This window comes from Thermobia domestica, chromosome 3 (genome assembly GCF_964235325.1).
Source record: "Thermobia domestica chromosome 3, izTheDome1.hap1.1, whole genome shotgun sequence".
Taxonomy (NCBI): domain Eukaryota; kingdom Metazoa; phylum Arthropoda; class Insecta; order Zygentoma; family Lepismatidae; genus Thermobia; species Thermobia domestica.
The window spans coordinates 143,230,276-143,339,098 of NC_137456.1; the positions used below are offsets into that span (position 1 = coordinate 143,230,276).

Sequence of the window (108,823 nt, forward strand, 5' to 3'; positions counted from 1 at the left end):
ATTTAATAATTTCTTGAATAATATTAATCTCCTCCATAATATAATAAAAATAGTATCAGTACTGAGGAAAAATTCACATCTCTCAAAAATGTATGCTAAATAAAGATTAAACAAAAGCTAATTACAAAATATGGTGGAATGCAGGTTGTCAAAAACAAATAAACACATGTCAAATATCACTTAAGTTATTCTTACTAAACAAATCCAAAGAGAATTTTATACAATATTAGTAACATAAAGCAATAGTAAAAAAAACTGTTACGTTATAAAAGGAAAAGCTGGAAAACTTTCTGTAATAATATTTCATATATTATTCCCAAATATAAAATTTGCACATTCTTTAAAAAAATGAAACAATAGAATTCACAGATAACAATAGAATCTTACAATACAAAACAAAACTGAATTATTGAATTTCATCATCAATTAACTCCGCCGAATGTAAATAACTCAAGAACCAACATCATAAAATACATAAATAGAAGAAAATCATCTACTCTGGAATCATGTTTTTCTGAGGTAGAATTAAACACTGTACTCCAGAACCTGCATGTCGATATTTCTGGAATAGATGGGTTCTACTATAATCATTACAAACACATTTAAGAACATGGGAAGAATATACTATTAGAAATATATAACAAATGGAAAACAGGTCACACTGCATCCCTATGGATACAAATATTAATTATTCCCATACTTAAAATAATAATAAAAATATTGGAAATGCAGATAATTATAGACCTATTGCTTTATTTCCCTGCTCTCTTAAATTATTTGAAAATTTAATATTAAACAGACTATTATGTTCTTTTAGAACAACATCAAATAATACCTCCAAGTATCACAGGTTTTCGCAAAGTCTTATCAACAAATGATGCTATTGGATCGGTTATTCTTGACATTTATCTCGAAAGGCAATTCATCATTCACTTAGTATAGATCGAAAAGAAGTACATGATTCAGTCATTTTAAATATTCTTATGGAAAAGTTATACAAAATCTATATGCTTCTAAATTCATCAGAATCATTCACAATTTTTTATTAATTGAAAATTATAAATCAAATTAAACTTACAATAAACCACGAACAACATCCCTTGGTCTACTTCAAGGTAGCAAGCTGAGTCCTATCCTCATCAACCTCTATATATTGGATTTAATTTCAGAACTGTCAAAAGAAATTAAAATATATTCGTACGCTGATGATATTGTAATAATACTGCCTACAAATGAGCTTATTAAAAGAAAAAAATGAATTACAAAACATCCAAACAAAAATGGTCAAATGGTCCTTACATACAGGTATTGATATTAGTTGAAAAGAATAAACTAAATATTCTGTATTTACGAGGAAAAAACAATACATAGTTCCAGAAATCATAATAAATGGTCATACTTTATATAATAATAATAACTTTAAATATGTTGGACTTCATTTATACACAAGACTAAACTGGAAACATCATCTACCTTATCTAATAACATTAAATAAATATCAAAATTTAAACTCCAAAAGATGGGGAATAACTCATTTTTAACTCCACAAAATTATTATACAATGCACGATGAATACAATTTTAACATTTTATATAGAAAAGACAGCTTTTACCAGAGACTAACAAAATTCATATATTATATGCTCAAAATTATACTTTCCCAACCTAATTTCTGTCCAAAAATTGCGATTAAAAAACTGGAACGCTCCCTCTATAATTTCAAAAATGTGTATTAGGAGAAAATTTTAGATTATCAAGAATGAAGAAAGCAAATAATCCCATCATTCATATACTACATCAGATTTACAACATAATTGGAAATGAGGAAAAAGAATATAGTACATGAACATTTTACCATGGATATTTCAAGCTTTAACCACTGTCAAAATGTGTGAAGGAATGATAGTTAAAATACCATTGCCTTATTATATGACTGACAACTTTAGTAACTTAATACAAATAGTCTATTACGTTTAAATATTTCACATCTAATAATTTAGAAAAATTACAAAATATAACAGTAACTTTCAACTTGCTGCTAGGATGCATACAAATATGGGGGGAAATGTTGGAGCTGCAATACTAATTCCTAACCTAAATATTACAAAAGAATTCAATTTTTTAAACAATATTTGAAGGAGAGGTTTTCGCAGTACTACAAGCTCTTTTACTCATTAAATATCTGCAATTATATAATTCATGCATATGTTCTGATGCACTAAGTGTACTCCACGCCTTACAGCAGACCAATTGGACAATCAAAACTACATGGCGTTTATTTAATATAATAGTTGTATATAAACAATGACATGAAAAGGATATACAATTCAACTTTTACATACGAAATCGCACTCAAATGTAAAATTTCAAGATGAAACAGACCTAGCTGCAAAAAATGCATGTGGTGAAGAACAACCAGCCTTAATTGAAACTAGTCATATAAATTTCAAAACAATAGTTAAGTTAAAACATGAGATCAGCAAATCCAGGAACATATTACTGGAATATTATGAATATAAATAAATCTAAACCATTGAACATCATACACAAATGAACAAGACATAAAATAATTTTGTTTTATCGATTACTGTTCAATACCTCACTAACACCCTACAAATTATATCAAATTTTACCTAAATTTTACGATTCTGTAGATCCTAAAATCAAGAAAAAATTCAAATGATCATAGATTAAGCTTCAAATACAGGATGAAGGCGACTTGGGTATATGGTTTACGCCTATGAAAAAGGTTCCTCAAGAGAGGATGAAATGAAATGAATGAAAGCAATTGTTGAAAAATAAGAATTCTTTCACGAATGTTTGTTTAAAATATTTCCAGTGAGTGACATAATTGTATCACATTGTCTGCAAGTTAAGTTTAGAGAGGATAGTGATGGTAGTATGTTCGAAAAAAAAGTGTATGATTCACTAACCTCTGCTGTCAGAGAGTAGGTTAAGTTAGTAGAATAAAGTAAGTCAGATCGTCTGCTGGGCTGAGTACAATACGATAGGCTAGGATAGTCTAGGTTAGTACAATGCAGTTAGGTTAAGTTAGTAGAATTGACTAATTTAGTAAATTAGCTTTAGTTAGTAGAGTTGATTGTCTGCTTCGGCAGAGAAAAGTAGAATATAGTAGGATAGGGTAGTTAGGTTAGGTTACTAGAGTGGTGCTTGCATGTTGCCAGTGGAACTATCTAAATATGTGTTTCGCAATGATATGAATTCCTATAGTACTTGTGATGTTTCCAGACTAGTAACGCTACACTCGTAATTATAAAATACATCTGTATTATTAAATATTTAAATCGGCTTAAGTTTAGAGTTGCCCCTCCAGTCTCCAACCTACAAAAATGCAGTTAAAACATTAAAAATTGTTAGGCTAGGTTAAGCTAGTTAGGTTAGTTTAAGTTAGGTTCGGTTAGTTTAGGTTCGGTTAGGTTACCTGGTAATACTTTAGTTAGACTAGAACAGTGACTGGAGCCGGTTCTCATATAAGCTTCAATTATCATTTAAATTCAATAATCCATGGTTCTCATAAAAATTTAATAGATTTTCTTCATTATTCTTATATAATTCTGTAAAACTCAATGCGGAAATAGCATATCCAACGTACCGATTCCCCATTCTATACGACTACCATGCTCTTAAGTCATCGAAACCTTCCGCCTCTTGCATATAGTGCCCACTTCTACATATCTTATCTCGTATTAAGCATAACTTTACTCCCAAACTTTTACACCTAAACATCATATAAGAGCACCAAATCATCATTTCTTATCCTATTTCTCCTAATTTTTTATAATAAAAAATGGAGGGGCGACTCTAAACTTAACTCTTTAAATCAGCCACCTGCAGAAATTTGTTCCCTAGAAATATGTCTTAATATGCAGAGTGTTCAATTTTCTCCGTAAAGTTTACAAAAAGTGATGTTCTTAAACTTAACGATCACTAGAAATATGATATACTGTAGATGATCAAGTTCAATTGTAACAAAATTAATCAAATCTTTTTCAGTTGAACGTAAGAACAAACAAGAATGTACATACAGGATTAATGCGTCACCTAATATAGTAATACACCTAATAATTAGATGAAGATGCAGTCCTTGAATAATTCTATTAATACAGTACAGAATTTGTAGTGGTTGATTGGCAAAAATAAATAAATAAATAAGTAAATAAATAACAATTAGAGCTTTTAATTAAGCACGATTTTAACCAATAATGTACAACGGTAGAAGACTGAGACGAAACAACTAGTTTATTACAAGTTAAACGCTTCCGGAAAAATAATTATTTTTATTGCAATCAACTGATTAATTATAAATAGATTTTCCTATAAAACTACTTCTACTACACGTGGTTTTATAAGCACATTATTTTACAGTATCAATTAAAAAAACTTTTATGAATTAGCCTAACCCAATCTTTTGATAGGGCTATCAAAGGCTTGTAAAAGTCAAAACCAGAATAATAGCTTCAGCAAGCACGATTCAAGCTTCCTCGTGGCTATATGGTTTGCGTGAGCGTCTTTGGCGTGGGAGACGTGGGTTCAATTCCCGGTGGAATCTCGTGGTTCGGATCCCACGTTAAACTGTAGATCCACGTCTCATATAGCCTCGCTGCTGAAACAGACCCTAAGCTAAAAATTAAACTAAATGACTATAGTGTAAAATTTAACCATTACGTCCAACGAAAACTAAGCTATAATATTTTTTTCTTAAATACAAATTAAAACAATATTTATATGTCTTAACTAAATATTCGAATTACCATATATCATATTTTATACTTTTCTCTAAATACCAACATCAGAACAAAAATTCAACTTCAAGTCTGTTCTTTAGCAGTACAGAAATCCATAAATTGAATCTCCTTTTCGTCAATAGATCTGCTCTTCCTAAGGGTGCCGATCCTGGGGGAAGAGGACTCGCCACCACCCCCCAAAGCTCATGTGGGCACTCTATTGTTTTTATGAATATACAATATTTGGCATAATTTGAATGCGATTTGTCTTAAAATCCTCACATATATACCTTCTGCATCTGAATGGGCCCCCTCAAGTTTACGGAGAAATCGGCGCCGTTGGCTCTTCCCTCCGTGTTAGGTACTTTTCAAAAAATATTTTCTGGTACTTCGATGTTTTATTCTTCAAGGAATACATTGCAGAAAATTAATTTGAAGTAAAATTAACAGGCAAAATCAACAAGCTTAATCAACTTTAAGTAAACACTCTTAGTAATTATTTATCTATTTCACATGTAGGAACACCAGTAAAAACTACTAAACAACCAATCATTTTGCAGCATCTGTATAAAATTGGATCAAGTAAATAAATTAACAAGTTCTAAAGGACCTTTTATGGTAACTAGAACTGGAACTAATGGAATAAAAGAAAAACTGTGAAAGAACTATAAATTGAACGAATAGAATTGTGTTTGTCATAAATTGCAATAGATGAAAAAAAATATTATTTGGCCTTTGCAGAGTGTGAATAAATTGGATAAGGCATGAGTAACTGTACCGAATAGGCACTGCGCTAACCTAACTCACAAATGAGAAATATACCACTTAGCTACAAACATCGATATAGCTATTCGATGCTGTTTAAAGTGCCTATCCTTACATCAAACAAGTTTCTTCAGAGATTCTCGTAGCTTTAACCAGGCCACAACTAGGGTTTGTGTCCCCGGTAGAAAAATGAAATACAAAGCTCACAATTTATACGGTGTTACATAGCGCTGGGTTATTCCAGAAAGTGATTTCTCAATCTTACCAACTAATCTTCCACAACCTTAGCTGCGATTATCCTTCTTTCTCTGGTGGCAGTTACTCAACGAGAATACGTTTAGAAGTTCTTTACGCTTTGTCCTTCTCTAGCGGCAGTTAATCAAACGAGACCAGTTTTGTTTAGAATTTTATCACACCAGCAGTCAATTCATAACAATAAGAGATTCAATACAAGCATTGCAACGGGTAGCAATTTACGCCCAGTAGTGTATAAGAGATCACAAAGGAATCATCAAAATAAGTCAGATAACTTTTTTTTTACTTTACTATTTAGAGGAATTCTTGTATTAAGTTGGTGCTAATGAATTATTCTCTTTAACATTCCTGGGAAACTCACCTACATAAATAATACAGAGATGAACTAAGATCACGCGTCTAACTCTGCATACGTTCAGCGAAGGAGCTGGGATAGACAGCTAAGAGGCAGAGTTGTATGAAAGTGCATCATGAAGAAGTCACAATTGGAGTGATTCTCTATACGTATTGAAACTGATACATTCTGCACAGGAAGCCCTGTAGAACATTATTAGTGCATTTAGTCCATGAATGACGTATGAACGGACCATTCGGTGTTGGTTTGTCAAATTTGTTCCGGTGACACAGCATTGCAAAATAACTCCGTGGGCGCTGACTACCATCATGTTCGGATGAGTTCCTCAGAAACATCGTGGAAGCAAACCCTCGGAAAGCGTTCATGCTACTGCAGATGAGTTAGCATATGCCACATCACTGTCGTTCAGTGGTACCGTCTAATCGTTAAGGTGAAAAAGTTAGTCTGATAGGTGCCACATAAGTTAGCACTGGCCAACAAATATTCACATATATAAGTGTGCAGTTCTTTGAGCGTGAAAAATAACCAGGGAAATTTCGTTAATAGGACTGCCATTTCATAAAAATGGATCTATTACGACAATCGTAGATGGTTAGGACAGTGGTTGGGTCTCAATCAAAGTCCAGGACAGTTCCGAAAACCTATAAATATTGTTGCTGGTATGGTGATGTATAGTGAGGTTGATCTATCATGTCCTTCATCACTTTAAATCGTTATAATGCTGAATTCCATGAAATGCACCGCAACTTTATCCTCAAGCATCCAGAAACGTTCAAAAGACATGATGCCCTCACGTTGTACAACAATGTATGCTCAAGGGACGTTGCAGACTCTCCATGAATGCAGTAACAAATCCTTCACCAAGGACCGTATTCTCCTGGGCAGTGACTCTCCCACCGATTTTCCTCTCTTCCAACATCTTAAGCACTCCTAGGAAAGAAAGACCTTCTCCGATAACCACTCAGTTTAACGTGAGATTGAGGATTTCTTCGCATTGCAGACTCCAAACTTCTTTCGTCATTGAATCCAATGATTGACTGAGCGATGGCAAATGTGTGGTTAAAGACAGTGACTATTTTGAGGTCTCTCAAACTATTTTCAGGTTTTATTTCTTTTTCCTTTTCTGGCCTTTGGAAATGACGCATTTGGTAAGGCATTTCATTCACATCAAGTCAATACTTGAAAATTTTAGGGCCCTTCAATATCATAGCAGTCTCAGAAAATTAAACTGGGAGGAAAGACACATAAGTTTAACTGGGTCTTTGATTTAAGAATTTTTCTTTCTAACTTGATAGTTTAAACCCGAAACAAATAGTACAATCACAGAAAGTTTAATTAACGCTTCAAATAATTTTAAAACTATTTTCATAAAAAGTAATTAAGTACAGGGAGTCCATAAAGTCCTACAGGAGAATAAAACTCTATAACTTGGAAATTACTTAATGTGTTAACAAATACTTTTTGGTGTACTTACAGAAAGGTTCAAAGTTTTGTTTCAGCTAGTTACGGTTCATCGCCAAACCTCCAATTGTGCAGCATTCACGTGGAAACACTCTTGCAGTCTTTTTGGGAAACCAAGAATTACGTGTTGGCGGTGTTCGTCTGGAATGCTCAAAATCACATAAGTTATTTTGTTCTTGAGATCGTGCAGATTAGCTGGTTTCTGCGAATGCAACTTGGTCTTCACATGTCCCCACAGCCAGTAATCACAAGGCGACAAATCTGGTGAACTTGCAGGCCAAGGTGTGGGTCCTCTTCAGCCAATCCATCTCTCCTTAAATTCTTCGTTAAGAAATTGTCGAACTTGAAGGGCATAATGCGGCGGTACCCTATCCTGTTGCATTTGGACCCCATTAAGGATGCCTAACTTAGTAATTTCTGGCAAAATGAATGTCTATAGCATGTTCAGATAATTGTTACCATTTACCTCTCTTCCTCGAAGAAAAAAGGGTCGATAATGTGGTCCATTGAAACAGCACACCACACATTCACTTTGGGACTACCCCGCTTGTGCTCCTCGAATTCACGTGGCTTTTCCACCTCCCAAAATTCGGCAGTTGTGCCTGTTCACTTTTCCCGACACATGAAATGTGGCTTCATCTGAAAACAGAAATCGAGGCAGAATTCACCATCTTCTTGTAAGCGGGTAAGCATTGACTCACGGAATTCCATTCTCATGTCACAGTCTTCCTCTATCAGCTCGTGCACAAATTTTAACTTATAGGGCCGGACCTTTAAATTCTTGCGTACGATCTTGTGTAACGTTGACTTCGGTATTCCCAGTTCCAATGACCTACGTTTAAGCGACTTCATTGGACTCCTGCCTATGCTGCCTGCAACATGTGAATCACATCGTCACTCGTTCCTGGCCTTCCACTGCGTGGTAAATCTGACACACTTCCCGTTTCTTTGAACTTCTCGTACCACTTCTTGATACTTGTTTCTACTGGGGCTGTTTTCCCATACGTTGTTTGGAACTTTCTCCGCACTGAAACGCAAGATTTTAATTCCGCAAACCACAAAACACATTGTGCCTTTTCTTTAATAGATGCCATCTTAAGTCACGTGATTGCCAGCACAAACGTCATCGAGCATTGTGGCCAGCATCAAGCATTGTGGCCAGAACAAAACTCTAAACTTCCCTTTTTCCAGCCCCAAAAATGTATACACTTAAACGTAACGCTTCCCAAGTTATAGAATTTTATTTTCCTGCAGGACTTTATGGACTCCCTGTATATTTTTCTTATTATAGGTTAGCTGAAAATGGATGGAAGAAAGAAACTGCGCACAGTGAAACCTTTGAAACTGGAATTTAAAAGTAAGGAGCTCGAAAACTGGTGGATTCAACAACTGGCTCAGATAGAAGCAGAGCACCTAAAGGTAAAATCATTTTACAAGAATTATTATTTCTAAGTTTTTAGAAGTAATCGAAAATGATGTCACTATACATAAAACCGGATCATCTGTCCACTGAATGTCATTGTATAAACAGGGTTTCGTACTGCCACCTAATATTATACATTGACACTTGTGTTTGTGAAGGTTTCAATACCAGAAAGGGACGTAAGCTCCTTCGTGGCTACATCATTAGCATATGCCCCTTTGGTGCGGGAGACTTGGTAGAGTAGGCCTGTCACGACACTTGACCCAGATCTCACGTTGAGCTATAGGCCCACGTCTCAAGTAGCCTTGGTGATTAAAATGGGTGCTAAATTTTAAACCAATCAACTAATTAAGAAGGAAACACAGAAATCCATTCAAATCCACAGGACTTGTACGGCAGGGACGGTGCTCATGGATATATCTAACAGTCATGGGCGTCTCTGGCGGGGGGACGAGGGGGACGCGTCCCCCTCAATATTTTGAAGTACAAAATATTCAATATTTTATTCTAATTTATTTACTAACGACAGAATAACATATAAATAATAATTACGCTATTTGGAATGTAATATTCAGGCTATGAAAGGATTATAAGGATTATAACAGACTTGTTGATATACCTCAGGGGGTCCGTGAAGGTAATCAGAAGGCTAACAAATGGAATCGAAGATAATAAACAGGTTGGGCTTGGTAGTACCATTTAAATGACTTTCCTTGATGTCCCCCCCAAATTTTACATGCCAGAGACGCCAGTGCTAACAGTGCCATCGATTCGGTGCAATGTGCATGCATCACTCAGATAGTGAAAATACTCAGAGCCTCTTCTAAATATTTTGATGCCGTAGGCAAGAAATATCTCGACGCTTCCTGTCTCCATCTAGGTATTTTGATAAATCAGGCAAGGAAGTTTTCGGGGCCTGTCCTAGAGAAAGAGCCTTTATCTAAATTCAAAATACGCTTAATTAACCTTCTCACCTGAACATAAGGTAATGCCATTTTAATTTTCATCAAATACGTAGTGAAGCATGAAATAAATGTTCACCCTATTGATGTTACAAACTCCGCTAAGAGAAGATAGGCCGTTCTTAAAATCTGCTTCGCTAGTCGGGTCCCTAGTTCGCCCATATGAGCGAGCTAGTCTTGAAGATAGTCAAGCGAACAACAAACATTGAGCAAGCGTCAGTATGGCTTGTAGAGATAAAACGAAATTGAAGTACCTACAAAGGCATCCTATCATGACAGTAATGTATGTGAGAACAATGGGCAGGAGAAGACTGACAGCAATGAAAATCGGGTAGTACATCGCAATGAGACCACGGCACGGGATGACATATACCCTATAAGCATGTCCGTGACGGACTGTACAGAGTCATATTAATGTTATCTGTACCCCAAGGTAGGAAACTGAGATGAACTTGTCTACGTCAATGGTTCGACCGAGTCTCCTGAATACTGATATGGCACGCATGCCTTTGCGTCAGCTTTCATTAACATAAAACTTCAAATTCCTTAGGATGCAATGGGAACCTGAATACTATCGCTGACGTGCTGAATGGAAGACTATTAAGCTTTAGTGTAATAACCCTCATATGAATTTAAATCGGTCAAGTTAACAAATAGTAACAAAGTATGTATGTGTATATGTTGCAGCTTATCTTTGGAACTTCTAGAGCAATTTCAATCAAACTTGGTGTACATATGTTTTACAATCTGAAAAAAATACTGGGGGGGGGGGTAAGACAGTTACAAGCCCTCAGAGAACTGTCAATTTCACCAAACTTTTTGTTCAAATACAAATTCTAAAAATAAGCGATCAGCGATTTCAAATAAGTTGATTTTTTATATAAATCAAAACTAAAAACGATGTTTAAAATATTAAATACGTGCGTCCCTGCTCAATAAAGTTTTTAACCTCCCCTGAGATTCTGATGAAACTTACGTGGGAGCAACCTCTTTAAAAAAAACTGTCCAAGCATAACGAAAAAATACGTACGTTCATCTCTGTTTACGAAAACCATGAATTCTCCCTTGAGATATTCTTAAAATGTATATGGGGTCATCAGTAAAGAATTCTTTTTCAAGCAAAATAATAGTAAATCAAAACCGATCAACGTGTTGCGAAAATATACTTGAGCATACATTAATATAAAATAATGAAATGCATTAACGACACACTGTGTTATAGACTATTCAGACTCATACATACTCAAGTGTATTACTTCAGATGTTTAAAAAAGAAAAGAAAGAAAAAGCAGAAAATGTAGTGAGCAATATTGGCTTGTTCAAGCTTCAAAGTTGTTTGATATGAACTGACATTGCTGTTTCTTTTGCTGTTGTAAATATCTTGATTTGAATTCACTTAGCTTAATCATTGATTACATTACGTTTATATAATTACTGTTTATATTAAAATTTTTACTTCGTTGAAGACCACTACAAATAGAAGAGAAGTTTGTGTGTAAGATACCAGCGAGCAAGCGCTTGTTAAAAGTTCATCTGACTCTCGTTGGCCACGTCTGCGACCAAGATGACATCATGCGCCAGAGCGACAAGAATGTAGCACTGCATTGCATCCACCTTGTAGTCTTTCCACCATGAACATTGCCATTGTGCAATAAAACTGTTTTAAGAAAACATTTGGAGGAATCAATGAACAGTCTTCATTCCGCAGTCTTATAGGTGTATTTATTACTGCAAAGAGTCCTTCAATATCATGGCACACAGTCAGCTGCCCTTGTGTTTTCAAAAATGAAACAAATTATTTATGTCTGTACTGAAAAGTTGTTACCTTCACATCCGTGAGGTAATTCCATTGTTGCAGCCATGAGGCCAACAATTCGGTTTTGTTTTTGGGAAGTTCTAAGTCCCTGATTAGTTCATTTAATTCGGCCTGTGTTACCTTATGCGGTTTCCGGTCAGGTGAAGTTGTGGAAAAGTCTGGATCTTGGGATGTTGAGGGCTGTTCTCTATCCTGCATATCATCACCACCATCATCTATATCCATGTTGACAATTTCTGGTGGATCTGGTATTGGCACGTCGGGACCGTGTGGAATAGGACGTCTGGCTAAAGGTAGATTCGAGTAAACCAAACTCTTCTTTTTCTCTTTGGTATAGCCTTTCCGAATAGGTGGGACCAAACAGAAATAGCAGTCAGTGGTATGATCAGTAGGTTCTCGCCACACCATGGGCACTCCAAACTCCATACGGAGACGTTTTCTATGCACCCATGCATTAAGAGTAGAAGAGAACGTAGTACAACAAACGTGAGGAGCCCAGATTCAGTCTTGGTCTCCCACCTTGCATCCGAAGTACAAGAAGTAGGCTTTCATTGTTTCAGGCGTTAAGGCACGTTATCTCGACTTAAACGTAATTTCCCCACATATGTAACAAAAGTTGTCTGGTTTGTTCACACACGTACAGGCATGATTAGCACCTTTACAAATCAAATCATGTCTCTACAGCACAAAACACTTGAAACAAACGGATTCATCCGGGATAATATCGATCACGCCTCAAGAAAAACAGCAAATTTTCGCCAGTGGAATTTACAATTGGAATGAGGTTTTGGATTTTTGAAGTGAAACTGCAGAAAACAAATTAAGTGTTAGTGAGAATACAAATTAAGTGTTAGTGGTAACACCCATAAATCACATATTGAATAGCTATAGCCGGTTTCTTGCCACAAACGACGGAGAGATTTCTTGGGCGATCTAAGGAGTCGATAACTGACATAATTCACAAGACCCGCCTGCGGAGTCCGATGCTTCCCTGTCTCACTCAGAAGCGATCCTATTTCTTCCAATTTATTCACTAGCGACCACATTATGTTCCTGTCTGGGAAAGAATGTAAGCCAAATTTGTTTCTGAATGCCCTTTGCATAGCAATAACAAATCCCGTTCTCTAAAGTTTTAACGATAAACTCATATTGTTCCAAAGAGTACACTATTCTCACTGTGTGCTGATCATACTCACACAGCAGCACAGAACCGTACCGCACAATTCTCAATACAGCCGACCAAGTTTCCTGTTTCTTATTGACTTTGGCGAGGTTGTCATGTAACGAAGAAAACTCAGATCTCTACACTGCACCGCACTTCATTCCAATTGTAAGGTACACTGGCGAAAATTTGCTGTTTTTCTTGAAGCGTAATCGATATTACCCCGGATGAATTTAAACCAGTAAACATAGTCTGATAAATCTCCCATTCTTCCTTCATCTTTTGGCACAAACTGCATTAAAATCGGACTTCAGTTAGTAAATCTAGACCCAAATGAAATCCGTGAGTTTTTAAAAATCACTCTGTATATTTCGAGATATCAAATTGCTGTAAACGGCAAAACGGTCCTTTCGTTTATTGGAAATCACGTAAGTTGTTAGACGTGATATTTATCTGAATACGTTTTCGGAATAAAGCCTTAAGAAAAAGTCGAAATTTCAATCAGTTGTAACGTTGTTCTTATTTAATTGAAATATATCATAGGAAAATATACATAGGTATCATGATTATAGAACTCCACATTAAGGTATTTTGGACGTGTGTGGCTTCATTCGTCTTATTTGAGTTATTGCTGTTTTAGACGTTTCCAAATTGTGGATTCAGTGATACTCTGATGCCCTCAGTTTATAACAGCAAGTAATACAGGTAGATGTGATATTGCAAGTTTTCGCTTAACATATAGATTTACAATCTGACGTAGTGCCAGTTGAAAAAATACAACTTTGTGTTGTGTTGGCAACACTGTTAGTTTGGTTATGTTGCTGTTGAAAGTTAGAAAGGAAGTCTTGAAGTGTGTGTAAGATTAAGAAAATTTAAGGAAATATATTTAAAATGCCAACGGTCTTGTTTAAAACAAGACAATCAAAGCTAAGGAAGACATGGATCTGAAGTAGCATGGAGGTTAGGATTTAAAATAAAAGGGAAAACAACCAAGTGTAAATGAAATCAGGACAATGAAAGACTTACTAGAACTTTGGTGGAAAGCAAGAGTGGAGATAAATTTACAGGTTTCCATTTTTCATAACTCCGCTATAAATAAGGCTTCCGAAGAGAAGAGATAAAAACACATTAATATCAAGGTCGGCTTTAGGATTTTAATTTTGGGTAGCCCCGCTCCCTGGCTTATGGATACATACAGATGGTGATCAGAAAAATGGAAATACACGTACCTGAACGAAATTGCAACTTACTAGATTAATATGGTGTCGGGCCACCTTTCGCCTTTAGAACAGCCTTGATGCGACGTGGGATGGAAGCATAGTGGTCGTGAATGGTAGCAAGTGGAATTTTACACCATTCCTCGTGCACGGCATCGGCCAGTTCTGTGAGAGAGGATGGAGGTGGAAATCGTCGCCGGAGTCGTGTTTCCAAGACGGACCACAGATGTTCAATTATGTTGAGATCTGGGGATTGGGCCGGCCAGGGGAGGTGTTGAACTTCATCCCGATGTTCCTCAAACCACGCTGCAACAACACCAGCTGTGTGAATGGGTGCATTATCATCCTGGAAGATGGCGTCATTGTCCGGGAACAACATCCGGACCATAGGATGCAAGTGGTCTCCTAAAATTGCGACATAATCGTTGGCAGTGATTCGTCCGCTAAGTGTGACCACAGGACCCAATGAAAACCATGATATGGCGACCGACAGTATCACCGAGCCGCCACCATGTTTCACAGGTGGGCGGAGACACTGCAGATCATAAGCTTCTTTGGGCGTTCTCCACACATAAACACGGCCCGTGGTTGGGAATAGAATAACTCATCCGACCATATCACACGTTTCCAGTCCTCAACGGTCCAAGTTGCATGGTCGCGGCACCATTTTCGGCGTGCGAAAGCGTTATGGTCCCTGATGAGCGGTTTGGCCCGTGCAACATGGCCCCGTAAGTTCATGTCATGTAATTCGCGGCGGACTGTGATTGTCGAAACAGGTTGGGGGAGGTGCTGATTGAGTTCCTCCGTCACTTGCTCCGCAGTGGCACGACGGTTCTGCATGACAATGCGCTTTCATACCCGGCGTGACCTGTCACTCATGATTTTCTTCCGCCCACTGTTCCGCTTCCCCGATGTGGTTTTCCCGTGTATTGTGTAGGCCGTCATCACCTTCGACACTGTCCAACGCGACACACCTAACACAGTAGCCACTGCCGTCACACTCACTCCACATAACCGCGCACCAACCATTTTCCTTCTTTGAAAATCTGAGAGGTCTCCCATTTTACACTACCTCCGTCTGCTGCAGCCACTGGACACTGCTGTTCCACTGCGCCTGACGTAGTATAGAGACCGACCTAACACACCACCACCAGCGGTCAAGCGCTGCGGGCGCCACGACACCACTGCCAACCCATACATCTGACGTGTTGCCAACTACAGGTGTTTCCATTTTTCTGATCACCGTCTGTATATACATTTGATTTATTAATGATAGTACGAAATTACTTTTACAGTAGTGGTTGATGCTATTTATTGAGTATTATCTACCATTAATATAAATAGTTGGAAAACATATTTACTCTTTATTGTATCTTCTAGCGTTTATACATTTTTTAAAGAAAAGTTTTGGATAGTTCCGTGCCTATGCGGCCTACCCGCTAAAGTTGCCATTGCTTGATCCTTGATTGCAGTGTAAATGAATCTATTTCATCCTGTCAATATTTGCATAATACAAAATTTCAACGCTTTTTTCATCTATTACTTTAAAAGTTACAACTTACAAGGGAGTTCCAAGATAATTAGTAGGTATATAACCTGTGTATTTTACTGAAACAATACACATTCAAATATATAGACAGATGTTCAATGTGTTGTAATACTCTGCATTTAGCCATTTGTTAGTCCCTTGCTGCTTTATTTTTCTCAAAACTTTGTTATCGAATAGCGAATAAATGTGAAGTTGTAAAGTAGCAAGTAGTAGGCCCTAATAGTAAAGTGTAAATGAAAAATTTAAACATAGTTTATTATTAACTTTCAGCGTATAAATGATCCAGAGCTTGCAAAGAAATGCCTTCCGAGAAACATCTACAACAAAGTGGCCAAAATATTAGGTTATCCGCCTGATACTTCGCTTGACGAAGTTGACGAAGAGGTGGAACAAACAAAGAAAGAGAAGAAAGAAGTGGAAGCGGAAACACAAACTGAGTTGATGAAAGTGTACGAGAGGATACCACGAACGAGTCACGAGGACGAAATAGAACGTAGGAAATCAGAAGCCAAAACCAGACGCGATACTGCTCTATCAAGGTTGTCCAGGGCATCTAGGCTGTCTAGGGTCGGAGATGCAATGGTAAGTTAATACTGATATTTTATTAACTTGTATATACAATATACACAGACCCGTATTTAGGTACTTTTTGTCGATTTTAGGCCCAATAAAGTGTTGTACCTTCTTATTTGTTCATATCCAGTTGTGTATAAGCAGAAACAACACAAAAAGCCTGACAAAACATTATAGTATGTCTCTGTGATGTAAAATAAAAGCAAAAATAACTAAAGCTAATTAATGGTCTACTAATCTATAGAAAATAGAACATAGAATGGTCAATAAAATTTCAAATACACTGCCTGCGATTTCACTAGTATTACCTAGGCCTATTTAACTTGTTCATGCTATTGTTTTGTGGAGTCGTTGCTATGTTTATATGCTGTAATTGTTGAAAGAGTTGTCGGGTGTGGAGGTATGAGTGCTTTTCTGCATTACTTTATAAGGTGGTCAGAATATATAAGCACTTAAAGTTAATATACATATTTTTTTAGTATCATAATATTATTTAAAGTGACGGTAGCCAGGTTGTAAACGCTTACTTTTGAAACGAGCTTAACTCAGCTCCAATACAGAGTGTAAAAAATAAGTTAACTCACACTCAAACAAGCTTTTTAAAAGTAACGCGCTTGACTCACGCTCATTTATTTATTTATTTAGCTGCGCTCAACTTCATGCTCAACAAATTAAAACACGCTTCGATGATTTAATAACTAAAAGTGTTTAGAATATATAGAACGATGTAGATTCAGAAGGGGCTGGATTACAACTGAAAATAGTAGGGTAAAATATATTATTTTATAAAGAAAGAATAATGTCCAAGAAACTCGTTTATACAACCGGCAAATCTGTAATTACAATAACAAAGTAGGATATTTTTCTATGTATGCCTTCGTAAGAGAAGAAATCCACACATCTTATGTACCCCGACACTTTTCTCAAGTATTCTAAATCTGTGGACTTCGAATAGTGGCCGCCCTTGCACATTCGGCGCCTTTACGTTACACCACTCGACTCCCCTTACTCCCTCAGCCCTTGCATATCCCTATGTGTTATAAAACACAATGCACTGCAGTATGATAAGACATTTGAATTATAGATTTTTTTTTCGGAGTAAATCCCCGATATACAAAGGAAGACAGACAATTTTACGTTACATAGATTGACTTCTAAACTCCACCAACACACATTTTTTAAAGCTAGGAGCAGATCCGAACTAAAATTTATAATTTTATCTTCCACTTTGAATATCAATATTGATGGAAGTGGTGTATAGATTTATTTTGGAGGTCCGCCAGCACCCCTTCTACTCTAAAGACTCAACCACTCAACTGCTAAAAATCAAAATGAAAATAAGATGAAAATGATAAGCCTATATTTTAAATAAAATGGAGGAAATTCCTTTGTCTGTGAATTAGTATAGGCAGTGAGATTATAATACAGTAATGAAGGGCGTTCACCTCCGGTGCTTGGGGTCCCTGTTTCGATCCCAGCTCGCGCCGTGTGGACTTTGTGGTGGATAAACACCGTGCTCGTGGGTTTTCTCGGGTTCTCCCGTTTCCTCCCAATTTCTTCATTCCACCATTTCACTCATCTCTAATCATCACCGTCTCCTTTAGCCTAACCGGCATAATCGTGGGACGTAAAACACAAAGATTTCGTTTTAAATTCTTTTTTAGTATAAACAGCCTTATCAGTCTAGTAACCCTACGGTAGTATAAGAGTAAATCCGGTACTATCTGCAACAGAAATCTTCCTTGTGCCTTTATGTTCCTTGTAGTTTTATCAACAAAATAACCGGATGATACTTTGAAACCAGCTAATATTTTCAGTGCAAAAGGAGTTGCCAGAATAAATAGTGCATGCCAAGAACGTGGTGAACGTATCGTTGTGTGTGTTGGACAGACTGTGCATGTTGATTGTCGACAAAAGTAGGGACTGTTACGTTAATGTAATGAGGCCTGACAAATGGTGAGCACAAACTGATGAAAATTCAGGAGTTTCGTAAGAAAATCTTACAGTCTTGTGTAGCTGCTTCATCCCTGGCTGATTTTGGTCTTTCAGATCGACGTCTATCGTGCACTGCACCCATTTCTATAAATCACTTAAACACATTGGCAACACTAACATGTGACATTGGCGGCCTAAGTGGATGTCTTTGATTAAAATCATTGGCAATGTCCCGTGAACTCCTTTCGGCGGAAATGAGGATGATCTAAATTCGTTCCTCAGGGGACAATACCATTTTCTTCGTTACTTACACCTGCAACTGAGATAAAATATCAGTTATCGCAAATTCCGTACGTTCTCATAAGTCATCACGTATTCAACATTGCATCAATAACTTGGAAAAGATTAAAGATATCTACAAACTGACTTCATAATCGTGTTTCTGGTGATATTCTAGCGTAAAATTATGTATCACACATATACTTTTGTATGTTTTTAAAAGTGATCTCAAACTAATATGGCGGATACCAAGATGGCTGCCTCCATGGTCACCCACAGCAATTAAGTTTCTCCTACTAATACAGTGTACTATATCGTCAAATCATGCTAATCTCTGACACCATTATATATATATATATATATATATATATATATATATATATATATATTAATGGTACTTTGTAAGTAATAAACTTCCATTTTTTCGTATTTACTACAGTTCGCAGGAGCTGCAATATCGGCCATTGGAGAACTTGCCAAAAGACCTTCTGACACTACCGTCGAACATCAATCCAAGGAAGAAACAAAACAGAAATCTCAGCTACAAGAGCGAAGGTCGGTCCAGGTGAGCAGTGATACCAAACGGTTTAGTTCTACGCGGCGAAAGTCTTCATTGACGATTCGTGAAGAGCCTGAGAAAGAAGAACGCGATAAGGAAGAAACACGCCGATTGGCCAGAAGGCCTTCCACAGCGGAGAAGCGTTTGGGCGAGGCGACCCGGAAGATGTCAGATATAAGCCAAGATATAACGCACAAGGAACACAAAGCCAGACTCAAAACGCAACTCAGTGAGAAGGAAGAAGAACTCATATTTGGTAGGTAAGTACTGTTCTTGCAGTTGAACGACCTTCAAACTTAAAACGACAATCTTTTTTTTAGTTCTTTCTAGAACGTCAGTTAAAGAAATTAATACATCACATCCTAAATATATGGTTTTTACCTACATATAAAACACACCCATTTTCCGCATTCAGTTTTGAGGAAAAATAGTTTCACTCTAAAGATTTGTTTTTTAAATACAAAGTTATACTTTAACTTTAGCATAGAATCGCACGCGCGTCTGGGAAAGTTTGTAGCGCTCTAGCGCATATGCGTCCAAAACACAATATTCACACTAAGAAACTGTAAACAAAGCAGCTGTACCCAAACTACATTACTGAGTCACAAAACTGCATGTTGCTGGAATGCTTTTGCGCATTGTAAGGGAATAAGAAAGACATTAAACAACATACAATTAGAAATAATTAACTGAAATTGGTATAACCGAAATGTCAGTATAGGCGTAAAAGAAACATTCCACATTAGAACTTATTCTCACAGGAAAAAGTGCGTCTAATACGTCAGCAAATACGGTAAATCATGATAATGACCAAACTTGTTACAGTTGAAACATCTCTATATTTCTTTTCGCTATCTCGTAATCCTCACCACCAATTTTTATTTTATGTAATACACTACTATTTTTCGTTCTTTTTTTCGAGTTTAGATTTCACGTTAAGCTGTAGACCCACGTCTCATATAACCTCGCTGCTGAAAGAGTCACTAAACTCAAAATCAATTCAATTTTGATTTTTTATTATTATTTTGATGTTAGTCGTGTTTCTTCAAGTCCTCCAAAGAGTATAAATAAACTAATCCAGGGAGGGCTCTGTAATGCAGTCATAAAGTCACGTGCCTTTCCAATTAATACGAAAAATGATAATTAATAAAAAACGGTTATGCACATTTATTCCTGTATAGCGACAGAATAATTTTTTAAGCTATTTTAATATGGTCTGCAACCCTGATTGATGTCCATGAGAGATTTGGCAACGTAGCCTAAGTCATATTAAACCATCTGCTTGATGTTACCCTCTGATCATATATTCTGCTTGGCTTTTTTCGGGTTAGCCTGAATCAGAGTTTTTTTTAGAGTTTAACGTCTATGATTATGAACCAAAGTTAAAGGAGACTCTGAGTTGAGTCGAGTGGATATAGAGTTTAACGTTTCGTTCAGCAGCGAGGCTATATGAGACATGTACCTACTGATAAACGTGGAATCCGAGCCACATGAGCTCCCGCTGGGAATCTGATAATAAGATGGATTTTGATGGTTGAATGAATTAAGTGGGAATAAACAGAATAACCACGAGAAAACTCACGCACACAATGTTTGTCCACCACGAATTTCACTTAGCGTCTGCGTCAGAGAACAGCTCTTTGCACATATGACGTTACATATAACGTAATCACACTTTTAATGTGACTAAGAAAAGGTGCTTTTCAGGTACCTCCTTGTGGCCGGCGGGAGAAGGGAGGAGGCGGGTAGAATGGTGGAGTCTCTCAGCTGTGTACTGGTTTTGCAAGTTCTACACAATGAAGATGGAAGGAAATAATCTACTTGTCGCGGTTTGCTCATATTGTTTTAAGAGCAAAACGACTTCTCAGTACACTTTTGAGCATTTTTTGCGACGCTCATTTAAAATTATTATGAAGGTAAAAATAAAATATTTTCTTAATCAGAATTTCACACAGAAATTTTCAAATCAATTTCTCTGACCTTCACTCACTAAAGTAATCTATTTCCCTGACCAACAGCTATCGCTGATTACTAATTTCCTCCACCTTCCCCATAGCCGTCCAACTCTCTCCTTAAGACAACCTTGTACAGTATTTTCTAAAACCCACATTAAATTTACAGTAAACAAAGCTGAAAAAGTAGATATAAAGACAAATACAAATCTTTAATAATCACTACAATACGAAATAGCTACTCAAAATTTTGTAGTCTTGATGGTGTAAATTCATTAAACATTTTAGTGTAATGACTAATCATTACCTTCAGTTTATACTGTTCCTTGAATACTTACAGAATGTACAAGTGTAACAATGAAATACGTATAATATTTCTACAGTTTATATGAGCAAAACACTTCAATGTCCATTTTGAGTCACATCAAATTTTCTTCTTCGGTTCCAAAATTTCAATTTTTGCTTTCATTGCTTCTTCTTCCTGCATTGCTTCAAGCTTTGGTATTTTCCTTCTCTCCTCTATTTTTTATTTCTTCTGTCAATTTCTTCTTTTCAACTCTTTTTTTGTCCTCTTCTGCACGAGTTTTCCTTGCATCTTCAAGATATTTTTCGTAGCGCCTCCTAGCTCCTCTGCTGTTATTGCATCTTCTACCTTCTGTATTCTCCCAAAATACCTGATGGAGTAATACACTCTCCTCTGTGCAATGAGGCTTTTCTCATGAAGATTTTCAGCCTGTAGTGCTTTGTTAACAGAGAAACCACTTTCTACGCTTGCATTAGAGTGAGAAAATATTAGGCACAGCTTTACAACTTTCCATAAATCTTCATATGCCTTTTTGTCAAACAAAACCCTAAACAGCACAATGCACATACTGTACCCGTATAGCATATGTACAATTGCAAGGATGGACCATGTGCATCACCTGTACATGAGATGCACATATGCGTCACAGGTGCTATTCAACATTTTCAAGTGCTCAGTACATGTGCAATGCACACATTCTGCACAAGTGGTTTACACCTACCGTACAGGTGATTTACACGTAGCACGTATTCGATTTACATATAGTGCACAGGTGATTTACACGTAGTATCCAGATGATTTACATGTAGCAACCAGATGATTGCCCCATTAATAACATGAAGTTCACAAACGCCAATGTTCACTAGTCGTTTCCCCTCAGGGTTATCACCTTTCATTTTTAATTCAAATTTATTTAAGAAACTTAGGTTCACATGTAATCCATCCATTGAAACCTGTAGGATGTTCCTTAATAGCAATGGACGTATTCCTTCAATAAAGCAATCAAGAAGAACTTCAGAAGCTCTTAAAAAACACACACACTATTAAAATACTACGTACACACTCTATTAGCATTGACATCAAAAAACCTCACAGACAGGTCCATTTGACCCTGCTGCACATTTTTTCAACGATTCATCAAAACAAATATAAAGTTATCACATTCATTTAACCTGTATTTAAGTGCATTATCAAAATACGGTGCAAGTCCCTAATTTATGACATAAGAACATTTTGTAGAGCTCATATGGAATTTGGAAGCAACTGCATGTCTGGAAACATTAAACGAAATGTTTGTCCTGAATCTTCACACGAGTGTAATAACAGCTTGCTATCAACAACCTCCAGTGTCCACAAAATCTCTCCTGTTGTAACATTATCTTCAGTACAAAAAGTCTCTAGTAACTGCTCTTCTGATTGGCTAGATGAAGCACTTTTGGACAGTGAATGCTTTTTTGCATCAACTACACTACTACGGCATTTTACACTTTGTGATAAATATGATTTTCCTTCCAGACTGGGATCTTCCTTTTACACCAAGTTCATCAGAAGTAATAAAAAAAATCTTCAAAATTATTCATTTTTTGTCAAACTTGTATGAATTTTCCCCCTCGCATATGACAGTACTGCTTGGCCTCCCATATTACCAAGGCTGAAAGACTTCCCACACACCGTACAATAACCATGGTACTCGTTAGGTCCTCTTCTCAACCATCCAACAAACTGGAGATACTGTTTTGCATCAAGCCACCTTTCGTTAAAATTAGTTTTCTTAGATGCCATCCTTAGATCCGTTTCAATCACACTTAAAATAAAAAAAGTATGCAAATACAAGCTCAACAGTTATAAGAAGTATAATGGAACAGTATACATATTTATTTGAGTGCCAGTGGCCTAAAAAAACACTAGTCTATGTGACAATACCCGAAGAATCCGACATTATGACGAAAACTTTCGATGTTTTGAATGTAGTAGTTTTGAAATCTTCAAAGCCTTCTGAACCGAATAAAACAGGTCTCAAAGCTCTAACTTTAATACTTTAATATATTTAATATATAATTATTAAATCACATCGTACACGACAAAGAACGACACACAACACAAAGGGTAGTATGAGTAAAAACAAGCAATTGCTTCTTGAAGTGAATGCAATGTTTCAGAAGCAAATGTTTAAAAAGAGTATCCAAATGCATTTGCTCCCATGTTTATTTATACAGTTTTTGAAGTACTTGCTTAAAAACTTGAAGGAAAAAGCATTACTTCAAAAACAAGTAATTGCTTCTTTTTATTCATACTACCCAAGAGCTCCCTCAACCCTTCCCGGAGGGAGCACATACCCTCCAACTTCCCACTTCATGATAATAATGATAAAAAGAACTTACTTCGGACAGCAAGTACTTTTCTAAACTAAAAATATGGTTTGTAAAATGTGAATAAATTTAACTTCGGAACAAAAATTTCATTCACTCAGAAAATAAGTTCAATCTCTAGGTTTGTAGGAGCATCGTACGCATCTTTTATGAACTGAAAAAATTTCACTGATTTTTCGTTCATTTCTCTGAATTTTTGCACATAACAATGTCCGTTTCCTTACTTTCCCTGACTATTTTAAATTTCCCTGACCGTCCCTGACCTTCCCTGACTTTCCAGGTCGGTGTGAACCCTGTACGCTTTACAATTTCGAAATGTAATAACAGGTGATGCACAGTAAATTTTTCTTTAACTGCAAGCGTTTAAGGAACGAGTGAATATTATTGAACTCATGCACATTTTATGTTGATTTATCTCTTAATTCTACCGTGAAAGAAGGCATGAGAAGCCACAAATATACAATGTGTTTCCAAACAACACCGACAACGTTTGGGAGGTGATTCCTGATACCAAAATAAGACAAAAAATTATAGACCAACCTGGGTGCAGAAAGCTGTCATTCCGGACTTATAGGCTGCCGAAAACATGAAAAAAATTAAGGGTCCATAGCTCCAAATCTATGGAACCTACCGTAGTCGGGTCAAGACTTCACTTAGAAACTAGTATGTGCCCTACCCAAATATATAAGTTTTACAATCGTGGACTTCCGTTACTATTTTTATAGAGTTAATTAGTGAGTACTTCAAATTATATGCCCGTTGCCAAACTCCTTCTATGAAAGTTGTTGCGTGAGTACCGCAGGATTCTGAAACCTGTATTTTTGGATAGCGAATATATTAGTTTTTAAGAGAAATCTTGACCTGACTGTAGTAGATACCACAGTTTGGGAGCTATGTGTCTTTAAAATTTATTTTTTCATGTTTTCGGCAGCCTGTAACTCCGAAAGGAATCATTTGCGTGCCCAGTTTGGTTAATACTTTTTCTCTTATCTTGGTGTCAGGAATCACCTCCCAAACGTTGTCGGTGTTGTTTAGAAACACACTGCATAAGTGCTAGATTTTTAATTTAAATAAATAATTATGATATCAATAAGTAGAGAATAGTTAATTGTCAAGTTATGTAAAGTACGTAGGTTTAAGGCGGAGTACACTCACAAGGGTTCAGTAAATTCGGCCCCGTTTGACGTGAAATTTCACTCATAGTTTGGAGCTGCCTCGTGGATATATAGTTAGCAAACATGTCTTCTGCATAGGATACCAGGGTTTGGTTCCAGGTGGAGTAGATTATGATTTTTATGTTAAAACGGTAGATCTACTTTGGTGCTTAAAGAAAATGGTCAAATGTTATCTCATTTACTTTACAAACAATCGAAATCGAATGAATACCTGAATTTCAATGCAACATGAAAATATTATCGTGTCCGTATTTTACAAGTTAATAAATATTATAAATTGATGAGAACTGAAGCTAGTTAACTTTTTATCATCATGTAGTTTTTCTTTATTCGTTGCAAACTCCACTGTTAATAATTATGTATGTTATAAGCCCAAATGATTTTAACAGAATCCATTGCGAAATTCAAATTGAAGAAACAGGCTGAGCAGTGTTGATAACATAAATTGTTTCTCACTTCTTGAATTGCTTGAATTCTTTGTGCTGATTAAAGTATTTAGACTTAAGTTAAATAATTCTGTATGTAGGGCATATATTGGAAATATATAATTGTTCAATGTCAATTTCACTGTTACTTTTTCCAGTAATATTTGTACCTTACATTTAGTTTATCAGGTGTACGTAATTGATACGAGTCAAGGCACCAAAATTAAACAATTTGCAAATTGTAATATAATTTGTTCATTTGTGGCATAATGCTAATTCTGATAAAATCAAGTACATTAACTAAACAAATGTGCGTCATATCCATATTGAAGAAGATAGGTACAGATTTATTATCTGTGATTGTGCAATTTTTAAATTACACGTTTTACATGTTTTTAAATATTGATCTGAAAACTTATGATGATAAGCATTTTACACATTATTAAAATCCTCTCCACATTCACCGTAATTTGTGCCCGTTTCTTAAACATTTTTGTTGTTGTGAAGGAGGCTCCCAGATTTTCAGACTAAAGCACGTGATACCTTATGAAAATGTATACGAAAAACGAAGACACAATTATGAAAATTTACAGTGTTATTATAGTTACGAACTTGCTTTTCGCTGAAATATCATATTTAAATAAATAGTAAATATCATATTTAAATAAACAGTAAATATCATATTTAAATAAATAATAGGGAACAGTCACCAAACATGTGACAGAAAGTAGAGTATTCCTATATATAGTATCAAGAGAACATGCCGCAACCCGCAACACTACCAAACTGGAATGAATTGAAATTTATTACTACTACTTCCGGATTCAATATTGATTTCTGTAGAGCAAGAACGGTAAGATATATACGTAGATCGTTCAATAAAGATGTAGCCTGCCAGTTGAGATAGGTTGTAGATATTAATAATGTGAAATAGTACATATCTGTATAGAAATATTGCAAAATATCAGTCTTCTAACCTAATCCATTTTTTGTTACTGATCCTAATCCATGACAAGATGTTACTATGGACAAAGTTGAGACCAGAGCTGTGATTCGTTACCTGTTTCTTAAGGGGAAATCACCCAAGGAGATTCACAAGGAGATGACCAATGTGTATAGTGATGTTGCCCCTATCCTTCAGCATGGTGAAACAGTGGCACAAGGAATTTAGATGTGGTCGGACGTCAGTTCAAAATAACCCAAATCCAGGAAGGCCTCAATCAGCCATTGATGATGACATTGGGAAACAAGTGGAGGCATTAATCCTGGAAGACAGACGAATAATTATGACGTTACCTCACTTATTTGGAACACTTCTGTGAAAACACTTAGCCAAAGCAGATACAAAGCAAATACGTACGTTTGCTCACGTACAAGAGGACAGGACTTTACCCAAAATACGAACCGTATAATAATTTACTTGATAACTTTACACTTCAGACACTTGAACAAAGACGGACGTTGAACTATGGGCGTGCCAGGCGAGGGGGATGAGGGGGACGCGTCCCCCCAGAAATTTTCTAGGAGGAGATTGTCCCCCCCCCCAGAAAATTGTATAGCAGGAATTCTTCCCCAAATATCTCGGCAAAAATGATGAAATACTGGAATGGAAACGTCGATTGTCAATTAATAATTCCTGGAATTGAAAGGAATTGCAGTTTCATTGAAGAAAATTCTGTAACAATTACCAGGGTATACAAATGAAGTGCAGAACATAGGGACACTGTATTAGCTACGTCGAAAACTACCATAAAACGTGCACACATTAATTTGCAGCAAAAAGAAAAGTTTGAAATATCTGTATATATTAAAATGCTACATTTACATGTTTGTGGTCAAGAAAAGTTTATATATTTGTGGACATTTATATGTTTGTGGCAAATTCTTTTAACAATGGTATCTCGGAAACTACAAACTCTAGAAAGATGTAGTTTTCACTGATCGATTGCAAATTTTGTGAAGATTGAGTTCTAATTGAATATTTTTTTTAAGTGGACGTTATTTCTTTATTACATGTTTTATAGGAGTACACGGAAGTATTGAAAATTTAAAAAGAAAAACATCATATCCTATGAGTTATACATCCCAATACCGCACATTTGCATACGAGGTTAGTATATCTCCGGCATTTGTTTCATGGTCAAATGATAATGAAAAACAAAGCATAACTATGTCTCCAGTGTAAGATGAATCTTTATTGTTTAGAGGGTTTGGCCCAGTGAACACCATGTAGCTTATCACCGACATTATAATTCATTGTGTGTATAATGTGTTTGTTCATTGCATACTGTATGCAAGAAGAAAGAAAACACTGATCATACATGAACTAGAAACTCCAGCCGGAAGTAGGCTCAAACCTTGCAAACGGTGCAAGACATTGAAAAAATAATCGAAAAATCTCCTCTTTATGATACCCCTTGCCGATTTTTATCACGACGTCCTTCACTTGTGTCTGTAGAGGGTCATCTACAAATGTTGTGAGGAATAACAAGGAGATTCATGCTCACAGTGTAGTGAGCGCAGGCTGAGCTAGTATCTTTATCAAAATAGTAGATTCTAATTGAAAATACGCAGTTCTTAGTGTCTCTTTTCATTTTGAATAGCTACCTCTTTGTGAAAGATTTACAACTTGGTTCCAAGGCAAAAATATTTCGAATTTGACTTAGTACTTGTCAAAAGTTTCATGCTCAGTTTCAAATATTTCTGCCTTGAGATTTTATCTTTAGTCTTCCAAGAAAGCGGTAGCTGCAAGAAAAAAATGTCGCTTTCTAAGTATCTAAAAAGATTCCTTTCCCTCTACACTTACAGCATTACAAAGAGAAAAGAGAAAACGTGGAATGATTTTTTTTTTTTAATTTAATATACCGACTCTTGCTGTATCGGCTTCTTGTAAAAATACCACCATTATTGCATCAACCTTGACAATCGATGTAAGACTTACAACACTGTGTTTAGTTTCGGAAATATAACTCTAAACCTGCCTAAAAAGACCTTTTTCTTCGTGTGCGGGTAACATAGGTCTCTTTGTGTGTTCTAATGTACTATTGAACTTCATCAACTGGGCTGTGCGCAAGTGCCCCACTGTTTTTGAAAGGACATGTTTTGCAGCGTGTTTTCTCCAACAGTAACGTTATTTAGACAGCTGTGTTTATGTGTGTTAATATGAATATAACGTTGATATGAAGTTTTTCATATGTTGTTTTTGTTTAGTGTTTTTTTTTTTTTTTTTTTTAATAATGGATCAATCTGTCATAAGAAAATGAAAAGAAAACAGCACGTGGGTCAAAGCAGTGCCATTATTGAAGAAAAGAAGAGAAAATAAATTCAAATGATAGTTTTGCTGATGGATTACAACCTGAAAGTGGCAATGGAAATTCAAATCTCGTATCGGTCATTATCACTATCAATGTCCATAGAAGAAATCTCTCAATCTCCACGTCTAGCAAGTGGTTCAGATTCTCCCCACCCTTCGAAATTTTCAAAGCCCAATTAAACTTTAGTGTTACCTACAAATTTACCACAATAGTCTCTGAAAGATCGAGCATTGACAGTTGTGCCAACTTGGTTCCTTCCGTGGTTGCACGTCGATCCAAACAAAATTAACGTTATTTTTTGTTTCTATTGTATGAACATCTTGAAAAACAATTTTTTAAAAAGTTCTTACTAAAACCATGGAAGATGCTTTAGTTACTGTAGGATTTTGCAACTGGAAGAAGGCTAAAGGGAAATTCCATATACACGAAACTTCAGAATACCATAAACTGGCTGTACTGCGTTACATGCAGAGAAAAAATCCAATAGAAAATCAACTAAACAGACAAATTTTAGATGAACAACTGAAAGTCAGGAAATTCCTGGAAAAAATGTAATCTCAAGTATACGTTATCTTGCAAGACAAGGACTTTCATTTAGAGGACATGACTCCCGGTTCAGGAATTTCTTTAAGTTGATGAGCCTTCGCTCTGAAAATTTTCTGCAATTGAAGAGCTGGATAAAAGAAAACACGAAGAGATGGAGTTTCATGTATGTTAAAATTCAGAACGAAATATCGAAACTATGGGCCAAGAAATTGCTTTTCATATATGTAACAAAATCAAATCTCAAAACCATCCTATGTTTTCTATCGTGTATGATGGTTCCCGTGATGTGAATGGTGAAGAACAATTAAGTATTTGTGCGAGGTGATTTGATGAAGATCTCTGTCCTCATGAAAGTTTTCTTGTGTTCTACAGTATATATATATTAAAAAAAAGAAAAAAAAACTACTGGTGGGTTTATAGCTTCAGTTACTCTGGATGAGATGGTGAGACTCCAGCTTACCATTGCTCAACTCAGAGGACAAGTTTATGATGGCTCTGGAAATACGAGTGGTGCATACATTAGTGTTCCATCTATTATATGTAAACAGCAACTTCTTGCCTTATACGTACATTGTGGAGCTCACAGTGCTAATCTAGTGATTAAGGGTGCCTGTGGTGCGCCAGAAGCAGTGACAAACTCCTTGAAATGGGTACATGAACTAGGAGATCTGTTTTCGCAGTCACTTTCAGTAAGGTCAAGATTTTCTGCTCTGATCGAGGCTAATGCTGGTGGTCTCGTCTCAAACATTATAAACATTAAACTCTTGTGTCCCACTAGGTGAATTTGTAGACTCAGTCTAATAATGAGAGTTGTTTAACATTATGAAGAAATTCTCTTTACGTTTGAAAAGATGAAGACTGACGGAATTGCCAACACATTTTTAGGATTAGCAGCTGGGTTTTTGCGGCTTTTTGAAAAACGGATTTACGTTTCTTGGGCACATATGGCTAGAGATAGACCTTATTATCAGAGGTTGAAGTTTGTTAACAGGACACTTAAAGACCCAATTTCAGTGTCAAAATGGGAAATAATACAAATCTTAAATGAAAACAAGAACTTGAATAATAGTCACTGATCATAAGTTCATTGTACTGTCATGAAACCTACAAATCAATCATTGCCCTGGAAACCCCATTAATTTTAATAATTATTGTCAATAGTACCATGAATAGGATTTTTCGTGTCGCTGGAATAGATTCTGTTATCATCATTGATAAGATTTATTTATCCTAAATTGCAGCACTGTAATTCATGTTATGTGACATTTTGAAAATTGGGGGGGGGAGTGCAATGACATCAGCCTTTCTTTAAATTTGGCCCACATTGTTGAGTGAAGAGTACTGTCCCCCCCAGAAAATTTTTGGTGGGCACGACTATGATTGAACGATCTCCTTTTCTTATACAGACTTTTGCACAACAAAATAGACTGTATAGACACAACTACAAAAATAATGATACAGGTTCCATCCATCAAAACACACAAGGGATATAGTGGCCTATTCTACTGCAGAAAGGCACGTACAAATGCACTGAACATGTCAACTACATGGAGAATTTGTGCTACATACAATAAAATCATTAAAGATTACGAAGATGTAGACATATTTCATTGTTCAGAAAAATCATTCAAAAAACTAGTATTGAGTTAGTATTGAGTGTTCTGTTCTGTACAAAAAAAAAAAAAAAAAAAAAAAAAAAAAAAAAAAGAGAGAGAGAGAGAGATAAAATGTATTATTTTAATTTAGTATTCTGTGTTTAAGCATCAGGTTCATTATATATATATATATATATATATATATATATATATATATATATATATATTAGAATATATACGAATATTATATATATATATATTCGTATTCAAGTTTTATGTTATACTGTAACATTATGTATTTAAGTTGATATGTAGACACTGTAATTGAGCAGTAATGCCTGTTGTAATGATAAATAAATATCCAGGAACTATCCCAATAGGTCAATAAGAATAGGGTCCATCGAAACAATCATCCATGACCATCTGCACCTGTCAAAACTGAGTGCCAGGTGGATTCCAAGACTGATTCAATCTTTTCAGAAGGAACAACGCGTATAAGCATCAAGGCAATGTTTAGAACTGTGCAATCGTGACCTAAAAGACCAGCGCTAGATTCAGAGGGGGGGGAGCTTGGGAGGCTATAGCCCTGGGCCTCCAGGTGGACAGGGGCCTCTATTCTGATCAAAATTTCATCTGGCTATCTAAAAAAAGTCATGAAGATACTTTCGTCATAAAATAAAATATGACGAAAAATATAAAACATATTCCCTTAATTATCCTATTGTACTTTCACAAAAATGTATTAGGTGAAGTCAGCCATATTTTTTCTAGCCCCGGGCCTCCAGATAGGTTAATCCAGCCCTGGAAAGGACTTTTTTCAAGTCTCTTTACATAGTTAGAAACATGGATCCATACGTTTAATCCCGAGACCAAAATGAAATCTAAGCAGTGATGTCACAAGGGTCACCACCATCCCAAAAAGGCTCGAGTGGTGCCGTCAGCTGGCAAGGTGATGTTGAGTGTTTTTTTGGGGGTGGATGATGAGGGCATCATAATGACCGATTATCTTCCGAAGGATGCCACAATTACTGGAAAATGCTACCGTTACCCGCTACAAAAGTTACGAGGAAAACTGTCGAAAGGTGTGCTGCATCATCAGGATAATGCACCGTGTTACAATGCTGACACTACCAGGAGACAAGCAGCCAATTGTAGGTACGAAATTTTGCCGCATCCCTTATACTCGCCTGATCTAGCATCGTCCGACTTCTTCATTCCCAAGTTGAAGAGATTTCTCAGGCAAAACGTTTCTCTTTAATGAGGACCTCATTTCTGCAACATCAGCATGGTTCACAGAGCAATGCACAATTTTACAAGGATGGTATACATGCATTGAAGCATCTGTGAGAGAAGTGTGTAAATTTGCGTGGTGGCTATGTGGAGAAGGAGTAAACTCTCTCAACTGCAAGTAAGTCAGGCCACATCTTTATTGTACTCCCCATTATACCAAGTTGAGAATTTTTTGTAATTGATTCAGCTTCCCAAGAGTAATTCTATCTCCTCACTTAACCATTTTTCAAACCGAAATTCGTTCCAATTAATGATTTCAAGTTTCAACCTTTATCGCCACAGAACAAAAACAATAAAGTATAGCGAGTACAGTAACGTAGCGTGAAGTTTTGAAATGGGTAGGCTGAGATTAGATTCGTAGCTAGAGGGTGGCTAGGAGGGGTTCAGTTCCCTGAAACTTGCAATTGTTTGTTGTATGTATATATAAGTGTAAAATGAATTCAAGTTGCCTCCGCCAAAGAAACTATCCCGCTCTTATTTAAACGATCACATCTTAGTGTTCTGACTACGGACCTGGCTGTAATGCTTGACAGAAAAATGCTAATTCATGCAATATTTTTTCATACAATGCAAGGAAAAGTATAAGAGTTGTTCTGCTTCATATTTCAATTACATATATGGTTTCCTTACATATACTCGCAAATCACACATACACTGTATTACTATTTCAAAGAAACAAATAAAAACGGATATAGAGCTATCTTAATTTTAAAATCCCTAAATCATAGACACAAACATAACCACTTCATCCATAACAACACATATCAGCATACTAATGGAAAACAGTAGTGCTGCAGCCAGTGGCGTAAATAAGGGCCCCGCAGAGCCCGCATTGCGGGGAGCCGAAGCCATCAACAGGCCCCCAAATCGTGAAGTAGGACGTAGAGAAGAGGCCCGACTCCACGCTGTCTGCGGAGAGGCCGCTAAGCCTTTAGTGACGCCACTGGTTGCAGCTCGCAGTCAATTAATGATTATTTTTTTTACAGAAAAATCTATTTTTAGATTGAAAGTGCAAAAAAGAAAAAGAAAAGAAACTATACCTCATCTGAGGCCTCATTCAGTATCAATCTTCGCAAACCTTGCGGGTCGCAACACAAAGCAAAAAATACAACAGGCAATTATAACTGCTATATCAATTATCGCCAACTAAAATGCAAATTTTACGCTGCGATAACGCAAACCGGTACACAATAAGGTCCCTGATGTATTAGTACTATTCAAAAGATTTTGATCTTTTTCTCTCTCTGTCAAAACTTGTGACTGAATGCGAGCTCCTAAATTTTTCATAGCCTCTCTGTTTTATACTTTCTTACAAGACCGCATCCTGTCGCTTTTGTTTCCCCAAACACCCGAAAGGCTAGACTTTCGTCAGCATTCGTAAACTTTCGTTACATCGTGTTGAATTTGTGCATTGCTCATGGTTATCGTCTGCTGAGGTTGACGGGAAAGCGATTGGCACTGCCCCATTCTCAACATTATGTGAAAAAGGCTAAAGGCTAGCGGCCCATAGCCTACAATGCGTTCTTGCAGAAGCTTCAAACTACTCTCACGTGATGTTTAAACAGCGCATCATAAAATAAACCCATTTTAATCAAATTAATTGTATCAATATCCAAAAGCAACATTTCAGGCTGATGTATAAATAAATGGATAGGCTAAGCCTTATAGCCTTAATGGACACTACGTCCCTGAGCGAGTAATGGCTTTTTGATAACAATTCAGCATCCGAGGACCAGGTTCTATCTTTGATCTTACTAAGTTATTGCAAGTAAAAGATATGGATGTACTAGCATATCCGTAGCTAAAGATATCGCCGCCCGTGGCGAAGTAGAATTCGGTGCCCCTATACTAATCTCACCAAGCTTTTCCTTCTTATTTTTTAACATATAAGAGAAGGTGCTTTTGTTGTTATGCTGTGCTGAACTTTCACCAAGCTGCTTCGACAGACCATTGCAGCAGTCAAAAGTGATCATTAGCTATTCTTTTACAAACAGGAGCTGTTATCAAGAGATTTATTTTGGACTTTTGTTAAACTTGACAAAATAACTTTTGGTTGGTATACTTGCACAGATCCAGTTGGAGAACAGTTGTGGGAATTTACGTTTCATACTATCGATAAGACATGAAATGTCAACACATTAGAAACTATTGGATGTGCTTTTAAAATTATTGAAATGGATGACAGCATTAATTTCGAGTAATAATTGTAAACGTTTGAAATTTTATTCTGAATGTGATCCCACAAATAGCATTTTAATTTCGATTTTTTTTACGGTAAAAAATATTTTGTGAAATGTAACGGAAACTCAGAGGAATTCTTTGCGAATTTCTGAATATTGATCGAAGCTGAAGAAATGTTTAATGTTTGTATTTAAAATCCAAAATATAGTTTGGCTATGACATACCGGTATCTTTGAAATTACAATAATTACTTAATTTCTTAATGAATGAAAGTTTTAAATTTAATGTTACTTATTATTAATTAAAGTATTAAAAATACACTAACACACATACTTACACATATATGTGTAAGTATGTAGATAAAGAAAAATATCTCACACTACGATACGAATCCGCACACACACACACACACACACATAGAAAAAATGTCCTGGCGCTGCAAGTAGTTGATGGAGAAATTATATCAATAAATGTCTTCAAATGCCATTTCATATATCAATGGAGTAAAAAAGATCACTGGTAGTGATCAGTGTTTGAAAAAGACGAAAGTGGTTGGGTTGGTTCTGGCTTCTTAAGCCTCTATTCTACAACTGCTTCAAGTTCGAAAATATTATTCGCTTTGTTAACCTTCATTTGACAGTAGCTTGCGTGTCTCTCTTCACTCCTCTCATTTTTATACTTTCATTCTCACCGTTGTGATTAATCCGATTGACAAGGGCGCCGATCCTGGGGCGGGGGGGGGGCCCAAAGCTCATGTGGGCCCTCTATTGTATATTTGATTATACAATATTTGGCATAATTTGAGTGCAATTTGTCTTACTATCTTCATATATATATATATATATATATATATATATATATATATATATATATATATATATATATATATATATACCTTCTGCCTCTGAAAGCCCCCCCCCCAAATTTACAGAGAAATCGGCGCCCTTGCCGATTGAGTAGAAAAGCAGGATTAAGTAACCAGATTAAGTAGTAAGTATTTCAGACTTTGACCTTTCTGATTTTGGGAACGCTCCTCCGTATATAGGGTCTATAAGTGATTACTCGGCACCTTGTATATCGCATACTGGTAATCATTAACAAATCATATGTAATCTTTTTAAGTAATAAGTGAAAACTTGTTGTGACTCATATTCAAACGTTTGGGTGCGAGCGGAGCGAGCGAGACAACTTTTTACCAAATCTATTTCTTTACAAACTTACAATATTGCTATAATAGGGCGTCAGTACTTTTACAGAGCGCCACATCGTTTACTATTTCCCAACACTTTTTCTTTCTGTTTGCTCTTTCGGCACCCTTTTGGAATCAGCGTCCCCGGTTATGGCCCCATTTGCCCTCATAGCTACGGTTCTGTGTACTACTTCAAGTTTGCGTACTAAATTCTCATAGTTTGGAAGTCTATCGTAATTTCACACAGTGGTGAATCTAGAAGTAAAAACTGCGGGAGCAGCCAAAACTCAGACTCTGATTACTATAAACATTCAAGAATATAATTATAAATAATAGCTTAAAATATTTTTGTCATTCAAATAACTGGGGGTCCTAGGCCCTCCCGCCCTGTGCTAGTTCCACCAATGATTACACACTGAAACGAAACTCACTTGTTCCAAAACGCTTATTCCAAAGATGTTATAAAATAGAGGATCTGCCTATACGTATCTTCATCCTATTAAATTAATGAAGCCAACAAACAACCAAGTATCGGCAAATCTGATTGGCTAGTCTCGTTTTCGCCATCGTCTGATTGGCTACTTTCGTTTCCGCCATGATTGTTGGCTCAGAACATTGCGATCTTATTGGACAGAGTGGGCAGAGTAGGGGTGGTGAAACTGTGACGTACCGGTATGCAGTGGCGGCGTAAGGGCGGGGCGAGCGGTGCCCCCGCCCCGGGCCCCACATTGTGGGGGCCCCCGACGGGAGGTAAAAAATAATTACTAAGGAACCTTTTAGCATGAGCCGTAGAAGGGCCGTCAAGGTTTAATCCATACTTTCCCTAAGTGTAAACGCAATTATTTGTCAATTAATATTACACCAAATAACGCATGACACAACACAAATATCTCTCTAATAAAGCTAATCAATGCTGGATTTCCGTATAAGCTGAAAGTTTCGGGCCTCACTCTCTTGGGGACCCGAAAGGAATTTAAAGAGAAAACTGAATGTAGATTAAAAATAAATAAAATAAAAGTTTCATTATCCTGGAGGCTCCCAAAGAAATTTAAATGAGAAAGCTCTGAATATAGGTGAAAAATAAAGTAAAGGATTCATACTCTTGGGGGCCCCAAAAGAATTTTAAAGGAAAAGGCTGAATGCAGGTAGAAAAATAAAACAAACACTTCAATTTCTTGAAGCCCCCAAGAAAATTAAAGAAAAATTTGAATGTAGGTGAAAAAATAATAGTATAAAAGTTTCACTCTCTTGGGGTCCCAAAGAAACTTAAAGGAAACAATGTATGTGGATTGAAATACGAATAAAATAAAAAAGTTCCACTCTGTTCAATAACCTCAGAGAAATATAAAGGAAAAAGTTGAGTGTGGATTAAAATATAATAAGAGAAAGTCAAAGTATATTGTGTTATTTACATTGTAAGGTCTTACGATTCAAGTAATGGGGCCCCGTCTGCTAGCCTGCTTCCTAAAATATCACTGTTTATTTATTTATTTATTCGTATATCAGTTCAATAGAAGGGTAGAAAGAAGAGATCAACGTACATAATGCTTTATTAGGGTACTAGAATTATGTTGCTAACTAAAAGCTCTTTGGTGCAGACGCTATAGTCGCTGATTCATTTCTGTCCTTTTTTCTTTTGTCCTTTACAAGTCGAATTTTCAGCGACCGAAACCCTTTTGCATAGCTGTTTTCCCCATTTCTGCTCTTTGTTTTTTGGCGTATGAATTTACATTTCAGCCCACAAATTTAGAGTAAAGAAAATGTTCAATAAGAAAACAAGAGTTCCAACTTTGATACGGAATATAAATCATTTGACCATTTTCGTTCCTGGTAACAATAATTTATTGAACCTTGTGGCTTACATGCTGCGCACGTTAACGTTCTGGCGATCACTTTGTTTGGAGTAATGGAACGTTTGTTGGCATTCTTCCCTAGATCTACTCACCGATTGAATGTGCTGTAAAATCATGTAAAGATTGGTCTGAAACATGAAACTGACACTAGATGGAGTTCAAAAGCAGAAGCTTTAAAGGCACTTTCTAGTCAATTGGATGAAGTAATTAAAATGTTGGAAGATCTGCGTGACACTTCGATTGAAACGCTTGATATTAGAGGAGATGCTGGTCTTCTTCTTGCAAGCATCCAGTCATTTAACTTAATCGCTTTACTATATTTCTGGTCTGCAGATCTCTCATATATTGATCGGATCAAAAATTCCTTCAATCTCAGGATGTGAGTTTCAATCAAACTCTTACTCAGTTACAGAGCCTGGTTGACACCATTGATACCTGGAGACTTGAGCTGGGCAAGGAAATCTTATCCGCAGCTGAAGGAAGTTGCTGGGCACGGAACATAACTATGGGTACACACAGTAGAAGAAGGAGATGCATGTCTGGAGGAGCAAAGAATGAATCCCTGACTGCACATTCCGAAGTGAAGCGCTCTATCAATGAAACTCTAGATGAGATGAGACAACAAATGTAGGATCATTTTACTCAGATGCATGAACTGAAAGACAGATTTCTATTCGTGTGTTCTATGGCCAACTTTGTGCAACAGCTAGATGATGAGAGCAAGGAAAGGCTAAAACCATGTTGCTATGATTTGGCTTTGTTCTACCCGTATGACCTGGATGGCTTAAAATTATTTCAGGATTGTAAGGATATAATCCGTTCACTAAGGTGTACTCAGAAAGCTAAAGAACAACTTGACTTTTCCCCACAAGGCATACTGAAATATGTATCTTCAATGGGGATTGAAATTTACTAAAGATTGTCAACCGTTCTTCAGATTTTGACAACACTGCCTGTATCTGTCGTATCATGTGAAAGGTCTTTTAGCAAAATGAAATTGATAAAATCATACTTGCGTTCCACAATGAGTCAAGAAAGATTCACGAATCTAGACATTCTTTCTATCAAAAGTGAAATGATTTTGATAATATAGTTGAGACTTTCGCAGCTACCAAAGCAAAGAAGGTATCATTCTGAATGTTGGTGGAACACAGGCTAATATGGTAGTGGAAGTATTGTCGAAAGTAGTTTCATGTTTCAAGTAAAGGCAATAAAAATACAAAAGTACCAAAAGAGTAATAAAAAGCCGTCAAGATTTATCAATTGACTGGTGATAGGTGGTAATGAAAAGTAGGATGGTATAACCCGTAGAAGAATTCTGTGCTCACACATTTAATCTATAATATATCCCCAATTATTCAATAAACTCAGGAATTTTTGTTATAATATATTGTAACACTAAGTCCGTTAGTAAGTGGTAATGGAAATAGTCAAAGTGACAAAGTATAAACATGACTGAACTATTAAATACAAAATAATATAATCATAAAACAAGTGCGAAATCCAGCAATAGTAAAAAATACAAGCAGAAGAGAAATATTCTAGTGATTAACTATTCATTGATACTTCAGCAAAAGCAGTGGGACTAAGTAGATCGTACATTATCACTGGAAATAAACCTAGTAAATGATAAATGAAGAAGACACGCAGGGGAGAAATCTATTCTATCCAATATTTACGGATAGTTCGGTAAAGAAAAAAAAAAGTATTTGAATATTGTGTATGATCACTGGAGAGAAACCGAATATTAAAGTGAATGGGGCTAATTGTAGAAGAAAAATCTAATCAAATAAAATCCATCTAGCGTAAATTCAGACAGGGAGAAACTATGAGTAAACAACCGTATGAGAAATTGTGCAGGAGAAACACCAAAGACGAGAACCGAACAAAAATATTCTAGAAAAAATAGAGAGCTTACATTTAGAAATCGCATCGGTTATATTATTATTTGCAATTTTTGCAATATCAGCTCATTGTTACGTTCCGTACGGAAATATGACTCGAAATGTATTGTTAGGAGCATTACTTCCACTATTCAATATAATTATAGTACGCGTTGATATTAGGCTAATATAGGTGTACGATTATTGATCGTTACGTTTTGTTTGTTCGTAAGATTATGCTATTTTTGTCGTGAGTTGTAGTTTCCGTTACACTTGTATCCCTAATCCTTTTTCTATTGTGTCCTTTGAAAATGAATCAAAAGAGAAAAAATATGCAATGATAACGTGGTCCAGTTTTATTTTTAGATACTAGCCTGAAGGCGGTTCTAAGCATTTGAAAAATAGACAGGGGTTATGAATGTCACCCCCATTTGTTTAATATATCCCAGATTAAAATGATCTAAAGACACACATCAACGGGAAAGGGGGAGGAGTATACAGAAAGAATGGTTATGTAAATGAATGTCAAACGTAGAAGTGTATAAATCACGATTGTTCGAAAAGGGGCCCCGATCTACTTGACTGGCCCCGGGCCCCAGTTTGCCTTACGCCGCCACTGCCGGTATGGCTTCAAGTTTTTGTTTTAAGGCTCGGTTCAGACGTGCAGAAAAGTCTGTTGCGGGCCCGCAACAGACTCGCAGCAGACTCGTGCGGGCGTCACAGAGCAACCAGTTCAGACGTGCAGAAAAGTCTGCTGCGGGCCCGCAGCAGACTCGTGCGGGCGTCTCAGCCCAACCACTTCATATACACATAGAAAACAGCTCATTTTATTTTCAGCTGCAGTTAAATGAAGATAGAAATTGAAAGAAGAAAACGTGCTGTTTTTGTACACTTAGCCAGTAAAATCCTAAGGAAGAAACAGAGACGATACTGGGTTCATCCGTACGTAAGCTCACGACTGCTTAAAGGTGAATTTTCTTCCATGTTTATTGACTTGCGCAATGACGAAGAAAATTTCTTTAATTATTTTCGCATGAGCATCACTTCATTTGATGAACTCTTATCGAAAATAAGTGATAAAATTAAAGCATAAGATACTTTCATGAGTTGATTTTGAGTTTAACGTTCCGTTCAGCAGCGAGGCTATATGAGACGTGGTCCTACTGATTAACGTGGAATCCGAACCATATGAGGTCCCGACGGGAATTGAACCCGCGCCTCCCACGCCAAAGGCCTGTACGCTAACCGCTTAGCCACGGAGGGGCTCTGGCTGTTACATTAAGGTAAGTTGATTATGTTAACTAATTATCATTTGTAAGAGCACAGAAAGTTAAACATTCGGAGACCTATTCATAGACATTTTCAAATGTTATTAGCGGCCACTGGCATAGTTTAACAATTGCGTGACTAATTTCGATTGTTTGACATAGTTGATGGCTTTAAATTAAAAATTAGACAATTTTTTAGACTTCCCGAATATCCCGCTCAAGAGGGGGCGTTTCAATAATAGTACAATTTCCCTTTATTTATTAAAAAATTACCGAATGTGAGGATTCGCTTCAATTAGAGATATAAAATTCGCCATGTAAACTCATAATAAAAATAATGAAGCACAGGTTTCAGCGTCTTTGAAAATTTTATCTTGAAGGGGAGATGGGGGATTTCTATAGTAGTGGGGTCCGGTGGCTCAGTGATAGAGTGTTCACCTCTGGTTCGATCCCAGCTTGCGTCAAATTGGGCTTTGTGGTACGAGAAGCACCGTGTGCGTGAGTCTTCTCGAGGTTCTCCCATTTCCTTCCACTTTATTCATTGCACCATTTCATTGATTTATCATCATCATTTCCTTTAACCTACGCGGTATAAACGTGCGACGTAAAACTCAAGGATTTCATTTCATTCCTATAGTAGTGACATTTCCCGTTATATATTGAGAAAGCGTTGAATATGACGACTCGCTTAGATTGGAGATGTAGTGTTACCGAATAATCCATTTCTAAGGTGAGAAAAAGGAAACATTTTTATAATTGTGACATTTAACGATAGAAGGTTTTGAGGAAATCTCCAATACGTGTAGCACACCACAAGGAGGCAATGCAGCAAACGGAAGCAGAAACAGATGGGCTGAATCGACATAGGTAGAGTTCTATGGCAAGATAACTTTGTTTAAGTTGTTCTCTATGTAAGAAAACAGTCAGTTATTATCTCTAGAATAGCAACGACGTGCACAATATTACGAATTGTACGAGAAACAAAAATATTTCTGTTACATATCGAGCATGCTTTTTATTTTTTAACCACATGAGTGCCCTGATGTTGAACAATTTTCGTGTTAACTCTATTTAAAAAAAAAAAATAGTACATTAGCAAATAAAGACAACAATCGTCAGCCGAAAAACGATGTTTTTTCTTTCTTTTCTGTTCTGCTATTATGTTGATGGTTGTTTTGGACTTTAGCGTCCTTTTTCAGCACAGAGGCTATATAATACGTGACCTTGACCTAAAGTATAATGCAACGTACGTTATAAACAGTCGGTTCATTCCGGAGTGAGTGACAAGAAATCTTATCAAAGAAACTGTATTAACAATAAAGGCTTGTTCTCCAAGCGTATTTGTTTATTGTTATCACAAAAAAGTATTCATAAAATCGCTGCTGGAAAGGGACACTCGACGAAAATTAAGTGTAAATACCACATGAATATTAGATTTTTACATTGAAAAGTAATAATAGTACATACCAATGCTGTTTTTTTTCTTCTTCTGTTTTTACATTAAATTTCTCACATAAGGTTTCACACACCTTATTCCATGCATCTCTTTATTATTATTATTATTATTATTATTATTATTATTATTATTATTATTATTATTATTATTATTATTATTATTATTATTATTATTATTATTATTTCTATCTCTATACATTTCGCACTTTAAATTCCATATTTCGTGATATTTTTGTATTTCGTTAATGAATAGTTCTTCATTCAGTTCTTCGCTTTCCATTTCTGCGGGCGCGGGAAAGTCTGCACGTGTGGCTTGACTCATTGCCAGCAATGGTTTTCCGACCCGCTACACCTGTGCGGACTCGCTGCGAGCCAGCAGTCCCCGCAACTCAATTTTCGCCCGCTGCGGGCCCGCAGCAGAGTCGTGCGGGCAAGTCTGCACGTGTGGCATGAATGATAAGAACCAATGTATTTCCGGCTCGCGCGGGTCCGCAACAGAGTTTTCTGTTGCGGGTCCGCAACAGACTTTTCTGCACGTCTGAACCGAGACTAAGGGCAGATCCTCTATTTTATAAGATCCTTGGCTTATCCAGTGTGGTCAATTGAATGAGTTGCGAAAAATTCCAGTAGATGCCTCTGTTATACAAACACCTTCGATGTTAATTTCTGTATAAAGCTGACATCTAGTGCCAGTCTGTGCAATTTTGTAATACAAATGAGTCCATCCTACGCAAAACTTGTGTTCAGTGTAAATAATCTGTAGCCTACGCTTGAGTTAATAGGACTTGTGTAATCCTATTGTTCGTTTCGGTGCGGGAGATCCAACTCGATTCTCGATATGCCAAATTATTCATGCAAAACTTGTTTTCCAATGTGTGAAATACTGCTCAGAAGAACTATAGAAAGCAAAGCTAACCTTATCCTTATCATATTTTTAACTACACAAATCACCTAAGCGTTGAGAGTGTCGCCCGCAGACTTTCATAGAAGCAAAAGCTTTACAGCTGTGCCACATGGTGTCGCTATTGTCAGTAAATATATAGGGAATTGCAATGGACTTGTGTTGTAGGGTTGTAAATAACGTCAATGTTCGTCTCAATGAGGTGACACGCCAGAAAGATGCACATATTGAACATATCCTTCATGATCACTAATCATGCACATTCAAAGAATAAAACAATGTTCAGTTGTATCACATATTTTGTGTACTAAAAATTATATGAGGCAGTGGCGTAACAATGGCCTTGGGCGCCCTTAGGCAAAATCCCTAGTGGCAACCCCCTCACCCATCGAATAGGCCCCATCCATGACCATCTATAACTTATGCTTACGCGCAGAAACGGCCATAAACCGAAAATTATCAGTGGGAGGGTATTGACCGTTTTTCTTTTTATACCGTTGTGATACGTCTTTTAAAAATAAACAAGGTAGAGTGCCTTGTTTATCAAAATTATACTCATGTAAAATCAGGTTTTTCTTTCAGTGGTAGGTAAATAAACAGTAATGTATCAACCAGTATTACCAAAAGGATTTCAAATAAATATATATATAGTATGTTACAATTTTACATAATTATAAAATAAATAATAAACCTTGTGAAACCGCTTATAAGCATATTTTTCTATTTTCAGTTTTTCCTTTAAATCAATAAATTGTATACAAGATCAGAAGTGTTTCTTTCTCACTTTTGCTCCTGCAAATTCTTTTACCAGATCAGAGATATCTAATTCATGAACTCTTTTTCGCTCAATACTCATAGTGACCAACCCCAAAGATTCTTGGGTCATAGGTACTATTTCTGAGATATGTCTTGATTAATTTTGAGAATGTTTAAGAATAAGAATAAGAATAAGAATAATTTATTGTCGTTAAACAACATGATGATGTAATGGACAACGTCAAAATTTAAGTTCGCGTACATGCAATATTTACAAATTGAATTAATCAATACAATATTTTATATTTTACCTAGTACTACTTTTCTATTCTAATCCTGAAATTTCTTCCTGAAATTCTGAAATACTATATATACACACTTATCTAAGAGCCACTTTTTACAAAAACATTTAAAATTTTTAATCTCCATTTCTCTCATTCTAAGTGGCAATAGATTATACAATTTCATCCCTATATATTTATAACTATTTTGAGTTTTGCACAGCTGCACATGGGGAATATTTATTTCATTTTTGCGCCTTGTGTTGTGTGAGTGAATACTACTTCGAGTAACATAATTTGTACAATTTTCTTTGATATACATAAGGCACGATAATATGTACAAAGACGGGATAGTCATTATTCCAAAATCTTTGAAAAAATGTCTGCAAGATTCTCTCTCTGGAATTCCTGTTATCGTTCTTATCGCTCTTTTTTGCCACTTAAATACTGTTTGTGCCCCGGAAGAATTACCCCATAATAGTATGCCATACGACAGATGAGAGTGAAAGAAAGCATAATATGCAGTGATTAATAGACTTTTACTTACAGATATTTTTAATTTACGTAACATATATACTGCCCTCGATAATTTTTTACAAAGTTGCATAGTATGCACATTCCAGTTTAATTTCGTATCTAAGTATATCCCTAATAGATTAACTGAGGAGCATTCTTTTGTATCAGTTGTGGAGCTGCTGAGATGAAAGTATAACTTCTCTGTTTTATTATGATTCAAATGTAATTTGTTGTGGAACAGCCAAACAGTAGATTTATCTATTGCTTTATTATTTTTCGGGTGTATTGCGTTGATATTATTATCTTTCGTTATAAATGTAGTGTCATCGGCATACATAACAGTGGTTTCTGATAAATAGTCAGGTAAATCGTTAATATATACCAGAAATAGGAAAGGTCCAATGACACTTCCCTGTGGCACTCCTGTTAATATTTCAAGTACGTTTGACTGTTTATTTTGTACATACACAACTTGTTTTCTACTTTCTAGATAAGACCTGATCAATAACAGCTCAGTTCCTCTGATCCCATATTACTGTAATTTCTGAATCAATATTTCATGTGAAACAGTATCAAAAGCCTTACTTAAATCTAATAATGTTGCACAAGCGAATGAACTGTTTTCAAAGGCATCAATTATCTTAGATACAACTTTTTCAACAGTTTTAATTGAGGACATGCCTTTCCGAAACCCATATTGTGCACAGTTAATGAGATTGTTATTTTCAAAGTACAGAGTTAGTTGTTCTTTCATGCAATGTTCAATAATTTTTGATACAATTGGTACGAGAGATATTGGTCTATAGTTGCTGGGACAGTTTTTGTCCCCTTTTTTATATATGGGAATAGTAACCGCAATCTTAAGACAATCTGGGAACACTCCTTCTACTAGTATCCAATTAATTAAGTGTGTAAGGGGTTCCACTATTACGTCTATAATGTTTTTAATTGTACTATTAGTAAACCCATAATAGTCCTCGCTACCAGATGTCTTAAACTTACGAACCACTGACAAAATTGCTTCAGGTGTTACGTTTGTCCATTTAAATGTCAAGTTACTAGTTTGATATCTACATGAACTTATAATACTTTTAAAGTCTATAACACCGTTTTCTGCGGACTTAGAGATATTGCTTGTATTACTATTTACATACTTAGCACTACTTACAAAGAATTCATTAAAAGTGTCAGGGGATATTGATACTGAATCATTTTCTTTCCGTACCCCTATTTCCCTGATTATAATTGTCCACCCTGCTTTACATTTATTTGCATGGTTTACAATAAAATTGTCGTTTGCCTTAATTTTTGCCGCAGTTATTTCCTTTCTGTAGTGTCTTTTAGCTGTGATGTATTTTTCTTTTCCCACAGGACAGCCCGATTTAGCCATATTATACCAAGCAATGACAACCTTACGAAGCTCTGCTAGTTGCGGAGTGTACCAGTTACTAACATTTTGCTGTAATTTGTTTGTAGATAAGTTATAGCATTTAAATTTTCTTGGACAACATTCGTTTAGGCATCGTGTTAAATTATACATAAAAAATTCACACGCTTCTACTACATTTTTACATCTGAAGAATATTTGCTGCCAGTCAATTTCTTTTAATTTATGTCTTAAACTACAGATATTATCTAAACTAAGTACTCGAAAACTCTTTGTCACCACCCTAGTATTATTGTGTTTGACAAAGGGGTATAACACCCATAGGCCATCGTGATCTGACAATGCGCACTGTACTACACCACACGATAAATCATTTCTATATACATTTGTAATAATGTTATCTAAACAAGCTTCCTTTCTTGTTGGCTGATCATTTAGAAAATAAAAGTTATATGACCTAAGTATATCAGAAAAATAATTCTTGGTAGGAGTATCAACTAAAACATTGATATTTACATCCCCCAGATATAATATTTTATGTTTATCATGCTTACTTAGATAGTTAGTAAGGTCTTCCCAGCGTGCAAGAAAGACATTGACATCCGTATCTGGCGTTCGATAAATTGATACCACAATTGTTTTCGCGCTAGGAAATAAAATTGCAACTACTTCGAATTCCCCCTCATAGCAGAAATTATCTACGTTAATAACAATATAGTCAATGGTGAAGTCATCTCTTAAATAAATTGCTACTCCGCCATGTGTAATTTTACTTCTATAATATTATAGCTTGCTGCCATGATATAATTTTTAGGTACGTATAGAAGTATTTCTTCATTTCTAAGCCAGTGTTCATTAACACAAAGAATATGGCACGGAAATGAGTCAAGAAAAATTTCAATTTCAATTAATTTGTTTCTTATTGATTGTACGTTAATGTGGAACAGCAAGATATTTTCAAAGTCACAATTTATAGCACCTTTCATGTTTGAAAACAGACCAGAGTTACTTTGTGCTAAAATTATATCATTTATATTTCTAACATTAAGAAGTCTAGTTAAGTTAGATTGTTTAATTCGACCAACTTCATTATTATCTATTAGCTCAATTTCTTTTGCTGTACCATTATATGACTCTGCAAAAAAAAAAAAAAAAAAATATTGTTTTTCGTGCACCCTTGTGTAGGATTTTGTTGAGGTTTACCTTGCTCCCCACCCAACACAAGTACATACTGATCATGTGTAAAGAATGTTCCTCGAGGTACATTGGAATGTACATGATAGGTACGTGAATAGAGCAATCATGTGAAATACACATGTAAGGAATAAGGTTACTTCCGCCCAAAAGTACGTCCATGACACATACCAAGGAATGTATCTATTATGTGTATATCACGTACCGTGTATGTACTTGACACATTTACTTGGCATTGGCATGTGCCAGGAATGTACTAGGCATGTCAGTAATGTTCCGTAGGGCAGTGCTATGCAACTGGGGGTGCGAGTACTTAAATACTAAAACCTTAACGCTTCATTTTTACGTTCGAATTTAGAAGCTTGTACTTTTAAAAAAAGCCAAGCAACTAACTCTGAAAATATATGCCCTCCTCCGGCATCTGTGTGGCAATTTAACTATCTATTAAAATACTACAGTAACATTTACGAGCGACCGAGCTCTAACCTATAATCTTAGCATTCAAACCTTTGATTTACGGTTATTTGTGATTTCACGTTTATAACAAAGACAAATATTTTTAAAAGAGTGTAGTTTAAATAAATTACTGAAATAAATATTTTTCACAAAGTTTATCCTTTTAAATTATTGTTCAAAGGCCTTTGCCTTTAGTAAACCTTCTCCGAAATACATGCAAATGAATTGTGCTGCCATCTTTGGAGCTCTTTTAAAATACACATATATGTTTCTCGACAATGAGATCTCAGAAACTACAGGCTCTAGAAAGATGACGTTTTCACTGATTGATTGCAAATTTCATGTAGATTGTCCAGTTCTAATTGAATATTTAAAAAACATGGGCACTATTTCTTTAGTACATTTTTACGGGTACATTGGAAGTGTTGAACTTTCAAAAAAATAAAATAAAACATCACATCCTAATCATTACACATTCCAACACCACACTGTTGTATATAGCGGTTGTATATGTCTCCGGCATTTGTTTCATAGCCAAATAATAATGGAAAAGGAAGGATAACCATTTCTCCAGTCTAAGATGAACTTTTTTGGGGAGTGTTTTTCCCAATAAGCACCATATATAACTGACAATATATTAATTTTGTATGTAATGTATTTGCTTATTACATACTGCATGCAAGAAGAAAGAAAACACTGCAGAAAATTGCAAAATGACACACACAATATATTACAATGTGGCTAAACTCAGAAAGTGGCTATAGAAGTGAAAAGCATATGGCTAAAAAGCCACTATTGGCTCTTTGGAAATTATGTGACTAACGACGTTCTCAAAATGGCCAGATCTCGTCACAAAGTGGCTAAATTGGCAACCCTAGTCGCAATACGAAGCAACTTACGCACAACCATGCCATGGTACATGGGGTATGTGCCATTCACATTCCTCACATTCCAGTGAAGCATGTAAAAGTACCTTTCAAGTGTCAGAAATTCCTCGAAAGGCACGCACCTAGCGACACGTGCTATGCATATGAAATGTACATTTTTCAAGTACCAGGTACGTAAACGGTACATATGGAACTTAAATGGCACGTTCCTAGAATGTACCTGGTTGGGTGGGTCCGTGCTAGCTAGGCCTTGCACGTTCTGGTAATATACATTTATTACATTATAATCACTGTTACCTCTATTGGCTAAGTGATTGGAACTATTATTGGGACTTGCACTGTTTGCTCGGCAGTTGCCACTGTAACATGAAGAGTTACATATCAACAAAGCGCAGTCAGCCAGACTTGGAAATGCTGAGCTGAGGTCAGATTCGGTAGTAAAATGAAGAATCTCTTTGTGAATTGAAAGATTTGAAAGTCAGTCTTGAAAAGTGTCTCTAAAAGTCAACATTTCTCGTGGAAAGTCACTGGATAAATCGTCCGCATAGAGAAGCGCAAAGTCATGAGACTGCTTGGTGACCTCTTCTTCAGGAGCGGTTCGTAACATTGACGGGCATAAGAACGAAAATCTTACGGTGCCTTCTCACGTGGTCACCGAGTGACGTGACTTAGTTGCGTCACTGCTTGTGAAAAGAAATACAAACCAGGGATACCGGCAGGAGATACCGAGGCCTCTTGTCTTTTTCTGTTTTTTGCTCCCTTTTATTGCCCAAATTATGTATGGTGTTGGCAGGACACATAGAAATACACGGAACACGCAGAAACACATATAGCAATTCATGGTTTGACATTGCAGTGTTCATTCGGCGACTGTCCAGTTCATATGGTTCGTAGAATCATTTCCACCGTCTCAAGTTATTCCAGTTTGAGAAATGGCTGTTAATAGTAAGCAAGCACTTCTTATTTTGCTGCTCAAAAAGAAGAAACATAGAGGGAAAAAAAGAATGTATGTGCATTCTATTCTATCATACTTTATATCGTGATCTGTGTGCAGACAAAATGAAATTCTTCAACTACTTCCGTATGTCGAAACCTTCATTTGATGAACTTCTGGAGTTATTACGGAAAGATATGATAGGAATTGGCACAGTGATGAGAACAAGTATTACGCCAAAAGAGAAGGTAGCTATAACTTTAAGGCAAGAACGACTAACTCGGACGAGATACCATAATCGCTCCACATATCTATTGCAAAAACATAATATAAAAATTTGCCATTTGTCCAAGAGTTATCGTGAGAGTAACAGAGACGGACGTACTAACAGTACAATATTACAAGTCCCGCTACGTGATAATAATAGTAATAAATGTAGACCCGGAAATGATTCATTTAGCATTAGGGGTGGCTGAAAATCTTATGATTAATATAAATGACTAATACCCAAAAAAACAAAACATAAAAGATGACTAGGCAGTATTGGATTTACCACTAGGCCCGGGTAGGGGAAGCAGTTTGAACGAAAATTTAATAAGCAAGACGAAGAAAAGTGCAAAAGTATAATAATAATAATAATAATAATAATAATAATAATAATAATAATAATAATAATAATAATAATAATAATAATAATAATAATAATAATAATAATAGAAGTCAAATTAAACGCACTTAAAATAATTGATTTAGCAAGTCTATTGGCTTCAATCATTGGTCATCTAAGCTAAATGGAATTTTAACGTTAGGAAGAGACAAGTGAGTATGCTCTACGTCATTTGCCTCAACACCTTGTCACAATATCAATCTAGTTAAATTTCAATAATCCGATTATTTTAATTATTTTAATGAATTCTTAGTGTTTGAATATTCAAACTTTTATTGCCGAAAATTCAAATCGAATTTCTTTCATTATAGCACCAATGCATATTGTAAAATTCAAACTCATCATTCTCTGTAACTTTATTAAAAAAAATATATTAAAAAAAGCGTGAATTTGCAGCAATTCAAGTCTTTCTTCACAACATATGCAAAATGAAAATTCATTAAAATTTATAGAAAAGACGAAATAAAGGTATTCATAAAATAAGTGTTTTCATTATTATTTTCTATTGTGTTAAAAATTTCCCCCATCGGGGAGGAGTGGAAAACCCGCGATTAGTGCAGGACGGAAAGGTCTAGTATGCATATTTCCTCTAATCAGCTTTTTTTTTTTTTTTTCATACATACATACATACATTGGCATCAACATACACTGCAAACCTTGCGCGATGACGGTCACTGCAGTGTCTCCGTGCGAAGGCTACAATTTAAAGCAATGCTTTTCCTCGAGTGACGGACACAGAGTTGCTCGAGACAGTTGCGCGAGAGCGGTCGGTGACGGAAACTGCAGTTGCCTCGTACGAATACTACAATTTAAAGCAATGCTTTACAAGCAGTTGTGTCACCGAGTTGCGTCACTCAGTGACTGCGTATGAATAAGCAGTTATACAAATTTTCCCTTATTCCTTCGAAGCGTACCCTTATGTTTACTAGTACGGAGCGAGGATAGGCAATAGCACTTCGATCTCAAATTCTTTGACAGTGGCCGTAAATCGCGTATCTTGTGCCAATTCATCAAAGGATAATTTTGGCGCTGGCTTTCTTCTTTCTTCTAACTTATCTGAAACATCAAACTTGTGTGCACAAGCACTGGCTTCCTCGAATACTTAAGATATATTCTTTCTTAGATCATACACTGCTGTACAACATCTTATCAGTTCTCGTTGACACTCTGACAAACACATACCTACTAGGGCTCTACAGTTTTTTTTAGACAAAATTAATGCTTCTTAGAACTTTTTCCCACAATACAAGCATTGCCATGAAATCAAACCTTTCCATTTTTCGTTTATAGCGAGCTGCTTCTGTCCGTTCTTTTTCTGTTCCAATAAGGCACATGACATTGAGACATTTCATAACGTTAGCATATCTCTTTCTTGGTGCGAACACGACATTATGACTTGAATCCCAGCGTGTTCGGGAGAAATTTTTCAGTGTCGTTTCATTTTCCGTAGATGTATCTTTGGGAATACAGTCTTGTAAAACCTTCTAGCGTTTATCGCTGCTACCAAAGAAATTACATATATCTTGTAGGGTGGCAAAGAAATTAACAGCTTCTGTGGTAACTTTTCAGAATCCGATAACACGAGGTTCAGATTATGTGCTGCGCAGTGAACATATGACATTCTTGTCATGTTTTTGAATCCGAGTTTGCAAGCTCATTACTGCTCATTACTGCTCATCTAGCCTTGCCCTCTGCACTTCTTAATGTCGATCTCATTTTCTAATAGAACTTTTAGTATAAATTCTTCATAAATTCCTGTACAATATTCGTCTTTATCATAGAATCCAAGGAATCTTTCTACAATTTCGAACTGTAGATCACTAAGTTTAGAAGATAGCTGAACATAGCTTGCTTGGTCGATTTTTGGTCAGTATTCTCCTCATCCATTTAACATTACGTAATCTTAGTGCTTAGTGAGTATCAGGAGCGGACGAAGGCAAAATTTTCACCCGGCCAAAGTGTTTTCTCGGCGTCCCCCGCATAGTCCTAGCCTATATTTTACATTTTATTACAGTGATATTAGAAAATACGTACGAAAATTTATTTTGAGGTGCTCGTTTGCCCCCCCCCTGACGTTGGCTCCCGGGCAGTTGCCCGATTTGCCAAACCCTTAGTGCTTGTGCACGGCTCTGTGTAGACATAACACGTGGCAATTGTGCTGCGCCTCATAATATGGTAAAATTTTTTAAACTCCTTTTAATCCAGATCTTATAGTAATAGAATTGGTCATTATTGTTGAAAGCCTCGTGCGCAGGGAATTTTATTTAAATTTAGTAAGCTCAGAAATGTAATATAGGACTGGTATCGTACAGGAGGATTAACTTCTTAATCATACAGTACTGTAACTTCGATAAGTTACAGTAATGACAATAATTTGATACGCAAATGTAATAAACTGCGAGAGATGTGACAGGAATTTTTATTCTCGCCATGTTCGAAAAACAAGACCGCAAAAACTTGGGGCTCCATTTATATAATTTGCTTCTTTTCTGTTAAAAACCTGGGGCGCCCCCTAGTGTACCGAAATGCGCTGCGCCCGTAGGCAATGCCTACCCTGCCTACCCTATTGCTACGCCACTGATATGAAGAAATTTAAGTGCATGGCATTTCGTGCACCACTCTGCTAGTAATAATAATAATAATAATAATAATAATAATAATAATAATAATAATAATAATAATATTTTTATATAAGTGTCTTGTTATAGGCTATCATTGCTCCTGGCACCTTGTTGTGGCAAGAATTAGTAATAAATATTCTTATACTAGGTTTAAATACGTACACTCTTACATTTAAATGAAATAACCAGTTGGAATTAAACACTGGATAAGTACAGTAATCTGTAGTCAGGTATTTATACTACGTAGGCCTAAATATTTCACCACAGTAAGTCAAGAATTTAAGTATTAATAGAGAAATTCGTGTAAACTTACATTTTGATATGCAGATCCTATTGCATTAAAATATTGATATGTGAAACATTTCATAGTGATATCTGCACTTCACAACACCTACAACCTACAGAAAAAATATGTGGTAATCTTTATATATGAAAGAAAAAGTCCTGACTGACAGACTGATTTGATCAACTCTCAGGCCAAACTGCTTAAGCTAGAAACTTGAAATTTGGACAGGACATAGGATTTGCGATGAATGTTCCCAATAAGAAAGAAATTTTGAAAATTCGACTGGTAAGGCGGGAAAGAGTAGTGGCAATTTTTATCTTAAAATGTCCATATCTGAATCTCAGAATGTTAAAGACATGAAATTTGGTATATTGACTTCTCATTTAAAATAAATAGACATGTCTTTTAGCGTTTTTTGATATTTGATCTAGAAGGGAAGAGAAAGGATGAGAAGGAAAAAGGGGGTGGGAATTACAATTATTATGATAAGATGTCCATATCTCGGAATCTCTCAAGGTTAGAGACATGAAATTCGATATTTGGACTTCTCATTTAAGATAATTAGAAACATGTTTACCATTTTTTGATATTTGCTCTAGAAGCGAAGGAAAAAAGGGATGGAGTTACAATTGTGATTTGATAGTCACATCTCGAAATTCATTAAGGTTAGAATAATGAAATTTTGCATTTAGACTCCTCTTTTAAGGTAACTAAAGGCGTATTTCAGTGTTTTTTTTTTTTTTTTTTTTTGTTTAATATTTACGCTGCAAATGAAGAGAAATGGCGGGGAGAAAAAAGGGTGGGACTGTAATTGTTGAAATAACATGGCCATATTGTGAAATCCCTTAAGAGTAGAGACAAGTTATAATTAAAGATATACTTAATCGTTTTTTGATGTTTCCCTTAGAAGAGAAGAAAGAAGGCGGAAAGTAAAACGGTGAGGTTAAAATTGTTATAATAAAATGGCCACGTTTCGAGATCCCTTAAGATTAGAGATATGTTAGGGATATGACTTCTCGAAAATAGTTAATATAATACCAATCTATATATTTTACATTTCTTAATTCTTCATATAGTAGGGAATTTTCTCTTATAATTTACTTCTAGTTAAATTTCCAGGATTTTTTCCTATTGTCCGCCATTTTAGGCGTAACGAGGATTAGGCCAAACGAGGATCCTTTTTTCGCCTAAAATAGAGGACACAAATCTTATCATTTATCTGTCATAGAAGTGTCAGATAATTGGTTAGGCGAAACGAGGATTAGGCCAAACGTGGCGACATGATATTAAAGGAATTTAAAATAATTCTACCTTTAAAAGTTAAGTATAAAGAAGCTCTTCTTTTACTGGAATCTACGAGCAACAGTCAGAGTGCTTAGCCGCTCAATATTTTATTAGTGTTTAACGGGAAATATTTTCCAAAGATGACACCCACACGAGTGTACCAATTGATATATCTTACTCAACTAAACAAAATGATATGGTGAGTGTAAAAGCTCGTAGATAGTTTTTGACAAAACGGAGCAAAAATAGTTTAGTTTTAAATCTAAAAATTGATATTGAGATGAAAATGATACTGAAACATACCCTCATCATGCTCTTCATTATGATATAAGCAAGGGTATGGTTAATGAGGTATAACCTATCAGTAGGGTCTACATAGTATGAGGTATAGCCTAAAATTATCAGTACATGGTATGGTTAATGAGGTGTAGCCTAAAATTATCAGTACATAGTATGGCTAATGGAGTACAGTCTAAAATTATCAGTAGGATTTACATGGTATGGTTAATGAGGTATAGCCTAAAATTATAACTACATTGTACGGTTAATAAGGTAGGGGGTCTATAGCCTAAACTTATAAGTACATGGTATGCTTAATGAAATATAGCCTAAAATTATCGTTACATGGTATGGTTAATGGGGTATAACCTAAAATTATCAGTACGTGGTATGGTTAATGAGATTTATAGCCTGAAATTATCAGTATATGGTATGAATAATGAGGTATAGCCTAAAATTGTCAGTACACGGTGTGGTTAATAAGGTATAGCCTATATAATTAACTCTAAAATTTAATTTCTGGTTAATTAACATATTGTTCAAATATAAGACATATATCAGTCGATAGATTACATCGAAATGAAAAAAAAAATAACAAGCTTAAGAATAAACTTGAATGAGTAGTTTTCGGGAAAATAGAAGAAGCTAACTTTTGTGGTGGTGAAAAGTATTTGGTTCATTGCCAATAAGAATTGAAAGTTTTTATTTTGTTGGAAGAATTTTTTTATTTTTATCAGTGGCGTATTTACGATTTTGTTTCGGGAGGGGCTTTGCTAACTTTCGGGGGGGGGGGCTTTGTCTGGAAATGTGAAAATTCTGCAAGATATTTCATTTAATTTACTATACTAAGTAAGATTTCGGGGGGGGCTTAAGCCCGGAAGCCACCCCCCTAAATACGCCACTGATTTTTATTATATATTATGTAGACCGAAATATACTGTTAACTAAGAGATTCCCTTGACACACCTTCTCTTTGCACATATACTACTTGTAAAGTTAACTGTTTTCGTGTCATAATTCATTTCAACGTTTTCTATTAGATATAATAATTTCATTTTAGAAAAAGTATTACGTAGTAATGTTTATCCAGCATTACTTCAATCACACTTTGTCTATAATATAATAATCAAATATATTGCATCATACCTTCATGTTGTACTATATATATGTTACGTTTTAATGTATTTGTAGACCTGCTGCTAGTACTATGAAGAGGAACCCTTACCATAATTTCCTGCCTTGCGGACAGCGTCAGCATTGGAGGCCTGAAATACCAGATGAACCAATCGACCCACAACAAGATGAAGAAGGGATATTACTCAATAGGAAGGCCGATGAAATTGTTCATAGAGTAAGTACTCTTAACGAAAATATTATTTCTAAATCAGACATTTTCCAGCTCGATACGCTGTGACGGTGATGACCAAATGGTGGCCTGTGATCATGTTTCATCCGGACCATGAAAAGCATTTCTTAAGTTGAGTCTCTTCGGCTTAAGCAATCTACTGAGCCCTGAACAAATCTTAATTTAAAAATATTTGTGAATAAATAGAGTTATCAGAACTCTTCAAACATTCGCTAAACAATAAAGATACCATACCATCTTTATTGGTAGAACTAGAAAACTTTCGGAGGCTGCGAAAGGATAAATTGTGTGCAAGGCAAGGGACGGAAATATGTCGTCTTCCCAAATTGTTGTTGCTTGCAAGTTACCTGTCACATCCAGAAAAATGCGTCAAATTTTGAATCAAGATCCACATCTTATATTCAAGAAACGGAAGGGTAAACCACCCCTTATTGCGACGCATAAGCAGGCGCGACTTCAGTTAACGGAAACACATATGTCGTGGACATCCGAATGGAATCACATTGTGTTTAATGATGAGAAATGCAATTTAAATTGTTCGGATGGTTTTCAATACTATTGGCATGACCTTAGGAAAGAGAAGCAAGTGCCAATGAGTAGAAATTTTGGTGGAGGAAGTGTTATGATTTGGGCAGCGTTTTGTGTTAAAGATACATCCAACATTGCATTGCTCAACATCAAAATGAATTCATCTGCGTACATAGAAATGTTAGAAATAGAATTGCTGTGGATGTATGAAAAGTTGGACGATCAGAACCTAATTTTCCAGCAGGACAACGCTGCTATCCACAGGGCATCAGCAACCCGACTGTCTTTTGAAGATAAGGGCATAAAGGTTATGGAGTGGCCAGCGAGAAGCCCGGATCTTAACCCGATAGAAAACCTATTGGTCATCCTTGCGCGCAATGTTTATCGCAGTGGGCGGTAATTCGGGACGATTTCTGAGTTGAAAAACGCAATACAAGAAGAGTGGTCAGCGATTCCACTGCAACAACTAACATATCTCATAAAAACAATGCCGAAGCGTATATTCCAGCTCATTCAGAAGAAAGGAGGGTCAATCAAGTACTGAACATCTATTTTCCATTCTGTACCGTACACTGTACTTTTATTTTTTTGGCAAAGACAATGGGCGCCTTTATACTAATTTCCACCCGAAAATGGTCTAATTTATATTTTTATGTACACTACGCGTGCCAGTGACGTATTAGCAAACGATATGCCTTTGATTTTGTACAGTCTACAATGTTACTTTATCCATCCTCGGCATTCTTGACTTCAATTTTCAAATGTCCCTCTGCCTTTATACCAATTTCCGACACTGTATTCGTACCTGTTCCATAGTATTGTAAATTACACAATTAATAAGCCAAAAATTAAAAAATAAAAAGACTGAAAAATCGCTGCCTTAACCCTTTAATGGGCAAGCATTGATAGCATTACCATTAAAATATTTAGTTTGCTTTTATGGTTAAACCACGTCTTCCTGATCATAATTCGTAATTTTTAAAGTATTTTTGTACTTTGGTTTCAAAAGATAGGGTGTTTATTTCAAAGCAACATTGCCATAAAATAGGTCTTATATGTGGCTACTGAGCAGCATTGTCCTATTATGGTAAAATATAAGAATACTCTCAGTAATTACCAACAGTTTTGTCGAAATATGTTCCTAAGGAGCAAGAAACCACAAATAAAAAAATTTAAAAAAAGAACTTTCGCGGAACGTAGGAGATAAAGCTTCTATAATACTAAACTTGACTATCATCTGTTTTACGAAAATTAGAAGTATATAAAGAAGCAACCCGCAAATCATGTATATCAATACTGTATGAAAGCAATAATGCCAATGAAATGATCACTGAACTTATATAGTATCTTGGGTAAAGATGCCCCACTGAGTGAAGACGCCTCTTCTCGAATTGCTACAGGCTTGCGACTCGTGGTCACAGGACTTGCCATGTGCGTGAAAGGGTACACAGTCATAAGTAAATATATGTGGAAGTTGCGTCGGAGGAAGAAGCTGCTCTTGTTCAGGCTTGTTCACAAAGCTAAGTTACACTTATTTCAGCGTCTATAATTTTAGAGAGTGAACCGTAGTAATGCTCTTGACGGTAATTAAATAGAAGTACATGAATAAAACATAATTGCTTAAGAACTTCAGTCTTTTACAAACGCTAGTGTGGGTTGTTGTGTTTCTGTGTCCATGAGTATGTCACGTGATCGACTGGGTCGTCTTTGCTTCAAAATTGGGAAAGTTGCCCCCGTGAAATCGAAGCAAAGATGCCCCACTTTATAACATTAAAAGTTTAAGATTTCTGTTCGGGAAAACCAGTTTATGACATGTTGCAAGGATTTGTACGTTCGTTCTGTTTTAAACAATATTTGGTTTGAATATGAAACACTAATTGTTCTGTAATAACCTGTAATTAATTGTTCACTCAGAAGCAAAGGGGAAATTTCCGTTTGGAGCAAGGGCTTGGTCTCCTGGCCAAGTTGCTGCTTTCAATGATGTAATATTCTATTTATAAACTTTTTTTCATCCCTTGTGATCAATATTGGACAGAATGAACTTCAAATAATGTGTATGACACTAGTTGCCTAGAAAGTTGAATCAAAAGAATGTGCATGGGTTGTGTTTTAGGCCATTTGTGCGAGCTGAATATGTGTGAGGGTTGTTCAAAATACTAAAAAATATCCTTGAGGGAGGGGTCCTGCGATTCACTTGATTTGTCACAACTTTCTTTATCTAGTTGAATTATTTTAAAAAGATAAATAAATCTCTGGGTAAATCAAATACCCCTTCATTGCAAAATGAAGAGCATTTCCACTAATTCATCAGATGTCATCATAGATGTACCAGTGTTGTAGATAGCAAGTTTTTATAAGGGGGAGGTATTACTTTTTCAGAGAGCAGGTTTATATGTATTAAAAGAAAGCCGTCCTTTCCTCTGGTCTAGTGGTTAGTACGTGTCCCTTTGTGCACAACGTTTCGGATTCGATTTCCGGTGTGAACGCATTGGAAAAATTGAACGATTACGGTAGTTTGGATTTAAACTGTAGGTTCACTGCATGTCACTGCATTAATTGTGACAAGAATCCAAGTTTGAAAAAACGAACAAATTATAATATGTAAGGTTCACAATTCTTTTTTCTCTTTTATTTTTATCCATTGTTTGCAAACGGATTTAGAAAATATACATGAAAAATACTTGTCATTTTGTTGAAAATTTTCTTTATAATTAGATAGATAGTCAGTAGGAATTAAAGTTAGTAATATTAGTGGTACAAAAGCGTAGTTGCCTGTTTCTATGATGTTGATGAACACATTTTGAAAAATTGTGAAACTGGGTCATCTTTCCACCACATGCATGCCGAAGATGCCCCACTTGAAGGGTTTTATAAATGGTTTATTTTAAGTTTTTTAATTTACTGAAATAAAATTGTCTTTTGAGGTATTACAAACAAGACATCAGCCTTCTAATTGATCATAAATTCAACAACCTCACCTCAATTGCAGGAGTGGAAAATGGATAATAATGAAAAAGTGGGGCATCTTTACGCAAGTTACTCTAATTCGTGCGGATGACGCAATAGAATGCGATGTTGCTTGAGAGCAACACTGCCCAATAAAGGGTTAAAACTTCCTGATGTGTGCCTCTTCCAAGAGAAGCAACACCTGTTTTGATGTGCATGTATATGTATATTTATCTTTTTAACGAATTCTTACGAAAATAATTATATCAATGTTGTTTACATGTTGGTATATGTTTAATTTCAGATTACGCGTGAGTTTTGTGAGTGGATGAAAACTTTAGGCGGAAAAGAAGTGGCTTTGGATGAGGAGACAGTGGCAAGTATTTTCCAAGTTGGGCAAGATCTTCCGTGTGCGCGTGCAGTAGCTGTCAAAGTGAAGGAACTAGTAGTATTACCAGATAAATTAGCTCAACTGGCAGGAGTTCCAGAAAGATCAGCTGTCGCCTCCATACATCGAGAGTTAGAGGAAGACAGTAAAGATGTAGAATTAAAAGTGAACAATGTCGCTTTCCAGAAAATGTTGCCAAGAGAATTGAGGGTGAAGAAGCCGGACCCAGAACTTCTTCGTCGTTGGGAAGTAAGAGACAAGCGATATGACATTGTGTCTATGGCTGAAGTTTGGAAAGATATACTCGATTTATACGCTACGAAATCGTATTGTAATTATCTGAAAGAAAATCCTAGTTTGAGAAAACCTCTGTTTCTAGTTGACCAAGGTATGTTTGAAGACCGTCCAGCGGTTAGTAAGACACTAATATCAGAAGATGAAACAATGGTGTCTGTGGAAACCAAATCAGAAAAACGAAAGTCTACGATCCGTTCAAAGCGGAAATTCACACTTAACATTCCTCGTTATTCTGCAGGTAGAACATGGCCAGATTCACCACGAAAACTGTCAGATACCTATATCTCTCACGGTCGAAGAGATTTTGACGAGATATTTTTATCGAAAAGATCATCTGCTATCATAGATCCTGCAGAAGAATTTCGGCGAAAGCTGGAAGTGATGCGGCGTAAAAAGCAAACGAAAGCAAGCAAACAAATACAAGTCATTTCTGCGGTATAACATGCTATGTTTCTAGTTAACAAAGAAGTTTTCCTCCTAAATTACAACTGGCTTTACGGAATGATTTCGTTTCAAAGTCTTCTAGTTTCCCAGAAATTTAGCAACATTTATGAAACCAAGAACTGAAATAAGGTAAACTTGTAGATAGTTGAGTACGAACGAATTTGTAGGAGAGTCGATTACGTGTGTGTGAAAGACAGTGATGATATTGATTGTAAAACTAGTTTACTTTTCTACGCTATCTTGTTTTCCATAGGAATAAGTGTAACACAAAGTTTAAATTCTTTTTAATAGATAGATTAATACGTACCAAGGATCAAGAGCAGTGTAAAATATAAGATATTACTTAGTCAGTAAATAATAGTCTAGTTAGAGATGCATCCTAACTAAGGCTGCATATATTTCAATCATGCTCGACCCTAGCCATAGGAACTAAATACACGGTTCTGATTGGTTGGAGTTTACCGTTTCTCGCCACATAGCATACATATAGCAAAAAAGCAAATGCCACGTGCTGTAAGCCTCGTAGCTGAGCGTGCTAGGGATCAAGCTAGTAATGAAAATTGCTTTTGGCGTGGGTTCAAACCCGCCCAAGGTAAGTTTTTTAAAATTATTTTTTTATAAAAATTCTTAACACTTTTTTTTCATTAAAATCGATTAAAATAATACTTTCGCTTGTACGTAATATATAATGCATGAATTTCGCACACACAACTTTATTCATAAAAAAAAAAAGATTTACTTACGTTACAAAACATAGCTGAGTGAGCGAAGGAGATTAGAAGCCCCGCAGGGCTCATTTTGTTCCACCTTGACCCTGATGATAATACGACACACTCGGCTGGTGCAACTTCGATCTAAATCTAACCTCACCTGCTTCCTTGTGACCATCTTAAAACAATTGGCTAGGCTAGAGCGCGAAAAAATATGCGTTAAGGCCATTTTATGATAGGCTTCTAAGAGGAGGTCATTTTTAGATTTCGTATAAAGATTTATATTACTCAACAAATCTACATATTAATCACCGAACGAGGATATATATATATATATATATATATATATATATATATATATATATATATATATATATATATATATATATATATAGATAGATAGATATAGATATAGATATATATATTAATCTTCTCTGATATCACCCCTGCACTTTCAATACCATGCCATCTTTTCTTCTTGTCCTCCTCTTTCTCTTCTTCTTTCTCACTTTTCTTCCTTCTCTTCCTGCTCTTTTTCTTGTCCTTATCACTGTAACCATTGTCTTTCAATTGTTCCCATAGTCTTTCTATATCTTTCTCCTTTTGATCTTATTTCGTATTTATCATTTTGATCTTCTCTTCCATATTTCTAATGAAATTAATTTTTGTTCCTTCATCTATATCACTTCTTTTATTGCAGTAAACTTCTGATGCACATTCTTTTTGAAACCACGATGTTATAAAATTTCCTTCCTTTATTCTTTTTACTTTTCTATCTAAGAAATTTATTACACCTTCTTTTTCTATTTTCTTCTCTAACATGATACCTTTTCTTTCATCATTCAATTCTCCAATAAATTTCTCCAATTGCCTTCTGGTTCCTTTCCATACTCCAAAACAATCATCCACATACCTACAGAACAATATTAATTTATCACCACCTTTTTATATCACTGTTTTCTCCCATTCATTCATTACCAGATCTGCTATTACTGGGCTTATACATGATCCAATGCTCAACCCATCTTTCATTTTCACTATCCTATCACTTATTTTGCAGAAACTATTGTCCCACACAAACCTTAAAGCTTTTTTCATTTTCTCCTTTTCCCAGTTTTCAATTTTTCTGTCCTTCATCACCTTGTCTACTACTCTTAGAACTTCTTCTCTCTTGAGACTGGGGAACATATTTTTCACGTCCACACTAAATATAACAGTCCTTTCTTTTCTGGTTCCTAAACCTTTTATCAATTCTTTCACTTCTGCTGAATTAACTACCCTCTTGCTATCCTGAATTCCTCTGAGAGCTTCTGCAATCTTTTTAATCTTTTTCTCCAATGCTTCCATGAAATTACTCCTACAGTCTAAAACCGGTCTCAGTTTTACTTCCTTCTTATGAATTTTAGGAAAACCTTTCATCTTCGGTATCCTTCCTTCTTCATCAATAAACTTTGATAATCCTTTCTTCTTACTTTCTTCTATTACCTGTCTTCTTATCTTCTTCTCTTCTTCTTTCCCTGCTTCTGATATTTCCTCATATGTACTGTCATTCAACTGCTTAAGCTTCTCTTCATACCAACCTTTCTCCATAACCACTATTGCACCTCCTTTATCCGCTTGTTCTACCACTATATCCTTCCTGTTTTTAATTATCTTTAAACCTTGTAATTCATTTTCATGTAGATTAGATTTCTTTTTTTATATACATTTTTCACTAATTTCACTATTTTTCTTCTTACTTCTTTCACCTTCTCTTTATCTTCTATCTCCTGTAAAGCTTCTTCTGCTCCATAATCTATACATAAATATAATTTGTACAATTAAACTTTTACTATACTGATTACAGTTGAGTTGAGTTGATTTTAAGTTTAACGTCCGTTCACCAGCGAGGCTATATGAGACATGGACCTACAGATTAACGTCGAATCCGAACCACATGGGCTCCTGCCGGGAATCGAACCCGGGTCTTCCATGCCAGAGGCGCGTACGGTAACCGCTTAGCCACGAATGAGCTCTATACTGATTACAAAAATAAATTTCTTCACAACTAGATGTGAACATGTAGTATTTCTTTGGCTATTCAACTTTGGAACAGAGCTCCTTGGTAGATAAGAGGTTAGCACCCACCTTTGGCGTAAATCAGTAGGTCCACGTCTCATATAGCCTCGCTGCTGAACGGGACGATAAACTTAAAATCAACTCCAAACACCATGCTCGTGGGTTTTCTCTGGTTCTTCCATTTCCTCCCACTTTCTTGATTCCACCATTATATTCATTTCTTATCATTACCGTCCTCTTTAGCCAACCGGCATAATCGCGGGACGTAAAACTCCAAGATTTCATTTCATTTTTTTTCAAAATCAACTCAACTTTGCAACAATATTAACAACTATTTTCAAAATATTCGTATACCGTATACCTATGTCTATATATCTATCTGTAAAAAAAATGTTCAAAAATTATTTCAAAAGGTAAGCCGTTTTCCCGTGATCATGAGACAACATTGATTTGAATGTGGAGGAAAAATCATACGAATTTTCCCCTTATCGGTTCGAAGTAGAATTTTTTAAAACACTAGCACACAGGGGCGGATCCAGGGGGGGGCGATCGGGGCGATCGCCCCCCCAGAAGAAGAAACTTCCTTATTTTATATATATAAATAAAACCCATCCCAAAGTTTGGAGTATGACAACTCACCGCCCCCCCAGAAGTCGGTCCTGGATCCGCCCCTGCTAGGACACGAGTTTAATTATTTTTAATCAAAAGTTTATATACCAAGTTTCGTTTTGCTAACTTGAGGCTTCCCCACGTTGAGCTATAGGTCCATGTCATATAGCCTCGCTACTGAAAGGAAAGCTGAACTTGACCCAATTAATAAACCAACAAAACAATTTTTAGATTAGAAAATTGGGTGCGCAGTTTGTGACACAACATAATTGTTGTGCAACTAAATTTACACATTGTACGGAGACACAGTAATCCGTTCAAGTAAAAGCAGTTTGCTGATACTACGGAGCTTATAAATACACCGTACTGGCAGTATAGTATGTAGGTGTTATTGAACGAACATTGACAATCACAATACAGCTTTCGATATATATCCAGCGTTGCCTTGTATTGCTTCCCAAATCAGTGCGGTAATCTTCCTGTCATCAGTGAAGTTTTGTTGACCTCGGCGATGGACCACCCTCCAGTAGCTTCCAAAGAGGAACATATCTCAGAGGGTTCTTTCAACCGAGGAAACGGTTCAAAATCGCAAGAGCTCATATCTGACTAATATGGAGAATGTATAAGGTTACCTGACAAACAAATAATCGGATACCGAATTAAACTCCCTAGTCTAATCATTTACTATACGCTCGCATAGGCTTTCCAACTTTAATACTCACCATCTTGAAACATTACGAATTTGCTATGTTAATTAAAAATGTTCAAAGAAATTGAGAGCATATTGCCTCACAAGTTACAATCCCATATATGGCGACCACTAGATCGATAATAACAAAGGACATTTTATCAACAATGAAAAAAAATGGATTTCTTTCAGTTGGAAAGTAAGACAGAAATGCTATTGTTTTGTTTCAAAAAGGACAACTTTTTTTTTTTTTCAAAACGAGTGTTATATTTTTAAAAATACGGCAACATAAAGCAGAAGCGGAGACAAGTTGCAGAATATAATCTTGGGTTATCTACTAAGACCAGTTATGAATAAAATCTTTCTACACCCCTATGCTTTTTTTTAAAAAAAGAAAAATTATAACCCAATGTTGACGCTGCTCTAGGAGGAAAATAAAGAAGTGGGAAAATATCTTACACTTGTCATTATGCCTTGTGAACCCAGAGGATAAGAAAAATATATTTTCTGATACGACAATCCAGTGGTTCTCAACCTAATTCCTATCACGACCCCCATTTTATCACATCCTCTTGTCAGCGACCTTCTTATAATTTCTGGTTTGTAATAAGCTTGTATTGGATTTTGAATACCTATTGAAGTGATCTCATGATATCTACCTATTTCTATAATAGTAGAATCCTTTTGTTGTTTATAGTGGATATAATAACTTCCCTAAAAGCGAATGGATTGAAGCCAAATTTGGCCAGTTCATTCATCATTCGCTCATCTTCCCCCCATGAAACCCACTCGCAATTCCCTAGGGGTCACGGCCCTGAGATTAAGAAACCCTGCGACAATCAATACATAATTATTTATTTTTATATATCTACTTGATATTCGAAACCTCGTGCTCCTAAAATACTCCCTTGTACCGTACAGGAAGGCTGCTGCTATTTTTAAAATAATGACACCTACGTCATCGACGCTTATAGTTTTATAAATAGGCGAAACACTTCTTTAATCACTGCAAAATACGAACAGCCAAAACAATCGTCGTTTTAATGACCCTTGGCTTTAAGTGAACTTAATTATCTGTTTTCTGTTAATGATGAGACAATGCGAAAAGGTGATACTGATAATAATGCTGGCGGCATTAACACATCTGCCATAGGACCTTGTTCACACAGACATAACTGCTTTCGATTGTATGCGCGTCATAAGTTATCTGTTTCCATAAATTACTTCAAAAACTGCTTCTAAAAATACATCGTTACGTTCTCCAAGGTTATACTTGGCTTCCGGTGCTTATGAGGACTTTTACTTCACTATAGTCTCAAGTGCTGTTCACAATAGTTCGCAGATTTCAGAAAGAATTCATAAGAATTATCCATACTTACTTTCGAGAATTATCTCTCTTCTATGCTAAAAAGCAGGTTTCAAATTAAAACTTTTATGAAGTATTAACACTCACTACGTGAAATACAACTTCTAAAGGTTAGGTGTGTATGTTTATGTCCAGTTGAACGTTATTGCGTCATAATGTTCGAAGTGTTATTTTGTCTAGGATTATTCCTTAACTTTTGTTCTTTGTCTTTAACAGAATCAAGAATTAATTAATTAGTTGAATTAAACATGAGCGGGAACACGTATTCCAACCGTGACTTCCAACCAAATTTGGAAATATTATTATTAAGAGAGGTAAGAGGAGAGGGCGAATTAAAGATGATTTTTTTTTCTAAACTTAAGTGTACCGGTATATCGATTTAATAATAATATGACTCTCGTAGCAGAATCTCAACCGAAAATTAACAGAATTCGAGAAAGAAAGAAAAAACTGAGGAAAAAAAACTATGGAATGAAAGTGTTAGCAGCAGACGAAAGTACTGCGATTTGAATCAAGAGAATGTGTCACTCTAAAATTCCAAAGGGGAATATCTGACTAAGGTAAACGCACCGGATTTCGAAAGGTTAAGGACCTTTTTAAAAATCAATTGCCTATTGTGGCCATAATATTGGTCGGTGTTGGCCCATTCTTTTCTTTGAAATGTACAGTCTTTACTACTACTAAAAGTCACTTCAAGGCTCAAACGCTAATGTTAAATTTTTTTATGAAACTGGAACTCGCCAATGGAACCCGAATTCGACACACTTCACCTGGTTTCGACAGTTACGCTATCTGAACTCGACACCTTCAATTACATCCATGTAAAACATTAAGTCAGCATTATTATTAGTAGTAATCTCTTCTCAGCTTCAAATATTGTTTTATTATTATGCAGAAATTATCAGATGGGCTAAAGAATACAACTTAAATTTTCTGAACTGAGTAATTACTTTGATGATCCTCAATTCGACATGCAGGAACCTGATTTCGACATTCCATATCGAACTGAGGTTACAACTATCGGAGAATTATACAACAAATAGCTTTATGAAAGACTTTGAACATACTTGTACGTTTAGATATTCAGTTAAAATTATATTTGCACTACTGAGCATGAATTCGACAACCTTGTCGAAATCCGGTTCACGTTACAAATAAAGGCTCCTGTTTTCGACAACCCCCCGTTCATGTTACATCACAACCTTTGTCCTCACAGAAGAAAACAAAACGCACTGATTGAAACTCCTTTACAACATTAAAGTACCACTATTTGCTTGAAGCAAACCTAACTTTAATAAAAGTCTTACGAAAATAACCTGCCGTCTTATGTTTTCCTTAAGATTATGTGTTTTTTCTCGAAGAGTGTGTCACACACACAACAATGTACTTCTTTTCTCCATACATATGACTCTACTACTGTAACCGTGCTTTTGACACGAGAAAAGACACTCCCATAATGTTGCCACTTCTATTCACGATCGCAGGGAGACATCTTACGCTTATTTCACAACATTTAAGCACAGGTATGTCGAATTCGGGTGCCTGTCGAATTCAGGCGCGTTTACCTTAGTCTCCAATAACTAGATAATTAATCATGTTATTAATGAAGATATTAAATATGAAGGGAGAATAATAGAATTATAGGCAGGGTGCAGCCAGCAAGTTGTTTCAGAGACGGTATGACTTTTTCAGGGTGGCCGGACTTCTTATATACTAAAAGCAAACCAAAAGACTTCTTTCAGAATGTAAAAGCATTAATAACCCACCATACATACATTTCATATTACAAATATATAGGCCTATATTATTGTTATTACTATATTTTCAGCATGCTATCTTATTCAAACACTGGTCTTGATAATGTGTAAAATTAGATCACAGAAAACGCATCAATAAGCTATTCATAAGAAAATAAAAATTATTTATGAAAGTCCATTTGTTTGACTGAGTTTATATGGTTTTAAGAAATCGAACTCAGACATTGTAATGCAACAATACATTAACAAATTCCTAACTGTGTACTTCGAGTTGAGCAAATGAGAGTAAGAAAGGGAATGCTTAACTTCAGTCGTTTTAATTATTGTAATAAAATGACGTGATTTAAAATGTTGATTTCAAATATGTTTCATTCATATTCTGAGTTGAGTTGATTTTGAGTTTAACGTCCCGTTCAGCAGCGAGGCTATACAAGACGTGAACCTACTTTTTAACTTGGAATCCGAACCATATGAGCTCCCGTCGGGAATCAAATCCTACGCCAAATTCTCGTACGCTTCGTAAACATTCTTGTTTTCCTGTAAGTATTGAACAAGATTAATGAACTTAATAAACAAATAACAGGCAAACCCCATTTTGGGAAATCCAGGAAACTGTACTAATTTACCCTACTCCTTTGACTACACCGCTGAGAATGGAAAGGAGAAAAAGGTATTTTTTTGAGTTGATAAGCAATGTATTAGAAAAACATCATACAATACAGCGGAGTCAGCTTCATTTCGTGTGGAGTATATTGTGATGGACGGACGAAAGACGCGGAAGTCACTAAAAACTCTGGGAAACGACAGACACTGTTCGAAAAGTGGATAATGGAACAGAGTAGATAAGTATAAGGATAAAACGAGAAACCAAAGAAGAACTAGCAAAATACAGAGAAAACTAATGATAGTTGGGATAGTTAAAAAGAGGGACTGTGATAATGGTACGACAGAACGTAGAAGAGTGAAATAAAAGATTGCAATTAAAGAGGGTTATTCTTAATCAAAATTTCAAAGAAAAAGAAAATATTAGAAGGAACTGTAGAGTATAGAAGCTTCTAAATTTGGGAAATGACTTATCAATAAAGGTAAAATATTTACTATGATAACATCATTTGAAGTGTAAAAGGGTGGTAAGATAATACAACAACGAACTGGAAAAAGTGATTGTAGATATGAAAATAAACAAACATATCTATAGAAAAATGGGTCGAAATAGCACGTGAGAAAGCAAGAAAGGCACTGATATAATAACGAGTGTCTCAAGAACGCAGAATCGCCGATAGTTTAAAAGATTACATAGAAAGTCATATCCGACAAATGTAATGACCTTCAGATAGAAGCGGAGCGGTTACCGAGATAACGTTGCTCTTCTATTTAAAAGAAAAAAATCAGAACAAATTATCCAATAGATATTTTAAAATTCTCAACTGTGTGCTTCAAGTTATCCAAATGAGAGTAACAAAGTAAATGATCAACTTCAGTTCTTTTAATAATTTTAATAAAATGACATGATTTAAGTTTTTTTTTTCTTTCATATTCTTTACAAACATTCTTCATTTCTTGTAAGTATTGAACAATTTAAGAACTCAGATGAAACCCATTTCGGAAGGTAGGGGGATACTCATTTGCCCCCACTTCTTATGACATTTGATCGTCTTTTACAACTGGCAAAATAACATATGGATATGTATCCAGTGTTTCCAGATCCAAAAATCAAAATGTAGCGAGGTTGTGCTCTAAAAGTAGAGGTTTTGAACTATTTGTAGCTCAAACATAAAAATGAACTATTTTGCTGCTATACACTTTTACTAATCATATATACACATGTAGATACAGTATATCCTTATCGATTTAATAGAAACACCTGGAGTTGGAAATACATCAGATGTCTGGGTTGGCAACAGGCCATACTGCATCATGGTCAGAGAACTGCAGTATGGAATGAACTGGCTAGACAGTGATAGTATGTTATGTGGGACCTTTCTGATGTTCAAGGAGACATGTTTGCTTAAGTCAGTTTTGTAGGGTCTTAAATACACTTTACAACGTTTACAGTATGCCTTTTTACTGATGTTCCTCACTTCTTTAATTCATTTGCTAAATTCTTTACCTGGGAGCCACGAAATTTGAAAGTTTTTATTATAACTCCACTCACTCATTATGTTAATATGGATGATACAGTAATACAATTAAATTTGCAATATTTGCGTTTACGCAGCTCTGTACAGGACAATTATTAGGTCTAGGTACTAACTATGACATGAACACAGTCTAGTTCTAGTTCTAGTTATCTCCCTTTTGGGAGATTTATAAAGAAAGTCCCGGCCTTATAGCCCAGTGGACTGCTTCACTAAATTTGTTTTAAATTATTTTTGCAAACGTAGATTTGAATAAAATGGCGCGTTCCAACATGGACGAATTCGCCTGTTCTAAGTAGATTTGTTTTCACACAATTTGTAAAATTACTTGGGGGTTAGAGGCTCAGGACATATAAAAAAGATGTAATGATATATAAAAATTGTAAAGAAAGTAAATTTTGTCAAAATTTAAAATTATGTAATAGTTCACAATTGCACAATTGAAGGAGCATGATACTCCAGATGTAAAGATGTCCGTCGCCATCTTGTTCCCCTACTAATGTGAACACAGTCAGTGATACTGCAACAGTACAAACTCAACAAAAGTATAGTGTTGTCAGATCTAGAGATCAAAAAGTACTAAAACACAAATTAAACTAGTATCAAACATGTTCGTTTTACTAAAATTATTGTTCGTTGTGAATAGAATATTCAACAAACAAAACTTTTATTGTATTAATAATTTGTGATTTAATATATGAAAATAAGCACTATTAAATGTTATAGGCTGCAGATAATTAAAAATAGCCCAAAAGTAGCGTGTCACCCAATTTGAAATTTTAGTAGCGAGGGCACTTAAAAATTCGCCCAATTCGCTACTTGTAGTCCAATCTGGCAACACTGTGTGTATAACAGTTGACTAAATCTTGGATCTCCGGATATGTAAAGAAAGAAAAACTCTTGACACAGTCTGCTTTAGTAGTGTAATAAGTTTAGGATGGTATCACAGCACTATTTAAACAACACTCAAATTTAGGATAATAGCAAGACCTGCAACTTATATCTATTTTAAATTGATTAATAATACAATCTGTGAACAATACAAGAATGACACTACAGATAAGAAATTATACAGAGCTATAGTAGGTCAATTGATTTGTAATTTAACGTTCATTTTCAGTACGAAAAACATATGAAATGTGGAGCTACATATCAACATGGGATCCGAAACATATGAGTTCTCATCGGGAATCGAGCCCGGATCTCCCACTCCAAAGGCAATGCGTTTGCTAGTATATATCAACAAGAAAGTCTCAGAGCTGGAGCAATGAATCACTCTTTAAAAACTGCATAACGAAGAATACTCACGTCACGACTGAATTTCTTTCCTAGATTTTTTGTTATTAAAGTTTTAGGATGACTAGGGCAAACAGACTAATGCCTCTTTGTGACCAAGTGGCTAAGCACTCATTTTCTATACATGTGATCCCTAATTCAATCTCCGATCTGGGTTTCTCTCTCGAAAAGAAGCTCCAGTAGTGCTACGAATCGCACTTTAAGCAGTAGCTCTGTCTCGTATAGTCAACTTAACTTGTTTCCCTCGACACAATTGTTTTCATTGTCATCATTTTTATGTTTCTCATCATCTTAGCCTATACAGCAGAACATTTGGACATAAAACATAATAAAGCAAACAATAAAAACATTGAACAATCATGCGATTATATTTTCTGGCAAACCTGCAATAAATAGAAAGGGTAAGAAGGAGCTATGACTCTGAAAGTGAAAAATCTGTCACACAGTCTACTTCGACGAGAATGGTGTACAAATATAAATGTAATAATACTAATAGTATAAACACGTGTAGCATTAACTTCCCAGTGACGCATTTTGCTTTGATAATACCTTGTGAATGCATAGATCGATTAGAATATAACTCTATCTGATTGAAGAAAATCGATGAAGTATCTGTTGAAAATGAGATCAGCCCATCCATTTTGAAGTTTTGACATCTGTGATGTAATCAGAAGAAGGAAAGCATTTTCTAGAATGACTGAATGTAATTGCATAAGCCACAAACGGTGAATAATTGAAAGTAGTAACACACAAGAAATAAAATTACTAGTATGAAAAATTAAGGTTTCAACTGATCCTGTAGTGAATTATGGCATATAGTATTTCCTAAGAAAACTCTGCAACTTTGGGTAAATGATAAGCTGCCATATTTGTATAATGAAGAACTACGTTCTCTGAATCGAAAACAACATTTACAATAAAATAATGAAATGGTTTCCTGTGACGTTCACTGGTCATTTCAATTTTCCATTGTCAATATAAACCGAATAATCTATACTGAAAGAAAAATAAAAATATCTATTAACTATTTATGAGTTAACATGTACATACAGAATATTGTTCGATTTGTATCTTAGCAAGTTTGAAAGGTATTCACTTTACGAGAAACTCAGCGTCACCGCCAATGATCTTCTATTGGACCCGCAGCACTATGGACTATTGCCCAACATCAAGGTTTCCATTGAAGCAAATTTCGCCGAAGCACGGCCAGGGAATACTGATCCATTCTTCCCTACGAACTTTACACAGACCAGTGAGAGTGAGCAGACGCCGATGCTAGAGACGTTTCTTCAACAGGCCAAACCCACAGAAATCCATTGGATCGGCATCAGGACTGTCCACTGAAATGTTTACAATTCGTAATTCCCGTTCCATTTTCTGAAAGAAAAAGAAAAAAATAGAAATGCAGAGATGTTCTGGCGGTATGACTTGAAGTATTGTCTATTTGGAATCCTTACCTGTTTGGCACTCGCATCTTACACTTGTGGGATATCGATCTGAAAGATAAGTGTCATAATGGATTCCTATCTCTTTCACGTTTTTATCAAGCTTACTTATCAGTAACATCCCTGCATAACTGTATTCCATAACAAGCATAAACCCACATGGAAAACCTTACCACCAGTGGCGAACGAAATTGCAGCGGTCTTTGGCATCGCTGTCACGGTATACCAGCCCCCTACTGTGGCTACCAAAACTAAGATTGATCCATGCTTCATCCATTATGTTGACTGCCTGCCACTGACTCCGACAGGTGCTTTTCGTACAATCACTGCAGTTCGTTTTTCGCAATATGGCGCAGAAGAAGGAGTACGCGAGCTTTACGGACGCTCCTCAGCCGAGTCCATTTGCAAATGGCTGTGTTCACAGTTGAATATGCTAAATTGAATCACTGGCCTATCACACATTGGCTCGGTGGATTTTCCTGACATGCCAATTAGCGAAACCTTTACAGCACTGCGGGTGTTACCTTTCTTGGAACCCTCTTTCAAGTGTTTTGTCACGGGCTTCTGGTTTTGTAACGAGACACAATATCTTTTCAAAGTAGTCACCCCGAGAACGAACCCATTCTCCGAACACTTTTAAACTATGCATAGGCTATGTAGCAAAAACTAGCATGGAAAAGGGTCATGATATAGCCTTTTTCATAACAATTTAATTTAGAGACCATTGGAGGACATACTAATGATCACTCAGCATACGCGTTGTTCTAGTATCATTCCATAGATTGTAGTGATCTGACTCTGAAATACGCCGAATAGCCTGTATAAAATCGCTCAGATCACCTAAAGTACAACAAAATTAACACTTCAAAAACTTGATTATGGAAGAAACGGCGTGATCGTCTGTGGAAATATAGAGGGGGGGAAAAGTTTTTTTTTTTTTTATGTTAAAAGCCAGTTGGTCTATGGCTTTTACCATCCTAACATATGTCATTTTCTTATCATTAATCTCACTTGTTTACTTTTTACTATTGCATTGTGGTGAGAAACTTCTCTTGCTTTATCTTTATACTTTCGTTATCTAATTGAAACTTAACATTTTAAGTAGAAGAAAATAGCTGCTTAAAAATCTCAATTTGAACAAAGTAGAACTTAAATAGATTTTATCTTTGTGTTTGAAGACATTTACTAGTTCATATCGCGCTTCTTTTAATCTAGAATAACACCTTTTTCTTTTCTTTTTTTTTAAAGGTTTCTTACTTTAGATTAAATGACGTTCCTAACTACAAATACCATAGATTAAATAAAGAATTGTATTAAACAGAATTAATTACAATGGGGAAACAATTTAACGTTGTTGTTCATTTAACATATGTTCACAATAAAGCATTACATCAGAACAATCAAACATCATTACTATCTAAGACTTGGATAATTATCACATAAAAACGTTAGGAAAGAAAGAGGCAAACATTTGAGAGCTTGAAAACTGCGAAAATATGACGTAAAAATAAATTCTTTATTTCCCCCGAAAGAATCAGGTAGAGTGACCATTTTCAAACGTTGTACCCTGGTGTACTAGTGGCATGATGGATCCCTGGTATGATGGGAATAAGTCAAAACCACCGCCCGCTGGAGTCACTCCTCTCGCTTGCTCTCTATAGAGAACGAGCGAAAGGAGTGACTCCAGCGGGCGGTGGTCAAAACATTGAAACTAAAATACACTCTATAGAAAAGTAGGCTATATTATTTATATTTTTCAAAATGATAACAATAACTACTTTTTGTCTTTTACATTCAGGGAGTTGTAGTTCCGTAATGCATCTGCGTACTATTAAGGATCTTTTCAGAAAAAAACGTAGACAATCAAGAGCGTGTCTTTCTTACAACTATTGTCCTTTATTATGACTTGTTAGACTATTATCCGTACTGTTTGTTCTGAAACGCCGATTAGCGACAGTAAACTGACTTTCTGTCCTGTTCGTTATTAATTTTAGCTGCCGTTGGCAACATACTGGATAGTGGTCACCGATTGACAAGGCTGTATGGAAGATAGTAATGGGCACCTTGATTCCTTTTCCGGAATCGATTCCTTCCACTCAATCCCAAACAAGAATTCGTTCCTCCAGATTGAATCCTTTCGTTCCAACAAGTTGCATAATTCCAGGTTCCTTAGTTTTCAAGAAAATTGTTAGCACCAAGAGTATCATAGCTCGTATAGCACGATGATTCACACATATTTTATGAGTCTCATTCATTAGATTTGACAATCATGATTTTGCATTATTTGAAAAATCCACAATTACGAGTATGAGTAAATAGTTTGTACCTTTGGTAAATTAACATGTAAGTTTATTATTCATCTCTGTATACATATTATTCAAAAGTCTTGCAAATGTGTACACAATTCATCAGTTTGGGAGAGGGATCAGGACGCCCTGTACCCAATTCGCACTTTGTCCCCGATTATGCGTTCCCCTCTGAAAATTCTAGACTTATATTAGCGTTTAAAGAAAATATGTCCAAAAACGTTATTTATAACATCTGGAACTGTTTTCTTACTGCACAAAAGCAGAAGTGACGAACAAACGCTGCAGTATGTTTAAGGAGACTATCTACTATGTTTACATTGAGATAACTTATTATCCACTCCTTTCCTTACAGCCTATCCATTTTTGTTTATGGACAGGGCGATGGTTATACCAAGAGATATGGCCCTTGATATATATATATATAAACACTTTAACCTCGTTAATCCGAATATTTGTTTACTCGAGTTGTTCGAATTATCAAAAAGTTCGGATTACTAAGGAATGCTTAAAACCACCCGAAACAAGCTTAAAATATGTACACAAATTTACTGACAGTATGTACACCGTATTCTGAAGCAAGTTTTCCTAAACTTTCTCCATTGTCCAGTCGCTTGATAATCTTGCACTTGTCTTCTAAAGTTAGAATAACATGTTCCCTTTTCAACGACATCTTGGCAAAGCACACCTGACTGCACGCAACTATAGAACGTAATGTACTAAATACTATACATCCCTGAAAATGGACTGACTGACTAATTCCGACAGTTCTGTTTGCATTTGTTTACGGGGTGACATAAAAATGTAAAAATACAGTGCGTATGTACAGCCGACGCGACGACTGAAGGCCGTTCCGAGTAGCGCAGCGTTCGGAGTACCGTGCATGGCGATTAACGAGTTTTTACTGTACTTTTGAAACAAAGATGTCTAGTTCCATTTTCATTGCATTTCCTCTCAACAAGTACATAATCTGACAAAACTGCATAATAGTATGTGTTTTATATACATACTGTGTTTCTTGTTTTTTTTTTTTTTTTTAAGATACTTTATAAACCAAAAATTCTAATTCTAATGAGAAAGAGAAAGCACACTATGATTTCTGTACTGTGCTTTTCATCTTTTATTATGTAACAAATAAACTGGTCGCAGAAAACAGTTGGTTATCATTGGATATATTCAGTACATTGCCCATAGGTATAACAATCTCTGTCTTTTGGTAATTATACAGAATGTACAGCGTACCAAGGGCTGAAATGCCTGCTTGCTAAAAATTGCTCAGGGATTCTTCTAATTGCCACAATATCCTTCTAACTTTTACTATTATTATTAATATTATTAAGTATTCTGCCTTTTGGCAGGTCCTGGGACTTATGAGGTTGATTTCGTTTTCCTTGATTTTAATTTTAGGCCTGGAAATGTTTCTTCCACGTTTCTCGATTTTCAGCTTCCTTTACTAACTCCTAGTATTTTCTTCTGTTTTTCAAATAATCTATCACGTGTTCTTCTTTTTGCTATTCTTCGCTTTCCTTCCATCTTTCCTTCTATGGTGGTACGAAGAAGACAATTTCTTCGCAAGGTGTATCCAATCCAATTGGTCTTTCTAGTACGAAGGATGGTGGCTAGAAGCATTCTCTTCTCTCCTATCCGTTTCAAAACATCTCCGTTTGTTATTCTTTCTGTCCATTTTATCTTCTCCATCTTCTTCCAACATCATATTTCAAAGCTGTCTAAATATTTCTTCTCTAACTTCCGTAATGTCCAAGTCTCTGAACCATAAAGTCCAAAGCTCCATATGTAGCACTTGACCAATTTCTTCCTTAGTCCAATATTAAGGCTGCTAGTTAAGAGTGAACTTTTCTTGTTGAATGTTTCTTTGGCTATGGGAATTCTCGATCTCTTTGCTGCAGTACGCGTCTTTCGTCAAAATACTTCCCAGATATTTCAAATGATCGACCTTTTCAAGTACCCTTTGTTCTACTCGGATCAGTAAGGGCGCGTTTCCATGGACTATTCTCATGACTTTCGATTTTTCGATGTTGATTTCCATTCCATATAGTCTCGCAGTGTCCACTATTTTGTCAATCATCTCCTGGGTTCTTTCTTCAATTCTAGCTATAATAACCGTGTTATCTGCATACCTGAACTTGTTAATGATCTGCGATCAAATCTGCTTCCTTCATTAATATTTCTACACCATAAAGCTGAAACACTTAGTTATCATAAATACATTTTTTCCATTAACCATCAAATAACGCATTTCAGTAAAGCAAAATACCAATGATGTCCCTTGATTGAGCCAGTTCCCTTATATGTCGGAATCATTTTTCTCCAGATCATATTTTTTCACTACAGTTCAGAACTAGGAATTATTTTTCCGGGGTCATTTTTCCAGACTACTTTTTCCTACATCCAACAAAATGGCGTCTTTGAGGGTAAATTTTCATTCCCTATTTTTGAGAAAATAGGGGGAAACGAACTTTTGTGGCGCTGAAAATAATGCCCTTCGTTGGCAATAATATCTAACAGCTCTTATTTTACTGGAAGAAATCGTTATTTAATTGCGTAACGTGTAGTAAAATCCACTGTTTACTAGCAAATTGTACTTACTGTTGTTTCTCATTTTGGAACAGTGACACACACGCACACACTACTTGCAACAACTTTACAATTTAACTTTGTCATATGCTTTTATTTTCTACTAGCTGTCAGCATCTGTCAGTATCATGTCAACTTGGATAAAAGGAATGAGGACACATCATTGCTTGCTCTTAATTCAAAACAATGATTAAAAGAGAAAGTAAGGCCATACGCCATTCCTCGGTGTTTATTCTCTGCTGTTATATAAGCCCGCACAACCATGCTGCAATAGGGGTTGCATATGTGTACGGGGTTATCAGAAATCTCCAGAAATGTGCACACGTTTTCAAATACATTTTAACCCCCTAAATCTGATCCCAAGCTAAAATAATAATAAAAAAAAAGTGCAGAAATAGATCTGGTGAAGCTATATCTGTGTGCAAAATTAAGTGCCTCTATGTCACCCTTTTCTATGCGAAAAGTTGATGACACACACAAACATATTATTTTATTATATTAGTATAGATTTTACTTGCTCATTCTTCAGTCCATGGTACAGTTTCCGAAAAGAAAAGTGGTTTCCTATAGGTTCTGATGTTCTCTCTTATTTGCTGATTTAAGCCAAATATAATTATCTAAACCAATGGCTCCCATCTTTTAAGTTAAAGTTAAAGAATTGCCTTCCAATCACAGGGGAGAAGTAACGTTAAATTGTATCATCAATAAATCAATAACAATAATATTGTGTTTCCTCGAAAATAAAACCGAGTTTTTACATGCATGCCTTTATTGTCCTATATTGTCCTATATTGTCCCTATGACCCTATATTGTCCAAATGGTACATTACGGTTGTCTACTACACAAATATAAATATAGTATTCGTATACACTTCGTAAAGTAATCCGTTTCGAAGTCTGTAACTACTGGGGCATAGTTTCGAGGTAGGGCTTATTCTTCGAATAGAGTTTATATTACGAGCAATCTGAAAAATTACGCTAGGGCTTATTTTCTGGTTGCGTCTTTATTTCAGGGAAACACGATAATAGGAAGAAGAAGAATCCTTACTTAACTTCGTTAATAACCCAAGAACAGTGCCGGGTAGAGGTATTTCGTGTTCGGAAGATTGATATCTATAGTTTTTGCGGCTATCTAAGTAAGATACGCATAATCAAAATTTGTTTAAAGAATTACTACTCAATAACCTGAAATAGGTCCCCCTTTATTTGCAAAGTAGAAAATTATAAGGGTAAGTCATCATAAGCCTTGCAATATTTCCACAACCTAAACAGCAGGCGCGTGTATACGCCGTGAGCGACCGAAGTTCAAAGTAAAACTGACCCAAGAGCTAGTGTGGGAAGCGGATTATTTAACATGGATTCCACCAGTATGCAGTATCTTCAGTCAGTTTTCTGTTGCATTGACGCTTAGTGCTCTACAACGTCTGACACATGAACTGTTACTCTATGACCTCGAACTCGGGCGTAATGCTGCGACAGCAGCTCAAAACATTCGTCAAATGAAAGGGAAAATTGCAGTGAACAGCAAACTCGCTTGTTTCTGAAATTTCGTACCGCTTGTAGAAATGTATAAGATCAGCCAGATCGGCCGCCCCAGGGTAACAGATATACTGAGGTTATAAGACACGTCTTTGAGGAAAACCAATCCACCAGTACACGACGGATTGTCAAATCAACTTGACATGTCCTAGTCCATATACTGCGTCACTTTCACGAACTTGGAAAACTATCAGAAGCTGCCGCATTGTGTCATATGAGTTGATCCCAGTTTAGGCCCAGAGGAGAGTGGATGTATGCCAACTGCTGCAAAACCTGCATAATGTGCGTTTCCTAAAAACGTATTTTCGCATGCGACGGAAAATGGGTGGTTTTACGAAATCTTAATATGCCAAGGTGACCAGACGTCCCGTTTTAGCCGGGACAGTCCCTTATTTTCAACCGTTGTCCCGTTTTTTTTCTGATTCTCAAACGGGACGCCTAAATGTCCCGTTTTTAAGCAAACATGACCTAGGTGTCCTGTAATTATTATTCAAAAAATAAATGGTCAATGCTAATTCTACACTCTTCCGTACCAACACTTATTGGGAAGGTTCAGCCGTGCCTAGAACTTCTGAGTATTCAAATGAGAACTGAGTGTTCTGTGGTTCAAGTGGGAATTGAGTGGGAATTGTGAGTGTCGAAATAGTTAAAAGTATTTTTGGGTAGTACTTAAGTTAGAAACGCTGTGTTATCATTCTTACTTGTGTATTTTGTAAATTGAAAACACTGCTGAGTCCCAAAATGGAATGTGGAAGTCACCTTCCTTCCCCCCCATCGCCGATTCGTATGTGTCCCGTTTTTGAAAGTAAAAGTTCTGGTCACCTTGTAATATGCACAAACATTGATTGAGCAAGGGCCAACTTTCATGACCGATCGTTAATCAGAGCGATTTCAAGTACGTCATGCTCTGTGTGTGTGATGGAACTACGAGGGGGTCATTCACTTCGAGTTCGTTCCTAACCGCCATACCATCAATGCTAACCTTTATAACGAACAGTTGGGGCAGATTTATCCTACACTACGCAAAAAAAAAAAAAAAAGTAAACCGAAAGTGGGCCTGCAGCAGGATAACGTGAAACCACATTCAGTTCGAAAAAGACAACAAAGTATGCAGTAACTTGATTACATAGAACTCATGCTACACCCATCGTATCTTCTTAACCTTGCCCCTTCCGATTAGTATCTGTTTCGGTCCATGGCACACTTTCTGAAATCACGATGGTTCACGAACCAGGTGGTGGAAATAGCCTCGAAGGACAAGGTGTGGTATCGACGTAGAATCGAGGAACTGGCAGAAAGATAGCTGCAGACAGTCTAACACAAGAGTTTTATTGTACTGTAGTAAATACAGGTATATTGTGTACCAGAATACTGTAGCAGTTATGACTCATCTCTGTATAATATTCAGATATCCTCTGTAAATTTCGTAACTTTTATGTTATGATAAACTATCTTTTCAAAATGATTGCGTTGGACTATCTGGTAACTCTAAGAAGACATACTGTGAAAAGAATTATGGCATTTAATGCAGAATAACCACTTTACAATGAATCAACGATGTATTCTGCGTAAAGTACAAGATGATAGCCCTACTGCAGCAGGTGTTGGGATACGAGGTCTAACGATGGGAGAAGAACTGAGAAGATACAATATGATACGGATCTTCTGAGATAGAACCATAATCTTATCTTATTTTCGTCATTATCCTTTTCTTGTTTACAGAACGGACACCTCTTCTAGTTTTAATGTAAACACGTGCAAAAATATTTGCAATAAAAACAATCCATAAAATAACAGCTCTGCGTATCATTGTAAAGACACGTGACTCGCATGTTCAAAGTAATGTGTATGTTACTAAACAGATACTATAGTTAACATATTTATGACTCTATTTACGATCTTGCAGATCCTACTGAACTTCAAGAAACAACTTAGTTTTCTTACTCATTTCAGGGGCAAAACACATAACATCTATCTAGCGAGACAGTGTTGTTTCACTTAAACATAAAACAAGGTCTACATGTTATTTTCTTTTCCAATACCTAGTGGGAAAAATCTTCCACAATCCATATCTTTTATTTCACAAATACATACAAAAAGAAATTTTATAGTAATTAGAAGTACTACTTACTACATATAGTAGCTATAGTTGATGTACTCAATGGAAAATTGGCCCATATCAAATTAATAGATTCCTCTCTTCCTAAAAGCAGATTTGTAAGTTAATTCCAATTCACAAATGCCTTCGGAAGGAATCGAATGCACAGATCGGACCACAGATTATGGATCTGTAGAAAGCATGTTGACCGACCGTAGAGTGTAGTCTATAGAAGACGGGCTGCTAGTAGTTTGAAAGACATGACGAATGCACTTGTGTGTGTGTCACAGTTTGTATAAGATGCCTGATGATACTAGTGAATACATACTGTGCAACTAAGTGACTTCTGGTAGCCATATAGTGAGGCTCTTAGACGCCGAGTGGTAGGTTGTTTTACTGTTGCTTATGTGAATCTTGATGTGATAGTCCATCGGTGGTAAACCAAGGTTTCCCACAACGCATGTGCTTCAACACTGACTTCGTGACGAACTGGGAGTGCGTGGACAGAAGGATCATATCTCTCTTACTTAGAGGAGTGCGAACATCCATAATATTATCATGCATTTTCTTTTCCTTACGTAATGGCTACGTTCTAATGTTCTTATTGGATGCCTATTCCTGATACCTCTGTATTGCTCAGTACGTCTTTGGTGATGTCGTACTGCAATTGTGAGACGACCGGAGAGCGATGACAATTGTTTCTGCCCTATGTGTGTCGTTAGGCATGAAACCGATGAGAAAATCCAGCGTGTCTTCGCACTCGTCATAAAGACCACATGCCACTTACTTTGACATAAAGCCATAAGCTATACATACAGTTCTCCTGTCCCTCGTACATTAGTGGTCGTAAATCCTGTTCTCCAATTTCTTATCTGTACATTTTACGGGATCCAATCTTCCAATATGATAAAGTACGATTCCAACCCAGCATGCTCTATTAGTTTCTTCCTTTTACTCTGGCCTGATAGGACCCCGAACCTAAGCATTATGCTGCATGTGCGAAATGATGGAAAGTCTCCTGACCATCATCCAACGAATATTGCTTAGATTTGTCAAGATCTCCAGTATGTCTGAGACGCCATACCCTAGGCAGACATTCAGTATTGCTCGACTGACCATCTGACCTAACAACATCACATATGTGCCAGCTCGAAGTAGTTACATATGCTATTAAAGTGGCTACTCTATTTTAGAACACCCTATATAAACTTGCTTTGGATTTATCATGTGTGCCATATTGACATCAACACCATCTACAGTCATATTACGTACCAACTTTGACCTAGATTCGTAAATTCTAACTGGATTTTTAAAAATGGGGTTCCACCATTCTATTTTCTTGCAAACACTTAATGTTTTCTTTCTAGGAAAATTTACAACAATATAATAATATAGCATCTAATTGCTACTCTTAATATCCCAAATATTACATTATGAACTGCGCTAGAAACTACTTTGATACCGTCAACTCACCTGTCTTGTTGTACATATAAAAAGAATGGGCAAATTGGTTATTGCTGTTTTGAGATAAAAAAAAAAAAATCAAAGTCTAACTTCGGGTATTTTTCGGAAACAATAAACCAAAGATACCAGGTTCTAATCACCAAGCCAATTATCGTAATTGGGGAAAAAATGTGCAGATGTGTTTTTCCTTTTTTTAAAGTTTAATAAAACACGTTGAAATGTTATTAAGTGTATAAGAAAGGTAACACTGAAATAGTTATTGACACAGTATTTCAAAACTATGTATACATGTGAGGAAATGCTGGTTTTGTCATTTACGTTTCCATACGTAAAAGAACATCTCCAATCAAAGAAAATACACTGAAAAACTCTCATATCTAGGCCTATAGTAGAATGAAAAAGAAGAAGGAATTCAACAGCAGCATTTGCAACCGATTTCAATGTCATTGTTTTTGAAAATCCATTATATTTCCTCAGAGGGAGCTTGGCATAAGTGTTCATGTTATCTGTGGTAAACCTCGGGACTTCTAATCGTAAAGTTGTGAGTGCGATTCTCGTTTGGATCAAACTTTTTGGCATGTAATGCTATATTCCTCAACGTATGAATATTTATATAAAATAATTATATTAAAATAAATCAGTTGTACATATATACATACAATCATTTCAGGACATAACTAATTATTATGTTTAAAATATAAGATTCGAGATATGGTGGGTGTTGATAGAACGTTGTTATATTATTTATTTATTTATCTGTCACCTATAACAATAGGCATTATAATATGAAATTAACATTGAATAATACATACAAAATTATACATAATAATAATAATAATAATAATAATAATAATAATAATAATAATAATAATAATAATAATAATAATAATAATAATAATATTTGGAAAACGAAAATGAGAAAGAAAGAAAAAGAATAGTACAATAAAAACGAAAAACGCAACAATATACAGTATATATATACGTACATAATGGTACATATATCACCAGACAAGAAAATAAAATATCAAATTGTTAAAAGTTCGTTTTCCGATGCCGTTTGACTCCGAGTCAAGCTCTCATTTGTACCTGAATGGAGGATAACATAGTGACGTAAAAATATCGAAATCGAGCGATATTAGTGACGAATCATTAGTTTTAGCCTCACTAAGTTAATTGGTAGCAGTTCTGATGCCGTTTAAGTTCAGCTTCCAGCGGTGCCAAGACTCCCTTAGCCCTCCTAGGGGTGAGGGGCAGACATAAAAATAAACTAGCGATATTAGCGTCGAATCTATAGTTTTCAGGATCGCTAAGATAAAGAGTGACCTCAAGATGCCATTTAAGATCAGGTTCAGCCACTATTAACACCTTAAAGGGGTTTGTGAGATTGTGATGTGTAAAAATAATTCAAAATGACCGATGTTAGTGTCTAATCTATATCTTTTCGGTTTCCTAAGTTGATTTTTAGCAGTTCCGATGATCTTTAAGTTTAAGTTCAGCCCCGAGTAGGGGTAAGACCCCCGAACACCTAAAGAGAGTACAAGGGAGTAAATATATATATATATATATATATATATATATATATATATATATATATATATATATATATATATATATATATATATATATATAATGATCGAAAACGGCCGACATTAGTGTAAAGTCCATAGTTTCGGGATCGCTGAGATGAATAGCAACATTTCCGATGCCGTTTAAATCCAAGTTCGCTACCGTTAGCAGCCTGGTTTGGGATACATTAAAAATATGAAAAACGACCAATGTTAGAATCGAATTCATAGTTTTCAGGGTCCTTACGTTGATTGTCGACACTTTCTATACCATTTATGTCTACGCTTAACTCTCATTGGTAACTCCCAAGATATAAGTGTAAGGCTGCAGTTTTCAGTTGATTTTGAGTTTAACATCCCTTTCAGGGCGAGGCTATATGAGATGGGATCTACTGATTAACGGGGAATTCGAACCACATGATATCTCGTCCGGAATCGGACCCCAGTCTTCCACGGTGCGTATGCTAACCGCTTAGCCACGGATGAGCTCGGCTGCAGTTTGTATGTTTGAAAATTAGAGGGCTGGAAGTGAAGGTTAGTTTGAACCTGTCAGTCGGCAAGAATAAAGCTGGTGGCGGGTGATTTGCGTGCAATGAACTTTTACGATTTTAAGTACGGTTTAACGCAAGAACAATGCCATGATCGTTTAGAAAAGTGTCTCGGGGACCCTTCCCTTCATGTGCAACCTTTTAAAATTGATTTACAGAAATTAAATGCGGCCAACAAAGCCTGGCAGATGATTCTCACTTTAGGCGTCTTAGCACCGTATTTACGGATAAAAATATCGCAGCATTAAGAAATCTTGTGAAAGAGCATCGCCACATCACATACGAGGCAATTCAGTCAACTTTGAAGATTGGATCAACAGCAGCCCAGTCTTTCCAAGTATTGCAGTCGCTGATTCTCACATACGCTTACGCTGAGGAAAAAGATGACCGTGTGGAATGCTACCGCTATATGCTTAAAAGTTTTCGCAGGGTCAAAGTAAAGACGTGTATAATATCGTTACGGGTGACGAAACATGAATTTACAACCCCGGAACAAAACAGCAATCAATAGTACGGTGTTCTCAAAATGAAAATCCACTTTCGAAAGTCAAAAGAGAACGCAGCCTGGTTAAGTTATGGTGGTATTTTTTCTCAAGGACTGACCATGTAGCAATTATACAGTTAGATGATCGACGTAGAGTATAGTAGAGTGGTACGTTACTTATTACCTTTCGAGTGTCTTTGAAACTTGGAGATCTGCCCTCTAAATGTCTCCACTGTCTCACTTTCTTCTGCAGCACGACAATGCACGGTCACACAGAGCAGCAAAAAAATTGGAATTTCTACAGGAAAGTAGAGACTGTATTCTACGACTCTCTGCTTATCCTCCATATTTAGCTCCGAGTGATTTTGCCTTCTTCCGACAACTCACGAAAGCGCTTCGAGGAGGTCCTTTGAAACAATGAAGAAGCTGTCGCAGTGTATAATAATATAATTTTTAATATTCCAAACAACGAATTTGTAAAAATACTTGATTCTAGATTTTCAAGAATCCAAAAATATATTTATGCTTGTGGGGACTATATTGAAAAACTGTAAAAGGTATTATGTAAATAAATTAAATTTTCAAAGAGTGTGTAAAAACTTTCGGTATATCGCTCGTGTATAATCATCTGGTATTACCAGCAATCTCCTCTCATCCTGATTATTTTCATTATTGACTCTTTAACGAATCTGTGAATTCCTGAGTCGTGGTAAACTTAGCTCGAACCGCTATGTTAAAATTAAGAAGACCCCTACGAGATCTGAACGCAAAATCTGATTCATGTAACGAACTATTTAATTTGGGTAACCCAAAGCCCTTCTCCGCTGTTTCAACGTTCTTTATTTATTTATTTATTTATTTATGTCAGCGTTAGAGTCACAAGAACGGAAACTTCTCAATAAATAGTCATTGAAACAAGATCTGAAATAATTTCTCACTAACTGCTTTAATTGAGATGTGACCGCGTGAGCGTGAGTCCTTAATGAATGAACTCAACTCTAATCAGCTTTATAGTCATAAGTTTTAATTGATAATCAAGGTCATTGAACCCAAATCAGAAATCAGTTTCTCTCTCTGTTTCAATCAGTTGATAGGATAGATAAATTCTTAAAATGGGGAAAGGTAACAAAACGGAAAAGACCTGCAAGTTTCAGTGTGATTATATTAAAAGTGGAATCATTGTTCATTTTCCAAAGGGTGTCGGGTTCGATATTCGGTAGGAATACAAGCGTTTCCACGTTAAACTGATGGTCCCAGATTTAGAGGCTCAAGAATTCCTCTGGACAGAATACCCGTCATCATACCATTATTCGCACAGTAAATTCCTATGGTAAGCATTGCGTTGTTTCGCTGTCTACTAAAAATTTGTGAGCGTTCATATTGTATTATTGGCTACTTTTCCTTACAGGCTAAAATTCATTTATTTCAGTAATTATCAACCGGAGTGCCACGGAATATTAGTGAGTCTGGATGACTGATCGAAGCCATGAATCTAACGAAATTAATTGTCAGTATTCTGCTGATCTAACATGAGGGCATCGTTGATAATTCTTGTGATGTAATTATCTTTTGTACCATGTAAATAGTTCCTAAGAATATTGGCATAATCTAGCAGAAATCTCTTTATTGTACTTTTTCGAGGATACTGCCTTCGAGACTTCCTCTCTCTCTTACAAGTTTCGTTGATTTGGCGCAATATTACTTGTGAGCCTGAAATCAAAGGTAAGCGCGAAACAGAGTGAGAACCACTTCTCGGTTTTACACAATCTCAGACATTGAACATCGGATCTAAACGAGATATTCGTGGAATATTTTGTGCTATGTGTGTATCATCATCGTGGTATCATCCTGGGAAACACCAGTCAAGGTGACAGGCAGCCGGTAATACCAATTCCGAGACGTTAGACCGATACTAGTCTACAGGGTCAGGATACTACGGTTTCACGCTTTAATGTATATACGATTTATTCAAGTTTCAGCGCTTCGATAGATTTGAGTTTTTTTTCTAGTGGATGATTGTATGGTCGTTACACATTTGATTCACTGACACCAAACCATGCAATTTTAAGACTGCTGTACCATTTACACCTGACCAAAATCGTAGAATTTGAATTTAATTTTTAAGTCCTTTAGAAAAAATTTTGCTCAACCCGGACGGATGATGGAGGGATGAATTGGTGAAATGAAGAGAGTGGACGAAAGCGGGAGAGCCTTGTTTTGACTTTTGTATCGAGTTGGCAGATTTATGTTCTTCACTGTATGAGGATGTTTTAATTTTCCGACAACTAGAAGTTATGTGGGTTCCCGCAGCATTTGCGCATAACATGATGGTAATGCGGTCCTTCGGTACGTTCCGGCCGTCAGCAGCGCTTCACCGCGATGGATATATGTTTGTCGCGGCAGCATCTTCCAGCGCAACCTGGTTTTATCCGCGTTGTCAACTTGCTCGGCTAAGAGACCGAGCTCTTAGATAAGTTCCTTAACCTATCGTACGAAAGATACTACAGCTACATGGTCACTAGAAACCTTCTCACCGCCGATTGTTAACAGGAGAATTCCATGATGTTGTTTGAATTTTGACAGCCATCCGTCGCTCGCTTTGAAGCCGTCCTTTCCATAAATTTGTGAGTAAAAAGACGAAGTCTTTTCTTTCAAATCATCAGCTCTAATGACACTATTACGATGGCGTTCCTGTAAAAGCCATTTGTAAAATGCAGTTTCCATATCCTGGAATTTTTCCTTCTTCATTGTTTGATGAGTCAGTTCATTAATTAATATTTAAAAACTTAGACACATCTACCACCTTTTCACTAGCATCGAAACGGCGCAAAATCAGCTTTAACCTCCAAGAACGCAGTTTCGTGTTTACGTGTTTTGGTTGATATTTCTCACTTACTACCGTATTTAATGCACTTCACTTGCTGTATGCGAAAACACATTTCGTATTTAAAAAAAAAAAAAAAACTGTATACAGTAGAAACAAAGAAATTCAACAATGCACGTTTTAAATTACTCGGTTGCGTCGCGTCGTCCGGTTCCGCGGTGAAACAGAGAGAAGAAGAAAGGGGGTTGTTTACATCTATAGTACAATGCTGTGGTAGCGCCTTCTGTCAGGTCTGTTTGTCAACAGCACGTTTAACTACTGGGTGGAAGAACTTGAAAACTGTCGAATTGCAGAGTAATATGCTGACCATTTTGCCAAATGTTGAACTACCGAACATGGTGGCTGCAAAACTGTTGAACTGTAGAGCGAACCCTGCGCACCAGGAAAATACTCAAGAATGTTAAACTACTGGACTTGTTAAAGTATCGAATGTTGAACTACCGAGCACGCCCTGTACCTTATGGGAATTGGAGAGCTATACTGCAACTGCAGCTAGTAGGTGGTTGGTATCGCGGCCTCTACAGCTGGCGATGGATTCGGCAATATGGTACTACAGATCAGACTGGTAATTTATGATTTCCTGTTCGTCCTGTATCTGTCGAGGCGGAAGATACGAGATTGACATCTAGACAGCTAATGAAAGCTTCCCACTTTTCTGGTAGTATGCAGACAGCACTACGAAAGTGTCGACATGCTGGGTTACGTGGCAGTGTTATTACCTTGAAGGAAAATCTTTCAGATCAATACACAATTTACCGTCTCGCATTTGCACATTGGTATCTGAATCGCAAATGGGAAAACGTAGTTGTACCGTAGTTTAACCCGACACACAATCCGAACTGTTCTGAAGGAAGACTTCACTTTTAGTCCATGGAAATTACATTACAGCCAAGTACTGGTAAACATACCGCTGGAGTATCTGCAGAAGTCTGTCTCAAACATTCCCAACCGGTTACGATAAATTGATGGATAATGGTGGTGGTTATGTGAAATTTTAGCAATGCATAACAGTTCTACTATTATAAGGAACAAAATGTTTTTTTCTTTGTTTCATGAAAATTGTTTTAAACATTAAACAAATATATAAACAATTTTCAATTTTAATTATACACAACTTATATGTATTGGTGTGCGGAACTTAAGAATGAATGTAGGTTTCGAATGAAACTGAAATTTGAACCGATGAAACTTGAACCATATATAGGTTGTAATGCTACAAATGATATAGAAAGTGAGAGGGACAAACACGTGATTACGAAAACAAAAATGGCACTTTTATACAGAACCAATATGTTACACTGAAGTCACTGCGACTCATGATGGCCCTCTAACATACAGGAGTGAAATGGTCCTTAGAATAGTATGTAATCATCACGAACAGCAATGAATGTTCTACAACGTGCTCCCATCCTCCTCACAAGGTTGATGAGCTGTTAATGTATGGAGTTTCATTCCTCCACCAGCCCTGTTGACAACTGCTGGATGATCCTTGATGCATCTGGACATGTTTCAAGACATCTTCCTATAGCATCCCACACTGCTCAATAGGAATCAAGTTGGGGAATAGGCATACCATCCCATTCGCCGAATATTGTCTTGTTCCTAAGGAATCCAGTGTCACAATAACGTTTGCCGGTGAGTGCACCGCGTTCAAAAATTGAAAGATCGGTGTGCCCATGCATCATTATGCCTCCCATACAAAACACCTGACCATCAAAACGATCATGTTCAACAATGTTCCTGGGTTCATTACATGTTTCTACCTCTCCCCAGATGAACATACATCCAGATTCACTACTCAAACTGAATCTGCTCTCATCTGAGAAGAAAATACAACTTCACTCCTCCTCGATCCAGTCCTGAAGTTTTTGGCTCCACTGCAAACGGTGCCGCTGATGTATGGGTGTCAACAGAACACACACTAATTGGTGTTCGACAAAGAGACCATCCCAATGCATTCGACGTGACACCGTGAAGCTTGAGATTGAGTACATTGTAGTACTGTTAAATGTATTTGCAATTGCACCCACTGTTTGACTTTGTTACTTTCTCGCCTGTTGCATAATGTAGTGGTCATCTGCTGCTGTAGTTAACCGTGGTAGATTGCCACCTCTCCTTCGCATAGCATTTCCTGTGGTCCTGGACGCTCCTCATGCATGTGAAATAACGTTATGGCCAATACCAAACTCCTGGGTGACAATCTTAGCATTTCGTTTTCCTTCCAATTTCCCGATGATTCTTCCATGTGTGAAGTCATCCAAATGTTGTCACGTTGTTGTGAATAAAACCACCACAATGAACGTTAACAGTTCTCTGACTGACACACATTGTCTCGTTCCTTTCATTCAGCTGCTTCATGTCGGAGAAGTAATCTCATTCGTCGCTAGGGCATCGTTAACGTCTCCATTAAACGTTTGGCTCCGTGTGTTTATGGGGGGGACCTGTGGCAACTTGCTGTCGCGGTTTCCTTCATTTACATCGACTATTCAATATTTTATATTACTTTATCTATCTCGTCTATAAGTTTTGAAGACCTATATACACTAGCAAAACCCCTGTTCTTCTCAAGAGAAAGATAGTGTTTATGGAAGTTAAAACATCAAATAAAGTGCAAACATGTTTAATAATTCACTCCAAAGGGTTTAGCTGTTTACCTTTGATAATGAGGTGGACAACGTCAATGTCATTTGTATCTATTGGGAAAAGCATTATAGATATTGTCGGTTAACCTTTTAGAAGCGGAATTTTCGAAAATAGTGAGATGCGTGTCAAACTATTTTACCTATAGGCCTACATAACGAATCTCCTTAACTTCAGGGGCTCCTGAAAAGCTCAAGTTTTGCATACGATTTGAATCCCGGTTGCCTCTACCGCCATAGGATAGTATTTTGATGAAAGTAATATGATAGAAATCCAGTCTAAGGTAGGCACTATGTTAAAAGTTCATTTCAAACGGTTGAATAGTCTAGATTTATATAGTAGACAAACATACAACTATACATTCAGCTTTACCATATGATTCTCTTTTATATAAGATTATTAATCTTGAAGTAACTGTACACAAAAAGAGGATATTTCCTCATTTTTGTAACGCTTACCACTCCGGACCATTTTTTTTGGCCAATAAATGGTGGAAATAACAACATATTATGAGTATACACGCCACTGTTCTTTATTAATTCATTTCTTTGCGTTATCTCCTTACAATTTCTTTCTTTTTCTTTTTTGCGAATTAAAAACAGTGTAGAAACAGTTTTCGCGTAAGTAAATAAAGGCAAATATACAGTGGAAAAGGTAGGTAGATAGACGAATACGTGTGGTGTGAGCAGATCATTTTGTTTTCGGAGACATCTGCTCTGATTTTAGTTCAAAGAAAGATGAGTGAATGAAATGAAATGAAATTTCTAGTTCAAAGTCCTACGTTTATTCCTTTTAAGATAATGGAGCCACATGATTAATGATTATGAAAGAATTGGTGAAATAATAATATGTAGGAAACTGAAGAATCTGGGGAAAACCCACGGGCACGATAATGTCCACCACAAACTCCCTTCAGCTGGGATTTTACCAGGAGCCATTCGTAGCAGAAGTAAGTGCTCTATTACTGATCCACCGTGTCCTCTACATTTTGTTAGTTCAAGGTCACCAGACGTCCCGTTTTAGCCGGGACAGTCCCTTTTTCCAACCGTTGTCCCGTTTTTTTTCTGATTCTCGAACGGGAAGCTTAAATGTCCCGTTTTTAAGTAAAATTGACCTAGGTGCCCCGTAATTATTACTCAAAATGTAAATCGTCAATTCAAATTCTACTCTCTTTCGTACCAACACTCGTTGTCAAGGTTCAGCCGTGTCTAGAACTTCTAAATTTTCAAATGGTAATTGAGTGTTCGTGGTTCAAGTGGAAATTCTGAATGTTCAACTAGTTAAAAGAATTGGTGGGTACAACTTGCAATCGGGAACCATTATTTATTGTGTGGTACACGTAAAGTTAGAAAGGGTGTGTTATCACTCTTACTTGTGTATTTTGTAAATTGAGAACACTTCTGAGTCCCAAAATGCAATCTGGAAGTCAGATACCCTTCCCCCTTCCCCGTAGCCGATTCGTATGCGTCCCGTTTTCGCAAGTAAAAATTCTGGTCACCTTGAGTATCCTGCATTAAATTACGCTTCCCAAAATGTATAGCTTTCCATTTAGCGTATATGAAATACTAATTACGTGTGCTAAAGTGTACTAAAGAAAGTAGCATAAATCATATCACTAAAATTAAGCATAATATCACTAGAGTGATTATTTGATTTGTCTCTTTCGTAGTTAACGCAAATAATGTTGTGCAAAATGAGAGTAAGTTGTATCAAACAGCACAATATTTGGTGCAAATAAGCAAACAGCCCAAGGTATGCTACTGCATGTTGCCTGTCAGTTTATTTGTATTGCAGAATTCATTATCTCCAACTTGCTCGCTAAATACGTAATACGAAAGTATAGGCGCCAAATAACAAACACACAGCTGGAAGATTTATGATTGAACCTTGATTTCGAACAAGTATTTGTAAATTGAAATTGGAAGCTACTAAGATATTTTCCACACTATTTTGACGGAGCCTTTAGGATCCAGGCGAAATTGTTGGTAAGTAATTATAAGTACACTTTGTTTTCATTGCACTTGGTAATCTCAAGAACAGTTCCAAGGGTTATGTTTAGAAGATGCAAGGATAGAGATAGATCTGGAAAGAAGCAAAGACCAAATACAACAACTTCAATCGGGCCATCGCATGGGACTAATCTTTCTCATGCTTATTTCTTGAATTATATTGTATCATGGTTCATAAGTTATTACGGAAATATCTATTTACGAAATACGAGCAAAACTATAATAGCAAGGCGTTTTAGGAAAACTTTGGCCGAAGAAGACTCACCCGAAAAAGTAAACTACACCTTGCGCATTTTTTTAAAATTGAGAAATATTTTTCTAAAGTGCAATTTCATTCCCATCTGAAGATGGCCAGGCCGCAGAAGGTAACGCCTCCTCTTGGGCTATGAGTATTCATTTATTTGTAGTTTTATTATGAGGTGAGTAACGAGATTTATTTATTTATTTATTTATATGTTTGGCTGGATACAATATAATATAAAATTATAAAATAAAAAATACAGAACAATACAAAGTAAAAGAAGAAAAATGCATCTTATAACAAACATTGAACTCCTGAAGTGCTGCAAAGGTTTCTTGACTTCATGGCAATAGTTCAGAGAAGAAATCCATAACGATGATGAATTTGCTGAGCATATCTAGGGCGGCTTTCAGCTTTGGCATGTAGATGTATAGCATGTGTACTATGTTGGTCAGGTTTAAATGCTTCAGAAGTTAAAGAAGTTCTTTAATAGTTTGGATGATGTTTTCAGAGGATGAATTATCATTAGGGAACGTCTTAAGTGTTGAAGCTGCGATAGTGCGTGATATTGTTGGCTCAGATCTTGAAGTGGGTGTAGCAGTACAGTCTTAAAGAGGTCCTGAATGTGAGATTGTGCTTGTTGGTGTTGTTTCCCTTTTTGCCTGTAGAATTTGTACTCGCTAAAGCTCGCTGGGGGCTCCGCCCCCAGGCCCCCGGTCAGGCCTTTGCCATGAGGTGTCATGTTCTAGAAAACTATTCCTTCAGGAATTCACTTCCCTTTACAGCAGACACCTGTTACCAACACATACTTCAATTCAACCGGTATTATTCCTTCCATGTAACTTTGAAAAGCAAACACACAATTTATTAGAAAGAACTCTGGCAATCATGTGCATGGCTTATTATGTACACTTTGCGCACACCTATACATGTTAGAGACAATAACAGAATTTATTTTCTCAAACATAAACAGCAGACACTGTCTTCCAATAGCCTACCTATTAAACCTTGCATTTTGCGAAAACACTCACTGTTTACAAATGTGATTTTTGCAGCCTTTCAAATATTTATTCGTAGCATTTTTTAATATTATGTTTTGCAGTGTAATTTAGTACAATGTAATATAATAGTGTCCTTGTAGTTAATTGTACATATTACCTGCAGGAAAAGTAATTCATATCTGTGATATAAGGGTGGGAAAATATTTCAGTCTTCCTGCACATTTATTCTTGTATTTACAATGAAGACTACCATTTACTAGATAATTTACAAATATGAATATTGTTGGAGATTGTTTAAATTTTTTTCATAACATTTGAGTGAACACTACTTTTGTACTATAATGTAGTACAGTGGATTATAATGGAAACCTTGGCCATAGTTGTACATATTACCTCAGCAAGATTTCTTGAAAAGTTTCATATATACTGCACAAATTCTTGCAGTCTCCCTGTATATTTATTCATGTATTTTCAATGAAGACTACAATTTGTAGGTGATTTACAAATATGATTATTGTTGGAGGCTTTTTAAACATTTGTTGGTATCATTTGAGAAAACACTATTTTCCACTGTAATATAGAAAAGTCCCTTATAAAAGAACCCTTCGGCATAGTAGTACATATTACCTGCAGCAAGACTTTTTGAAATATTTCATATTTACTGGACAATTTCTTGCAGTCTACCTGTATCTCTCGTCTTGTATTTTTATGAAGACTAAATTTGTTCGTAATTTACAAATATGAATTTTGTTAAGGCTTTTTAAACATTAGTTCATAACATTTGATTGAACACCAGTTTTTGCACAGTAACGTAGTACACTGTATTACAATGCTGTCCTTTGGTACAAAAGTAATTATTGGGCAGCAGGACTTGTTGAAATGATTATTTATACTGGACACTTACATACAGTCTTCCTGTATCTTTACTCTTATATTTTCAATGAAGACGTTTATTTACAAGGTAATTTAAAATATGAATATTATTGGAGGCTTTTAAAAAAATTAATTATAGCAACTTAAACAAAACCACTTTCTACACTGTAGTAAAACATTGTACTAGAAACGTGTCTTTCAAATTTCTTATTACAATCAAATAACAAGAGATCATTTCCTTAATCATCCTAAAAAACACATATATAACACGATTACTATTCCGATTTTAGAGGTGTAATTCCACGGACGCGGGCCCGCTACGTACCAGTACTATGTGAGCAGTAAGTAGGAAATCCAAAATCTAAGGAATTGAGTAGTGTAGGGGAACGACGTGAGCCTACTGTGCAAAAGACCTGGGTTTGATCCCCAACAAGTTTTTCTCTCACTTTTTCTTTCTTTTTTTTATAGCATAGGTGATTGAAAATAAGCTTGACTTTATTTTTTATACGGCATTTCATTCCAACCTGACCCGCAACTAAAACTATTAAATCGAAAGGGGCACTTTTCCACGTATCTTATATATTAGAATTATGTACGCTGCCGACGAGACAATTTTCAAAGGTGTCTATTTGTGTGTGTGCGCGCAGTTGCGTACGCAAGAATTTATTTCGGGAAGGGCCAAGCTTAATATCAGTGTATTTCATATTGAAATTCCTAAACTTGTCCCAAAAATTAGGCTAAATTTTCTCAAAAGTTGGAATTTCGGTGGTGGTCCGGACCCCCAGGACCCACCCCCTGCGTACGTCCCTGTGTGTGTGTGTGTGTCTTTCCTTAAAATTAATATTTTATACTTTCCATTTGTGGTATTCACTTCAAATTTGGTATACGCATGTATCTTAACGGGATGATCTACCTTTTCTCGGCGCAAAAATTTTTATATTGGACCTTATGGGGAGAACATTGCTACCGAATTTCCTCAGTTTCTAAGGAACTAGGTATCTCTAATGGAAAAGAAAAATTTTGCAGCATTCTACAGAAGTTTATTAACGGGTTGAAATACTTAAATTGTATATTTGTCTGCTAGTTTAGCAGAAATAAATTATTAAAAAATAAATAAATTAGTTTCTTTTTATACAAATTATAATATGTCTAACTTTGGAACCAATTATGGTAGAAAGATCAACTTTTTTTTGTTTTATTCCTTAAGAAGAAACGACTCTAATAGTTTTAATCACAACCATATCTGATACGCCAATTAAAAAATAGTATTTTAATACAAGTATTAAAGTCCACCTGTCAAAGTTTGATGACGGTAAGTCACGCCCCACTCTAAGCTTGGCCGCGGAAAGGGCGGGGGTTGGTGAAATGGAGGGGGAAGGGGTGGATGTCTGAATAAAACAGGTTCTCGACCAGTTTCTGAGAGTACCTGTCAGCTGCCAAATACTGTTAGCTTTATAGAGTTTGTCTCCCTCAATGGTTCCATACTAGGAGACTGGACGATTGGTGTGAAGTATCCTCTTTTCCCCGTTACTTCTGGAAGTTCATCAAGATTCATTCTAGAGTGCGCGGGAAGAACAGTATATATATCAGAAAACGCTGTTATTTTGGGATTTTTTCCCCTTCCGGACAAATATTATAGCATACAGTAGTGGCGAAGGGAAGGGGGCAGAGGGGCGCCCCCACAGGATTCCGACAATGTAAAGTCCTGGCCCCCATATATAGGTGTCCGTAAAAAAATTTCCCCTAAGTTCTTTTTAAAATAATGTCTTGGGAATATATTTCAAATTTGAGGTTTTTTCCTGGTGGCCGTCATTTTCCAATATGGCCGCCGCCCTACGTAAATCTCTCTCTCTCATATATATATGAATATAGGGCCGCGGTGGCTCAGTGGTAGAGCGTTCACCTCTGGTGTTAGGGGTCTCGGGTTCAAACCCTGCTCCCGCACTCTTCATTCAAAACTGTCCCAATACGTATGATACACACATACACACACACACCAAAAAAAGTCAGAAATGAAACCAAATTTGGTTCAAAATTGTCTCACTTCAATGTGAACGCCAGCATGATCCAGAAAAAAGTACAAACAACAGCCGTTTGAATTTTTCAAGGAAAGCTCTCTCTTGTTGCCCTGTGCCAAAAGTTTTTTTTTTTTTTTGACTCTGATTTACTAATGTACTCTCGAAAATATTCATCCTTTCTTTACATACAACATATTTTCTGAGACAGAACTAGAAATATTTCCTGAGATGACAAAAACAAACAGTAATAAAAAATATTTTCTTTGAAATGTCAAACGAAGTGATACAGGGGAGCAATGTGGGGGGGGGGGAGTCTCAATTGAAGTCTCATCAGATCACACAAGAACTAAGTCGTTAAATTTCATTACAAAAGATTCTTTTGCAAGTCAAAATAATTTTGCACAATGTTGTCGTTAGTAATAAACAAAATAATAATGTCCTAAATAACTTCATTTCTCCACTACAGCTGTAAAAATTGTTCAGAACTTTGATACTTTTGAGATCTTTTTGGAATATTATCCTGTTGCTGTTCTTGAGATAATAATAATAATAATAATAATAATAATAATAATAATAATAATAATAATAATAATAATAATAATAATAATAATAATAATATAACTTTTGCCTCCTGAAAATAACCAGATGGTAAAGTTATGGTCGATACATTTTTGGAATTCGAAGGCATTTTAGAATGCTTGTCTATCATCTGGCTATGAGAAATAATTGATCACCATTTTCTCTACATATCTATAATTTTCTTACAGGGTAGAAACACCTCCTCGGAAGAGAGAGAGAAAAAAAAGAAAGTGGCCGAACTTGGGCTATTGAACGTGAGGACAGGATGTTTACATTCGCATTGACACCTGCTGTGAAAACTGTCCCTTATCTCTCGGGACGAAAACAGTAGAAAAGGGTGGGCGCGGATGCCTTACCCTCGTCAAATTTCTTGACAGGTGGACTTTAATACTTATACTAAAATACTATTTTTTAATTGGCGTATCAGATATGGTTGTGATTAAAACTATTAGAGTCGTTTCTTCTCAAGGAATAAAACAAAAAAAAGTTGATCTTTCTACCATAATTGGTTCCAAAGTTAGACATATTATAATTTGTATAAAAAGAAACTAATTTATTTATTTTTTTAATAATTTATTTCTGCTAAACTAGCAGACAAATATACAATTTAAGTATTTCAACCCGTTAATAAACTTCTGTAGAATGCTGCAAAATTTTTCTTTTCCATTAGAGATACCTGGTTCCTTAGAAACTGAGGAAATTCGGTAGCCATGTTCTCCCCATAAGGTCCAATATAAAAATTTTTGCGCCGAGAAAAGGTAGATCATCCCGTTAACGAGGAACATAAAAGGGGAGAGAGATATTTTGCAATCGTTTCCGGTTTGAAGCAGACACTGTTGTCGCGAGACAAAATGTATTGTTGTCTTGTATGGACACTATATCGTGAAAATGATGCCCAATGTTTCTTTCAGACTCTTTTTGGGGGACACTGCCTCCTCAGAGCGCCCCTGGCGAGATCAAAATAATACGTTTATAATACAATAACAAATAGAATGTTATCAGCAGTGCCCCCGAGGTAATACTCCCCCCCCCCCGAACATTGCTTCCGATAGAGACACTGGTGATGCTCCATTTCCAAAGCTACATATGTTTGATTTTAAATACTTCAGTATCGTCTCGAAACTTTACACGAACATACTGCCTAGTTTCGAGACCATCTCAACAGTTAGAGTATAAATATATCATTTCCGCCTGTCTGTAATAACGAAAATATTTTGTTCACGCAATGCCAACAGAAACTATCTGGTAAAATGAAGTAACGTGATAAGAAAAAAATGCAAGATAAAACATGGTCTGCGGGGATTCGAACCCAGACCTGCTACTCAGAAAGCAGACACTTTACCGCGGAGCTAAATTCCTACGTTGAATTCTGTTTGTTCTATTCTACTCAATATACCACATAAGAGGCCAAATGAAGGCAATTCAAAAATATGGCAATTTTGAATTCAAGATGGCGACTTCTCCAATGATTTGTTTCTTCACTTAAACTGAACTACGTCCTTAATAACATAGTGAAACCTGGCTTACCTACCAAGAGCACAACTTACAATTTTCATGGTTACAAATTTTTGAGACGCCATTTTGAATCGAAGATGACGACTTTTCCAACATGTCGGATTTTTTGCCCTCACATGAGCTGTACTCTACACACTTGAACGCAATTTCGTGATTCCACCATATCTACAAGTTGTGTAGAATTAGACGCACCCTTATAACATTCCTAGCACTTTCTGACACCGAACATGACTATTTTTTTCAAGTTTAAGGGCGGATTCGCAAACTACGCATCAGAATAAACATCACCTCGAAATTTCAACATCCTAGATACAGCCATTACAAATTTCACATTTTTTTCGATATGCGCCGCGAAACGAAGACGAATTTTAATGCTCTTTTTTCTATCATAAACTATGTTCCTAGCTTCACTGCCTGACAAAATATGACGTTTCTAGGGTGTGCGGAACTACTCTAAAAACCAGCATTTTGAAACGACGAAAAATTTCGACACTTCATTTACATGGAAAATGTCGCCTTTTTCGTGATATCGGAATTTTCCCATTACTCACATCCCATGACGAACAAGTATGCAAAATTTGGTGTTTGTATGTTTTGTGTAAGTATGCAAACAATTAAGTGTATTTCCGACTTTAGAGGTATATAATTCGCAAACATCCGGAGTAATTAGCAAGATGAACGCCTTTACAGTTAACACATTTCGCTGGCGAGTCTCTGCTCTTTTCGTTTTGGTACGTCCAACCGAGGCAGAGCTTGGCAAGTTGCTTGTGAATGCCCACAACTTTGTCATTTGAAGCTTTTGCAGGTATTGAGAAATCGCTTACGCGACCATTATAAACTTGTTAATGAATTATTTACTTATGTACTATAAACAAAATCGTCTGATTTGTTTCTGGAACAGTAATCCGAAAAGAGCTTATCTCAATTCTAAACTACGCATATTGTGTTTTCTTTATTTCTTTCTTTTTACTTTTTTCTTTGTTTTCAGAAAAACGGATTGTACTGCATTATGGGATTGTTAATGAAATATAGTGACATCTCTTCACCAGCGTTCGTAGTGTGAGGGAAATTTCCCTAATGTAGAAAAAGTTCGTAGATAAATTTAACAAAAAGGGATTTTGTCGGTAAAACATGAAAATTCAGAGAAATTCTCACGCTGACTGATTGACCAATATAAATGCTTAAATTTTCCTTTGTTCTTCAATAAGCCGATACAATGGCAATAATTTGAATATGTGTGTGTGGGGGGAGGTGGGTGTCTGTCTGTTCAAAGTAGCATATTGTACCTATTGTTAACTGATTGTATTTGTGTGCATTTTTTGTAAAAGAAAATATAGTGAAAGTAAAAGTAAAAAAAAAATAGCATCAAAAAGAAATGTATAAAACAAATGTAGCTGGTACTTGCTTTAATACAGCTAAATTAATCTTATCATATAACTTTTGTCCTGCAAATTGGACACTCCACAAACTAGATAAAGTCTGAATGCAATAGTACTAGATCTATCACTTCCATTTTCGACACTGAAACTTCTACTTTGAGACTGTACCACAGTTTCGCAATGTAAAACGAAATGCATTTGCTCTAATTTCCTTTATTGATTTCTTACGTCAATATTCAATTGTTGCACTGGCATGTAAAAAAAATGAACTTAGAAAATGGAAATCACATGACAATATTATGATACTATAACATTACTTAGCATTCAAACAGAAGCCTACGAAATTTAGTGACAAAAAGCAAAAACTTTTTTTATTAAAAGAAGAAGAAGTGTTAACAGTCGCATACCAGTACTCGTGCAGTAAATATGTTACGTCTCACGTTAAGATAGAAAGTTAATCCTTGTCAATTTTTGATGATGAATTTAAGCATAATTTGGCATTCGAGTGGAAAATCCAAGGTTTTCTTTTATTCTCTTCTTTTCTCTACTTTGATAATACCTTTGTATTTTAGAAATCCCTTTAAAATTGATCATCACAAGGCACCATTTCCTATTCTTCTTTTCTTATCTCTTAAAAGATTCCGTTACTCAATTTCTGATTTGATGAATTTTCAAAATAATTCCGTGTGATAGAACATCAAAAGAAAACAGTGGCTTCATTTGAAGATTTTTGCTTGGCAGGAGAGGTGGAAAACTGTTTATCGACATAGAAAGTCCCATCTTTCATTAGTACAGGGTAGCGCCGATCCGACTGACACATTTCAAACTGACCAGGTGTAATAAGTTATAATGGTCAGTTGCAACTTGCAATGGAGCATAGATCATCGTGTTAATTCAGTTCGTAGTTATTACGAAACTATAAGTTATTAGTCAGAAGTGCAACGAAATTTTTAATGTTGGTCCCTCCACGTTATCAGGAGTTCGCACTGTTCTTGGAGCTCCATGTTTCACATCCAACACATTACCTTCAATGTCCCACACAGTGCCTTCAAACTTCTCCAACCAAGACAATATGATAAGAGACCAACGTTATCGCCATGGCGACCAACGTTAAAAATTTCGTTTTAAAAAAACATTGCACTTCTGGTACAGACATAGTTCCGTAATAACTGCGAACTGAGGTTCCCACCGCGCCAACACATATAAGTTATTGAGCCTGCGCAATATTCAAGTTTAAAATGTGTTAGTCGGCTCGGCGCCACCCTGTATATGGTTAAAATTTGACGCGCCTGAATAAAAATTATCTTATATTTATTTGAAGAATCCATTCCAGTGTCTATTTCGATTGTTTGAAAAGAGAAAAACTTTTGGAGTTCCTTAGATTTTTATGTTGTAGTTCTTATCACAAATATTACTTACTACAAATATCTTTAAAGTCAGCAAGAATGTGCTAAACTAGTTGGTTCCTGATTGCGAAAAAATAATTTGTAATTAATTTGATCAAATCTTTGTTACACGCACATGATAGTAATTAATGAATTTTCTTGAGAAATTTGAAGTCCAAAGCCCCAACTTTAATATTCTGCAACTTGGGAAGCAAAGGTCTGCACAAGAAAATGAAGGTTGTGGAAGAAAGATCTCTGTTTGGGAAGGTAATAAATTCAAAACCAAAGAAGATATAGTCAATTATTATTATTATTATTATTATTATTATTATTATTATTATTATTATTATTATTATTATTATTATTATTATTATTATTATTATTATTATTATTATTATTATTATATCTGGAAGGAAGTACATAAAATGTCATTTTAAATCAATGTGTTTTGAGCAAAACATCACTTTTATGTAATAAGGATCCCACATTAAGATGGATTATGTTCACGTCTCATATAGCCTCGCTGCTGAAAGGGTCGCTAAACCATAAATCAACGAATCATCATCTATCAAACACCAAACATCACTCAAATGATGGCTTCCATTACTGAAATAAAATGTGAAGCTGATGTGAAATGCACACCGACATGCTGATGTGAAATGCTGCCGCCGCCGACCTGCCATGTTTTAAAACACCTCAACAAAATAAAAAGGCATGGCTGACGTTCTCGCGACCACGGCATCGTGTACACCGCTTTTCGACAACACGCTTTCCACCATTATATATGGTCTTCATTCGAAGATATGCTCTCCTTTGGAAGGCTTATCCGTTTTATTTTAAAATATAAACTTGCTAGGCGTCTTGTTTGCATATAATAATCAAAACATCTAGAAAAATATAAAAATTACGAAATTACTTTCCAGTAATTACGAGGTATTCACTTTAATTCAGTAAATTCTTTTTCTTTTATTTATTTATTTTTTAAATATGTTCCACACTGAGTCACAGAAAAATTCATTCCTATAATTCAACAAGAACAAACAGAGAATGATGCATTAATATCAATACTGTTAGTTGGGAATTCCTCTAGACCAGAAAAGATGAAATGAAAACGGTGAAATCAGCGCCTAAAAGTTCTGAAGGATAGGCTTTGGTATTCTAACAGGTGATCTACCGCCTATTTGGTGATTTTCCGCTCATGAACCAGGAATCATGTTTAAAAGTAAAGAAATTGATAACATATTCGTATTAAACTCCACGAAAAGCGGCAGAACATAAAGAAGTACAAGGGAATTACACGTACTTTTCTATATCTACGGCATTATGATTTATTGGCCGCCGCGTGGGGACCTGCTTCAGATGTATTTCGGGACCAAACACAACACATTCAACAGGAATGTTGGTAAAATTATACATTACCAAAAGAATGTGCTGACGTAGCCCTGAAAAGGACATGTCTCTCGATGGTCGTCACTGAAGTTTAAATGTATATTTAAAAAGCTGTTCAAGCGATCCTGTTTGGCACCTGTCTATTGAAGCAGACCAATTTCACATTTGTCAATAGTCTTAATTTTACTACTATAATCACAATATCACAACACTAATAGCGATCTCTACCTTTTATCCACATAAACACTGTTCTGATGTCCGTCAACATGGCCCAAAATTTGAAGAATACCTAGGCTTCTTAGTGGTCACCTTTAGAGCTGCACACGAGACAAGATTTGTGGCTGTCTCATCTCGAAAATGTGCTGTAAAAGTGATGTCTCAACTCGAAAAATGTATATTTCACTATTGGAAGAGCTGTGTCTCGACTCGAATTTTGTCAGGAAAATCCTGTCTTGACTCGTCTCGTGCGCATCCCTAGTCACCTTGATTTGATTCGTTATACGGATGCTGCTGCACACTGAATATATTTAGATGATTAGTTACTGTTATTCTTACACCCCCTTTCGTATGTAGAAATTTATGATGCTTTGGATTGAAGAAAACTCAATTTACCAAAATATATAGTTTTTAATTTTTTTAAATTCGATTCTATCTATGGAGAAGATTACATAGAACCATGGTGTCTATTGCATAAATCTCATTTTCCTAATTTAGTGCTTGAGAGATATATTTCATCAACCAACGGTATCTAGAAATCAACACTGTCATTACTTACATACTTTGCAGTATCTTTGCACATAAACGCATAGATCCCTTGCATTTTATTTTATTATTGAACTATTAGCTCAGTGGCGGATCTAGGAGGTAAAAACTGGGAGAGCCAACCAGGTCTCAGACTATGATAGGTATATCATGAGTTTACTATGAACATTCAAAATATATAAATAATAGCTTACATTATTTTTGTCACTCAGAAAACTGGGGAATAGGCCCCTCGGCCCCAGCCTAGATCCACCACTCGGCTTTTATATTTTTACTATATTACTAGTAGATATGAACTGCTACTGAAAGTACTCATTACTATAATACACTTTCGATAACTTGAAGTAGCCTACGGAACGAGAAATGTCTCGACTCACTTTGTCTCGAAAAGTACTTTTAAAAAAAAACTTCGAGACGAAACTAGAAACATAACAATTCTCATCTCGCTTTCGAGTCGAGAAACTTCACGAGTCAATTGATAAATTGTTTGTAGTCTGTGAAGAGATTTTATTAATAATGAAAGAAGCTACTTCAATAATGAATATGGATTAATGTTGTTGCATCACACCCTTTGAGGACGTGTCGTGATGCCGAAGAGTTCTGATTACTTCTAGTTTAAATTCAGATAAAAATCAGGACAAAACCACTCACAAATAGCCACAGTTCGTACATATGTTGCATATATTTTATATTCTACTCAAGAAACTTCAAAATAGTTTATATGCGAAAACTTCAAGAAACATACACCAATTTCAAATTCTCAGAACACTATATTTAACGATAAAAACGTATTTTACTTCATAATTCAAAATTGTACGTCTAACAATCAAGGGCGCCCATGTTGTGGTTTCCAAGGGGTGGGGGCAAGTATAAGCAACATTTCAAATATAGTTTCAAATCTCGCTGTAACTATTGTAAACATTCTATTGGGTTTTCGATATTCCGAAGTACATTTTCCTCTAGGGGGGGCAAGCGCCCCACCTTGCCCTCCTAATGGGCGCCCTTGCTAACAATTATGGCGACTCACACAATTACACCAAAATTATATCTTATAAAAATTTCCTTCACGACTACCATCACCATAGCAAGGTATTAACAAAAATATATTGATCAATCTACAAATATTTCTTATATTAATTTTTCTTCTTCTCCTATCTTGCTAGTGCTTGTAAATATAGCACTGGTGCCCTGATTACTAACGAAATATACAGCATACAACATTATCGTTGTAAATTGTACGTAAATTTACAAAACCAGAAAAGCTTTTTCGATTTGATTTGCCAGTTTAGCGTCTCTTTCAGCAGCGAGGCAATATGGGACGTGAATCTGAACCACATTAGCTCCCGACGGAAATCGAACCCGGATCTCCCACGTCAAAAAGCTTTTTCGAGAATCGAAATGAGACGAGAAATTTTTTTTCGAGAATCGAGTCGACACTTTTACAAGCTTCATGAGGTGAGACTAGAAAATAGTTTTCATTTCGTATCGTTTGTGGTCAACTTACCATTTTACTAATTCATTACCATAACAACCAGTTCTCCAAATTAGTGACGGTACCTGAAGGAACTCACATAGGTAAAAGTTACAATTTTATCACCGTAAACTAAGGGAAGAAAAATATCTGATAATTTCTATGTATAAGAATTGAAGGATTGGATGCAAGAATCAGGTATGTCCACTTGTAGAAATTTTTCCGGCGCTACCTGCTTCTTGCTCTAACTTCACGATGAACACTGTATGTAGGTACACTCATGTCGAAAATGATTGTCGCATATCTATAACTATCTTCTTGTAAGGATACAATTTGATAATGATTTTACAGGATATTTTTAATCTGATACTATGTGTATAATAGGGAAATGTATATTTGTAGTAAATTTCGTAGGAAAACAATTATTAATAAGAAAATTAGAATGAGTAAAAGAAAATGTTGCTAAATGGACAACAAAATTTTATTTTCGTTTTATTGTTCTTATTTACTGCTCTTTTGACATGAAATTTGCCACATACGTATCTTTTCCGATTATATACGACTTTTTCCTACTGGGACATGTGAAAATCTCAAACTCGCTATATATATATATATATATATATATATATATATATATATAAAAGACCTATTTGGTGAGAGGAGAAAAGTTACCAAGTATCTTAATTCTTATATATAGGAATTAGCAGATATTTTTCTTCTCTTATCTTGTAGGAGTGGCCTCGCTTAGCGTAGTCGCTAAGCTCTCGCCTTTGGTGCGAGCGTTCCCGGGTTCGATTCCCGATGGGCGGGCATTTTGAGCATTCAGTCGAAAAATCTTAAAGCTTTTCGAGGTCAGCCATCATGAGTGAGGTTTTCCTGAGTTTTCCTCACTGACCTCAGGTAAGTACCGGAATAGTAACCGTCATAATGGTTCCAGGCTACTTCCTTTCTTCCCCATTTCCCCGCATAATGTAATCACCAAGGGACATCATCCCTCATACGTCACTGGCTAACATGGCCATAAACGCTGAAAGACCAGAAATCAAATTCCTAATCCTAATTCTAAGCGATAAAATTGTAGCATTTACTGAATGCGACTTGCCCAAGAGCCTGACTTGCCTACATGATATAAAAATATTCACGATTAAAATATCACCAGTTAACTGTGAAAATAAGAAGTGCGCAACATTTCTTAATGACATTCCTAGAAAACTTTGCTCCTATTAACTATTTTCTGACGTAAATAAAGATCAAAGTTATGTTTCTGCTGCTATTTCGATTAACTTGAATCTCCTCAAGTAACTAATGCGATTGGAGTAGTAACTACGATCAATCAAATAAAATGTAATCCCTTTCACGCATTTTTGGGAGGGAGGGGAATAAAAATAAATGTAACAATTACTGATACACGAATGATAGTATTAAAAGTTAATCACACTAAGAAGCTCAGATTATGATATTGTTCTTTTATGTTTAAAATATTTAAACGTTTACATCTGAACTTTTTCATACAAACAAACGTATGTATTTTACGTAACCAGGGTCTTTTGCAAGTTTACCTTTCTCAGAAAAATAATTACATGAATGGTAAGAGTAATAATTATAAAAATATAATCAGATAAACTACGAGAAGGCGGAAATATCAAATTTAATTACGATTTCATTTTATCATACTGTAGCGGGTACGATTATTTAGAGTTTCTTGGTGCCTATGTGGTTACTACAAGCATCTTTCGCTCAGCAGTAGTTTCTCTTCACGGAATAGGGTTTCAACAGACGGGCAGTGCCGTCTTGACAGCATTTTGGGCCACTGGGTAAACCAGCCTACTGGGACCCCTACAACTAACCCCAAGAAAGACCATTTAACACACGCAAATTGATGGAGCTAAAGTCTTAGAAGTGTCAGATTCATGATAAATAACGCATTGCGCGGGGATGGTCGTGTTTGGGGTCGAAATTTCTGATTTTTTAAAAGTAGAATTTTCAGAATCTACAGTCTTTGAAGTTTTATTGCAGGAAGTTTCATGTTCATACGACATGAGATTACTTCGAAAAATGCAAATTATTGTGTGCTACCGTTGTATTTTCAGACTTAAATATATCTATTTTCCGTTTTTACGTTCATTCCAGGTTGTTTGACAATCCCACTCTTCTGTAATGATGTAGTAAATATATTTTTGCTTTGTTGTTAAGAAAAGAATACACAGATCATTTTGCTTACTGTTGTTTACTGTTCTGCATTCACAGTTCTTTGTTTTCCTTATTAGTCTGTGTTAGTAAACTTAGTGCCAAAGAAATTGATAACTTAGAGGTATATTATGGGAAAGCAATCAGGGAAGACGTTGACAACCTGCATGAGATGAAGAGAACAGTATGGGCAACTTACTTTCATGAATATTCAACTGATGAGAAACCAACGCATATGCTTTGTCCGAAAGGAGAAAATTTTGGTGTGGGTGTAAGAGATCTCAAGCAACTGAAGAATATTATGAACATAAGCATTCATTGCGTGCTGCAGTGATGGATGCTATCAAACCTATCTGCGGAGCTCTTGTGGATCCCATCATCCTATTGGGAAAATATTTGCATGGGAAAACACAGAACCCTAATGAAAGTTTCAATGCACCGATATGGCAACAATGCCCAAAAAGCTACATTTGCGGACTCAAAAATCGTACAAATTGCAGTGTATGATGCTGTTCTGTGTTTTAATAGTGGCCCTGAAGCAAGAACTGGTATTCTGGAAAAGATGGGAATTTCAAGCGGTGAATACGGTACACCTCCAAACTACTACGAGACATGGACAGAAAGCGTATAACGAAACCTAAATTGGCAATCTTGAAGCTTACCAAGGAATCAAGAATGAGGAAAAGGTGTAGGAAAGATGAAAAATACACGGCCGAAGACGAAGAATATTGTTATCCTGCTTTTTGAATGTTGTGATCGTCTTAACTGATGAAAATCCATTCTAAATTTTAAACTTTTAATTTCTCAAAAATGCACATTTGATTGATTAATGACAATACGAGGTTACTTTTACAATACTGGTTCATGCTATTTGTCGTTTACATATTTTTATCGTTTATCGTATCGTTGATATATTTTTCAAAATTTTTGGGTAGACACGTGCCTACCCGGTCTACCCGCTAAAGTCGCCACTGGATAATCCTTGAACGAAAGATAATTTTTGAATTCTGATTATTTTTTAATATATGCTTATAGCGATTATCTGAACTGAATTCATTAATGGGGTCAATCCGTTTACATTTCACTGGTTACGGTGACTTTAATGATGGCTATCCATACCCCATTTTCTACTGTTGAAACGAAAGTGCTAGAAGTTGCACATTGCGGCGTTAGAGGGCAGCAAACATCCGCCAGCGGTTGACATCTACCGGAGCAGATTGAAACTTCTTGACCTCATCCCAGTGTTATTGTATTTACTAGAGTTTATTACTACTACTATTACTCATTTAGCGATGTCACGTCAGAAAGGCTCGATTTACCGCTAAAAATCGACCACTGTTTCTATTTGACATTTTGAAGTTGGCTGCGCCCGAAGGAGAGATTATCCCAAGATGGCACTGTTTTCGAACATTGCACCATTTGCTTCCGCATGTGGAATTTTGTACTTCGCTTTAGTTTCAGACTATTATTTGTTATTCCTTTGAAGTTGCAGTATGCGTAAACAATCGCATTGATCGTATTATAGAGCCAAATGATAGGAATAGGCCTATGT

The 108,823-nt window shown here is 36.1% G+C and overlaps 2 protein-coding genes across 3 annotated transcripts; one reads left to right on the top strand and one right to left on the bottom strand.

The window, feature by feature from the left end:
* Positions 1–2,785: 2,785 nt before the first annotated feature.
* On the top strand, positions 2,786–60,578 carry LOC145680780 (uncharacterized). Of its 2 annotated transcripts, none has more exons than XM_081751781.1 (6): positions 2,786–2,837; positions 8,872–8,999; positions 15,980–16,291; positions 18,936–19,315; positions 55,495–55,654; positions 59,448–60,578. In XM_081751781.1, the coding sequence occupies exons 2-6, from the start codon at positions 8,883–8,885 to the stop codon at positions 60,267–60,269; spliced, it is 1,791 nt and encodes a 596-aa protein (XP_081607907.1). In that variant the 5' UTR covers positions 2,786–2,837; positions 8,872–8,882; the 3' UTR covers positions 60,270–60,578. The 2 variants fall into 2 exon arrangements, with proteins under 2 accessions (XP_081607907.1, XP_081607908.1); XM_081751782.1 differs by lacking the exon at positions 2,786–2,837 and adding an exon at positions 2,892–3,025.
* Positions 60,579–61,883: 1,305 nt separating this feature from the next.
* On the bottom strand, positions 61,884–75,318 carry LOC145681978 (uncharacterized). The gene is made up of 4 exons (XM_081753579.1): positions 75,198–75,318; positions 62,722–62,777; positions 62,123–62,635; positions 61,884–61,895 (listed from the first exon to the last, which is right to left on the bottom strand). Exons 1-4 carry the CDS (start codon positions 75,316–75,318, stop codon positions 61,884–61,886), a joined length of 702 nt encoding a protein of 233 aa, XP_081609705.1.
* Between the last annotated feature and the right edge of the window lie 33,505 nt (positions 75,319–108,823).

Excerpts from the sequence above, each read along its gene's own strand:
- LOC145680780 (XM_081751781.1), top strand. The coding sequence starts at position 8,883 with ATGGATGGAAGAAAGAAACTGCGCACAGTGAAACCTTTGAAACTGGAA. Across the intron at positions 9,000-15,979 it reads TAGAAGCAGAGCACCTAAAG|CGTATAAATGATCCAGAGCT; the intron begins GTAAAATCATTT and ends ATTAACTTTCAG. Across the intron at positions 16,292-18,935 it reads CTAGGGTCGGAGATGCAATG|TTCGCAGGAGCTGCAATATC; the intron begins GTAAGTTAATAC and ends TATTTACTACAG.
- LOC145681978 (XM_081753579.1), bottom strand. The coding sequence starts at position 75,318 with ATGTCGTTGAAAAGGGAACATGTTATTCTAACTTTAGAAGACAAGTGC. Across the intron at positions 62,778-75,197 it reads ATACGGTGTACATACTGTCA|ATTATGGAGCAGAAGAAGCT; the intron begins GTAAATTTGTGT and ends ATTTATGTATAG. Across the intron at positions 62,636-62,721 it reads ATAAAGAGAAGGTGAAAGAA|ATAATTAAAAACAGGAAGGA; the intron begins GTAAGAAGAAAA and ends CAAGGTTTAAAG.